Source organism: Cebidichthys violaceus, unplaced genomic scaffold, assembly GCF_023349555.1.
Source record: "Cebidichthys violaceus isolate CVI_PGR_0920_01 unplaced genomic scaffold, fCebVio1.0.p SCAF_5, whole genome shotgun sequence".
NCBI classification, from domain to species: Eukaryota; Metazoa; Chordata; class Actinopteri; order Perciformes; family Stichaeidae; genus Cebidichthys; species Cebidichthys violaceus.
In genome coordinates, this window is record NW_027176705.1 from 12,819,399 (window position 1) to 12,953,636 (window position 134,238).

General features: G+C 42.1%; 9 protein-coding genes across 13 annotated transcripts; 6 read left to right on the plus strand and 3 right to left on the minus strand.

Moving 5' to 3' along the window:
• Nucleotides 1–2,317: 2,317 nt before the first annotated feature.
• cbfa2t3 (CBFA2/RUNX1 partner transcriptional co-repressor 3) lies at nt 2,318–43,330 on the plus strand. Of its 3 annotated transcripts, none has more exons than XM_068730550.1 (12): nt 2,318–2,522; nt 24,432–24,587; nt 26,776–27,017; nt 27,396–27,485; nt 28,279–28,460; nt 31,120–31,403; nt 32,113–32,198; nt 33,301–33,586; nt 34,089–34,157; nt 34,872–34,925; nt 36,640–36,830; nt 37,361–43,330. In XM_068730550.1, the coding sequence occupies exons 1-12, from the start codon at nt 2,318–2,320 to the stop codon at nt 37,739–37,741; spliced, it is 2,226 nt and encodes a 741-aa protein (XP_068586651.1). In that variant the 3' UTR covers nt 37,742–43,330. The 3 variants fall into 3 exon arrangements, with proteins under 3 accessions (XP_068586651.1, XP_068586653.1, XP_068586654.1); XM_068730552.1 differs by having other exon boundaries at nt 32,116–32,198; XM_068730553.1 differs by lacking the exon at nt 2,318–2,522 and adding an exon at nt 9,396–10,489.
• A 992-nt stretch (nt 43,331–44,322) lies between these two features.
• On the plus strand, nt 44,323–47,940 carry pabpn1l (PABPN1 like, cytoplasmic). 2 transcript variants are annotated; one of them, XM_068731014.1, is made up of 6 exons: nt 44,323–44,572; nt 45,570–45,699; nt 46,223–46,290; nt 46,373–46,479; nt 46,602–46,689; nt 47,234–47,940. In XM_068731014.1, exons 1-6 carry the CDS (start codon nt 44,501–44,503, stop codon nt 47,561–47,563), a joined length of 795 nt encoding a protein of 264 aa, XP_068587115.1. In that variant the 5' UTR covers nt 44,323–44,500; the 3' UTR covers nt 47,564–47,940. The 2 variants fall into 2 exon arrangements, with proteins under 2 accessions (XP_068587115.1, XP_068587116.1); XM_068731015.1 differs by having other exon boundaries at nt 45,570–45,687.
• On the minus strand, nt 47,936–49,759 carry trappc2l (trafficking protein particle complex subunit 2L). Its single transcript, XM_068731016.1, has 5 exons — nt 49,697–49,759; nt 49,158–49,330; nt 48,677–48,764; nt 48,196–48,275; nt 47,936–48,102 (listed from the first exon to the last, which is right to left on the minus strand). The coding sequence occupies exons 1-5, from the start codon at nt 49,727–49,729 to the stop codon at nt 48,057–48,059; spliced, it is 420 nt and encodes a 139-aa protein (XP_068587117.1). The 5' UTR covers nt 49,730–49,759; the 3' UTR covers nt 47,936–48,056.
• A 469-nt stretch (nt 49,760–50,228) lies between these two features.
• galns (galactosamine (N-acetyl)-6-sulfatase) lies at nt 50,229–68,658 on the plus strand. Its single transcript, XM_068730492.1, has 14 exons — nt 50,229–50,345; nt 50,624–50,747; nt 51,634–51,708; nt 51,856–51,958; nt 52,496–52,639; nt 53,439–53,505; nt 54,180–54,307; nt 54,423–54,562; nt 54,702–54,805; nt 58,070–58,212; nt 58,770–58,872; nt 62,760–62,881; nt 66,711–66,828; nt 68,177–68,658. Exons 1-14 carry the CDS (start codon nt 50,229–50,231, stop codon nt 68,261–68,263), a joined length of 1,575 nt encoding a protein of 524 aa, XP_068586593.1. The 3' UTR covers nt 68,264–68,658.
• A 203-nt stretch (nt 68,659–68,861) lies between these two features.
• Nucleotides 68,862–70,343, plus strand: LOC137887635 (proteolipid protein 2). Its single transcript, XM_068730748.1, has 4 exons — nt 68,862–69,003; nt 69,418–69,573; nt 69,656–69,751; nt 69,991–70,343. The coding sequence occupies exons 1-4, from the start codon at nt 68,935–68,937 to the stop codon at nt 70,099–70,101; spliced, it is 432 nt and encodes a 143-aa protein (XP_068586849.1). The 5' UTR covers nt 68,862–68,934; the 3' UTR covers nt 70,102–70,343.
• A 98-nt stretch (nt 70,344–70,441) lies between these two features.
• cmtm3 (CKLF-like MARVEL transmembrane domain containing 3) lies at nt 70,442–79,573 on the plus strand. Its single transcript, XM_068730464.1, has 5 exons — nt 70,442–70,735; nt 76,566–76,721; nt 76,884–76,979; nt 77,099–77,219; nt 77,795–79,573. Exons 1-5 carry the CDS (start codon nt 70,619–70,621, stop codon nt 77,821–77,823), a joined length of 519 nt encoding a protein of 172 aa, XP_068586565.1. The 5' UTR covers nt 70,442–70,618; the 3' UTR covers nt 77,824–79,573.
• A 5-nt stretch (nt 79,574–79,578) lies between these two features.
• Nucleotides 79,579–94,865, minus strand: cmtm4 (CKLF-like MARVEL transmembrane domain containing 4). The gene is made up of 4 exons (XM_068730463.1): nt 94,005–94,865; nt 87,848–88,024; nt 82,898–82,996; nt 79,579–82,275 (listed from the first exon to the last, which is right to left on the minus strand). The coding sequence occupies exons 1-4, from the start codon at nt 94,188–94,190 to the stop codon at nt 82,111–82,113; spliced, it is 627 nt and encodes a 208-aa protein (XP_068586564.1). The 5' UTR covers nt 94,191–94,865; the 3' UTR covers nt 79,579–82,110.
• A 1,960-nt stretch (nt 94,866–96,825) lies between these two features.
• Nucleotides 96,826–110,025, minus strand: dync1li2 (dynein, cytoplasmic 1, light intermediate chain 2). Of its 2 annotated transcripts, none has more exons than XM_068730314.1 (13): nt 109,895–110,024; nt 109,027–109,100; nt 108,422–108,538; nt 108,070–108,300; nt 105,554–105,717; nt 104,396–104,489; nt 104,101–104,236; nt 103,794–103,905; nt 103,631–103,690; nt 102,885–102,929; nt 102,626–102,743; nt 101,623–101,760; nt 96,826–100,237 (listed from the first exon to the last, which is right to left on the minus strand). In XM_068730314.1, the coding sequence occupies exons 1-13, from the start codon at nt 109,978–109,980 to the stop codon at nt 100,125–100,127; spliced, it is 1,488 nt and encodes a 495-aa protein (XP_068586415.1). In that variant the 5' UTR covers nt 109,981–110,024; the 3' UTR covers nt 96,826–100,124. The 2 variants fall into 2 exon arrangements, with proteins under 2 accessions (XP_068586415.1, XP_068586416.1); XM_068730315.1 differs by having other exon boundaries at nt 100,123–100,232; nt 109,895–110,025.
• A 3,323-nt stretch (nt 110,026–113,348) lies between these two features.
• Nucleotides 113,349–117,798, plus strand: si:dkey-56m19.5 (fibrous sheath CABYR-binding protein). Its single transcript, XM_068731063.1, has 2 exons — nt 113,349–113,504; nt 115,632–117,798. The coding sequence occupies exon 2, from the start codon at nt 115,640–115,642 to the stop codon at nt 117,224–117,226; it is 1,587 nt and encodes a 528-aa protein (XP_068587164.1). The 5' UTR covers nt 113,349–113,504; nt 115,632–115,639; the 3' UTR covers nt 117,227–117,798.
• Nucleotides 117,799–134,238: the final 16,440 nt, after the last annotated feature.

The following is a 134,238-nucleotide window of genomic DNA, read 5'->3' on the forward strand; positions in this document are numbered from 1 at the left end:
TGAATCACCAAGGCTTAAAGTCCAATTAACAGTTGACTTAAATTTACCAGGAATACCAGCAGACAATTGGGATTTTTTCAATTCAGAATCAGAATCAGAATCAGATCAGAATCAACTTTATTGGCTATGTACACATACGCATACAAGGAATTTTATTGCTCTTCACGTACGTACACAGAATTTACAAATAAACAAGAAACAAATTTAATATAAAAAAGAAAAACAAGGACAAAAAAAAAAGTAGAACAGAGGTAAGCATAAAAGCATAAACATTTAATGACTATGTACAATATACATATAAATATATATACATATACATATATACTGTATATATGAACATGACCCTATACAACAATACAACAACAGTGTTTCCATCTTTCAGGATTAGGGAAATCATAGGACAATTTAAAATTCCCCATTAAAGTGATACCTTTGGTATGCAGAGGTATCTCCTATAGAAATTCATGTCTATTACAGGTTGATGTGGGATGTATGGTATATGAGGTCTATGCATAGTGAGAAGATGTGGTTGACGGGATTATATTTGAAATATTAGGAGTCCTGGTAGTTTAACAGAGTAAGTCAGTGGTCACATCAGCTAAATTTTATACCAAAATCAGTTCATTCCATGCAATTGCGGAGATCATCTTCCGCTTAAAGTTCAGGTTTATTGAACTGTGACAAGCAATTTTAATAAATGATGTCATTCAACCATGACACCTTGGGCTGTATTTTCTGTTGCACTTTAATATGAACTATCATAGCACACAAAAAAATGCCAAAGAAAGAACATCTTAAAATACATAGAGATGCATGCTAGCAAAGGAGAGACAATTAAAGATGCTAAATACCAGATTAGGTCATTTCGATTGCCTCTCAACGGCTCTCGTGCTTTCGTGGCGATGCCATCGGTCAGGATGGCGTTAAAAGTTGTAACGGACATCTGAGTGCAGTGCAGAGTGGTGGGCCACGTTCACGTGCACGAACATGCACTAAAAGCACACTGGCCTGGCTATGTAAACAAAGAATGGAGAAGCTCAGATAACAACAGACACTCAGAGGGAGAGTGACTTTATTCTCTGCTCAGGTAGACATTACTCCACTATATCCTTACATAGCATATAGTTGTTTGCAGCTATATTTATGTTCTAAATCAAATTTAGCACCTTTAAGAAATGAAAAAACAACATGGTAGAAAAAGTTTAACGTTGGCGCAACTATTTTGACGTTCGGAAAGACTAGTTACACACACACACACAAACACTAAGGATGGGCAGATGGATGGACAAGTGTCATTATAGCCACTGAGGAGCAAGGTGCACAGAAGCAAAGGATCCTGGGAAAGAGGAAAGGGGGTTAATTTAGAAGGGGGATGCAAGAAGGGAAGGAGTGGCTGCTGGCCGCAGACACAGCTGGTTCCTGACAGCGGAAGCCCAGATGGAGGCTCAGGTCCTGTTGTCTGCTCCTGTCTGCTGCTATCACTGCAGCCAGTTCTGCTGCCTGGCCTCCCCAGAGGCTGCAGCACTGCAACATGCAGAAACACACACACACACACACACACACACACACAAACTGTAACATACTGATACACACTTCTTCTTTGAGCTGCAGTGGCAGACAGGGCAGGAGGAGGGCTCAGATGAGAACACAGCCCCTCAGCCAGAGCCACAAGACAAGCTGACCTGCCACTGACATACCCACACACTCTCACACACACACTCTGCTGGAAGGGAACGAAGAGAGACCGAGAACAAACGAGATAAACGGAAAACAAGAAAAGAGAGGTAGACGTACACACAAGAACAAGTACATCTAAATTGGAGAGCAAATTGGACAACTAACCTGCATTTTTCAAACGCAAAGTTGTGTGAAGCCTTGAAGTAAAGAAAAAGTACCAGAGGAATCCAGGAATAATACAACAAGGATCACAGTCTTTAATTAAGAGGTGAAAGCAGGAAGAGGAAGTAACCACTGGCTGTTTCTTGTTTTTCTCTGTTTGGAGCTTTAACAACAGCTACGTCCTTGTCCTTGCGTGGCAGTGGGTCATACAATGATCTACAGGGACCTCAAAGGCAAACTGGCTGGATGTTATGAGGAACAAAATGCACAGCCTCAAGGACATATGGAGAAGAAGGTCAAGCAGGAAAGCCTTGTAGCATTTTGGAGCTCATAGAACCTTTGTGCGTTCATTGTCTTTGCTACTCTGCTTGGATATTGTGCTTTACACGAACAGTGCGTCACCTAACCTTGTGGCCCATCACCTCGCAAAGAAATTGGAAAGTTGAGATTTTAGCGGTGGCGAATTGAAGATCCGAACATGTCTGCCAAAGTCCAGTTGAAGCGCCAGAAGAAGGCCGACCTGAGAGCTGGGGCTTCCTCTGCTCCAGCGTTTGCTCCACGTGTCCCCACGGTCACACTGATCAGCCACAGAGAGCTAAGGGATAAACACACTGCCAACAGACTCCAGCCTGGAAGCCTTGATCTAAATCTGGCAACCAGCAGCTACTACAGATGCAGCGAAGGTAGGAGCTTGTTATCTTAAAGGACCTGTTTTATGAAATCTTTTGGCAGTGTGTTACCGTGATGAGTGATGGAGGGTCCCGCAGCTGTCAGGTCTGCTCATTAAGTTGGAGTGATTGACGGATAATCAGTTTGTGTTGACTTAGCGCCGCATGCTGTAAGGGCGATGTGAGGTTTCTTCATCTTGCTAGTAGACCTGTTATTTGATGATTGAAACTGAGGTTTCAAGGTTAGAATGACATCAGATATTACCATCTAAATTAGTTTTCTTCTCCTAAGCGATTACGTGTAAAATGATCTAGGCTTTGTTTCTCAGTGCATTCACTGTATTTAGGCCATTTATTTAAAACAAACTCGCTTTTGAGATCAAATTGAATCATGACTTGGGATTAAATTGGTCACCACAAGCAATTTTTCTCAACAGCATCCTCTTATTGTCACGTATTGTGTTCTTCACATGAGCTGTCAAGCACAAATAAACTTGTCATTATTGTTAACCAGCCCAGTGGAGCACATTTGTCCCGTGGCAGTGGAGAGGCTAAGAGGTTCTTGGAGCATTGGGTGGGTGGGGGGTCTTCCTCTGGGCATCCCCATACAGCTGCAGGGAACAGACCTAGATTCTTGAGTTTCACTGTTCAGCTTCAATGGCTTCATACTAGACACATGCAGATCATGAGGGTGCATCGGAGAGAATGAATGACAGAGTGAGAACTTACAGATGAGCGATACTTGAAATACATCCAGGAAAAAAGGAAAGAGAAGAAGAAACGTAATTGATTCTCAAAGCACTGAAAACATTGAAGTAGTGCCTTTAGGTAAAAAAGAAAAACCTTCACTTTATTCAGCAAAAGGTTCGAGAAAAGAGAGATGCATTAAGAATCAGACATTAAAGGCCCGATTTTATAGACTATAAATATGTAGAAACTGTAAGCCAGAGCAAGGACTAATACCCAACGTAGTGAATTACCTGCAGCGCCTGCCGTCTCTTGGCAGTAATGAGCTTTGTGAACGTTGTAGCGATAAGACCTCTATAATTAGGCTTAGTCATAAGCATCCCCCCTGTAATTCTGTGATAAAAACCCAGTAGAACTGTGGTGTCGGTGCTCCAACCCATTCGTCTCTCTCTCTCTCTCTCTCTCTCTCTCTCTCTCTCTCACACACTCACACACACACACACACACACACACACACACAAATGCATACACTGAGGAAATCAAAATGTGTCAATGTGAACCGTAGACACAGCTTTTTGTCTCAAGTAGTTAACCTAATATAACCGTGTGTGTGTGTGTGTGTGTGTGTGTGTGTGTGTGTGTGTTTGTCCGGCGATATGTTCACACTGTATGTAAAAGAGTCAGTAATGTGTGTGTGTGTTTGTGCGTATGTGTGTGTGTGTGTGTGTGTGTGTGTGTGTGTGTGTGTGTGTGTGTGTGTGTGTGTGAGGTGTTGTGAGCTGCAGCATAGGCTTCCTGTGAGGGAGCAGATGTCGCAGAGCTCAGGCACAGCTGCGACGGGCGATAACCGTGGTGGCAAGAATATGTCGGCACGCTGGCTCTTCTCCCTGGGTCTTATCAGCCGCGCACAGCATACAGACACACACACACACACACACACACACACACACACACACACACACACACTCATATAGACACTCTACAATAAGGAACTGCCACCCAGCACTAGCACACCCTCACAGCAAGCCCAGATAGAGGGAGGAAGGCAATGAGAGAGATGGAGAGAGGAAGAAAAGGAGAAAGGACTAAATCAAGGGACTTTGAGGGAAAAGGTGCAGTGAATCCCTAACAAAGCCTTGGCTCATGTCTGCTGTATCATAGACTTCATAATTTTGTGCCAATCCTAATCCTCTATAGGCTATGAATAGGCTATTCTCTACAGTTTTTTTCCTCACAAGTGGAGATAAAGTACACAACTTTCCATAAAATGAGCTGATCAAATTGATTTTGACACCAGTGTCCTTTTCATATTTACACGCTTTACAATCTCATACAATTTTTAAATCTGATGTATTTTGTGAATTTGGAGTTGGAATACCTACCATACTGTAGGTTTGTGTGAACATAACCTGTGTTTTATGCTTCTGTAGAAGATTTCACCCTTGTATATACCCTTTCTGTGGGTTGGATGTCACCATATCTCAGCTATTAAGCTGATGAACAATGTTATCACAACCAGAATGACATTGCAAAAATTAGACACATTTTGTGATAAAAATTGTATGACCTGACTGTACATGTGAAAATGTAACTTTTTCACTGAGCCATTGCTCAACGATTGTGTCACCGTAGCTCTGCCACAGATACAAGCAGATAAATATGGCAGAGATCATTAAAAAATGTGGGAAAAGATCAATTTTGATGATAAGGAATGGAAAAAAGTAAGAGATCTGTGTGGGAGGAGAAGCAAGGTGGTGATGAGGTGTGTGGGTGTGTGTGTGTGTGTGTGTGTGTGTGAGAGAGAAGTTATCCTCTCTGTTTCCTCAGCACCAGCTTTGTGGTTTCTATGAGGAACAGATGTTCACAACTTGATACAGTGCCTCATCCCCCTCTACTCTCTATCTCCAGCGCCAGCACCACCAACTGTCTGCACACGCACAAACGCACACTCACACAAGCGCACACACATATTGTCTCCTGGGAAACACAGTCATATATAGCAGTGACTTTCTCATGTGAGTGTATGAGGGCGTATTCACCTGCATACTAAGGACTGTTTTTTACTGCTCGTTTCCCTCTCTCTTTAAGGCGCAGGCTGCATATCCTGTTCTTGAGTCAACACTTGATATAATCAGGTGTCACTTCCTCTTTTGTCAGTTTGCACATCTGTTGGTCAGCTGTGACCCTGGCCGCCGCTCTGAGTCAACCTGGCAGTCTGGCCAAAGAAAACACACAGATGCATGCACTTACTGTACCTGTATGCATGTAGAAGTTGAAGTCCACATACTCGTAGAGGAGTCATCCTAAAATAAACACTGCAGATGAACACAATCTTATCAAAGCATTTCACACCTTTCGCTTCCTATATTTCATGATTAGTCGTTGGCAGTAGGACTGTGAATGCTTATATACAATGAGAAATTTTGGTAAAATGAAAGGCCCTAAGCATGGGAAATATATTCAAGACAAGTGACATATGATTTAAGCATTTTTCAATACTTCAGGATCTGTAAACAAGAAAAAAAGGATAAAATATCTGAAAAAAAGTCCAGAATAGCTACAGTAATGCATTGTGTAGTGCTCTTATTAGAGTTGTTCTGTGGCAGAAAACAACCCTGAAAGTCAAGTATTTCAAAGGACATTATTCTTTCCAAAGAGCATGGATTGAATTTTAAATTCACATCATGTCTGGATGATTCAAACAACCCGACACTTTGCTGCTCGATTGCAAACAAAATGTCAGGGGGTCTATGGGTGCAATTTGTAAAAGCAGCATTCCAGCGTACGTGCTTGAGTGGGTGGGTCAATGATCCGTTACACCGCACCGTATCACAGATAGACTCTCTCCCTTTCTGTCTCATCCTCTTTCATAACATTACAGGAGCAGCTTGAGGACATCCACAAATTAAAGATATTAACATACAAAGTGAGAGAACAACATCGTCTTAAGCACATCAACGGGTGCGTGTGACTCAAAGGGAGATTTCTCACCACAAACCCAATCATTTTTATCAACGTTTCTATCAGCATAACATTTACAACTTTTTTTTTCTGCTTTGACCAAGTGAGATGTTCTCTCTCTCCCTTCATGACTGCCTGGGACCTACAATGGCGACTTTAATGGTAGCCCCGTAAGAGTGTGGTCTGTTGAATGTGCGCGAGAGAGGAGAGGATAGGAGAAGAGAGAAGAGCGCAGGAACACAATGGGTCTAGCGTTCCTTTCAGTCGGCTCAGGGCCTTATCTCCCGTCAACACACTAGCCTGTGACTGCCACTATAGGAAAGGATTTACAATGTGTGAGTGGAGGAAATGCTGCGAACTTCTCTCCTGCCTTTACTCTGACACACACACACAGAGAGAGAGAGAGAGAGAGAGAGAGAGAGAGAGAAATAGTCATTTCCATACCAGCACAATGACCAAACCTGGTTCCTGTATCTCAGTGGGAGCTCAACCATCCAGGAGATGCAGTCAACATAACAGAGTCCACAGCATGCGTTTGTGAGGTGACAGAGAGATAGTGGATCGAAAGAAAGGGGGAGACAAAAGCCGTTTTCGCCATCAATGCCATCAAAGGGATTTCCAGTCGCAGTTTTATGGCGCGGAGGGTTCATCGAAGCAAGTTCCCACCTTGTGTGCTAGTGTTTCATTGTGTAGTTTATCAGGCCGGCCACATGGAGTGTAAGAGCTAACCCAGTGACCGCTCAACAAAAGGCCAAATTAAGAGGAGTGAGAGGCTGTCGTACAGGGAGGCTGACAGGTTGACTGAAGCCGTTCCCGAGGAGAATAGCATCCTGTCAATCTTGGAGCTGTCACCTTGACAGGAATCCTTTCTTTGGATGCAACCCCCATCGCCAACCTTTCTGTCACTCAAGGCCACACACACACACACACACACACACACACACACACACACACACACACACACACACACACACACACACACACACACACACATACCTTTTATTTTTTCAGTATTCTACACGGGAAACAAATAATCCCCACTTACAGTAACACCCTACTGAGACACACACACACAATGCTGCCATAACTCTGAAAGAGAGAAATATAGAGATTGAGTTTCATAAACACGCCATCCATCTCCTTGACAACCGTACTTCCACCGTGGTACTTTACACACGTTGTCCAACAGACCTAGCTTGTTATGGCCTTTGCATCTGTTTATAAGAGTAATGTTAGTGTGTGTGTGTGTGTGTGTGTGTGTGTGTGTGTGTGTGTGTGTGTGTGTGTGTGTGCGTGTGTGTGTGTTTGTATGTGTGTCTGTAGGACCATGTTCACAGCTGCAGACTTTACAGTAGATTAGCATATTGTGGTGCAAACTGAAACACTGGCGCTGGACCTGAGGTTACCTGAATTATTCCTTCACATGGGCCGTGGGGGGAAAATGTTATGTTGCAATCAAAGATCTGTGGTGCTTCCCCCAGCATGCTTGTTCACATTATTTAATCAGGACCGGAGCGGTTTTAAAAAAGTCCTCCTGGCTCCATATGAAGGCAGCGTTTGTGTTGGAGGCTGGCGAGGCTGGTGAGACTGGAGTCGGGGCAGAACAGCTGTCTGTGTGTACTTTACAAGCTAGTCCTGTTTGTTCTGTAGACACAGGAGAGGTCAGAGGGGTGTCAGCTTTGTCTTCTGTCCCCCTCTATGGCTGTTTGTGTGTGTGTGTGTGTGTGTGTGTGTGTGTGTGTGTGTGTGTGTGTGTGTGTGTGTGTGTGTGTGTGTGTGTATGTGTCCGGCAGAGAGAGAGAGAGGTCAGGTAGGTGAGGCAAAGGGAGTAACAATCCAGTGTGGACAGGTGGAGGATTCTCACTATGGGAACGATGTACCTTTTTCTCAGTCTCACTCGGAGTAATTGTGTCTGCTTATCTGATATATTTGTGTATTTATTCAGTGGTTGTTTACATTAATAAACATTACTGTAAATGCACCAAAGTCAGGCAAATGTTTATTTTGAATCTCTAGTAAAGCTGAAATGATTTGTCGATTAATTAACCACGTTGATTGACAGGAAATTGATCTGGAACCATTTTAAATATCTATCTGTCTTTAATGAAGTGCAATAATTTGCTGCTTTCTTCTAGTTGAATACCTTTCGGTTTTTGACTGCTGCTCAGGCAAACTTGATGGGTATTTTTCAGTATTTTTTTGTCATTTTATAGTTTAATTATTAATCCATTAATCCAAATATTATTTGCGGCCTAATCTCCATGAGCATACTCAGACAGAGATAGTCATCTTAAAAGGAATATAAAAGGTTGAAACTGCCTATTAAATAGGATATAAACATGAGGCAATAATTAAAATAGGAATATTAATGTTGTTTATATGTGCTATACACAGTAGGACAACTACTCATTATCAGGTTCTAATTTACAGAAGCATATACACAGAGTAATAAAAAGGGAACATTATGGCAGCGATAATAATAATAATAATATTTAGTCTGTCCATCTTCACATCAACCCACCCACATGGATATGACAATACAACACAAAGACAACAATACATGTTACAAGCTATGTCTTAACTGGCTCGTGTTCACATGCAGCCAAATATGTTATTTTGTTTTAGTTCAGTTCTCTGAAATCTGTTCTTGCATTTCTTTTTTCCCAAATATGGGTTAGAGTAAATAAAGTCTGCAGTCTCGTGGACTCAATTGTGCTCTCCTTGTTGTCCTCGTCGTCCTGTTATGAGGAAACAGCGGCACCCACGGGCAGACAGCGGGACTCAGTTGTATTTCACTCAGCTCTTGTTTTCTGATTTCACCGCTGTGGCATCTGAAATAATTAGTTTTAGGCTCCCCTCCTCAAGTCATACACTCACATAATTAATATTATTTATATATTTTTCAATGCATGTCATTGAAAAAAAAAGAAGTGTTTTAGCCCAGTGTAACCCATAATCACGGATTAATATGCGTCTATTTCGTTTTTGTAATATATTTGCCTACAATGGCATAATTTTGTCTCCAATATGGGATATTTGTAGGCTACAATTTGGATCAGCTTCAATTTAGAAAGGATTCCTGTACATAGCTGCCAACCCGCGCCTCTGATGGTGAGAGGGAGGGAGAGAGTGAGAGAGAGAGAGAGAGAGAGAGAGAGAGAGAGAGAGAGAGAGAGAGAGAGAGAGAGAGAGAGAGAGAGGTTAGGAGCTCCAGATGGTGTTTAAACGCAGACAGAAGGCTACAGCGAGGACAGAGATAGGAGGAGGAGGAGAGAGCCGCGGTTACTGCGTACAGTGAGCTCGTCAGCTCCGTTCATCAGTGTAGAACAAAACAAATCTGGAAAAAAACCAAATTGTGAATTGACGGGAAAAGAAACTGTCAATTATGCTCAGCTGACTGTGAGTGGTTTTTTTTTCTGCGGGAGAAGTGGATCTCTTTCAAACACCATCGGAAGACAGGTCGGCGGAGGATCGGCGCGTCGGTGGAGGAGAAGGACCGTACAGAGAAACGTGGTAGTAGAGTAGCCGCTCACAGGCTGTGTTGTTTTTAAAGAAAAGAAAGGAACATAATTTATCTCGCCGGATGTATAAGGACTTGTTCCTGACACCACGGACTGTGGCTGGGCTGTGAACTAAAGAAGAGGGTTTTAAAGTTGTCACAGGAGGAATAACAGTCGCACCCTGCAGACAAGAGGATCAGCATCTTAATCATTTGCGTTTTTTCATGGGATACGCGAGGATTTGTGGACAAAGTAGAAACCGGTTGATACTTTTTTGCCTGCTTAGAAACGACCACAAAGCACGTTTTTGCAGTTGAAACTGTGTTTTTTTTAAATATGATTTTATTCATTCTATGTGGGGTGGTTAAAATGAGCAAGAGAGCGGATTTACATGACTGGGACAAGTTGTGATTATTTTTTTTCACCGTCAACACAAGAAGCTGTTTGCTTTAAAACACACACAGTTACTGCAAAACCAAAGACATCAATGTGCTTAAGGATCCAAGAGACCTGGCGAGAGAAATACCTCATAATTTATTATACCTGGGAAGTCAAAGCCCCTTTTGACCTCCCAAAGGAAAGTTAAACATTTGTGTGTGTGCGTGTGTGTGTTGGACTGTGGCTTCTTCCTCTTTTTCCTCTCAATATTTAAAAAAACAAGCAAAAAAGGAATAACACCTGAACTATCTAGCAACTATTCCCGCACTATCTAGCCAAGGCTTTATCATTTTTCCCAAATAATGAGGATTGAGACAATATAGAACCTGTTTTGAAGCTATCTGGTGTGGATGATCACCGCTACAATTACCTCAGCTTGACCTCGACCTTCACCAAGTAAGTACAACCTGCAAACTCCACTGTGTTGAAGCAAATCATGGGAGACATTTATTTTGTTATTGGTGTGAATTGTGTTTAAATGCACTAGGGCTTTGGTTTTTGTAATTTATCAGAACATTTGATATAATGGAAGGAGTGTTTCACATTCAAAGGCTGAGACGGCTAAAATATCTCAAGTTTAAACGCTCACATTCTGGTCAACATGACTGCAGCTCTGTTAGAGCGCGTGTTAATGTCAAGATGAAGACAAACCAGGCTACCGTTCATGGATTCATTTTCTTTAAATGCCCTTTTGCTATATTTATCCTTTTTTCCTGTAATTCTATCCACTTTAATTTGATAATTTTACATAATAACATGTTTTTAAAAGGTTTAGGATATATAGGGGAAGATATTGTATCCTGTGTGAGTGAAAAAGCAAATTTCTTATTATTATTTCATTTGTGCTTATAATATGGAAGATGTAGATATTGGGACATGCAGACTGAAGAGCTGAGTATAATGGACATAAAAAAAACCCAGTCTGATATTAATTATTATATCATAATTATCATTAACAAGATGTGCGCTTATCTCCTTTGATTTGCTTTTTTTGTCACTTGAACGAAATGGGGTGAGAGAGCTGAGGCGGAGACAGAGAGACTGAAGAGGGTTCATGAGTTGTTTGCGCATCAGTCTGTGCTGCACATCAAAGTGAAATCTTTGGTCTCTATGAACTTGGACTGGATGGAGGCGATGGGTGTGAAGGGATACACTTAGACATTTACTCTGACCTGAACTCCATGGTGCCTCAGATTACAACCCCCAACCTTTTGTGATGATACTGCGGTGCATCACCGGTGTCCACTTTTGTGTGAACAAAAAGAAGAGCGGTCCTTTCTGGTGAGTGTCGGGTGTTTGTATTACTGTACCAACTTGTGGAGACATTAAAGGAGGAGGTAGAGGAAGTGTTTAACAGGAATAGTATGGCAACCAAAGAAAATAAACACAACTGCAAAGTGATGGAAAAAGCTGAAGTCATGGTGGATAATTCATAGTAAGTCTTTGTGACTGTAAGGACACTCCCTGAGAAGAAACAAGATCAGCCAAAGGTTTCTACCCCCACTTGAACAGCCTCAGCAGCACACTCTTCTGCCTGTGAGTGCAATAGTAAAACACTCAGGCCATTTTCTCTGCAGGACACGGCCCTGTATAATTGGCCCTGGTAAATATCATCTGAATAATTGAACAGCTGATAATAGTCTTGAACAATGGATGGGAGGTTGCAGGGGTGAAACCGCAGTGCAGACACCCTGCCTCACCGCACATTATACCTCCATCACCACCAAGCGAGCATCTCAGGCTCTCCCCTTCCAACGCTGGCCGCCCCATCGCTCAGCTGGGCTCGGCCAGCCGCCTGCTAAGGCAGATGTCCCCACTTCATCATTAAGTATCTCTCTTAAAAGGCAGGCCATTCATTATGACCCCAGTCGGCTGAGTGTTTATTCAGTTTCCATCTACCACAGGTGCATTGATGGGACATCCTCTGTTTCATATGAAGGAAAAACACCACAGGTCTTTAAAAGAAACAGCAACAGACTAATTCACAGGCCAGTGGAGAGTCAGCATAAAGTATGCTGTTTAAGTGACTAAAAGAAGTAATATATACTTCACTGTCATTTGTTCACAGTGGGATTTTGCTTTCTTGTTTCATTATTCTGTGATTCATTGCTGCTATTTCAGCCACATCATGACTTGTGTTTTACCATCAAGGTATCAGAGGCCCAATAATTGTTGTACCCTTTCGTGGCACGTTCCAATGTTAACTATAGTTTATTAGTTTATTAGGAGATGGTGACAGTCAGGTCTGTTTATCATCTCTGTGTCATCTGGTGCAGTTGACGTGGCTCGTTTGATACTTTGACCTGATGCTGCAGGTTCTTTGCAGCGCTTACGCGTTTACTGTAATAGTGTGTGGGCTCATTGAGTGTGCTCGGTGTGTGTGTGTGTGTGTGGTAATTATTGTGATCTAAATGCGGGCAGTGCAGGTGAAACTGGCTGTCTCCTAATTAATGAGTGGAGCAGATGGCCTCGGGTGGGCGGGAGCTGGGAGCCCACAGCGAGCCAGTCAGGTGGTCAGCACAACACAGACACCTGGGCCATCACAAACAAGACAAGCCAAGCGGTTGACAAAAGCCGAAGACATCTGGCCTGTGTGTGTGTGTATGTGTTTACATGTCTGCGTATGTATGGCCCTCCTGAAAGTCAACAAACAGATGCGTACAGTGTTGTATCTGATATCAGGTGACCCCTGGAAAGGAGGAGTATTTACTCGTACATGCATTAGTTGTGAAAGAGGTTTAAGATATTAAACTATAAAGGTAAGAGAAAAAAGGAAACATTAGAGAAGAGTAGTTTTAAAAAACATCAAATTATGTGAAGCAGACATTTTTTTCTTCTTCTTCTGCTTTTTTGTTAGTCAATCGTCTCATGATCACTTTGGGGAACACGACCCCCATGTTGGAAACCATTGCTATACAGTTTCTCCTTCTACACCAGGGTGTTTTTAAGATCTGGCAATGACACAAAGCTACACAGAGTGTGTGCAGCCTATTTATGTTTATGTTTGTGTGTTCATGTAATATTAGGGTGTTGAGCCTAATCTCCGCCTCTAAAACTTTGTTATTGCACATTCAGTGCACCAGATGCTTCAAAACAAAGAGGTTTGTCTAGCTCATATTTGTGCCTTTTGACATGTGCAAATATGTTTCATCCATCAATTCGAAGTGTTGTTTGTGTTTCTGTACTCCAAATTTACATTTTTATTTGTGACACAAGCTTTCAGTCAAGAACCACTCAAGGAGACCATTTGTTTCTAAGATTGGCTGATTGTAGGGAGTTTCACAGGTTTACCTCCAGGGCGAGAACATTAGCCTCAAATAGATAAAAAATATATAATTGAAAATAAGGGGGGAAATGAAATCCTCTGTTAAGATTGTGTATCAGAGAACAAAATGCTACAGTAAGATGAGTGAGGGAGCCATAATTGTTGGTTATATTAGTCTTACCATTGCCGCCCTGCAATTGTGTGTGTGTTCATATAGAAGCACAAAATGGCAGACCACTAAAATGGGATGTTTATTAAAGAGGAGACAGCGACGCATCATGGCTAGTTGTGAGGGTTATCTGACTTTTGTTAGCTGTTCTTTGGTTTGTTCAGGATGACAAATTGATGGCAGCCTTGTGCAGAAACAGTGTACTTACTGTACAGTTAAAGTGAGTTTAATGAGATCAGTTTGTAAACGTGTGTGTTTTGTGTGTAGATATGGGGGCAAGTAAGTGACTTAAGGCGTGATGAGGTGACGTTCCCGGCGTTGAATCTCTATGGTTTCACTGCTGTTTATCCTAATACACAGTGGGAAAGACAAGTGTGGTTCTGTCCGCCTCCTGCTCCGTCCTCCGTCCTGTATGTGTGTGTGTGTGTTGGTCTGGTCTGTTCCACATGTGTTTGACATTACTGTGACAAGGCTGCCCAGCCTCTCTGGGGAGATGGAGAATGTCAGAGACTGGAGCGGAGGAGCGAACAGCTTCCCAACATCTGATGGAATGAGAAACACACTCACTGGATGGCTCGCCTGCTGACGCCACAGCGTGGGAGCAGAGCAGAGCAGAGGGTGGAGGCCAAGTAAAACCCCAAATGTGTGTGTGAAATAACATTCGTACTCACTTTTCCCCGTTCGCTTCCGTGCATGTCCACATCTTCTCTCAGATTCCCAAGAATAGTATATAGCACACGAACAAATACCCGCTCATCATTTATTCTCTGCTAGGTTAGTCATTACTCTGTTTTGCATTCACTGGAATGGTCAGGTCTCCATCTTTTCTCCATATTTCCCTGGAGGTGAAATGCTCCTTACTCCCTTATCTGTGACATTCGAGGATGAACACTCACCATTTATTGCTGAGCATTTTGGGAAATTATTTGTTGAATTGACTATTCATTTTACTAAAATTGCTTCAGCACATACAGCACTGACAAATTGCACCCTCAATTATGCATTTGCAAAAGAGAGGCACATTTCCAGTGCTCAGAAATCCTCAATCATGAATGCAAAAGGAAACAAATGTCACAACATTGATGAATTCACATGTAAAGTACGTATAGCTGAATTGCTGGTAGCTATAGACAAGAAAAAACAAAGGCGTTTCCTCCTCCTTCCTTCCTTGTCTTGTGCCTATTTCACCTCCTGCTCTCCCTCCTCACCTTTTACTTCCTCACTGACCTCTGACCTTCTTTTGACCCTCCTCTCTGCCTTGTCCAATTCTCCCAGCGGCGCCTTCTCACCTCCCACCCCCTCTTCCCTCTGCCTCACGGTAGGAAGTGTGTTCAGATCAGAGTCAGACAGAGGAAGCAGCTGGGCTAATCTACGGTAGCGCTGGTCTTGGTTTTAATCAAACCAAATGGACAGGCCAACAGAGAAAATAGGAAGTTCATATCGCCACCGCTACCTGATATAATGAATCCCTCCCTTTCCTTCTGCCCCACTCCAAGGCCTTTATCACAGGCGTGGAGTAAACAAGCACAAAGGAACACAGACTGAAGTTATTAAGGCCTCTACTCCAAAGCAGTCCTCTCTGGACGTCGGGGAAGTGCTGCAACACAGGAGCATGCAGAGATTGGGAAGGAAGGCATGTCTCTGTCTCCGTTTACAGTATTTGTGAAATTAAAAAAAGCTGTTATCTCCTGGAAACAGATCCTGTGCCACACAGATGGTTCCGTCTCTCTTCAAATGGGAGGCTGAGAAACTGAGTGCCGTTGTGTTACCAGTTAGTTGTACAGACCTTAATCTCGGCTCCAGCCTTCCTTCCTCTGCCTCCCTGTCTCTCTCTCTACACACAAAACACACACACGCGCACGTACACACAAACACCCCTTCAGATAAAAATATTGCCAGTGTAAAGTACACATTTTACTGGGAAATGGACATTTTAGCGTCTCAGAGGTATTTGAAGTGCAGAGAGAGGAAGGTCAGAGATTTACTGGATGTGTCAAAGAGCAGTGGTCACTTTGAGGAGCGAGTCATCGCCTGGCATTTACAGGAGCCTCAGCGGGGTGTAGGGGTTGTGTTTGATGGTTTCCACACTGTCTTTCAAGTGCTACCTCGGAGAGAAATCATCCCATTAGTAATGTGTCTGACTTCCGTGAGTTATCATTTAAGGAGAGGTCTCTCTACAGACTTTCAGATTGACATGAGTGTGGTGATTATATTTGAGACCGTAGTCATTTTACAGCGATCACCTTCTGAAAACTGTAGTATCAATTACTAATTTTTGTCATGGACCTTTCTAAAATGCAGCGCTATTGTTACCAGCAGATATTCTAGGAGGATGGAAGTAAAGTTAAAAACATTCCTATTGCCCTGTGATTTAATAATATATGCCTATAAAAGACTATACAATCTCTCACAAACACATGTATCATTAAAACAACATCATGCTATCTGACAGAAGTCTCAGAAGATCTGACCAGGATTGTATGCAGGATTGAGTCCACTTTTACTTGATTTGGCTTTAGTTTTCTTTTATTGAACTGTCACTAATTGACCCTATAATTAGTGGTAATGTTAATGCACAACTTGGGTATTAATTAACTGTTCATACACTGACATAGTCTAATACAATTTCTCAAACTCCTTATAATCCATAAAGGGACAGTTTCTTTATAGTATCACTGTTTGCTGTCCACTCACTTTAACCATGACATGACAACGGGTCATCCTAATTTGCCAATTAGCTCACATAATCAGCATGTTATTGGCACCGCAGTCGCTCTCCTCCTTCCACCACTCGCTCTGTTTTTGTGGCGGCGTCCCGTAGTCGGCCCGCGTCCCAGAGGAGTAGCTGGTATTTATTTCAGCAGCTTCCAGCATGAGCTGGCTGTAGGCTAAATGGAGAAACTGTCAAGCTTCTCTCTAACCTGTCACATGAAAGCCCCCCTCCTCCTGCTCCTCCTCCTCCTTCGCCACATTCTGTTTCCCACCGGTTTGTGTGTGTCAATGTGTGTGTGTATGTGTGAAACCTATGGGGTCCTGCAGGATAATACAGAACACCCTACCCATGCCTGGCTAATGTCAGGAGCTATTGTTACCGTGCCTGCAGGCCAAATGAAGAGGTATGAGAGCGCTGGCAGACTGAGGAGCAGTTCAAGACAGTTTTGTCAGCGCTGACAGCTCCATAGTGACAGAGCAGACATTTAACACTGAATGAAATGAAATACATGACATCAAGCAGGAGAATGACTAATCTGCTGTTTGTTTTCCTATCTTAGCTGTAAGTGGCAGCTCAGTGTCAGGTTTTTAACGGTGCACAAAGCACATGAGCGAGAGACATGGGGAGAAAATAGGCAGCCACAATTCACACATTCCGTTTAACACACACACACACACACACACACACACACACACACACACACACAGACACACACACGTAGGGATTTTGGGTTTATGAGGAGGAAGGACAGAGATGCTGCAGTTGCCGTGGTGTGTTGCCAGGGTCAAATCTAAGTCTTTTGTGCTCCATAAATCAGCAGGCAGCAGCGGTGACGTAAGAACAAACAGAGCTGCTCTCTGCTGCAGCTGGCTGGAAAGAGGGAGAAACAGGAGAGAGGAATACAGAGAGGGAAAGAGAGAGCAGGACAGCAGCTGTCAGGCCTCCATCGCACACCTGTCACACAGGAAGTGAGCTCCGGCCACTGTTTCCTGGATACACCTCCTCAAACACTGCTCCTGGAAGAAAGAGAGGGAGGACATCTGCTGTGAGGGGAAGACAGACAGCCAGCGAGACTGATACACTAACAGATCAATAGAGACATTTGATAAGGATGAGGAATAAATGCCATATAACAAAAAATAATGAATTTCCCATGCCTGTGTTCTCATGTCAGCTGCTTTGTGGTCCTGTTTTCATGTAAGTGCGTGTCCAGATTACACAGTCAAGAGGATGTTTCTGTTATCGCAGAGCTCTATGACAGACAGGTCACTCTGTGGAGACTCCCACAAATACAATGAGCCCACATGCCCTGAACTTAAAAGTGGGACATTCCCACGCTTGCTCCTCTCAACCAACCCTCTCCAAACCCCAACCCACCCTGCTCCCCCCTCCCTCCTGTGACCAATATGAACTAATCCAGATGTAAAGTAGCCGCTCACAAGATGTACGCCTAACTTTCTTTACATGGCCCTGCTCCTCTCAATTCCTCCTCCTCCTCTATGTTTCTGCTTTTCCCAGACTCTCTCACCACCCAGCTCACCGTCTCCATGCCGAACTGGTCAGAGCAGAAGGTGATATCACTCGTAGCCACCGTACTGCTGATGAGGCACATGGAGCTCTTGTCTCCGGTTTTGCTTCTCCTCTCGGCCTCCAGAGTTGCTCTGTTGTCGCTGCTGTTGGTAGAAAACCTCCTCTTTGTTTGTCAGGCTTGTCAGGCTGGGTCCTCAGGAGGCCCCCCTTGCCCTATTCCCAGACTGCCCTTCATGCTGCCTGTATGCAATTAACAGTGTAATTAAAAGCCTGATGAGCTAATTGGTGCGGGGTGAGGCTGCAGGTGTTTGGATCGGGGAGCTCATTTATGTAAGTGCACTTATTGTAAACATCCTCCGACAGAGGATGACAGAGGCAGTTTTCTATCGTGTTTTATTCTTTTATTGCTATTCATAATATATGTTTGTTTATTTTCAAATGTAATTCATTAAGAAATTCATCTCTCTCTTCATCTTTCTCTCTCTTACTGGGCCACTCATCTGTGACCCTGCATGTCGTGTGTTGCAGGTAGATATGCAATGCTCAGTGGGAAGAAGGAAAGAGGCAAAGTGTAGCCAAAGCAAAGTTTTAGGCTCGCGCAGAGCTCTATTTCATACCTGTATATCAACAGTGTACTGGATATTAAGATGAGTTATGTTATGTCTGATGGAGCCCACTAACACAGCTTATCTGAAAGAGGAATGACAAAAGAAAGTCTGATCTGATGTCGAAACATGGCAGCCTGAGGCTGAGCTGTCAGCTGGCAAAATTAGGCACATGGCTGACAGGATGAGGAAAAGAAGAAGTAGATGAGAGGGAACAAAGTAGAGTTATCATGCAGAGCAGAGCCTACATGTAAATCCTTCTCTCTGCTTGTGCCTGTCTTCCTTTCTGTCTCTCTGACCCATTCCCAGATGTACATGCACAGTCACCTCCTCATATAGCTGTGTGTGTGTGTGTGTGTGTGTGTGTGTGTGTGTGTATGTGTGTGTGTGTGTGTGTGTGTGTGTGTGTGTGTGTATGTGCATCTCTTTCTTGTCTCCTACTTCCTCCCCCATATCTCTCTCGCTCTGTGGCAGCTGTGCTGGTGATGGCTGTGTGCCCATGGTGCAAGCTGGCTGTGGGGTCCCAGGTGGCCCACATGACAGTTATTGATGTTCAGGTGTTCAACTCCTCTTACACAGAGACCCTGGAGCAACACACACAAACACACACACAGATACAAGCAGAAGCACAAAACACATGCATGCACTCCAAAGTAGTTCACATGCATACACAGAATACAGAATATACACAGTATATAAAAGTAGTCATGCACTTGCACAATTATGCATATAAACTGTGTATTCCTCTATTGCTGCTGAGGAAGAGTAAACAACACAGTCACAAGTACAACCGAGAACTCGTGCATACAGCTGCCGGGCTGTCTGGCGAGCAACAAGAATTACAGTTGTCAATGTGATATGAAAACAACAAGCTAGTCACTGTTAAATGAATGCAGCTTAGGTTGTATATGATTCCTAGGGTCCAGTCTTTCCACTTGACCACTTTCTGTGTGTGCATGTGTGGTGGGATAGCCAGTGTTGGTACCAGCGCCCGGTGCAGTCCTAACACACTCCAGATGTGTCTGGCTAGCCGGGGAGTTGTTCTTGGCACGGCTGCCTCGGCTGAATGTCACAAATACTTTCCTTTATTTAGGAATGGCTCTGGGTTAGTGGCTGGAGGAAGGCGAGGATGGATGGATTGTGGGGGGAGGAGGGAGGGAGAAAAAAAGAGGAGAGGTAGATGAAAAGACTAAAATAAATGGTTAGCAATGTCGAAGGAAAGGGGGAAAAGGAGGAGGAGGAGGAAGAGGGGGGACTGAGAGAAGAGATGTTGAAGGGCAGAAGATGGAGAGGGAGGAGAGAAGGAGGAGGGAGCGGAGCAGCGAGGGAGCGAGGCAGAAACAGCTCCAGTCTAGCATCTGGATTTTATTAGCAGCCGTTGGGAAAATCTGAAAAGGAAGTTTTTTCTCTGCAAGCACGTCGGCAGCAGTGATATGCTGCACATAACCACTTCACTGCCGACGAGAGGAGCCAGGCCCTCCCAAAGGAGAACAGATGGTCGCTAGAACTTCAATACAATTACATCAATAACAGCTTTCACAGATATAAGCACTGTATGACAGGATCCCTGCAGCTCAGAGAGACAGAAGTACAACTCCTCTACCCTTAGCACCCCCAGCCCTGGATAAATTGTCTTTAATCCATCCTCACTCCCTGCCCGTCCTCAATTTATCCTTGTTTTTCTTGCCAGTTTAGACATTTTAAAGTAAATGATGAAGCTTTTGACTTGGAAAAACTGGTGACTTGTCAATGACTTGCTCATGGTGATCTGATCAAAGACAGGAGGGCTTTTGTCAGTGCTTATTAAGGAGAACTACCCCCCTCATCCGGTTTGTTTTTTTGTTCAACATGTTTGTTCAGCCGGCACTGCATGTGTACTATCACAGGGATACTCAAGTAACATAGGGTAAAATATGTGTTTGTGTCCGCACCGTGAGCATATGCATTCAGCAAACTTGAGCATGTGTGCATACATCTGTGTATCTATTTGTGTGTGTGTGTGTGTGTGTGTGTGTGTGTGTGTGTGTGTGTGTGTGTGTGTGTGTGTGTGTGTGTGTGAGAGTGTGTTTTGTGTGTGCAGGCACTGCACAGGCCTGTCTCCCACCCTGTCATTAGTGAAGGCTTTAAAGCCTCTGAACTCTAAATCAGCTCAAGATGAAGTGGAGTCTGGGATCTGTCTGCAGAAGCAGCCTGTGTGCTGACACGCAAATACACACACACACACACACACTCACACACTCCCATCTTACCTGTGACAGTTCAGACTCTACGCCGATAACAAGGCATATATAGGAATATAGAACTTTTTTTATGTAGATTGCTCTTGGTTAGAGGAATATGACTTATTGGGTGTGTGCTGCTGATGTCAGCAGTCTTTTTCTTTTGATTGGCTTTCAGGCTGGTAGTATGAGAGTGGAAGGTTCTATAGGTGCTGTATCCCCAAGTCTTAGGTTCAGGGCACAGGACTACAATCCCCATGTTTTGATACGAAGGCCTGGTGGGAGGCTGGGGGCCAGGGGCTCAGGCTCTGTTTGTGTGGACTCCTCAGCGGCCTGATAGGGAACAGATGTGGGAAGGCAGGCGGCCGGGCAGCCAGCCAGAGCAGCTGGGAGAAATTAAAAACAACAGCATTCCTGGAGACATGGGGAATTACAGTGGGAGGGAAGGAGGGAGGGAGGGATGTAAGGAGCGAGAGACAGAGGGAGAGTTTTAGGGCAATGTGGTCACTGGTGAGAGTCTCTGTGGAGAACCAGAGATTGAATAGACAGGGGGGATTTAAGGGGACTGTTGTGCAGTGGTTTGCTAGAGCTAATAAGCTGCAGCTGTATTTCCAGTGGAAGCACAAGCTCACATGCACAAACACGCAGATAGTCAACAATAGGACATACGCCAATGTGAAATGAGACCAAAATGTATCTGAATTGCCCTCTAATGGCTTTTCATGACATGATGGTACTTATTTGTGTATGTTCTTAAGGGGTTTAATGGAGGCATATGTCCATAAATCTATAATGAGACCCCAAAAGGGCTTTAGAACATTAGACAAACCACTGCGCTGTGTGTGCAGTAGTACAGTACAGGATCTGTGGTTTTGTGAGCCTCGCAGTGAATTGTTTTTCATCTTGTTTCATCATGGCACAAGGGGAGAGTAGAAGACAGAGAACATTTTTAGAACTCAGCCTGCAGACTGTTTCTTTGGTGTGCAATCTTTTAGCCCCAATTACATCAAACGTGCAGACATACAGCTGTTCAGAGAGTCGGAGAGACAGAGACAGACAGCGGCAGAGAGGTAGGTAATCGTATTGTTTTATTTTTGGCCTAATATTCAATAGTGAGTGTTTGGGACCGTCGGCAAGGTATCTGTATCCTCAGCAGATGTATTCTCAGCTGTATTGATCCCAAAGTGGCTCCTCTCAGAGAGCCAGATAAAAACCTGTGGGGGGAAATAGAGCAGCTTGCAGACAGAAGCATGAGCATGGTCCATACCTGGACCTTTAACCACAGGTCTGTTTTACCTGGTGTGCCATCTTGCTCTCTCTCTCTCTCTCTCTCTCTCTCTCTCTCTCTCTCTCTCTCTCTTTCTCTCTCTCTCTCTTTTTCTACTTCTCTCAGTTGGAGAGTTTCGTCCTTCAGCACAAAGCACAATAGGAGCACAGATGGCCACAGATGGGGTTGCAGACCTAGCAGACTTTCTAATGTATTAAAAGTGAAATCCAGAGCATGATGTGTATGTATGTGCCCTGTGCCTGTAGCTGGTCAGATTAAACAGCTGTCTATAATCCTGCAATGGGAGCAGACAGGACGGTCCCCTTATCCTCCTCTCCTCTCCTCTCCTCTCCTCTCCTCTCCTCCTAAAAGATCATATGTGGACCCAGCTCTTCAGTTGAGTGTAACTTCAGAGTTCTCAATGCGGGGACAGTCCAGAAGTAGGATTGGTTATTGTAATGCATGTTATAATGTTATGTGTTCTACTGCATGTAAGTCCTTCAATGCACACTGCATGTAGTAGCACAGTACATTTGATCAAAGAGGATGTTTACTGAAACATATGGCAGCCTCACTACAGGAAGCAGCCCACCAATTCGGCAGCACAGATAGCCTGTTTGTGTGTTTACGGTTCTTTAGAAGAGAATGGCTGCGTCTATTTATACCAGCCCTCCCCATCTGCCTCTATCTACAACCTTGTGTGTTTATGTTCAGTGCGTCTGGCATGGGGAAAACAGCGGAGTGCCCCTCGTGTTCTTGAGGATCACTGTGTCAATGGCCCTCGTACAGCACACTCCAGAGTGGCACTCTTTAAATACAGACACCAGCTGTTGAACGCGTCTACATGAGCTCTCAGAAATAGGCTAACACCAAGGACTGAGGCCAACTGAGGCAGGAGTCTTGTGGAGGAAAACACTGGGTTCACAGTTAGCTCACGGGGAGTGAATATTTGAAATTATTTGAAAGTGATTTAATATGTTAGTCACAATACATTTGCAGCTGTAAAAGAGGTTCCGTAACAGTGTTCAGATGAATGAAAGGCCTTTGGCTGTTTGGTTTGGTATTATTTGTATTATTAGTAGGATAACAAGGAGTAATCACCTCCTATAATAACCTGTGTCGTTTGCAGAAGCCCGGTCTCGTGACAGGGCCACCCTGGCAGTGAGCTCTACTCTATCCTCATAAGGATGTGAAATGTGAAATAAGGCTTTTGATTGGCTTTTGTTTGGGTTCCACATGTGAGAGAACGGACCGAGTTAATTTCTTTAATCCTGTAATCCATTAAGAGACAGCTGAAAAGGAAAAGGAAAAACACAGCGTTATTGAGAATCAATAAATGCTACAATGTGGTTTGCATCTGCTTTGAACATAGAAAAGGGTCTTCTGTCCGCACTCTTTCATTACGAATGCATGTGTTTACTACACTTAATGGTGGTTTGTAGTACTTGTGTAGAAATAAACACATTTATGTTCTAATACATAAACCACGCTGCGTATAGATTTCATTGCTTTTCACTGCATAGTGCACATTTAGTGCGCCCCCTGCCAGTTGCACACATGTACACATACTCTAAAGCTATCTTCTCACAAGTCATCACACCTCATAGCTCGGGTTTACATTACAGAAAGATCTGGTTCCAGCAGCTGCAGTGACAGACGGACGCATAGACAGAAAGACAGTCAACACTCCACAGATACATCACTAAAAACCAGACCTGCTGCTTATTTATCCATTGTATATAAACATAGTCTGACTCTTGTACGCGGTTTTGTGCATGGCTGCGTTTTTGTTGAAGACCCACTGTTTGCATGCGCTGCATGAGGCCCTTTGCCACAAATGCAGAACGTAAGGCGACAGTCCTCACACACTTGTGTGGAACATCCACCGCGTGTCATGTTTTCTTCACATGTCCCTTGCTGTACCATCCATTCCCTTCACCCTCCAGAGCCTGGCCTTGCCTTGTTTGGTGCTGGCAGGGTGTCTGGCAGAGGACAGTGGGGCTTCTGGTAGCAGGACGGAGCTCTGCTGAAAGTCCAGTGATGGACAGCAGCAGATCCAGCTGCACTTGTCACTGGCTGTCAAGCCGGCTGTCTGAACTAGGGGACGAGAGGGGACAGGCGGGGAGGAGTGAGGAGTGTGTGCATGTGAATATGTGTGTGTGTGTGTGTGTGTGTGTAGGGTTGGAGGTTACAGCGTAGGGGCACTGATTGGGATGTCAGAGAAAGAGAGAGAGGAAGAGAGAGAGAGAGGGAAGAGAAGGGGGGAGGGGAGGCTCTCAGTCAGCAGCAGCTGAGCGAGTGAGCAGGTGTTACTGTATGTCTCCCAGGCCCATGAATCTCCAACAAGAGAGACACAATACAAGTTTGGATTCATTTCCACTCCCTACATTGATTTGTTTTATGGGTCTTATGGTTTAAGGAAATAATCAATGGTTCCCAGGTGAAAATGTCAGTGGTCTCCTCCTTAACCAGCTGTCTCCACACTGAAAGTATGATTATTTTCTTTTCTTTCAGGAGCTCCATCGTGATGATTGTCTTGTTTTTTTTCTTCTTCTTCTTTCAAATCACAGGTAGCAAAGTGCAGAAGGTTGGAACAATGCCAGATTCACCTGCGGATGTGAAAACCCAGCCCAGGTCCACCCCACCCACCATGCCTCCTCCACCCCCGGCTGTCAGCCAAGCAACCAATCGCAATGCTTCATTCACCCCGGCTACCAGTAAATCAAGTAAGCTAGCTGTACAAGACCCCCAGTTAGCTTACGTGCTGTGAGATTTATGTTTTTTTTGACTTGAAGATGATCCTTTTGTGAGGCATCATGTCAGCAAGCAGTTAACCGGGCAGGTGTGAGAAAAACAGTGAGCTGGCAGGCGTGTTGAACAGCCTCTTCATTTCAACGTAAGCACCGGAGAAGATAGCCATAGATGTGTGAGCTTGTATCTACTTCATTGAAAATTCTTTACATATATTTTGTAATTTGTAGATCAAATGCCATTTGGTCTCCAAATCAAAACTTTACTATAAATTAGTGCAACCAGTGGCCTAGAGGTTAAGATGCATCAAATACTGCTTCTCATACCCTGCCTCTCTCTCTCTATCCACTGCCCCCCAAAAAAATCACAAATGTTCTAAATTTGTTTGTGGTTTATTGTTGTTACAGCAGTATTTCCCTGACAATTTGTCAGTGTGTTTTTAAGACCCGCTAGATGTTAAAATAAAATGATTTACCAATCAATCTGTTATAAATTCCACAAATGAATAAGCTTCTGCAACCTGAAGGCATCTACAATGGACTACACAGACACTTGTCCCTCCTAGGTCAACTGCCATGGACACTTCATATGCTTGTGTAAAGGGAGAGAAATCTCAAATATGTGTTTCTTCCCTGTTCTGGTGAACAAGTGTTGAAGTCACTTGTGTGTCAGGTGTGTGTTGCAAGCATCTATTTGTGTGTTTGTGTGTGTGTGTCTTTTGGTGTGCAGAATGCCCTTGCTAGTGGGACAAGTGTGAGCGCATGTGCGAGTGCGGCTGTGGCATTGTGTGTGCATTCGTGTCCGTGTTGTTTACCAGCTGGTTGGGCGGCGTAGCGGTGTGTAGACTACTTTCTTCCCTATATAGCAATGACAGGCCATGTTGTTTCACCTGTTGTGGCCGGCGGTCAGCAGTGTAGCTCTCTCCTTGCACCTCTCTCTAAAACCAGAACACAAGTGCTGCCTGTTGGGATCACATGGGTTAGTCCATATGTGTTCAGGCCCTCGACCCACAGATTAGAGTAGCAAGCACGCCTGAGAGGAACCGCAGGAACTAAACTACTGAACAACTAAACTCTATACAGTCTTGTTTTCAAGAATGTGTACAAGGTGTAGTGTTACAGTACACAATGGCTCACTGCAGAGTCCTGAGTCCATTTTTAAAAGATAAAGTTACTGCAGCGGTTATTAAATTATAGTTTGGATGCCGTGCTCAGTGTAAGTGCTTGCACATGCTGCTATAATAAAATGCAATCCTTTAACTAGATATTTCATACACAGACTACACTATTTGTTTAATCTGAGAAAAAAATTAATTTTGTCATCATTAGTTATTCAAACGCAGATATAATGCACATAAATGTGTATATTTTTTTTAATTACACACTGACGAGACCAGAGATGGAAAAAGATTTGAGCATTTCATAAAATAACTTTATTTTCTGACACTTAAATCACATTTTGTTCAATGTATTCTGCATGCATTTTCATCCGGCTTGGATATGAAAATATGAAAACAGGGGAAAGTTCAAACAGAACTAGTGTTTGCGAGCTATTTGTGAGTTTGTTTGTGCCGGCATTGCAAGGAATACGTGAGTGATTATATGTGTGTATGAATGCTGATTCTATTCTGAACCTTAAAGCTGCAAATCTACTTTCAGATGGTGGACATGTGTAGGGCCAGATTTAGCTACACACCTGCTATTGGAATAAAAGTAACACAGGCCACAGGACTATTTTTGGCCACTCTTTAACAAGTTCCTCTTATAGTTGTGTCCTAGTGAGTGAGTGAGGGGGAGAGGGTGAGGAGGGTGAAATAGACTGATACAGGGGGAGATGGAGGGGAGGGGGCTGGGGGGGTCAGATGGTACCACTTGTGAGACAGCTGAAGTGAACACACACACTGACACAGCGCTCAGCCAAACGGGCAGAAAATTGCACCACTGAAGTCACGATGTGCATCATATGCTGCAGGCGTGGTGTCGAATTAGAGTCTATTGTGTGCCTTATTTATATTTAATCTTAACCACACACTTCTCTATCAGCAGGAAATAAGTGCTTCTGCCCACATCACGCCCCCAGATCTGTCAGATGCCCCCCCCCAGGCCTCTCCAAAACTACTGACCCAATTCACGTCGTCTCTTCCTTCTGTCTGTTCATCTGCAGTGCTGAATGGGAGCAGCCACTCTCCTACATCGCTGAACGGTGCTCCGTCCACTCCCAACGGCTTCAGTAATGGGCCGGCAATGTCGTCGACGGCCTCGCTTTCCAACCAGCAGCTCCCGCCAGCTTGTGGTGCCCGGCAACTCTGCAAACTGAAGCGCTTCCTGACCACGCTGCAGCAGTTTGGCAACGACATATCGCCTGAGATTGGGGAGAGAGTGCGCAGCCTTGTGCTGGGGCTGGTGGTAAGTTGTGATTATATTTGTGTTGAATTATTGTAATGGATCTTTCCAACAACACTGCTCTATATCCATTCATTCATCCCGACGTTCTTTAACTTTGTATCTACGTATTATACCTGATGATAGTTCTTGTGATGCAGAGAATTTTACATATTGTCAATTTGTCTTGTACAACAGAAAGTCAGTTGAAGTCAAGAAAGTTACATTTTTTTATATTGCGCACAACGTGATCTTGTTCTTATGCGATACAAGATACAAACAAGGTACTAACAAGATAATAAAGAGATTTAAAAAAAAACATCTTTCAGGACTTCATAAGAGAGTGCTATAAAAGTGTTTCTCTAAGCGACTCTTTGTCTAACTCCCTGTTGTCTTGGGCAGAACTCCACTCTCACCATTGAAGAGTTTCACTCCAAACTTCACGAGGCCACCAACTTCCCTCTGAGGCCGTTTGTCATTCCCTTCCTGAAGGTAAACACTTGTTTGATCAGAGTTGATTTTATGTAAGCTAAATCAAGTCCAATGTCTTCAATAGACACGCTCAAAGCTCACCGCTGCTGTCCATATGGCCGGTGTTCAGGACTGTGTGTGTGTGTGTGTGTGTGTGCAGACACTGCATGTATACCTTTCCTATGTGCTCCTTCCCTTTCTGCCTCCAAGCAGAAAGAGTTCACTGAGGGAAACCTTGTTTTGATTGAAAAAGTATAGGTGTAGACTGTGATACTGTGTTAACTGTGCTTGTAGTACTATGTAGAAAATAGTTGGATGTGCTTGTGAATGTCCGTTAAAAGTGTTGTGTGTGAGTGTGTCAGACCTACTGGCGAGCAATGATCCTCCACATCTGGGACATTACAGCAATGGCTGTGTTATGTCAACCGGACAGGTCTGAGAGAGCTAATTGACAGCACTGACACTCTCTCTCTCACACACACACACACACACACACACACACACACACAATATACACATCAGCTCACCCTGGAGAGAGAGAAAGAGAGATACTTGGCAGAGGAAGGTGTCAAGGGCCTTGTCTTATCTCATCCTGTCTCTTCATCTATTACTTTCTTTTTATTCTCACCCTAATCTGGCATTATTTCACTCTCACCCCATCTATCTATTATTCCACCATGAGTCTCTAGCTCACTTCTTGTCCACTTAACACCCTTTACATTTACATCAGCTCAATAAATCTATTACCTTCCTGCAACAGTTTATTGTATTCCTAATCCGGAGATGTCTGTTTTCCCTCTCTTTACCACTGAAGGCAAACCTGCCCCTGCTGCAGAGAGAGTTGCTCCACTGTGCCAGGTTGGCCAAGCAGACTCCTGCTCAGTATCTGGCACAACACGAGCAGCTTCTCCTGGACGCCAATGCTAGTTCGCCCCTCGACTCCTCTGAGATCATGCTGGAGATGAATGAGCATGGCAAGAGAAGGACCCCTGACAGGTAAACTCCAAATAACACAAGAAAACACATACAGTACATAAACATACAGAGGCAAACTCTTTCTCTCTCACACACTCACACACACACACACACACACACACACACACACACACACACACACTATTATATATAAATTATTTCAGGGTATTTCAGAATGCCAAGTGACAAGGGGAGGCTATAAATCCTCTGTACAGGAGGCGGAAGTCTGGATAGCCCCGATGCCAGGCTGGATCTGCCAGCTGTCTGAGAGGGAGGGGTGAGATAAATGCACTGTAGGAGAAGAAAGAGAGTGTCTGAGCAGCAAAAGAGAGAGAGAGACAGAGAGAGAGAGAGAGAGAGAGAGAGAGAGAGAGAGACACAGAAGAGAAGAGGGAGTGAAGTACAGTAAATGGCCTCAGTAAAACAAAGACAGACAGAAAGACCAACAGTGAGCTATGGCTTGCAATTGTCCCACATTTTTCCCCAGCGCTTTGCTTTATTCACTGAGTTAAGAAGATAACACAAGACATTATTAGCTGGCATTTCCCTTTTTTTTCCTTCTTCACTTACTGGCACTGTCTTTCTTTTCTGAAGTTCTGCACCTGTCTCTCTCTCTCTCTCTCTTTCTCTCTCTCTCTCTCTCTCTCTCTCTCTCTCTCTCTCTCTCTCTCTCTCTCTCTCTCTCTCTCTCTCTCTCTTTGCTGCTGCCTGACCTGCAGGCTCCCAGCAGCTGTCCATATGTCAGGGATGTGTCCAGATGGTGATGTGCTGACCGTAACACTGAGCACATCCTGAGTGGGGTGTGGGGAGGTGGGCGGTGGTGGTTTAGACGGGACTAGGGGTTGGAGCTGTGCAATCCCACTGTAATCCGCACACCTCCGCCTCCTGACCTGTGGCTTATACACAGCAGGAGAGGCTCGGTGGAGGAGGGGGAGGGCAGTTCAGGCTGGGGCAGGGCCTACATCGTGCCAGCTTTTCCTCTGAGTTGTCAGATACTAGAGTCAGGGATGTGTACGAGTATAGCGGACATACACAAATATACACATGGATAACCGAGCACACACACACACACACACACACACACAAACACATAAACACGCCATCTACATGGGGCAGTGTTGCATTTATTTCCCTCTGATCCCAGGGATGATAAAAGAGTGATTTGCATGGGGATGCCTGGCTATTGCCATCCAGCTAAACAGATTAATATCAACACTCCCATTTAAACTCCAGATGGCTTGAAAAAACAGCCTCTCACACACACACACACACACACACACACACACACACACACACACACACATACGCTCACTAAAAGTACACAGACCCAAATGAGTTTCACTGAACATCTGCCAAACACGGAGTTCAGCCCACATTGCCCCTTAAGCCCGAGAGCAGGGTGGGAGGGAGAAATACTTGCAATCTAAGAGTCGGCTGAGGGATATTCAGATTAAGAGTTTGAGACGCAGGGTGTACAGTTGGACTTGGCTTTGTTTGATACATATGGCGTACAGCTGTGCAAGAGCTTTGGTGGAGCACTGCCTTACTGTAACTGAACAACAAGCAGCTCTCAGCAGGGATACGTGTGTGTGTGTGTGTGTGTGTGTGTGTGTGTGAGAGAGAGGGTGTGTGCTTGCATACACCATGTGGGAGATGTTTAAAAAACAAGTTTGTGTTCCTTGCTAGACACTCCTCAAACAGGTATAGTCCACAATGCTAAATGCTGTAATTTTTTTAAATAAATTGTTATGACAGTTTATGGCAAACACAAACACAACCAATCAGACGTCATGAAAGTCTTTTCTTTGACATATTTTTACTGAGGACAATCTTTTGCCCCGTGATCTGATTTCAAGAGCATTCCGGTCTTTGCTTGGCTATGTTTTCCCAAACTATGAAGTAATACACTGGCATTGCCTATTTAGCCTGGCAAAGCCATCGCACAGTTTTCACATTACTCATTGTGGTCTGGCAAGGCCACAGACTAGCTGGAGAAAGATGAAGTAGCCAGCAGAAAAGTTATTTCTCTCTCTTCAGACATTAATATGGTGTCAAAAAATCTGTTTCTCAATAAAACTGAGGTGAGAAATGAGCCATTTAGTGGCAGATTTGTTTGCTAATGAGGGTAGTAATGTTAGCATCAACACAATTTTTGAGTGGTCCAGAGTTCATCTGAAGCAGCTGGATTGATTCTTGGTTTGACATTTGTGTAATAATGGTACATGTGGTAGTAGGAAACAGAGCTTAAGAGATGCAGTCTGTGCGGGGGCATTGCATATTGGTAAATAAAGACCGCCTTTTACAACAAAGATCTGTTTTGTTGTAGATCATAATATACCACATAACATCCCACTGCACTGCAGGCCTTAGTCTGAGATTAAACAGTTCAACTTTAATCCTATGTTTTTAAATTCTGGATGTTTCATGTATTTGTTAACATAGTAGTTTGCTCGGGGTCTACTTTTTGATACTGTATTTTAATAACTGCGTAGTGCTGATATTATCTACTGCCTGGTTTAATTTTCTTAAATATATCAGAGTCATATAACCTCCTACAAACTGCTCATTATAATCGCAACATTAAATAGTATCATGAAAAGCCATGATGCCATATGCTATATAATATCACTGAGTGTTTTAACATAATGTTAACAACCAACTCCCCTGTCCTCCTCTACAGGACCAAAGACAGCTCAGAGAGAGATGGGTTGCACCCGGAGCACATGGCTAAGAGGCCGTGCACCATCAGCCCCAGTCAACGCTTCAGCCCCAGCACGGGTCTTCCTGCTCACCCGCCACCCAACGGCCTCCCCACACACCCTCCCAACGGCCTGCCCCACCCACCCAACCCGCAAGTGGGACCCCAACACTATCGCTTAGAAGACATGGCCCTGGCGCACCAATACAGAGACGCTTACAGACACAATGAACACCGCGACGCCCGGGACAGACTCCGGCAGACAGGTAGGACGGCTGCATTAACATTGTCAGATAAATGCATAGGTCTACAGTTATATGGTCAGTCTATGGGCTGGTGTATATGTAAGTGGGCTGTCTGTAGAGAACAAAGGCCAGTTGTCAGTCCAGTGTGATAATCCTTGTGGCAGAGCGTCTATATAAAGACCACATCCATACATGCCTATATGCTACTACAACTGTGGCAACCATATATGCCTTCCTTCTACTTTCCCAAAAGGAAAGAGATGAATTCTTAGCCAAGTTGTCTTACTGATTAGATATGAGGTAATAGCATAGGCACATGACATGCTTTTCATTTTGTTTGAAATTAAACAACTAACTTGCTGATTTTACAAAATACAATACAATAAAACAATAACAAAGTAGAGGAGAAGAGGAAAAAGTCCATCCCACACACCACAAGATATTAATGAACTGTCATCCACCCCAACACAAATATGGACAGACACACACACACACATACACACTAATTGTAAGTATTTGAAAATAGAAACATTTTCAGTATTATTATTACTTATTAGTATTCAGTATGATAGTCAGGACTGGGTTCAGAGTTAGAAATTCTTCCAGTTCCCCTTGGTCAAACATGGACATAGCTAGGTATCCACGCTGTAATGGAGTGTTTTGCTGCTTGGAGGCAGTAATACAGAATTGTGTATATGTGCAGAATCTCACCCATGTATTTGTCTTTTAGCAGTACATGGAGCACGCCAAGAGGAGGTGATTGACCATCGTCTTACAGATCGAGAGTGGGCAGAGGAATGGAAGCACCTAGATAATGTACGTATCAGCATGGTAGCCGAGGTCAATGCTGACCACCTCTTTGTTTAATTCATAAACATCGTGGAGCAGTGGGAAATAAGGCAGGTGATTTAAGTTCATTTTAGTGGGACGGGACCTGTTGACAGACAGAAAAACCTCCACCCCATCAGAGTGTGCAGTTGACGGACATCTGACCAAAAGAGGTCTGTGTCAGAGTGGTGAATTAACAACAAACAGACACCTATCTGGCTTCCTGGCACCCAAATCCATGAAGACAAAATCACATTCGCTAGACACACAGACATGCACAGACAGACACGCACACACAGAAACAGGGCCCCAGATGGAGCTCAGGACCCAGCAGAGCGCAGCTCCAGCTGGGGAGAGCAGCTGAGACAAGAGCTGCAGTCATGGAGAGAACCGGCCAGGCCTGGACCCCTGCCAAATTAGAAACACTTCACTGAAATAAATATAGCTAACTCAGAGAGGAGGGAGGGGGTGAAGGGACAGAGGAAAGAAGGCAGAGACAGAGAGAGGGAAAGATGAATGAGAATAATGGATTGAATGTCAACCATGCTAAACCCATTTAGCAGACCGGGCCGGCTCTGGAAACACAGGACACCGTGGAAAAAAGTGACACTGTTTACAACAGAGGTGTGTGTGTATGTGTGTGTGTGGGGGGGGGGGGGGGAGTGGAAATCTGTTGAGTTGGCAGGGAACAGAGCAGAAGGGTGGAAGGAATTGGCTCAACTTTTTCATCAGCAGCCCAGCTGTTACATTATCGCTGTTGTAATGCTCTTAGACATTGAAATTCACTGACAAGCACTCGATCCATGAACAAAACAGGCCGAGACAGAGTCGCATGTTTGTCTTTTTATGCTTTTTTATGTTTGTTTTTTTATGGATTTATCAAGTTTGGTTAATTTAAAAAAGCTCTACTACTGTGTTGTGGGGATGATCAAGTTACATGTTTTATTAGTTTTGTGGGGACCTGTCCTGGCCATGTGTTTCGGTCGTAGGGATTTACATTTTCAACTAAACGGAGCACTAGTTGAATTTCTCCTGTTGATTCATCACTAAATAACTGTTTTAACTCATCCTCAACCCTGTCCCATTGCAGCTCCTAAACTGCATCATGGACATGGTGGAGAAGACGCGCCGCTCTCTGACGGTGCTGCGCCGCTGCCAGGAGGCTGACCGGGAGGAAATGAATCACTGGATTCGGCGCTACAGCGACGTGGAGGAGATGAAAAAAGGTGGGAGCAACGGACAGCACTGCCTTCCTCCTCCTCCTCTTCCTCCTCCTACTCCTCACCACAACTCCTCCTCCAACACAGCTAGCAGCAGCGAGTCACTGCCCATAGGAACTTCCTCGGCTGCTGAAAGGCAGACAGGCAGACAGACAGGTAGACAAACACAAAACAAAACACTTACAGCAAGGTAGGGCTTATTTGAAATGTTGAAAATGCCTTAATCTATCAATCTAGACACAAAAAGTCACATTTGTTGTGTCACATTTAGACACAAAATATCACATTTTTCTGCAAATGTAAGCTCATTCTGTGAGGCAATACAAATCTGGTTGCAACATCCTGGATCTTTAACCAACTTTAACCAACCCTTATGCTGCCAGCATGCTCATTCATAATTTAGATTTGTATTCATGTCTAACTCCCGTATTCTCATTCCTTCCCAGAAATGGTAGAAAAAGTTGATGACAGCTTATTTACTGATGTTGCCACTCATATAGTGTGTATTGGTCCCAAAAATAGAAGTGGAAACTATAGGGAGACTGGATGTGTGTTTGAGCAGATCAAAGGTCACATACACACACACTGTGTGTGTGTGTGTGTATGTGTGTGTGTGTGTATAATTGAGACTGAATGTGTGCCTGCTTGTGTGTTTCAGAGATCCACAGAGACTTCTTACACAGGCCTCCCTCAGGATACCTGCCAGAAGAAATCTGGAGGAAAGCTGGTAAGAGCCAAGCATCCCCCTCTCTCTATTGTCTTCATGATTGACCCCACACGGACTAACAAAACACACACAGTCACCATCATCAGTCTTCACGGCCCTCACCGTGGCCACAGAGACAGACGGAGCAGAGGCCTTACAGCCGTAGGTCCATCAGGGCAGAGGCTTGGAGGCCCTCTGTGTCATTAGGGCTAAATGCCCTCCATCTGTCACCACTATGAAAGGCCACCGCAGTTACAGCTGCAGTGAAAATGTAGTCACCTGGCCCAAAGCGGGCCGCAGCAGCACGCCACAGATTAGAGTTTAACTGGTCTCCATTGACCTGAGAAACACAGACCGTCTCAAGTTGTTATACTTGTGTTCATTTGTTTAGCCTCATGCACAGTATACTAATGTATTACTGAAGTAAATCAAACACAGACATTTAGATATACAGACAAATTAATCTTGGCCATGGTTATTGTGTTTGGCTCAGTTTGAGGCCAAAGGGAAGCAGACGGGAGTGTTGCATTGCATGGGCCTTCTTGTACACTGCATGTTAGATAGAGCCTATCCCAGGAGTCATCTGGCTCAGCCCTTGTTCCTCCCCAGTCCCAGCACTATTATGTTGCAGTCGTACTCCAATACCCTGCGGAGGAAATATGCCGGCTGCAAAATACTGTGCTGCATTTTCACCAGCAGAAAAAGCTCTTTTAATTGCAGTTGTTTTTCATACAGGTACTACAAGCATCCCGCTCTCCCCAGCACTAAAGCACCTCCAAAACAGGCAGGGTGAGTAACATATCTCACTCCCTCCATCTCACCTTGGTGTGTGTGTGTGTGTGTGTGTGTGTGTTTGTTGTATATGTGAGCATGTGTCACCTCTATCTCAGCAGCCAGGTAGTCTGCCTGATGTAGCTGCAGCACCTCTTGCTTTTAATTAAAACCAGACACGTATTCTCTGGTCTGGTTCAGGTTGAGAGACTGCAGTGCCTTTGAAAAATAAGATCTGAAGTGTGAAAAAGCAGGCAGAAATAACACGTCTCAGGGACTTGCCAAATCCCTGTGGAATTAAAACGTTAATATTGCTGTCCCCGTGTTTTCCATTAAGTGCTAATTGCCCCAGCATCTGCTATGCAGTCTCCTTGATAAGAATTAATTAAATTTGCAAACTAATCTTAGTGGTGCATGCATTAGGCCAGATAATTGAGAAGCTCGGGATAATGCAGATAGTGTTTTGCAACGAAGAGAAGAAAGAGGAGGAGGAGGGGTATAAGAAAAAAAAAAGGAGCAGAAATGAAATGAAGGATAAAGGTAGAGAGGGAATGATGGAATGAAGGAAGCCATTGAGACATGTCTGAGTGTGACTGTGTGTTGACGGGATTGACAGAATATTAACTTTTTAGCATAGGAATCAAGCTCAGACATACATGCACACGCAGCCATGCGCACATACACAGCAAAGTGTTGGATAAGGCTCCCTCCGCCGCCTATCTTTTTGCGCAGTAGTTTGAAACAAGTGGAGTGGAGCGGCAAGGAAAAGTGACAGTTATTTATGAGTTCCCACTCAAACAAACACTGACTGGAAGAAATAGGGAGCAGTGGAGAGAACAGTATCAGTCTCACCTCCTACTTGGTTGGCCTAACACACCTGGATAGCTATTTGTATGTGTGTCATTTATGTCTTAGTGTGTCAACTATGCACATCTGGAGGAGGTGGAGCAGGAGGGTGAAAAGTAATTTCATCTTTAAAAGTGTTGCTGTCTCTGATTTCTGAAGAAATTTACATTTTAGGTGAATTTATGTCTTGTGATCACAAGATACCACGTTAGCATTTCATTCATAGATGGTTTTATATTTGGAAACCTGTTTCTCAGGTGTATAAAGCCCTATAGGAAAGCATGCACTATACATATGTTGTGCACCGTGAGGCCAATAATGAAAGATGGCAAAATGTAATCACTTCTGCCTCTTACTGAGAGGAGACTGCGGGAAGTTTCTATTTTTTGACCGCCATCTGGAAAAGAGTCTACACACCTGCCTGTTGTAAAAACACAGCCTCTTCACTCATACAGTTTGTGCTTCTGCTGGAAAAACAAAAGGCCCCATGATAAAAATCGACATCGTAGGAAGCCCTTCAGTGGGGATACGGATACTCTTCACTGTGAAATCCATTTTACGAATTGTATTAAAATTATTCTTTTGACAAGATGACAATCATGCAAACAGGGAATCCCAGGATGTTGTTTGAACAGCCAAGTTAGAGACAAAACTTTGGAGACATCTGTTGTTGTCAGCACTGGAAATTATTGTGGCCAGACGTGTTTGAATTAATTATTGAAGTCTGGCTGTTTCCCTTTCTGGCAGAAAGTTTTAAATCTTGGATGATGTACATCTGTTCGCTGAGATACAACAAGATGGCAGCTTAAAGAGCCTCAAAGGATGACAGAGCAGGCAGGACGGGACGATGGGCGTTTGCACTAACGCCTCTCTCTCTTTTTCTCAGAGGAGGCAGTGAATGAGGTTAAGCGACAGGCAATGTCAGAGCTGCAGAAGGCGGTGTCAGATGCTGAGCGGAAAGCCCATGAGATGATTTCAGCCGAACGCTCTAAAATGGAGAGGGCGCTCGCCGAGGCCAAGAGGCAAGCCTCTGAGGAGGCACTAACAGTAATCAACCAGCAGGAGGACTCTAGTGAAGTGAGTATCACAGACCCCCCAACCACATTTCCCTTAATTCTCCTCTCACTTGTTCTCTAATACCTCACTCTGTCTCTCACTCATTAATGCTCTTTTGCCCTTCACTTTGTTCCCCTTATCCTCCAAGTTACCCTGCAATGTGTAATCCGTGCTCTTGGTTTGGTGCTGCACCATGTTGTCATCATTATTAGTAGATGCAGTCCAGTTGTCTGTGTAAATAAAAGCAGACGGACACAGATGGTTGGAGCAGAGTGCCAGGCTGAGGTCATTACTGAGCAGTTGACCACCACCTGCTGGTAACACAAACCAGTGGCCTTGGACCAGGACTTAAAGCCTTCAAATCAAATCCTTGTGCAAAGAGTAAAAAATATATATGTTCAGGCTAAGATTTTATAATACTTATGTTAGGTGTAAGAGCATGGCTCTTACATTAGGTTTAAACATATATTTATCTGAGGAAGAGAAAACTTTCCTGGGACAAAAAAGAGACTTATTTTTATCAACCCACTCTCTCCCCACTGTCTCAACAGAGCTGCTGGAACTGTGGGAGGAAAGCCAGTGAGACGTGCAGCGGCTGCAACACGGCTCGCTACTGCGGCTCCTTCTGCCAACACAAAGACTGGGAGAAGCACCACCATGTCTGTGGTCAAGGCCTGCAGGGGATGCCAGGGGGCAGCAGTGTCCCTCTAGGCACCCCCTCCTCCTCCTCAGCGTCCTCCAGTGCGCCCCCCACCCACTCGGAGAGCACTCCTCCAGGAGCCTTGTCCTTGGCCGGCCAGAGCAGCATTGCGGGAGGGGCTGGCAGCGGCAGTGGAAGTGTCTCTGCCAGCCCCAAGGAGAGCAGTTCCAGCAGTGCCTCTCGCTCCACAACTCCAGCTACCCCCGCCCTCCTGGATGCCACCTCTCGTTGACGTCGGACCCTTGTCCCTTCCCTGCATACTGATGCGACGGTGCCCACACTCCACACAAAACCAAACTGAGGAAACTTCATTGCACGCCGCTCCCTTTCCTCCTCCCCTATTTCAGTCCTTATTTCCCTCTTATCCTAAGCTCTTCTGAAAATCGTCTCACTACCTGATGATAGACTGACTCAACTGGTCACCTCCCCCCAAAAATACTTTTTCTGTTTGTGTCTCTTTTACAACCACAGCCACAAATACAAAGATTCCAGCCTGGGGTTCAGTGTAGGGGAAAGCATGAAAAGTGTCTTCTATCTCTGTGTTCAGTCACAGAAACATATCATATGTGTTTTGCTGAAAACATGAGCTTTGACTTGAAGATGTGGCTAAGAGGTGTCCTCAGTAATGTAAGCACGTTAAATACTGTCTGCATGAGGACACAAGACAAGGGCTGTGGTAGGCAACAGTGATGGGGGAGATAACTAGGCTGATTAGCACTTGCATTGGATTTCCCTTTAATTTAGCACCAATGAGAGTGCAGTACTCAGCCCTTAGATGTGCACTACCTGTGCAAACAGTTCACTGATGTGGCACTTATTCTACAGTGTCCTAATGGAGACAGGCAAGGACAAAATACCTTTTTTCAAATGGATGAGGGAAGGGAAAAAACCTGTGATGCGATTAATTCCTCAGAAACACAGCTTAGTATTTATTAAATGTTTCTTTTTGGCTTTAAGGGAAATTAAAGAAAAGTCCAAATATTCTAAATAAAGAATAGTAGTGATGATGATGCTGATGATGATAATAATGATATGAAAATGAATTAATTTTAAACTGCTAACTACCTTGCTAGCGAGCCAAGAAAATCTACACCGGACTCACCTCTCTGCACCATTGTGAACCCAAATGAATTCAAAGATGAATGAAAAATAACATGATCCAAACCTTTGTATTACACTGCCAAAGTGAGTAAGTAAGCGATAAGGAGAAGCACTCATCTTATAACCAAACGCAAAGCAACATCACCTCCTCAGCAGATAAGCCAGCCCTGAGAGGACCAGGCTGCAGAGAAGCTGCAGAACGGGACCGGAGATAGTCAGACGTTTAAAAAAAACAAAACTGTGACCTGCTTTGATCTGCAGCTGTCTCCTGTAGTCTGGACGAAACTACAGCGACTCCTCAGTGATGGCCCAGACTAGTGAATAAGGACAATGCTGTGAACTTGCCTACAAGAAGGACTTCATGAAATGGATGGAAACCCTGCCACAGTGTGATTTTTTTTGTTTTGTAAATGGTACCAGAGGAATAAAGAGGAAAGTAAAAGCTACACAGCCTCAAAGGAGATGAAGATACATAAATGGCAAAGGAGCTGCCAAAAACCTCAAAGGAAGCTTGAAAACATTGTCCAAGAAGGCATTGTATACTATGACTTATGAGAAGATTGTAAGTCTTTTTTTCCTTTTTTTTTAAAGCTCCACAACAAGGAGATATTTCAAGGATTTGGTGTTACCTTTACATTCACGCCCTCTTTTTCCAAAGCATGATAGACAGATAAAAAAGAGCCTAGTGAAGGGCGGTGTAGACTTGGTTCTCTCTTTCTACCTCCCCTAACCCCACACCTCCCTTCTACTGCTCTTCCCCAACGACTTGACTCAAGTCTGCCCCTAACCCCTGCCTGCTTCGGACAGAGCCGCTGAGCAGTCTCGTGGGAAGGGTTCGGAACCTGCTTGTAGATATTGTTCCTCTTTGAAATTTCGATAATGTCTCTTGTCGCTGATGTCCACATGTGCTGCCCTTGTGTATATCCAGAAAGATGGACTTTGTTTTGGTTTTGTTTCCTTTCATTTTCCTCCTATAAGTTTGGGCTGAGCAGTGAGGTCAGACCAAGCAGGACACTCGCTTATGAGAGGAAGCCCAGCATTGTACTTATTGTTTGATTTGTTGTATCTATATTAATGAGATGAAACCCCTCTTGTAGAATATTTTGTATTGCTCGCATTGTAAGACAGTGAGAGGACAGAGGTGCAATATGAAGAGAATTCAGCTACTGAATGGAACCTCAGCAACTGCCCATAGGGTGTCATATAATATAGATACATATAAATATATTTAAAGTAACATCAGTAACTTAATGTGAATGTACATAGTATTTAAAGAGGTCCAAAAATGTGTTTGCCAAATAACAGAAACCTTTAAAGTTTAATGTCCAGATTATGATTTTTTCACAGTACATTTATTTCTCAAATTTATCAATCTTTTTTTTTCTCTCACACAAGTTAATCAGTTTAAATTTTTACTCAAATCAAAGTGTCATGTGACCCTGAGCGGAGGAGACTGTTGGTAACAGAGGTAACGTGGCTTCATACAATGCATAGCTGAAAATGGATGAAAACAGATCAAAGGTGGATGGACACTACAGGACTTCTGAATTAATTAATTAATTAATTAGGCCTTCATTTACAATATTTGAAAATCCACAATGTATAACACCAAGCAAATATGTTTATGCTTCACTTTAATCTTCTTAATTTGAATGCAATGGTGCAATTGGGACTCAAAGCTGTGTCATGTGCTTCATTCACCCCAGGTCAGTTTACATCCTGCAGGAGGGGACTCAACAGTGTGTAGTAACAAAATCCCAAATATGTTGAAAGGTTTGAAAAGGTCATGGCTCAGTTTCAAATTTAGATCATTCACAACATATTTAAGAATTGTCAAACTTGATACATCATGTCAAGTGCTCTGTTTCTGCCACTGCAGTGACCCTCTCTCTCTTGGTCCTCATCAACCTCTGTGTGTGTGTGTGTGTGTGTGTGTGTGTGTGTGTGTGTGTGTGTGTGTGTGTGTGTGTGTGTGTGTGTGTGTGTGTGTGTGAGAGTGAGAGTGTGTGAGGTCAGGAGTATTTGTTTCCCCCAAGGTACATGGCAAGCCATTACTGTAGGATTAAGTGATATGCCAGTGTTAAGCTGAAGTAAACCTAAAAGCTAATTTTGATACCCAATCTTTGCAATGTTGCTTTTTTAACAGATTACTGTTTATTTGTAAAGATGCAGGTTGAGCATCAGTTGAATATCTATTTCCAGGCCAAGAGAGTAGTGTCACCTCTTCAGGTTTTTTTTTCCCCAGCCTTTCCCACATGCTCCAGCAATACGCTCGCCTCTACTAAACACATGAATACTAAACAGTCTCCAGGCCTTTACTTAAAGCAACAGAGGGCCTGAAGCAGCCATGCTCACTCAAATTTAATTTTGATCAGCTTTAAACGCTACAATGTTGGCCTCATACGCACTTCGACCAAACTTGGAAAAAAAATAGGTAACTTTCTTTTTGCCGGTAGTGGCATAGAAAACATGTTCACCAACAGATGGATGAAGTGAACCCTTTTATTTGGACTATCTGAGACACAATTCAAATGGGATAAGCTACGAGGTACCCCTGCCTCTGTGTGTAACATTTATGTATGTGTGTTATGATCGTTGTGATATGGTGTTAACCTCAGCCTTTTTGTGTCATTTCCTCTTTTCCCCCTGATGACCAGCTCCTCCACTACTACCCCAGACCATCGTTCACACTAGCTACCTCCTGTGACCATACAGCTAACCACCAGGAGAGGTTGACCTGGACTTTGAAAAGCTGGGCTGAGAGCAGACATGGTGGCGCACATTCAGACGTGATCACATGATTCTGTCTGAAAATTATAAAAACTAAATTGTTGAAAGGAATTGCCATTACTAATGATGTTAAAAAAGTATCTATTCTAACCAGACCTCAGCTGTTTGATCCATAGGTTTGCTCACATCCCACTAACCAAACTGATACTGCCGGAATTTAGTAGTAGGTACACATACTGTACAGTCAAACTTGCATACTACCAAACTCAACACAGAATCAACCATGACATGTCATTTGTTGTCCAAAACCAATAAAAGCACAGACCAAAGTACTCTATTGCCATAATAGGCTTTGACACAGTGTGTATTGACAGACCAGAAATAATAAGGTTAGAGCTCCACTACACCAGTTAACCAAAGTGTCTGAAATACACACAATCAGGGCACAAGAGTGAAAAGCATGTTTAATGAACTGGCTGAGTTTCAAATGTGTAGAATTTTATTCAAGCAATCAAAGCGCTTGTTGTCTACATATTGAATACTGCTTCTGTAAAAATAATAGAAGCATCTTCTTAGAAAAGCCTACTGATTGCCTGTTCTTACAGTTACAAAGCCTTGCAGAGATAAAAAAAAAAAAAAATGAATGGATGGTGTGTGTATGTGTGTGTTTGTGTGCGTGTGACTGGTGGTGTGTGTGCTTTTGTAAAAAAAAAAAAAGAAAAAAGAAAAAAAAGATAAAATCATACCTTTTTCTTCTTGTCTCTGTACAAACTACTTGAAACTTTCAGAGCTTTAATGAAACATCCCAGACAGACTTTAATGGCAGATTGATTCACAATATGTAGCAACAGCTTTGTGCAGTAAAATACCATGTTTGCGCACACTATCCGCATCGAAACAACATCATAATGACGGTTCCTTTCAACTCTTTAATGCTTTGTGTGTGTCTCCTTGTCTGCAAGTAAGCCCTCAGATAAACACAAAGCCAAACCCACTAGACCACTTATAAATGACCAAAATACAACCAAAAGCTACAACTTTCTCTTCAGATTTCACTTTGGTTAAGGTTTTTGTGCTATGTCCCGGCATTAGATAACTTCAACATGGTCGATTGTGTACAGGACAGATCCAATTGTCCCTCACTGAAATTCTCCCTCCTGATTTCACTGGACAGGACACAAAAGACCATGTTCCGTTACGCTGGGTGCAAGCTTCATTAAGGCACGAAACAAATGATATTTGTGCCGAGGTGTCATATACTTTTCTCTGTGAAGATATCATAGATGGCAAACGCATAAGGGCTCTGCTGTTGTGAATATCATTCAAGGGGTCTCCGAACACTTTACATCAGCCACTTTTCTGTTTGTTTAACTATGTACATGATATGGGCAAGACGCATGTTTAGAAAAGGCAAATATTAGCAGGTTGGCATTTGTCGCTCCCTACCCCAACCAGTAACTCTACCAATGAAATTTCAAGGCTCATCCGATGTGATGGTGACACGTCCTTCCTGTGAAACAGGCACTGATGACTAGCTACAGTAGAAAGCTAAAGTGGCAAACAGTGGATGCAGCACTTGTTTTCCCCAAAGCCATGGCTCAGGATGGTCCTGTTTTTACCTTTACATAAATTGAAAAAAGGTTTATGGTTTTTTTATGTGTAGGGAAGCATTCTATACTGTATTGTGCAATACATTATTACAGAAAAAAACATGTTTCTGTAGGAAAGGTTGGCGCTTTGAAGATCTTTCTCCTTTTGTTTTATTTCCCTCTTCAAGAAGGTCCTGTTGCCGTTTTTAGATGAAGTTAACTGTGCCAGAAGAATTAAATTCTGATTTGTATTTATTTCTTGCATGCTTTCCTCCCTGTTGCTAATACCGCTCTTTAACTGTTCGCTCTGTTGGATGTGTGAAGCTGTAAAACATTCTAATTCAGGTTATTGTCTGTGTTGAACAATGTAACTGTGTAATTAAAACATGAAATGAAGTATTCATCACTCTTGGTGCTTTTCTTCTTGAACTTCAGTCTTATTCTGAGACATCCCCCTGAACAGGACAATGATCCATTGTTATAGAATCATTACTCACGCAAAGGTATTATGTAAACTTCATTCCCTCTTCAGAAATATGATAACAGCAGATCTAAACAACATACTGAAAAATGATATTACAACAGACCCATACACTTAAAAACATTACTAAATATACAAGACACAAGTATTTACATTTTAAGAGATGCTTCAAAACATGTATGTCAAGCGAGTTCACACATTTTATAAAATGTAATCACATCCATTGAACATTCTGGCCAGGTTCTTTAATCTGCCCGGTAAGTCATTACAGACTCAGAACTTTGTTCATACCAGCAGACTGATGTTTTAAATTCTAGTGGAGATCCCAAAGTTTCCATTGATGCCAAATATGTCAGACTGAATTTAGAGAAATTTGTAGAAAATGTCTAGAATATTTCCATTTAATGGGATAATGTAGCCATAAAACGGTTGTGTTATGAGTGGTAATCCACTCAGTACAAGCATCATATAGCCTCAATGAACAACTGAATAGATGTTATCAGACAGAAGCGAATTCTTGGGGGAAATGGATGGGTGGATGAACTTTGCTCAGTGATAAGGTAACCTCTACTGGTTTCAAATTTTACATTTTACAATGTTTTTAATGACCAGATGACACTCAAGGATTACTACAACACCCATTATGCCTTTTAGAAATATCCTGTAATTTTAGTCAAACACCCCTAAATCAATCAAAGATATTCAGTTTTATTTTTGAAGAATGACACCATTTACTGTAAACGAATGTAGATCTCATGATTGATCAGTTGTCATTTCACCAGCTGTAAGTCGTGGGGGTGAGGAGGGGGGAGGGATGGGTACCAGGGGCAGAGAGGGGGAGGGCCCCTTGTTGATGCGCCAATGGGAGGAAGACATCGCCCAGCGTCCTTCTCACGTGCGCGCCACTGTCAATCAATCCAGCGCGTCATGGGTCTCATTCACAGGTGATATCTATTAGCTATTACCTCATATGCTGTCAGGTGTCGCGTCCGCTGTCCAACTGTTTCCTTCCTGTGGGAGATATTTTTTTGTGGCGGTGGTTTAGGCAAGCTGCAGTCCGCTTAGCAGATGCCATGTTTGAGCAGTGAGCATGGCGGAAAATCATCTGGAGTACGGCTACCTGGAGGGCGAGTCCATCGTGGAGCGTTTCGCCGAGGACCCGGTGGGTATGATCGTTTAAAGTGAATGGATAAGGGTGCCGCCACGTTTGTTTGTCTGCGTGCACGTATCATTACAGTAGTGTGTGTGGGTGGGGGGGGGGGGGGGGGAGAGAGAGGACTGAGGACTGTGACGTTGGACCAGCAAGCGCAGACCCAAGCTATGCTATGTGGTGTCGTTATTTCACTGATAAACGTGGTGTGCACAAGGAACGAGCTCAGTGAGCCACATCCCGTAACGGCACGACACGCTGGGCGGCTTGGAGACAACCCGGTGCACAGCATGGTTGAAGTATTGGAACACTGGTTCTAAATTGTGGTTATTGCACTCACATTACTGATGGTGAAACCCTCGTTCCCGTATAGATCCTGTCCTGAAACCTCAAGCCAGCTACATTTTTTATTTATTTTTTTTGATTAAAAAAAATAAGAATTTAAGAAGATTGAATAAATACCATTTGGTGCTTTCATAAGATATAAAGGTTCACAATTTGGCAGTGCAAATGCTGTCCATTCTGGTCATTTCATTTTCTCATATACAACTAATACTTTGGTTTCATTGTAAACCAGAAATTAAAAGTAAAATATCAGTCTGTCTTATCACAATCTATACCAATTTGGGTGACAAATAAGAGGAAAATAACATCTACAATACATAAGATGTTGGGCCACCAGAACAACTTTAAGGCTCCTCGTCATAGACATCTGCACATCTTTTGAGGTAACACTGCTCATCCGAAACATATTCCCTTTTTATGTGTTTTGATGCTACAGTGTTACATTGTATTGAGATCTGGTAACGCTGAAGGCCACAGCATATAATTCATATCATTTTCATTCCCAAATCGGTGTATTCCCTGTGTGGAAGCATCTTTATCTATTCTGTTTTGGCACTTATTTATTCTGGCTTTTAGGTACTCATTTATTCCCTTTTTTAATTTGTCCCCAGTCTGGTTTTCGGTATAAGCCACAGTGACCTCAATGTTCTGATTCCTTACCCAGGAGCTGGCGGCCATCAAGGCCAGAGTTCAGGAGATGGAAGAAGAGTCGGAGAGGCTGAGGGAAGAGGAGAGGTTTGATGCGGTAGACATGCAGCTCCTGACCGGCAGCCCTCGGCTTGGTGAGACTGCACGTGCGTTTTATCCGCCTCGTGGTTTGTTACTGTGTCACATTGGTGGACAGCTAAACACTGATTATGCATTTGGGAAGCCTCGACAGCGTAGCCAGGTGTGTGTAGCATCGCAGCCTCCAGGCAGGTGAGCTAGCTGCATCCTTCACCATCTGGCTAACACCTGGGACGCTTCACTGTGGTCACAACAGTGTTCACATGTGCCTCATCACTGCCCAATGAGACGAAGCAGTGAGCTCCAGAGAACCAGAAGGGTCCTCCTCGCTGCCTGTGGCTATTTTCTGCCTGTGTGCGTCTCCTCGTCCCTTTCACTTTCTGCTTCCTCCCTTTTTGGTTCCTCAGAACAGAGACGTAATCGGAGGGGAGCCATAGTGTGAGATATGTTTCAACAAAGACGATACAAGAGATATGTTGGTGAAATAATCATTGTGTTCATTTCAGCTGGAGTGACCCCTGTGTAGGCAGTATTTACTTCATATTGCATGCTCAAGAACAGTGTATACAGTTTGTTTTGTTTCCTCCACAGGACCTTTCTACAATATGACTCCTGAAGAGAGGATAGACGCAGACAACAGATCCGTCTATGTGGGAAATGTAAGACTGGCTTGTCTTTTCCTCATACTGAGCATGTTTCTTTTCACATTCCTGATCTGACACACTGTTGAACAAATCCCAGGTAGACTATGGAGCTACTGCAGACGAGCTGGAGATCCATTTCAATGGCTGTGGTCCTGTCAACCGAGTTACCATCCTGTGTGACCGCTTCTCCGGCCATCCCAAAGGGTGGGTGCAGCTCGTGCATACAGTTTATACTTCTTTTTTTCTACCTGATGCTGTTTGACCATAAAATACAACTCCTTGTCCATCCATTTTTTTTTTTTTTTTTTTCCTTTTACTTTTCACAGCTTTGCTTACATTGAATTCTCTGATCGAGACTCTGTGCAGAGTGCTATCGGTCTGCATGAGACCTTGTTCAGAGGAAGAGTCCTTAAGGTGAGGAGCGTTGCACTAAATGAAAACCCTCAAACTAGTTGACTACTCACAACTATAAGTCAAATGTCAGAGGTGTCATGCGGCCTACAGTACTACTGACATGGGAGTTTAGGATAGATGGAAGGTATGGGCATGTGTTTTTATTTGATATATGGATGGGAATGTGTTTTAGTTTGTTTGTTTTTTTTAAGTAGAGCTCAAGTTACAGCCTGCAATTCAACACTTCCTTGTACCATGATTCCTCCTTATCCCTCCTGTTGAATTGAAAAATGCCATTTAGTCCTATGTACTGCAGTTACTGTAACCGCACTCAAAAGGTCATGTAATTTGGGCCTCACTTAATTTTCACTCTAGTAATGTTACTTTTTATTTATTTTTTTTTATATAAAGCAAACAAGTCACAGTACCCATTAAGTTTAAATTTCCCTCGCTGTCTTTCTCTGCATCAAGATTATCATTAAGGAAATGCCATATTTGCTATTCAACAAACACTGATCATTCTTCCTAAACGGTACACCATTAAACGGTGTTCTTTGGCTTGCAGGTAATGCCCAAGAGGACCAACATGCCGGGTATCAGCACCACAGACAGGGGAGGACACCGAGGCGGCCACACCAGAGGCCGAGGCCGTGGTTACCGTCCACCTCGATACCAGTGCAGCTCTCGAGGTAGGTTCCGGTACCAGTCGATCAGGCCACAACACCAGACCCCCCACCCTTACTACGGAGGCCCCTCAGTGGGGAAGAGACAGTGGGGACACATGGACTACCAGGAACAGATGCCGAAACGTTACCCGTGTCTTCTTCTCATCACCCCACCGTCGGAGGAGTTGGGGGCGAGGGCGAGTGGACAGCACTACCCTCAACAGCGATAGACCACCCACAGCATACATATTAACGTGGGCGAATAGAACTGATCATTTTTAAAGAAGTGTTTCCAGGCATTTCTGAGTTGAGCATCGTGTGAGATGCCAGAAAAGACAGAAGAGATGACTTCCTAAGTTGCATCAGTGCTTCAAGAGATGTGAAGGATGAAGACTAAGGCCAGAGGTGTTGCATTATAAGCTTATGTTGCTGTGAATGCATGGGACAATCCTCAAATTGTTATGCAGTTGCATCTCTTACTGTTTTTACAAACTGATGCGAATGTATTGTGTTGCTGCCTGCAATGTCTTGTATAAATCCTCCCTATGTATAACTTATAAGTTCTTTGCTATGTAAGTGAATAAATAAAAAAAACAATGATCCATTGTGCAGCAACAATGAAGCTTTATTACTTGCACATTTCATTAATCAAGGCAACATGTAAACAATGGGATTAGGAGGGTTCTGTACAGTGGAGGCTCAGAAGATGGGGTGGAAGAGAAGTCAGCCAGTTTGCACCATCATTCCAGATACGATGCCGTCAAAGGCCCTGGAGAAACATTTGTCAACGATTACAACACTGCAAGATTTGGAATATTTCAGTGATGCAAATCCTCTTGAATAGAGTACAGAACAAACTCACTTGGACTGAATGGTGTCCCCGGGATTGTGGAATGGGTTGCACATTACATCGGTAAAAGAGTTGTGTAACTTTCTGAACATCTGGGGGAAAAAAAGCTACTTTAAACTCAAACAAAAAAATCAAGCATAGTTGGGTCATGTGTGCATCAGGCATTCAGAATGTGATTTTTGACTATCCTGCACTAGTATAATTGACAATACTGTTTTTTTTGGGGGGTTTTTCTGGAAAAGCTTACATTATCAGATCATTACAGTGAAACACATTGTGGGAGACTGAACTGTTAAATGTATGCTGAGGCAAAGTGTGACTAGGTTAAATTCAACACTTGCACCTATGCTGTGTAACTAGATCAACATCCTGACGAAGAACAACGTTTGTAGATGTTAAACGATTCCAATGTGTCTTTGAGAGAAGTACGCCTGCAGGGCTGTTTTTGATTAGAATACATGCAACAATAGGGTCAATTGTAGGCTTAACTTACACTTCTGATTTCATTGTCCCGTAACGATGTGTTTGACGAGTCCACAACGATGACAAATTTGACCTTGGAGTTGGTTACGTAGCCATATCTAGTTCACCAGTCAAGGATAATCGGTTTCCCCTGCAAGAGACTATTTACAGTATGTGCAGAGATTCCAGGTCCACTGACAGACACCATTTTACTTTTTAGAATACATTTTAATTATCATACACTTAGCATCCAGACATAAGCCATCCTACAACAATAGGAGCAATGCAATAGTCTACATGTCTAATATATCTAAGGATTTCAGACTCTTGATGACGAGAGGTGCGTCTATTTAAGTTCTTCACATGTACTAAAGATGTGGCAATCAAAAGATAATAAACCATAAAACAGTCTAAACCCTGTCAAAGATGCATTGTCTAATGAACAGATAAATCAGGCGCTTGGAGTACTTCTCTAGTGGGATTTTCCTAACCTTTAAAAAGCACAAGGATACACTTTGTAGTCTTCAGTGGGATAGAGCAGACCCAGGTACAGCTCTCTCTGGTCTCCCAAAGACTTGCCCGCTGCTGAGATCTTCTCCTCCACCACATCCAGAGAGGTGTGCACGGTGTAGTGAAACTTCAGCTCATTTTGAGTGGGCACACTGCGGATATACAGCGGGTAGTTCTGGGAAAGGCACACACACACACACACACACACACACACACACACACACACACACACACACACACACACACACACACACACACACACACACACACACACACACACACACACACACACACACAAAACGACGAGCCCTTTAAAAGCATCACATTTTCACCACTTGCAGCAAATTGTAACCGCAGCCAAAGAATGCTAATGTTGTTAGCTCTCTAACGTTAGCTGTTGAAGTGTTTCAACCTAATGGACCTTCAGGCACACAGAGAGCGCTGACATTTGCTTAGAGAGAATCATAAGAAGAGGGGAAACATTTGTCAACATTAACAGGCCACCGATAAACATGGGGCATTTAACGACAGCAATCATTACCTCTTTTGCGATCACTGCTATGCACACCGCCATGTTGGTGTTCCTCCTCTGAGCTGTCAGACGCTGTCACGTGACACGCTGCATTCAGACTCTGTTGGACAAGTGGCAACAGAGACGAATCACGATTGTTTTTTAAACCATGTATTACTCATAACACGTATTAATTGTAAGTATGTTGTACTTTTTTTGACCAAAAGTATTTCGTGAACATATATGGTCCATTTTCTATTTTCTCCGACTAATTTAGAATATCATCTCGCATGTACAACATTTATCAGAAGTCCCTGAATCCACCAGCTACCAAGGAACAATTATGCAGTTACTCACAGTTGAATGACTTATTCGTTACGCTGCCACACACACACAGTTATGTATGTATGAATGTAAAACCTAAATTAATTTCACGCAAAAACACATCCAAAACATTTCTGCTGTGTATGCGTAAACGTTGCGCGGATGACTCTCATGAAGGCAAACAAACCACTTCCTCGAAGTTGATGATCATGTGACTTTAGCAAGCTACAGCACAGCAATGCGACTGATGTCTGCAGTAACTCTGACTCTCTTCTATGCATTAATATGTCGCTCCGTGACAGAAAAGACATCAAATGTTTCATCTCCAAACATTATCATCATGCTCATGGATGACGTAAGTTATTTCCTGTTTTGTATGTGTCATTGTGACTTTAGTTCATCACATCAGCAGCATCACAGTGCAGTTTGAGCAGTGAATCAGTTTGACAGCTTAAAACATGTTTCTCTGTCTCTTTCCTTCTCCCAGTCTTTTCTTTGTGTGTTGGTTATGAGGAGTTCCCTCTGTCATTGTACATGTCATTGAACATTTCAGCTTGCACAATGTTTATGTGTGTTTTATCTTTCTTGGTGTGAATGTATATAATCTCTCAGTTCTTTCCCTCTGCTCTTCAGATGGGTTGGGGGGACTTGGGGGTGTTTGGCCAGCCTTCTAAAGAGACCCCCAACCTGGATGCCATGGCTGCCCAGGGCATGCTGTTCCCAAATTTCTACACCGCAAACCCACTCTGTTCCCCATGTGAGTTAGCAGAAACTGTTATAACACAGAACGTTAACCGATATTTCCTGTTTTGCAAGATTTCCGTCTCTCATCACAGCCCTCTGTCTCTATGTGTGTTCTTATTGTCACATCAATGAAATGTTGAAATAACACCTAATTGATGAAAGTATAAACTTAACACTATTGACCCAACTCAGAACCACACTTGTGATTTGCTAAAAGCAAGCTTGCACATTGTGTCATTTAAATATAATATGCAAAACAGAGCACAGTATGATCGGTAGATGTTGTCACATTACTGTTGTGTGAAACCTTCAAACTCCAGCTTGATTATTTCCATGCTTCACTAAAGGTCTCCATGTATAATGCTATGGATTCAGATTAGAGTTTGTGTGCATTTAGTTCATGATAAATAGTGTACATAATTGAGTTGATTCACAGCCATGCATAGCAGTTGATAAATAAAAGGTATTGGTTACAGAAAACGTATTCTCACAATTCTATTCTGTACACATCAAAACTCAGACAAATGTCAGTACAATCCATATATTTATTACGATAAAGTACAAATGTTATATTTGATTCAAGTATTCAACCAAAGTTCTCCACTAGTTGGAGAAATTCATTTGTAATCTCCAATGTATGTGACATTGGTGCAAAGAATAGGGCACATGTGACTCTATTCATTTGCCAGTACTAAAAGCATTTGGAACACAGTCATAATGTATTAATAATAATAATTATTATAATATGAGCCACACAATGACGAGCCTTTTAAAAGCATCACATTTCCACCACTTGCAGCAAATTGTAACCGCAGGTATAAAAAGCATTTGGAACTTATAGTTAGGAGTTATAATAATACTTTATAATAATTACATAATTTCTATTACTTTAACAACAGCCAGAGCTGCACTTCTCACCGGGAGGCTTCCTGTCAGAAACGGTTTCTACACCACGAATGCCCACGCCAGAAACGGTACACTCTCAATACATCCTTACTGTGCAAATTATCCAGCTGCAAATTATTCCTTGCTGGTTTTCTGATTACTCAGTCTATAATGTACAATGTGCAATAATGTCATGGAAAGTCTTGTACACTAAATATCTTTGACTTTTCCTGTAGCATACACACCACAGGAGATAGTGGGAGGAGTCTCTAAGGATGAGATTTTGATTCCCCAGATGCTGAAGAAAAAGGGCTACGTCAGCAAGATAGTTGGCAAATGGTGAGCGCTATGTCTTTCTGTAATCTTTGTTTCAGAGGTTATGCTGATGGCGACAGGTGATGGAGCCTGTGAATAAAATTGAAATATTAAATCATATTTGCATATTTTAGTCAATTAATTACAAATCATGTATTCGTAACATTACTGATGGTCATTTTTCCACACTGATTTTATACCAGATTTTTGAATGTATTGTTCCTGTCATTAAGGCACCCATTGATATGCATTCCTTTCCTTTACGTTAGGTATTTTAAAAGCTCTTCACAATATCAACACCTCACCTAACGCGCAATTTGGCTGTGTTAGATTACCAACCCGTCTCAAAGTTTCAATGCTCTGCAAAAGGTTATTTACGTACTGCACTGAAGGCAGGCACTGCAATCAAATATTAATATAAGTATGTTGTGCTTTTTAAAAAGGTGTGTAGTAGCACAAGTAAATTTGATTTGTAGTAATGGTCTGAATGTAAACATGCAGAATGATCCTTCAGTCACATTGATCTTACGGTGTGTGAGTGCACTTTGTTTTTCACTACAGGCATCTGGGCCACAGACCTCAGTACCTGCCTCTGGAGAATGGTTTTGATGAGTGGTTTGGTGCGCCGGACTGCCACTTTGGCCCTTACAACAGCAGCATCAGACCCAACATCCCTGTCTACAACAACTCTGAGATGCTTGGCAGGTAGCATCGCACACAAGCACTCAGATATACATAACAGCAGACAGAAACAGAGCCTGAAAATCTATTAAAACCTTCTTTCCCCGGTGACTCAGTGGAATAGTTTGGCTGGCTGCTCCTCGGGATGAGTTGAGTGTCTCCCCTCCTCTTCCTTCTCTGTACCAGCTGTGCTTGTGTATTCCATTTTCCGCCCATTTGTTTTCCCCAAAACAGCCATATGTGTATTCAGGGTCATTGGAACTGGCAGCCGGGCGTGTTTTTCGCTTAGCCGTGGGTTTAATCAGCGCTGCATACGTGGGCCCTGGACAGACATATACACACACACACTCATAGACACGTATACACACAGACACACACTTTCGCCCTCAAGAGACGGCAGGTTGCGTTGGCTGCGTGCGAGGACACCTGGAGGAAGTGAAGCGTAAGAAAGAGAGATGCCTGTCACTGCTTCTCTGCTCGCCGCGCCACGCTTCAGCAACACCTCATAACAGTTCCCTCTGCTCGGCTCTGCTGAGACTTCCCGAATATATCTTTTACGAAATCTGCTGCAAATACAGTCGGCAAGAGGGAAATTTGCCCCGCATTGTCTTAATGATATGGCTTGCAGTAGTTCCAGTCAATTGAGAGGGAGATTGAAAGCCCTGGCAATACAATCAGGTCGTTGTGAAAGAATCATTTCATGCGGTTGAATAAGCAGAGGAGAAATTGAATGGTGTGGGGTCAGCAGTTATTCAGATGGGATGATAAATAACTAATGATGAAGGCTTATTTAATAAATCATGTCAACCCACTTGTTTTCCAGATACTATGAGGAGTTTAAGATTGACAAGAAGACTGGAGAGTCCAACCTCACACAGATGTACTTGGTGGTAAGTTAAGGCTCACTTATCTCAGATGATACGACCCTTTCAGTGGAGCACAGTATGCCAGGTGCACCCAACTGTGTTTCACAGTTTACCTTATAAAACAATGAATAGAATAGAAGGAAATATAATTATATTGTCCACCAGAGTGTAAAATTGTCTTTTGCTCACCAAAACATAAAAAGCACAAAACATAAATCATGTATTTAACAAATCAAAAGCGCAATTAAAGCCTGATTTTGGCCTTTGATCATTACGGTGCTTTTCAACCAGCAGAAGTGGATTGTTGACTGGATTGCGCACACTCGTCTTGATTATCTCTGCTGCCTACGTCAGTCCCTCCCTTTCAGTTCCTGAAGGGATCAAAAGCAGCGTGCAGAGACACACTGCATGCTTGAAAGGTGTACTCTGCCATCACAAGAGGAAGATCTGTCAAGTAGAGCTTTGTAAAGCTCACATTGTGTCCTATGGAACTAGACTGGTTTCAGTAGCGTTCATGTTAATGTGGCTGATTGTTTGGAAAATGAAATAAAGGCAAAACATAGAATTTGTGTGTGGTGGGAAAACGAGAAAGCGGTTACTTACTGTGGACCGATTGACAGCAGTACTGTGAATCAAGCTACATTTGCCATCTGCACTGACAGTGTTGTAACACTCTCTCACACCTCCCACCTCTACAGGAAGGTCTTGACTTCATAGTCCGTCAGACTGAGGCCCAACGTCCCTTTTTCCTCTACTGGGCAGCGGACGCCACTCACGCCCCTGTCTATGTCTCCAAACGCTTCCTAGGGAAGAGCCAGCGAGGCCGGTACATTATATCCTACCTTACTGACTTTTTTTGTTGTCCAGCAGCTGCATAGGGTTAGAACTTAATTTATTTCACGAGGGGAATGATAAAAGCTGTGTTTGTCTGTGTTGTGTAGATATGGTGACGCAGTGATGGAGCTAGACTACAGCGTCGGTCAGATCCTGTCATTGCTGCAGAGTCAGGGCATCGAAAATAATACCTTTGTCTTCTTCACATCAGACAACGGAGCTGCTCTGATATCTTGTCCAAACGAAGGTGGGCGCTAAACTCAGCTAAACTAACACACACACAGACAGATTTTTCTTTGTGAAACAGAGTTAGTGCATTTTTGTCCAAGACACATTTTCTGTACTGTATGTGTGTAATTTGAGTTTTTGCGCGTCTGATTCCTGAGGCGGGAGCAACGGGCCGTTCCTCTGCGGGAAGGAGACCACCTTTGAAGGGGGCATGAGGGAGCCAGCCATTGCCTGGTGGCCTGGACACATCAAAGGAGGCACGGTGAGAATACCCCTGTGATTTAAAGCTTTTACCAAATAAAGCCTCCACAAGAAAATCCAAGACGATCATTCACTTAATCCCTACCATCTTCTCTAGAGAGTAGACTAGACTCAGGATCCCGAGCCGAGTTTTTCCCCAAGCTCCTTAAACAGGTATCAACAGGTACCAGGAGCTGACATGTTGGGGATGTACAGGACTGCAGAACAGGGTTGAGAGTAAAGGAAAACTAATCACTAATCCTCTCTTTTGAATGATTGTTGCTTTTTGTTTCATTTGTGTATCGTTTACCACTTTAACGTGTGCACACACTGACCCAGTGGCGCTGTGACCAGTTGAATATGTTCAACTTCCATCGAGGGATTGAACCCTAGAAACAGTAAAGATAAACTGTGTGATTGCGGCCACAATGTGTGTGGGCGCTTTTTCCACTGTTTCCTCAAATATTTTTTGGCTGGAATTAATGCTCCAAACTCTCTCTTTCCGCCCTCCCCCTCCCCAATTTAACCCCGCACCCACACCGTGATCCTCTAAGCCTGTGCGTTCTGCAAATGACTTTTAATTGTATTAGGGGCAGCTGTGACACGGGGCTGTGACGCAGAGGGATTTGGTGGAGGAGCGAGCGGAGGCTGCAGTCTGCAGTAAGCCTTGCCCCTGGCTCATCTCACAGGGGTGTGCTGGGGCCTGATAGCACAGCAGAGTAGCGAGGGAGAGGGGGATTGGGAGCGTCTTAAGCGGCTAATCTGTTTGTGTGTTTGCTGAGGTTGGATTGAGCCGTAATGAGGACTTCAGTATCTGAATATGCCAGGCGCTCAGGATAAAGGAACGGGAGGGGTTGGGGGGGGGAAGCAAGGAAGAAGTAAAAGAGGTGGCTGGTGTAGAAAAGAGAAAAGGACGAGTGCTAAAGACGCTGGCACTGCCACACTGCCAGGAATGATGCTGTATTCGCGGGGCTTTGCCGCACCTGTGCCACTTTATAATTGACCAGTGTGTCTGTGTGTGAGTGTGCAAATGTGGAGATCATGTCTCTGTCATTTTTGTTTCATTCTACATGCCAGCATATATATATATATATATATATATATATATATATATATATATATATATATGCATGCTTTTGTATGTGTCACAGATACTTTCTTCCCCGTGTTGTGGCATGGTTGTGAGGACGAGGGGTCAGTAGATGCTCTCTGGGGTTGTGATGACAGAGCTGCTTTGTTGGAGCTACTGTACTCTACAGCTCTGGATTCATCACTCTGGAAGGGGAGGACGGATCAGGCCCAGGGATGCCCCCTCTCTTGTTTTGTGGTCTTCTGAAATCTCTGTCGATCTGTGCATTGAAAAGTCCATAAGCTCTTTGAGCAAAATGCTGCAGACAACAAACATGCAGACCTTTGATAGGGAGCAATTCCAGCTGGTTTATTGTAGCGACTAAGAACAGATGCATCTTTACAGTGTTTAGATGAGGAGACACGTTTTTTGGGGGGTTGGGGGCTTGTGATAGAGAGACAACTTCGTCCTAAATGGAAAAAAAGCTGTTTATCTGTGAATGCATCTGAGTGATGAAACCCATTCATTTAACTGACTTGTGTGAATGTGCTGGGAATCGTTTGCCATTCTCCCATATTTAGGAGGATAGCTGGAGGTGTACTGGAATGGAGGAGCATGGCCGGTCTGAAGCAGGTGCAGATTCAGCATTCTCTCAGTGCCTGAGGGGCCAGGATGATGAGGGGGTGGCGGATGTAGGAACAAAGATTGGGAGGCGGGTGGGGTGTCGGCCCCACAACGTTGTTGAGGGTCACAATCCCTTTTGTTGTGTTTTATCAGGCTGCAGACACACAGGCAGAGTGGCAGGGACAGGGATAGAAGAACCGCCTCCTCAGATAACCAACATCACCACTCACAACACAGAGAAATGCATGAAAAAGAATGTGACATTAATAGAGAGGAATGAGTCAGTCAAAATGAAAAAGAAAGAGTGAAGTTCAGCATGGACTGCAAAAGAGAACAGAGCCAATGATGGACAGAATTAAAAGATGCCAACTTCTTAGATAAATTCCTCTGTCAGAGCAGTCTGAGTCCGAAAGTTTTGCTTTTGTGGTCATGCAAGTTATTACTAAGTAAATGTCAGTTTTGCCTTTTCTTGTGTCCTTTTGTCCTGTCTTCTTTTAATGGTTTGTGTGTGTCTGTGTGAGGGGGGACTTAAAATAAAAAATGAAGTGAAGGACTAAATCTGTTGTGTGTGTGTGCGCGTGTGTGTGTGTGTGTGTGTGTGTGTGTGTGTGTGTGTGTGTGTGTGTGTGTGTGTGTGTGTGTGTGTGTGTGTGAGCGAAAGAGAGAGGGTGAGTGTCTGGATGTGCAGATAGATCATGGAATGCATTGCAAAGCCTTTTCTGTGGCTGGTTCTGTGGATACAGAAGAAAGGGGAATTCATTTCAGTGCTAAGGAGCTTGTGTGAGTGTGTGTGAGTGTGTGTGTGTGTGTCTGTGTCTATATGTGTGCTGGCTGCCGATAGGAGCACAGTGGCACATGGCGGTGCAGCTGCAGAGGCCTGATAGCGCTATCTGATTGTGAGCGTGCCGTCTCCCTCTAAGGCTCGCTCAGGAGAGAATGGAAGGGAAGATCAAGGATGACAACGAAAAAATGTCACTTTATCTGAAAATAGTTCAAAGTTTATAAATAAAATAAAGCTTTTCACTGGGACTGGGAGAAGGAGATAAAACAGCAGCTCGCTCCAGCTCCAGCCGTCTGCTTGCCCGCGCCTCGTCCTCTCCCTACTTTCTCTCCTCTTTCTCTTCGCTCTTCCTTTTTCCCTTTCCCCCCCCAAAAAAAAACTAATTTAGAACGAGAGGCATTTTGGAGGCTCTATAATAAACCTGCAAGCAGAGATTAGAGAGGAGACTGAAGAAATGCGCCTCTTTCCTACATGTGTACACAGAACTACACATACAAACATCCTATCATGACTATGCATTGTTGCCTCGTTCGCCGCCATAAAGAAAATGCAGCGTAAAAGAGCACTCTTTTGGTATTCCTGCACCATGAAACAGTTATTTCTTGATTTGTGAGTATTATAAGTATTATTATTATTACAACCAAGGACCAATGAGGACCAATTTATGTTTTAGTCCTTCAGAGGACATTTGGCCAGTCCTCATTTCCTCAAAGTTCTTCACTTTTTCTCAATCCTAACTCATCGGTTGTGTGAAGTTGCTTGTCATAGTCCAGGTAGTGATTGTGGATTTCAATTCCTTTGTCCTTTTCCAGGTGAATTTCCAGTTGGCCAATGTGATGGACCTGTTCACCACCAGTCTGGCTCTGGCCGGCATCAGCCCTCCTGATGACAGAGCCCTGGATGGACTGGACTTGACACCGGTCCTGCTGAACCGCTCACACGCACTCCAAAGCAGGTGAGTACTCGCACACTAGCTGTTGCTTTTAGATGTTTGGTGTTTGGGGCCTTTACTTTGGGGCCCAGATCCTCTTGTTATGTTCATGATCACATCCTTGACTGGGAGAGCATTGTTATGACTTTACCTCTAGTGTCATCATCCGGTCAAAAGACCAAACACCTGCCTCACTGATGACATTCCCATCCACCTCAGCTATACTTTGAGCTTAATGCTAATAACAAGTTATTGTATGCTAACACTAAGATGGTGAACATAGTGAGCAGTAAAGCCTGTTGAACAGCAGCATGCTGATTTTAGTGTTGACCTTGTACACATAGTACAGCTCAAAGCACCACTGTGCTTAAGTACAGCCCCACAGAGCCGTAGTATGGCTGGAGACTCTTAATCTTGTTGTTTCATGTAAGTGAATTTAATTAAAAAATTTAGAAAGTTCATGTTGCTGGATGCTTAAAAAATTGCAAGAATGGATGGGTAGAAAGCAGTGAGAGTGCACTGAAGTGTAAGCATGCAGAGAGAAAATGTTTTTTTAAAAGAATACTTCTCCCCCTCCACAGGCCGATCTTCTATTACCGTGGGAACGAGCTGATGGCTGTGAGACTTGGAGAATACAAGGCACACTACTGGACCTGGAGCAACTCATGGGAAGAGTTTAACAACGTAAGAGTCCCCTGAAAAAATAGCAACTCTGTCCCCTCTTTCTGTTTCCTCAGTTCTTGATTTGCACTGCTACATCCTCTCTCTTTGTCTCTCCTAATCTTACTCAAACACACAAACACATTCACTGTTGGTGTTATCTTGAAAATGGCTCATCAGTTGACTGCTGTGTACATCAGAGCGTAATGAATATTAATGAAGAACCCCCACATCAGCGAACTTACATCATTCATCAACCAGTTGACTTGTTTGTTCTGACTCCATGGCGATTTTCTTCCTCTCCATTTACATAGCGACATTCCCTGCTGTAGACTTGTTCTTTTGGCACCACGGAGCTCAAAAGGAAGAAAGATAGGCAGATGCCAGCAGTATCTCTTGGCCGTAATTACATCAACTCGATGCTGATTAAATGCATCAGAAGAGATGTGAAATCTGACACTTGAGAAGCAGGATAGCGTGGTCCTTCTTTCTCTCCTCTGTCCAGAAAACCATGTCCTCCTGTCCTCCCATCATGGCTCTGCTTTTCCTGTTTTCCAGTTTGTTTTATGCCCCATCGGTCGCTTAAATTGCTCTCTCCTTCAGGGCCGCTGAATCAATAGCAGCCTCCTTTATCAACTCATGTGAACTGAAGTGGAACTTCACAAATAATGGCGTCTGATTGCCTGTGAGTTGCCTATCGATTGGTGTGTCTGTATATGAGAGAGAGAGCGAGAGAGAGAGAGAGAGAGAGAGAGAGAGAGAGAGAGAGAGAGAGAGAGAGAGAGAGAGAGAGAGAGATAGGGCGAGAGAAAACGTGTACATGAATGTTCGGTTGTCCATAGATGTGTTTTATGGAGTGACTGTTGAGCTCCTTCGAGGGAAAGTTAAATTCCCAATATGCTTTGTGTCATTATGGTTGAATCCTTAAACTGTCCATCTCATGTAACTCATAGTACATTTTATAAACATGAGAAATGTAAACAAACTGACTTATTGAGCTGTTTCACACTGTCAGGCTACGCATGACATGTTTTGAAAATTAGCTTGAGAAGGACAGTATGTTTCAAGGTCCCTATTTGGGCCTCCTCTTGCAGTAATGACCTGGATTATTGATCATTTCAAAATGATCTGGACCCTTAAAACTTCTATATATAGGCTTCAATTTAATCTGTCTTGGAGCAGAAATACACAATCAATCCTCTTTTTACTGAAATAAAAGTAATGTTTTCCTGCTAGTACTTCAGCTTTGGTAACACTTTAGAATATAATTAGTTTTTTTTCCCCCGGCCCATGGTAAGAAAATAAACAAGGGAAGATGTGTGTCTGTGAAGAAGAACAAAATTACAGGTTAATAGCCGAGAGACGTATCGCTCCGTCCTGGCTGTGTTCGGCTCAGCCATGAGGAAAATGAGAAATTTCACAGGCTTAAATGGCCCTCATCAAACTCTCTTGAGGCGGTGTTGTGATGTTAATATTGCAAAATATAGTTTGTCGTGACTGTGGCTCCTTTGTATCTGGATTGCTGAGTAACCTCTGATACAATAGGAGCTTTATGGCAGCAGGGATAGCTTTTTTTAACACAAAGTGATGAATAAATAATGAAAAATGACTGTCAATTTTTTCATGAATTGTGTTGCAGGAATTGACATGAGATAGACTGTGCAGTAGCTCCTGCTCTAGATTGTAACTCATAACATTAACACACCTTTGCTTGCTAAAAAGCACAGATTCACTGACTTCATGGCAAAAACAACGTATATTACTGAAGTTAGTTTGCAGAGAATCCATAGATGAACTGCAATTTTTACATACGTGTAGTCAAATCCATGAAGTAGGAAGTAAATATATTAACAGTATATACATATATACAGTTTTAAATAATCAGCCACAAGCTATGTAAAGTTATGGTTCTTTCAAGTCATACTTTTACCTTTTTTGATCAAAAAGACACAAAATTCTTCCTTTTCCAAGATCCATCCTGCCAGTGCTGGATGCTCCTGCACCTTATCTTGTAATAGCGACTGCTCTGCTCCGGTTTGAAAGCAGCCGAGTTGTATCCATAGCATTAATGTCAGAGGAGATATGGAGTCCTTGCTGTCATGTCTTATGTACAAGAGACAGAGAGACCAACACAGCAGGCCTTTCTGGCTTCTCCTCTGGGATTATTTTCATTCTTTTCTGCATTTCTAAGCTTCTGTCTTCAGAAGACAGGACAAGTTTGGATCAGAGGAGGCTCTGCAGGGCGGGGGGCATCTATCCTTCTCTCTCTCTCTCTCTCTCTCTCTCTCTCTCTCTCTCTCTCTCTCTCTCTCTCTCTCTCTCTCTCTCTCTTTATGTATTTTTGAGGTGCTCTGTTGAGCGATCTCAGAGGGGGGCAGCAACAGTGCCTTACAGATGAATGCTTTCTCAATATTAGTTGTGCTCATCAAAACGTGTGTGTTTGTGTGTGTTGAAGAAGGGGACAGATCTCCAGGGGGTTCTGGAGGAGTGAGTGTGACTCAATCCGGCTGCGATCACTGCCAGACTCACGAGAATGGAGTCGGAGAGCTGGAGCGAAGGCCTGGAGAGATGAAGGGGGGAGACAGTACAAGGAAGAAAAGTCCTCTATTTTGCCAGTCACTTGAACCCCTTCATGATGTACCAATATTAGCTGCATGAATAACACAACAGATTGGAAGACATGCCTATAGGCCATACTACAATGAGATTAAGCATTTGGCTCAGAGTAGCAGGTGGCTGCAAGCCTGAATCTAGACATCCAGATCTCTTTAGCTGATTTTTATTTCACAAGATAAAACACTCACCTAAAACATCTAAAATCAAATACAAACCACTGAACGCAACCAAATTCAACACACACCATGGCAAAAAAGGAAGGAAGTTAAAGAAAAGTACAGAGGGCAAAATAATATCCAGAATTGGTGAAGAAAAAGAAAAAGATATTTTTTTTATTTTTATTTCTTAGGTTTTACTTGTTTTGCATGAAAAGTAAACTTTCTTCCCTGTATGACTGACCTTAAGTATTTTTGCTAGGTTTCTCTGAGCTTTTGAGCCAAAACAGGGTTGCTCTTCTTTTTCCTATATGGTGGGTTGCAGTCTTATTCCAGCATACGTACAAGACAGGGCCACAGGGCTCAGGCTGAGTGGTGAAAGGTTCTTAGTGGTGTAAAAATAAACCATAGCAGGCACGTAGAATAACATCAGATAATATAGAAACATGGAGAGAAAGGAAAGCCTCTCTCTGATCTGAAGGGTTCATTCGTTCCTCCTTACATGTCAGATTTGACTCTCTACAGCAGGGGTCTTCAACGTTTATCAGGCCAAGGACCCCCAAACTGATAGAGAGATGGAGCAGGGACCCCCTACTATATACAATATATTGTATAAAATAGTGCCATAAACTGGGCCTAGTGCCATGTATAAACATACCTTGTTATTGTGCTTTCAATACTAAGCTTTTCAAATAATACACAGGTTCATATATTCATGTTTTCATTTTAAACGTGTGCACTGCCATTTAGAAACACACCTTGCATGATAATCATGCATACAAGCTATTCAAACTTTTTTATTTTAAACATAAATGTGGAAACGAAAATGAGTGATGGCTTATTAGTGCCACTGCCATGCATAAACATACCTATTATCTTGCATACAATACTGAACTATTAAAATAATGGACAGATTCATGTTTGGGAAAAAAAATGTTTTTTTTGCGGACCCCCTGCTGTACCTCTGCGGACCCCCTAGGGGTTGCGGACCCCCTGTTGAAGACCTCTGCTCTACAGTATACTGTATTATCAGTCACTAACCTAATTCATACTCTGCTTGAGTTATAATAAATATAGAAATATTGTACACTCTGTATTGTGCAATCGAGGCAAAGGTTTTTGTCTTTTTGTGTCTTACAGGGCATCAACTTCTGTCCAGGTCAAGAGGTCCCGGGTGTGACTACTCACGACCAGAAAGAGCACACACTGCAGCCAATCATTTTCCACCTGGGGCGGGATCCTGGGGAAAAGTACCCCATCGGGTTAGTTCCCTGAAAACTTCAACCCTGCTTACAGCTGATTTCCAGTAGGAGAGGGGAGGTGAGGCAAAACAATTGAGAGCAGGAGGAGAAGGGAGTCAGCCAGGAGCAAACGAAGAAGTGCTGGAAAATGAACTGGAGAGGGGTGAGAATAGGAAAGCAGTTTGCCTGTTGGTAGCGCTGAATGTGTATGAGATCAATGCTCAGTGGCATGAAAAAGAAGGCGTTGGATTGATCCGCTCAGCCGGAGCACACCTGATTACACCCTTTCTCTTTGTGATTGCAAACAGCTCCTTAAAGATCACTATCTGGCCCTCATCACTCCGGTGCACCACTGCAGGTTAAAATTGTAAGATAAATTGTCCAGGTCTAAATTGAGAGCGAGTGCTGTTTAATGGAGTATTGTGTGTCTCTGCCTTCGCTCAAAGGAGAGTTAAGAATCGCAGAGAGGATGGAGTGACGCCATGGAACACCGACAGCCAAGGCTGAACTAAAACTCTTACTAAATAAGGGTGCAAAGGCAGATGAGCGTCGTCTTTTACTGCGTACCGTCAGTGCAGAATACTGATGCAATCTTTTAGAAACTATGACGGAAGCTGACATCATGACTAATACATTAAGATAATCTCAAAACGGCTTTGATGAGAGAATATTCTCTTGTGCTCAGTGTTCGCTTTGGCTCCCTGCTGCCATACAAACTCGTAGATTGACCTTTCCTTTCTGCCTTCTGCAGCTCTGCCTCTCGCATTCTGCTCCGGCCTCATCTCCTCTTTGCCTCCTGCTCCAACTTCGTTCGGCTCTGTAGTGAGATTGGATGATAAAACATTAATGTTGTTTTTCAATTGCTCACCTTTTAGTCCTGCTATTTACTTGGAAGAATAAAAAAAAAGAAGCAAAAAGCAATCAGTACGCAGCCATGTGTTGGGCTGAGTGCTAGATGTGCACCCAGACACACAAACCAAATATATGCCCACTCATTTTTCACCTCTGCAGTAGAGTTTGTCTACAAGGTCACCCCCCCCCCCCCCCCCCTGCAAACCCAGCTGCATGACCTCTTCACTGTTCTTCTTCTTTCTAATCAGCACTATACATTCTCCTTCCTCTCCAAACTTTTGTCTTACCTTTTCCCTCGTTACTTCTCTCTCTCCACCTCAATTCACTTCTCACCACTCAGCTGCTGTCCCCTCTGCATCCACTGGGACCGTTCTCCTCCATCCTAGTTAAATGTGTGTTTGTGTGTACACATGTGTATGTGTGCGTTTTGTCCGTGTGCTCCTCGGTCCCCCAGCTGGACCGGCTGCCTGGCCGTCATTAATCTCTGTCAACACCTAAAGAGCCACTTAAGATGATGTAGGGCCTGTCTGCACACATACCTTCACTACTGTCGCAGGATGTGATCTAGCAAAGAGCACACTCGCGCACACCTACACAATCCCCAGTCCAGAACAGTCACCCATGAAAACAGTAGATCATAACTATGCAATCCAGGAGAGAAAATGTACCAACAAAACTACAGAGGCCCAGACAAATTTGATTGGAGTTGGAGGTCCTGCGTTGATGGTCCGTCATTCCAGGATGAAGCACAAACCCAGCCAGGTCTGCACCTAACCAGCTCGGCGAGTTTGGATCCCCACTGGATTCGTTCAACGCCTTTTTGCTTCCTTCCACTTTGCCCTCCATATCTGTGACCTAGGGGCCTGAGGTTAACACATCCTTCTTTCACACCACCTACCTCAGCTCACGTCCCCAGAGCCCCGGCCATCCAGAGTGTAGTCCCAGCTCCAACACTGCAGGCGGCCCGGCACAGTCTGGCCTCATCTGCTGCCTGCCACCAAGCTCTTGTGTCCCCAATCAATAGTCCTTACTGAAGTGCTCAATTTCCACCGGGGTGGAGAAGGTGGTGGAGGGGAGGGGTAGGCAGGACAGATGTATTTGATTGTCTCCTCAATTCCCCCACCTTCTGCCACTGTGGTTTTGTGTGTGTGTGTGTGTGTGTGTGTGTGTGTGTGTGTGTGTGTGTGTGTGTGTGTGTGTGTGTGTGTGTTCCAGCAATAGTGTTATGAATCAGTAATCAGAGTGGTGACACACCTGAGCAATGCCCCCATCCCCCGTGGGTGCCATACATTATAAATCAAAAGACTTCATTTGCATAGAGCCTGCTTATTATTCTAGATTTTTGTCTCTACACCAGTAAGCTAAGGGTTATAATCATGATAATGAGCCGTGCTGACTGTGGGCTTTTTGTTATTTGTTTGCAGCGGGGGCATATACAAATGATATTATTAGTTTTTGATTTAGAGGTCTGCAGTGTGAGATTTTGAGTGCATAGACAAAACAAAACAAAACGTAATGTCTCGCGCAAGTTTCTCAGTGCATGGCATGCTTTGCTTGCAGACTTGTGTGGGGAATGGAATACTTACAGCGGTCTGATAAATCTCCCTTACATTTACTTCTATTAAGTTGTTTCGTCACTTATCACAAAATGAATCTCAGCAATCAGTGGCGGGCGCAGATAGCGGGGGAATGAAATATCCCTCTTGCTGATCGAGATCGGGCGAAAGCAGAATTTGTGATTTTAGATAGCTGAAGCAATTTTATCTGAATGTCTTGATTTGTAATCGAGGGGAGTAATCCAGCCAGGGTCACAATGCGTAGATAGTTAGCTCATGACGAAAAAAGGCACACCAGGAGAGAGACTAATTGCAGCCGGTGCACTACCAGTCGAGTAATTGTAGGGGAAAGTAAAGAGTATCGAGGAAAGGAGCAGGTGCTAGCTGATGGAGAAAGCCTTGCCGCCCTGTGGGAGATCTAAGAGGGAGGGTAGGTGTGAGCTGGACAGGGCCTGGGGTTATTACTCTAATTGACACTTCACCTCACACACATGCACATGTTCCCCAGGGGCCAATCAGAGGGCTGGGTTTGCAGTGGAGGGAGGATGGAAGGCTGGCACAGGTGCTGCCGGCGAGTGTATCAGGGGTGTAATTGCACTGCTGATATTTGTCTATCTGTGTGTCACGCCACCAGACGTCCACTCCCCCAACACACACACACACACACACACACACACACACACACGAGCACACATAGCCCATTAACCCTACAGGTCCTATTGAGAGCAGCGTTCCTTTGAAAGCCTTTGGGGCCCCTGTGTTTTACACACTGAATATAATAATGCACAGAGGTGCTCGGGTTCACTGGTGTCCAACAGCAGTAATTGAGAGACAGGGGATGGGATAGAGGTTACAGTTCACCCTGCTGAGTGCGTTTCACTAAAGGGTGCCTGAGTGGACAGCCTGCGTGTTTCAACGTTTATGTTTCTGTCGCTGAAAGCTACATCATTTCCCCTCTCTGATATAATGAGTAAAGCTTGGACTGGATGCATGTGCGCATTTACTACAATACTTCATGGGTGGGGTGTATTTACATTTATAAACTAATTTAGTGCTGTTGATGGTAAAGCCATTGTTTCACTTGTTTGTTAAAAAAATGGTGGATTGATGATTGATTGACAGAAAAATAATCAACTGTTTAAAAAACTTAATTTCCAATTATTTAATTGTTTTAAAGTGCAATACATCCGTTGGTTACTTGATTCTTAAATGTCAGGGTTTGCTGCCTGTCTTTGTCATTTATCATTTTAAAATTGAAAATCTGACTTTTGCTCAGACGAAACAAGATATCTGAAGATATCTGAAAAGGACTTTTTTCCACCTTTTGTATATTTTATTTTGATTGATCCATGAATTGAAATAAAGAAATTGTCAAACAATGGATGATGAAACGTGTTAGTTGTAGCCTTACTGACTCTGTGCATTGCATTGTGTGTTTGCAGTGTTTTGACTAAGGAGTACCAGGATGTGCTGAGCAGGATCTCTCCAGTAGTGGAGCAGCATAAGAAGACTCTGGTGCCGGGTGTTCCCCAGCTCAACATGTGTGATGTGGCGGTGATGGTGAGATTTACATAACTTAAATATCATAATGCACTTTATTCTTGAAACTGCAAAAATTAATAATTATGTTGTGAGAAGAGGCTTTGTTGCACGTGTTGCATGAACTATTTTCCCAATTAACCAGGCAGTGGACCAAAGCCAGTTAAGTTTTCTTTTGGGTCAGCCACTTTAGCTCTCTGTTCTCTCCATCACACTTGTACATCAGATGAATTAATACATAATATAAATTTATAAAGTATTTTTAATAAGAATACTATTATTAATAAGAATTTTATTGAGAATCAATAAAAGTCTCTGAAAATAAATATTTTCTAGTTTCTATCTGTTTTCAGTCTGAGTCTTTGAGCCTACAGAATATTTACCCACTTTAACATATTTATATATATATATATATATATATATATATATATACACATATATATATATACGTATATATATATATATATTTATATATATATACACATATATATATATATATATGTATATATATATATATTTATATATATACACATATATATATATATGTATATATATGTATATGTATATACATATATATATATATATATTGTTTTATATATTTGTTTGTTTATCATTGTTACTAACATGCTCCAACATGTGTATTATGTTTGACAGAATCATACGTTATCACCTAAATATGGTCACTTTCTCCTCGATTGTGTTCGTGTCATACTTTTGTGAGGGAGCTAAATTGAACACTGGCTTTGTCAACCAGAAGCACCACAGATTGGGAGCTTCAATGTTCTGGATTAATTTGTGGCATTGCACTGCCCCCTAGTGGTGAATAAAATGAGCCCCTTTTTAAGTAGGGTTAGAATGCATTATGTTTGGGTGCTGTCCTGTAATATAATGTCTTATGTCTTATCCTGTGTTATGCTAATATGGCTCTTTTGTCTCGAGCATTATTCACAAATTCAACTGAACTGACATTTTACAAGTTTAATATTGACCTACCAACCTAGCCTGTAATATCACCACTCAATGATGAACTGATTGTTTTATTAATAAATTCTGCTAAACATAATGCAAATACATGAAGTAGCAATGCATAACGCTTTTAAAACACCTAATGTATACCTAAATTATGTTTCCAATATAAGATAAACCTTGTCTTGTGATAAATCTTAAATATGGTCGAACAATATTTGAATTGACACAGGATAGATGCAATTGCTATGCCAGAAGAAAAGACTTTGAAAATAACCATTAAGAGCACAGGACAGTAAACGGTGGCCTCCTGATAACCCAAGAACAGTTTTTGCTTTTTATAACTAATATCTTTGATAACATCATAATGTTGTTCTTATGTGATGGCCGCTCTCTGTTACAGAATTGGGCCCCTGCAGGCTGTGAGAAGTTAGGAAAGTGTCTCAAAGTGCCCAAGTCTGAGCCCTGGAAGTGTGACTGGCCACACTGAGACGACGAGGAACCAAAACCTAAAGATGTGCCTTTCTGCAGAACAACAAACAACCGATTATTTAAAAAAATGTGTCTTCACATTCTTTGTAAAATGGGTCATGTGCTAAAAAGAAGGACATGGTCAAAGTAAAGGAATAATGTTGGTACAACAACATTATATTAATTATGCAAATAGATTTTTAAATTTGCGATTTTAATCAGCCAACACAAGTTTTACCTTCTGTGGAAAAAAAACTGCATCACGAGCCACTGGTTTAAGTCAGCACTCATTGTAATGATGTAGAGCAGACAGGGATGTATTTATTTATACCATGTTGGATTTTTGGATTCGTTTTGTATCCTTCTTACATGCATACTGCAAAACATGTTTTTAATAAAAAAATCTATTTTGAATACATTGTATCGTGACTATTATTGGGACTGTTAACAAAACTCTCTCTATTGAGTTTGACAGGTTGCTAGCCCTGATGGAGATTATTCTGTGGCCCTGTGAGTTGTTGTTCATCTGTTTCAGTAGATGTGCCAAGTAGCTGCTGGTGTGAAAATATTGCGCATAATCCTACACACAGTCATTTCCTACAGCTAAAAGGAAATTGCTCGTTTCAGGAAACGGAGTGAGCTGTCTTTTGCAAATGAAGTCGTACCATCATTTCAGAGGATCGAAACAGAATGACAAGCGTAGAGGTGGACACTGCTTTTATCAAATCCAAGAGGGGGATCCTGAAAGTAGCAGAGATGGTGAGACAATTTGCACATCTCCAAAAGTCTGAACATTTTTTTTTTGTTTCCAACAGAACAAGTGAAAGAGCTAAGACGTGTCCTGTGCACATTAGAAAGGGGAACGGATACAGTACATCAGGCGATAACAAAGTAGCATCACAAATTAGCTTTAAATGTTAGTCCACAATGTTATTAGAACTAGTTTTAAGAGGCTGAAAGAGCGACTGGATGAAAACATGTGATGTGGCAACATGTGCCGAGACTCAGTTCCTCTTTCGTATGAAGGAAGGCAATGAGTGAATCAGAAGAACTGATGTGTTGGTCTCTGCTCATGATATCACAGTTCAATAATTTGATATGGTTTTAGAATTTTAATTTTATATTATGGCAGTAAGCCTTTTTCTGTCTGGTGTGTTTTTCTTTTGGCTTCAGGTGACTCTGTTCGTGGCGTTAGTGTGTTTCGCTGCAGCATCTAAACCAAAGTACATCACAGCCACAGTGTTGGAGTTTGTGATCACTTCACTTCTGCTGTTGTTGTACGTGTTCAAACTCAACAAAAGGCTGACCTTCTTCTTTTGGCCTCTCATTGTGGGTAATGTTTTACAGCACATACAAGTTTCAGCCTATTCTACAGGTTGCAATTTTAAAGTTTTTGTTCTGTTCTTCTCAGGATGTTTTTAATTCAGCGTTTGCAGCAGTCTACTTTATTGTCTTGAGCCTGCTGGCGTTGACTACATACACTGTCACAGGCACACTGGTTGGAGGGGTGAGAAATATTTCTGTAATCTATAATTGCAATCTCAGTTGTGTGGCCCAGCTTTAAAATATATTGGGATTGTAGTTTTCCCCTAAAAGCTGTCAATATAATAAACATCCAAACTTTGATTTTACATGTATACATGTGCTGTAACCAAACAATATCAAGTTGCAAGAATCAGCTTCACACATACTGTTGTCGATATGTAGTGTTATGCATTTATTTTGAAATCTGTTCTTTATTTGCAGATAGTTGGTTTCATGTCAGCTGGGCTGCTGTGTGTGGACTGCTTCTTGCTTTTCAAGAACATCACATTCAACAAGCCGAGAAGCGAAATTCAGAGGCAAGACAACCAATGAATGAATCAATAGTCAAGTAATACAGTGTGTTATGTGAGCATTAACACGTTCAAAGCTTCTACTGATTACTTTCACTTTTACTTCATGATTCAAAGCTTGTACCAGTTTTCAGCATATCATGATTCCAGTTGTAATAATTAAAATTGATAATGCGACTTGTTTCTGAAAGATGTTATTCAATATTTTTTAATTGACACAAATTGTATGGAATATCAATATCAATAAACTTTTTTTTCCTTTGCCTTGTGACAGCATGAGTTGAATATTTCCACTGACTGGCTCAGGATTGTGTTGCATGCAGCTGGGGGGCATCGCATTTCACATCTGGAGAAAGCAGATGTTGCGCTTTTTCGGAGCTCGCGCTGCGTTTCCGCGCTGTCATTGTTTCCGTTTCCACCAACGAGAAGCCTCACGCCTCCGCATATCTTTTGTTTTGTTGTTTTGCCTAGAATCCGTTACGTTCCGTAGTAGTTTGGGCTATCTGGAGTTTGAGGAGAGTTGATATATTTTTCCAACCATGGGGGACATCGAGGCTCCCAACTCGAATCGGCCGCGCCAGAATGTCCTTCTCTCTGTTCTCCCGAGCAAAGAGTTCGCCTCCTCAAGGAAAGGAATGCTGCTTATTGCTGAAGTGGTAAGAAATGACCAGAGGGATCACTTCTGTAACAAATGAAACTCTTACTGTGCCATTGTTTTCGCCAGATACGCACAAAACCTCAAAGCGCGCTACGTTTTGGATACTTTTATTTGCTGTTATCAAAGCGTCATGGCAGCTGTAGCAATGTGTTGCTTTAATCCACGTTTGGAAACAACTTTAATCCACTGTTTATCTGTCATTTTGAATATGGGTCAGTCAGTTTCCGTCACATACTTTCCATTAGTAAAGGGAGGAGCAGTGAGGGGTTAGAGCAACTACGAGGTAAACTTCTAGAACTTGGAATAGACATTTGTACTGGGTTCTGCATGAAGACCACTAACCATCTTGTCCATTGTACAGAGCCATCGGTGCTGTCAGTGATCAAGCTAAATAACCCTTCAAGCTTCAATCTCTCAATATTGTGCCAATTTCAAATCAGCTTTGTTAACGTGCATAGAGTGTCGCGGTTACTTTTTATTCTCTGTTCAAGTGGGTTTCAACAAAGCAGGGAACTGACTGTGTGAGATGGTGTTGATGGTGTTAGTGGTGAGGGCGGGGAGATTACCAGCATCATGCATTTGTCACAGGAAGGGTCTCGCTGCACTAACTATTGCATGAACCCTTAAATTAGTGTCATGTGAGAGAGCAGTCATCTCCCTCACAGACACATCCTCCACTCTGTGGCCCAAACATGTAGCCTGGAGCACAGTCCGCAGCCCCCTGCACACACACACACACACACACACACACACACACACACACACACACACACACACACACACACACACACACACACAATACAGCCTCTTTACTACTCAACAATCTTCACCCCTAGGCTAAAATGCTTCTGTATAACTACACTAAAAAGCCAATTGGCCTCGACTGACTACAGCAGAAGTGTGTGCTGCCATGTGCATGTAGTTGAGAGTTTACACCTGGTTTAAACTTACATAGAGTGGTAAAACTCACTTTAGGACATTTGTGACTGCAGACAAAGCCTCTGCTCAAATCAGAGAACATTAAAACATCTTTGAGAAAGATGACATTAGGCTTCAAGAAAAAGAGATGAGGTGTTATTTGCAAATGACATAGCATTTGAAATGAATGTGGTTGTTAGGTTATAGTTAAATTGATCAGGAAATGAGCTGTGTCGGTACATCTGTGTTTTACCACCCCTGCTTATCTAATCTCTGGAGGAAATCCTGCTGTGTGTTTGTGGTTAGAGTGTGAGGTTTTATAATGTATGGTTTGTTTGGTTGAACTTTTATCTTTGACATAAAGGGTCAGTTTAAATACACAATTCTGAAAAAAAAACATTTCATTTACCGATAGTAATATGTGGCCTTGCACATTTTGGTTTTATTCATGCATGTTTTGAGATCTGTTTTTTAATACAATGGAGGGAATTTAATTTTAAAGTGCTCACATTATTGAGAAATTGCATTTTAAAAACTCAACAGCAGTGTTTTATTCTGTACATGTATTGACGTATGTGATGTACTATATATTTTGGAAAATGAATTGACAAATTTATAACCAGAATAGCTTTGAATTTTTGGCTAATCCAGCAAATTCAATACCTGACCAAGACAGGGACTTCATCACAAAGTCAAATAAAAATCCCAAACTGACATAAAACAGTCTTTGATCGAAGTTTGCAACTTTGTACAAATGATGTAATACAACCAGATATATTAAGAGGATAGCTTCCACAGTAAAGCAGTATGGTGAAATCGCTGACAGTTGACAAATCTATGTTGTGTCACACTATGTTGTCATATCTCCCAACTAGAACTACTTTGTACATGTTGCTTTCTTGAGTGAACCGACCCTTTACACTAAAGTTTCAGTTTCCTTGGTTGTTCATTGGTGTGGGGCAGTAGTGAATTGTGATTCATTTGGTTGTAGCTTTATATTTCACAAGTTTAAGCATGGCCTTTTAACCACCCCTGGTATTGTACTGTATTGTATGGTACTGTACTTTGCACAACCTCCTCGCTGTACTGTAGCTATAAGCTTTTTGTCCCAGAATATAGTAACATAGTTGTATTGTGGTTTGGATACAGTTTAAAGCTTACAGATAGTGTTATATGAGCTCACAGTTAATGAAGTCAACTGTTAGATGTGAGTAAAGTGAACACAGCCCGTAGCTTTTCCATTCTTGGGAGCATTAGTCAGACACAGATCCTGCTGAGCAGGCATTATTATACACAGTGTGTCAGAGCACTGTGCATTTCTCATTAGGATTCTCAGTCGCAGCCAGCAACAGGCCCAATAAGGAATGCAAAATCACAGGGTGTAAACCTAATGTTGCTGAAAAAAGATTTTTGTAGCGTTTGAAATATTTTCAAAATGCAAACAAGCTGTTAATAAAGGGTGCATGGTGCGGTAAATGTGTGCAAAGTGTGCCTCCTGCCTAGGTGGTGTAAACATATTGGACTGTCAGAATCCTTAGCTCAGTATGCAGCCTAATGTGTTTGTGGCCTCAGGATTTATGATGTTTTTGTGAGTTTAAAAGCCCCCATATGCACTCACAGCAAGTTTCACTACCTTCAAGACCTACTCAGTAGAGGCATACCTTTTAAGGGCAATGCTTTGAAGACACGCTCTCTCCCATCTGACCCCACTTCATAGTACAGTTCGTTATAATACAGTTCATTTTTTATAGAGTTTGCAAAACAAACGATTACATGATTAGTTGACAGAAAATGCATCACAAATAAAATTGTTGAATTAATATCAAGCAAAACTGCAATGAAATAATGTGTCCAGCTTTTTTTTAAATGTAATTATTTTATCTTTGGCTTTTGGACGAAACAAGAGATTTTCAAACGTAACCTTGGGCCCCGGGGAAGTTGTGATGGACATTTTACACTATTTTCATTATTTTCATTGACCAAATCATTAATTCATTACAACATAAAAAAAAAAAATGATTGGAACTAAAAAAATAAATGTTAGTTGCAGCCTTAATACAGTCTCACTCACCAGACATTTGCCTTTCTGATGTGAGATTTTTTTTTGCCAGATTATGTACAGTACAAGGAAATGTATAGATGCCAGCTCATCTATTTTTATAGTGCATCATAGTCATCCCAACATCCCAGACCCTATTCTCCATAAGCAAACATGCCCGAGCATCTACTGAGGAACTCAAAGAAAGGCTTCTAATTAACATGTAGAAATCCTATCGATCCCGGACAGGATGCTGCTCAGTAGCAGCATTTTGAAGTAATCGCAGCTGCAGCGGTTTGGGTTCAGTCAGGGGGAGTTCCTAACCTCAGGCCAGTGTAGGATCACTGACTGAGACAAAGACAAGATGGCCGGGCCTGTCTGAGATTACAGTGTCTGGACTTGCATTCGTTTGCACTGATATAGTCTGTCCAGCACTTCTAATGGAGAGCGTCAAACACAGGGCAGGCTCATTTACTTACGTCGTTACTACTTGTTGCAAACTAAGAGCACTTTTGAACGTCCTCTTTCATTACAACAAGTTTATGTTTTTGTTTGCTTGCACGCGCATGTTTGTGTGAGAGAGAACAAGAGAGATGTACAAGACGCTCCGAAAACACATTATCTTAACAGCTGTATCTCCTTACAGGAAGTGGGCCTGAAACTGCAATTCCCTCAGACTTTCAGCTCTGGGACAGTTTTACATTATCTCAGAGGAAGAAGATCAAAGAAGATTCATTTTATTCAGCCAGTTCTGTTTAAAATATAAATTTGCCTTTGGCTTGAAGCAGCTCACTTAATTAAATATGAATGCAAGACAGGAGTGACTGAAACGCGCTTTCTTCAAAAGCTCTTTATCTTCGATCCCAAAAAGAAACAGGTTTTAGTTAAGCCTTTGCTCAAAGGGTTAACTCAGCTCTTCATTGATCTAAACCAGAGCTTACTAGAGTTGTGCCCACGGGCCACAGTTGGCCTACCATCAGGTATGATTTGGCCCTCCAGATATTTGTAGCAAAAAAATTAGCACTACAAGCAGAGTGACAATTTGATTTTTTTGGACACATCATACTATGACATTTTTATGACTTTTTTTACACACTATAAAACAGCATTTTTATGCCTTTTTCAATATACTGTACTATGACTTTTTTTTACTTTTTTTGGACGTGCTATACAATTACGTTTTCATGACTTCACGTTATTTAACTATCAATATTTTTCGACATACTATACTATGAACTTTCATGACTTTTGTGACATGTATACAATGTTCTCATTCTCATCTCCTAAAAAGTGGAAATTGTATGCAGGGACTTTATCTGTGGTTATTGAAAGCACGTGTTTCAGCTCTATTCCTCTCTCTGTTTACATCATTGTTCTCCGACTGTTGGGTTTCTCTCCACGTCTCTCCTGTGTGTGAATATCGCACTTGAGTCCGCGTCCGGACCCAGGCGCCATTGTGTCTGGACTCTGGACCTAAAAACGATAGATAATTGAGAATCATAAAAAAAATTACGGAGCGCTTCTATTTTAACGGCCGCAGCTTTTCCAGCCTTTACGGCACTCGTTCAGCGGTCCAGGAAACACACCGACCAATTACATGCGTTGTGAATCACATCACGTGATGCCACTCAGCCAATCAAATATGTGTATTCCGATAAGCTTCCCAACTCAAGTGAGATTTACACACACAGGGAGACGGGGCGAAAGACCGAGTAGTGGGAGAATAATATGTGAGTCAGAAGTTGTCCCACATGGCGTCTCCAAAAAAAGAAATGTGGTCAGAGATACCAGAGCCTTTAACCAAGAATGGACAGACTTTTATATGTTGATTCTTCTGTGTGTCTCATATGTTCAGAGTCCGTGGTGATTATTAATAGCGACAATGTGAAGCGCCACTACGAGACAAAGCACAACTCTTTTTAGCAAATGTACCCACATCCGAAATGAAAATAGAAAATACAACTAAAAGCCCAATTTGATCAGCATCCTAACCCATCAATTCACTGCCTAACAATGATGTAAACAGAGAGGGGAATAGAGCTGAAACACGTGGTTTCAACAACCTCAGATATAACATCAGACCCTGCACACAATGAGGGTCTGATGAGAAGATGAGAAGAAGAGTAGAATATAACATTGTTGCTTTTTGGATGACATCACTTCCCACCTGAATAACCTGAATTTAAAGCTGCAGGGCAAAGACAATTCAGTTAAATCAATTGTTCTTCAATTAAATTAAAATACTTCTTTTGTTTTACTTCCTATACTTTATATTTTTTTTTACTTTTTACATACTATACTATGAATTTTAATGACTTTTTTGTCCGACAAACCAAACACTTTTTTTGACATACTATACTGTGACTTTTTATGACTTTTTGGACAAACCCAATCTACCGCTGAGCCACAGTCGCCCCTATACTATAACTTTAACTTTAAAACTTTAATTTAACATCTATACTGTGACAATTTTCACATACTGTACAATTACTTGTTTTGAAAAACAACACTATGGCTTAACAATTACTCTTTTTGACATACTATACTATGAATATTTATAACTTTTTTCATACTATATTATGACTTTTAATGACAATTGTATGGCTCGAAAAAATGTATTAAAAGAATTGTAATATGTAAAATGGTTTCTTAAATATGTAGTATTGCTGGTTATTTATTACTACAACATTTTGAGCATGGCAGGCAGAGTGGCCCTTTGCATGAAGGAGGTAAGAAAAATGTAGAAAGGCAATACAATACAATAGGTTTTTGCTTTTGGCCTGTGACCCACCATAAAGTTTTTGTTTCTGCCCCCCATACTGTACAGTATTAATAGTACTGTATATTTGTCTCTCTCTAATTGTCTCTGTAGGCGCTGTCCTTTGTGTCGTTTGTGTGTTTCGCGGCATCCACAGCAGCAGCCTTTGTGACAGTTCCTCTGCTGGAGTTCCTAGCTGCTCTCTTCTTGTTGTTCGCTTACTCGACCAAATTCAATGAGAGGTTTAAAGGCTTCCTGTGGCCTCTTTTGGTGAGAGCAATTTTTACATAAAATGAAAAACTTTAAAGTTGATATGCATGCTATTGTATATGATTGTACGACTGTCTTTTAGTGCTGAAAGAATAAAAATAGTACAGTGATATGAAGTTAGATTTTCTCTTAATCATGGTGTTTCTTGCTTTTCTCTCAAAGGATTTCATGAGATGTGTGTCTGCCTCCATTATCTTCTTCATCATCTCGATCATTTCCGTATCCAAATATGTGGACGGTTCCTCCAAGGCTGCCGGGGTAAAGTCGACTTTTGCACTCATCTCAATATAAAAAACTATCCTTTCTGGAATCATCTCAGTTCTTGTTTTAAATGGTAGATTTTAATCGTTCCTGTATCAAATTTCTTTTTTTCACAGATATTTGGGTTCATTGCCACCATCGTTTTTGCTTTAGATTTTTACCTCATTTTCAATGAGCTGGCCACTTTCCTAAAGCAAGGAGGAGGGGAGTCCAACGAGGAGCCATCAAGACAGCAAGGTTATGACTTTTCTTATGACTTTTTATGAAATGTGTATGTGATACTACAGTATGTCTTTCATATTTGCATTTTGATCACATACATATACTATGACATTTTAATGACATATTATACTATGACTTCTTCATGACTTTTTTTGCCATATTATACTATGACATTTGCTATGACATTTTTTATTGCATGATATATTGAGTTTTTATGACTTTTTAATCTATACGATACTGTGACATTTTTATAACATACTTTACTACTTTTTTATGAATTTTTGTTGCCTATTTTTTAATGTATTTATTTGTATGACTTTAATGAGTCTCTTTTATGACTTTTGTGGAAAACTATACCATGACATTATTTTATGACTTATTTTGGGCTACAGTGACTTTTACTTCAACGACTAAACTATGGAATACTATATACTTTATTTTGGCATATTATACATTTTTTTGTGACATTTTCAGTTACATTTTAGTCAAATTTTTACACAAAAATCAGTACACTGACACTAACCAAAGTTTTAGTAACTTCTCCACACTCATGCTGATACCAGAAGTGTGTTTTCATTTTTGTTTTTTAGATGAGTTTTCAGACTCTGATTCGGACTGAGACCGCGGACCACCACCACCAGGACCAGCTGACAAGTTTGATCATACAAAAAAAAAAAACTTTGCAGGAGAAATGTCCACTGCTAAGCTAGCATCTGCAGAGATCTGCAAGTGTTTAGTTGTGTTTCAAGGTTACTTTGATACTGTGTGCAGCAATCACCACATGGTTACATTGCTTGTTGGTTAATTCTAATAATTTTGTGCATTTATTTGTAGTTGGGGACTCTCCATATAGTCCCTTAGAGCCAAACGTATATAAAGAGGCGATTCTGACCCTCTTTACTTATCCTCTTTGAATTCTGTTGAGCATCCATTCAAGACATTCAGGAAACAAGTCTAAGCCGATGTGTCAAATATGTTGGTCTTTTTAAGTTACTAATTTACTGGTCATTGCAAGTAGTTTATAAAATAATGCAAAACACGCTTTACTCTTTTTGTGCCCAAACTCATATTCAGTGTCTTAGATAATTTGGAGAAAATATAAATGCTAACCTCGTACCTTAAAGATCATAAAGCTGGGAAATTGTTGGGTCTCATGATACTGGGTTCTCAAAAGCTGTTTGTCCGATCTGAATGTGAGAGCATAAGAGAGTCTAAACCTGAAATAATGATTAATATTGACTTTTGGGCACGTACTGCGACCCTATTTACAGACATATTAAACTACAACACTAAATGAATATCATTATTGAGTACATGTACAGGTGTGCCAATAATGAAGCATGTAAGTCACCAGTTATACATTTTTAGTGTTACTATAAAAAGCACATGTACAGTACATAGAAGAACAGATTGGTTGCAGGTTGGCTGGTTACAACCTCTGTCCAATTGTCTAAACTCTACAAGAGTGCATTTTTTTTGTAGTTTGAGGATAATATTAACCTGTCTTCCTTTAACTTTGACTTTTTGTTCAACAGAATTCCTGTGGCTTGCTTTACCACATGACAACCTTTTCTGGATCGTTAGTTTTCATATGACCCAACGACCCATGTTTGAAAGTTGTCATGAATCTAAGTGTCAGAAATGATGCTACATTTAAAAATCTCTTCAAATAACCCAAAGTTTAATTGAATCTCTGCTCTTTTGTTTCAGTTTGTCTACTGTATATGCTTTTTACAACCGGTGTGTGTGTGTGTGTGTGTGTGTGTGTGTAAATAACAGTGCATTGAAGCCCCTTAATGCATTATATTGTTAAACGCTAGATATCCTATATGTGAATCTTTTTTGTTTTGAAAAGTATCTTTGAGTCTTCAGTTCTTCTACAGCAACTACTGAAGAATTACACGCACTAGCCACAGCGACTGTTTATGTAATATACACTGCACTGCATGAGTGTTACAACAGCTCTGTGATTTGAAAATGGATGAATGGCCTCTAACTTTCATGTGGAATTTCAACTGTTGAGAGCAATGGGCATATTAATGGTTAGAAAAATACTTCCAAGGTTGCAATTACATCCAATAATTATACATCGTTTGCCTTTCATGGGAGAGTGTGTTACTTCTGTGGCTTTTTTTTGTTTGAATGGTGCCCAGGCACAATCCTTGAGACTGAAGATATGCGACTTTCACTGGACAGCTACAAAACTCAACCACACCCTTTGCAAACGCATACAAAAGAAAAAGAAGAACACAGCACCATTGTATAAAGGAGGTCCCTTGCTGAACTATTGTTGGTGAAATATGAATGTTTTTTTTTTTTACTGTTTTGCCTTTTTGTGAAAAAAAGTTTGAATAAAAAAGTGAGCTATATTCAATAATGTCCAAATTACTTTATTTAAATCGTCACTATAAACTGAAGTGAAGCCTTTTGTAAATGTTTTGAACACAAAAATACAGCTTAGTACGGGTCCATGCTGTTCAAGACGCGTTGTTGTAATCAAAGCACACAGAATCAAAAGCAAACGGAAGAGCATCTCGCCTCCAATGACATCCACACAGTCAGACTGAGCATGTTCACCGTTCATAGTGCGATCTGGAAACTAGTGGAAATAAGTTCTCCTCTTCCCTATAAATAGAAAGACCATTACACACTGTAGCAAAACGTTGTATATACAGGGCTGCAGCTTGATAGTGTTTGACTGATATGATGGTAAATTGATATTATCAAATAGCATAATGCACGGGTGTGGTTGTGCTGCAAAGTGTGACTATTTTTACATCACTCAGACACAAATCCATCCATGAAAGAGAAAAGCAGAATAGATGTTATTGTCTAGTCATACAAGTAGTTTGGTCACCAGGAGAAATAGCAGTTGTACGTGATAAAAGTTACTAAAACATGAGAAAAGCCAGATTAATCAAACTTTCTGTATAATGTGGAAACTTCTGAGGCTGTTTAAGAAGCCATACGGTTTTTATTTTCATTTTAACCCAGTCAAACACATTTCTGGTCCTACTCTTGTACACACACACACACACACACACACACACACACACACACACACACACACACACACACACACACACACACACACACACACACACACACACACACACACACACACACACACACACACACACAACTGCACTTATCTGGCTGTACTGTAACAGTCGTCTGAAGTCACAAGGAATACATTTTAGATGACGACCAGGAGCTGGCGCCATAGAGTCAATTTAGACCCGGCACAAACTCACCTCAGCCTGATTACATTTAGAGGTCTTATACAACAAAAAAATGCACACGCGTAACTGTAGTGTAAATTCAATGCATTGAAACGATATCAGGTGCCAAAAATTCAGTTTAAATTTCTTCCTTCTTAAAAAACAAATGTGATTTTTCAAGATCAAGCATTTTTTTCTGTTCATAACGTACACTAGGGGAACAGAAAAACAAATAAAACCTGTTTTGCGCTCTGCATTTAGGAGCTTTATAATAGCTGCAATGTGGAATGATAGTAATTTCATAATACATGAAGTGTGATAATATACTGTAGATACATATGCACACATTTTAATAAAAGCTGTGACAATAATGCTAAAAGTACCGCATTTTCATCCGACCATTTCTACCTTCAATTCATTTTCACTTAATGAAAGTAGCAGTTACAGTAATTTTCATTCTCTACGATAGTCCTGTCATGTCTAATAATTAGGAAAGCATTAAGAAATACAACGTTCAGTTCGAGGCACCCTGTGATTTCATTTCAAATCTTTTTTTAAGTTTCAAAGACGGAGGGAGTGTGTCAATACCTGAGAAACAGTCTATTAGGCTAAGGGCATTGGTCACCTACTGGTTTCACAATTAATCTCACTGATGCACCGTCAACATTTCTGTTACCTGAAGCCGTGGATATGTGCAAAAGTAATAACAAGCTACCAATAACTTCATCACTCCTGGCTCACAGTGTTGGCCTAACACAGACCTTGAAAATAAAATTTTAGGAATGCTAGTGTGAATATTTTTGGGATCAAATAGATGGAATAAGGTACTTTTATTTTGGTCTCATAACTGTGTCAAATCCAGTGGATGCATTTGTGTTGCAAAGAAGTAGGTCTTTCATCACTCATTTCAAAATGTTGAACTTTTGTCGTGCTGCCTGTCTTTATTGCAGTTAAGAATGACCTTGTTCTGTTACTGCATAACTGCTGGAAGGAGAGCTCTTACTAGCGGCTAAAGGTCACATGTTAAAGGCATTTGTAAAGTTAGTGAAGACGAAGGAGAAACAAACATCAGCATGTGTAATCTTTAGATTAAAATATCTACAGCCTTGCTCAAAGGTAGAAACCAAAGGCTGATGTCAGTATCTAAGAAAGAACAGTAAAGTTATGGTGCTTCTGTTGTGCTGCAGGTTAACTGTATAGTTCTGGTCCAGTGGTTTCCTGAACCCACGGTCACATTTATTACCACAGGCTTCACAGCCAGCGGCGGGAAATAAGCAAACTGTACAAAAGTTGACCTTCTTTAACTCGACTTCTTTCACAGTGAAACACAAAACTTTCTGAAAACACCTAGTTAGTGCACAGTTGGAGTGAAGTCAGTCTCTTTTTTTTTTTTCTTTCGGCTCTTCGTGGAAGTTATCCTTCATACTGACTTAGAAAGACATGTGGATGAAACAGAGAATACCTTCAATTCTGTCTGGAGCTCTTCACTTTAGAGTCTTTATGTGTCACTTAAGACAGGGTGCCTGAAAAACAAAGCCTCAGAGCTCAACTGTGACGTTGACATGAAGATTCATTCAGTGGCTGAGCAGGCAGGAGAAGTCACAAGCATGTGGTGATCTTGAGATGGCCCTTCCACTCAAGACTTGAATGAAATACTTTAATTTAGTCCGATTGTCTGCCACCTCTCACGCAAGTTCAGGTCTAGCCTCCATTTCTCCACGAGATGCTGTGCGCGCTCGCATGTACTCGCTGGTCTGAGCCGCCCCCTGACACCCATTGCCACGGCGCCACCTCCGCACCGCCAGGAAGGTGTTTATACCATACACACCTGTCACCAGGAAGCCAAAGATCTGTGGAAACAGGAAGTAGAATAACAATGTCTGAATTTGAATGGGAACCAAAGGACTAAACGCTTCCATGGCCACACAGATCCTATGCAAACTTGATTTAGGCAAAAAAAAAAAAAAAATATGTACGGACTGATAAGATTAGGCTTAAAAGCTTACATGTTTTCAACTGCATGGATAGACATACAAAAAAAAATGACTTTAATCAAGCTTGCTAAAAACCCACACTCATGCACACAAATGGTCTGGTGCTAAAGAAATGTGCATTCAGGGTTGCGTTGGCAGCACATGCTATCTGCTCAGTAATCAGGCAGCATGTGACTCAGATCAGATAGCAACTGGAGCTACCAGGCAGCAGCAGCAGCAGTCAGATAACTCAATGATCTGGTCAGAACAAAACACAACCAGGAACAGCTCCTGCATTGTGCTCCGCTCGGCCACACATATGAGTCGGGTACCTAAATGAGATCGTTGCTGAGCTTTTCTTAATGCATCAGTATATTTCTAAGTAGTAAGAATTCTTAATGATATGCCTTGATAGGAACTGATGACTGATAAGAGGAGGTTCGTAAAGATGTCTGCCATGTTTTGTATCCGTCTATCTTGGATGGTTCTGACTACTCACCACTGCTGCTATTTCAGCTCCAGTGTTATGGTTGATGCAGGCCAACACGAGAGACGACAAGAAGAAAAAGAAGGTGCTGGCAGCCGTGTTAACCAGGTCCTACAGGGACACACAAAAACAAGCATTACATGAGAAACCAGATGTTCATCAGTACTATATTCTTGCTGCTGATGCAGATTAATTATAAAATGATTTGTCATTTATCATGTTGTCAGCGGTGAAGCATGAAATTAAATGTCTGCATACATTTATACAGTTAGGGCAATGCTTGAGTTTCACTACCTATATCAAAACTTTTGTACAAAAATGTATTACGGTTCAATCCCCAGTATATGTCATGTTTTACCCCAAATCAATGAAAGTGTTTAAGTGTTTATGAAATCTGAAATGTATTGCAAAATAAATGCTGCACATAGATGCAATGAAGCTGCATCAATGCTAATATCAAAGCTACAGATAAACTAATCCCTGTTAGAGTCCACACACATTTGAGGCTTTTTTGACACAATTCAAACCAGTAATTGTCTCAGCAACGAGGCGGATGCCACGTCTAGGTAGGACATCCTGCTAAACTCAACTTTAAAACTGCAGGAGGGCAAAGAAACCAACAGCACATACTTAAAAGCCACCTAGCACCTCATATTACACACAAACACACATAACTCACTCCATCCCCCACCTTTTTTTCACACATTGAGAAGGGGAATGAAAGAGATTCTACCCTTTGATGTTTCACTCTCTTGTTCTCAGCGGTGCTGGCAGTTAGGGGAGGGTTAATGACGAGGTGCTCAGCACGACTGGGGCACGGCACTCGTGATCAGATGCGTGATAGTGATCATGACAGACGTGGTTTCTCATATGACACACAACGCTCATACAACAGCGGTGTTGCAAAGGCTGAAACAGACACCGGCACAACAGACAACTCAGCGGGGCAGAAAAACTGCAACTGATTGTGCAATTTAATCAATAGCACATTAATATGGAACCATAACGCCTCATGCTAACTGGCACAGTCGATGTACAACGAAATCATAACCACACCCACCACACACACAATAAACATCCTCTCACTCACACTCACTCACACACACACACACACACACACACACACACACACACACACACACACACACACACACACACACAAGCCATTGCTCACAATACAAACACACGCTCCCATCTATCTCGCCCAACCGGTTAGACAGGAAATACTGTTTAACATTCCAGTGTCCCGTTCTCATGTGAAGAAAGGCTTTTCTGCAGCTTTCAGATCCCATTTTCTCTCAAGATCCAGTCAGCTCAGTCCCTGAAGTTGACCCTGAGCCTCTCTGCTTCACTCAGTTCACAAATTCCACATCTGAACCAGGCCGGCACTCTGTAAAACTTTAAATAACACAAGCACAGACTGGACCAAACCACTGGCTCTGTGGCTCATTATTGGCTGGTATAATGGTTTTACAGTATTCTTTCTATCTGCTGAGAACCAAACTAGTATGCTTTTAAAAAAAACATAAATTAACTGAGTTTAAGTTGAACCCAGGTCAAGTCCAACTGAGCTACTCCCACCCCCAAAAAGGAATATTTCACCCCGTCGAGCAATCGAAACGCGGTCATCAGAGTGACATATGGAGATACTGTCCACTATACTAACGGGGAGAGATCTAGTACTCATAGCAAGCAGTTGGACAATCCAGTTTCTGGATTGTCCTTGAACTGTCAACCTTGAACAAATATGTATACATTGTCTAAAAGCACAAAGCCCCATGACTTTATCCGCTGCAAGTAACAAGACAGCATCCACAACACAGCAGGAAAGAATTTACAAAAAAACCTAAACTAAATGATATTTTTATCCCATTTGTGCCTCTGTAAGCACTAATCTGTATCAACAATGTGGTCTTTTTGATAGTAAACTCCAACAAGTTGTCTTACAGAAGAAATCAGGATCAGGACTGTCATCAGAAGTCAGTAATAATTTAGGTTTTTTGCTTGTAAAGGGATTAATTGGACCACATGTTGTTCCATGTAAACTGTATGTGGTTCTATGTCTCTGTTGTGCTCTCAGGATAGAAGCCAGAAATAGTCTTTGGACTGCAACTATGGAAACCATAGAGGACTCAGCAGAAGACTAATTATGAAATCTATTCTCTTGACAGTCGAATCAAGTCCCACAGAGCCGGAAAGCTTCATGCAAAAATACAACGTCTCTCCGGCTTTCACATCTACGCCTGACTCTTGTTGAAAGACAAATAAAGATAGTAGGGAAGTATTTCATGCCTTTTGTCTGCTTGGGTGGCAAACTTCAGCTGTCAAAACCAAGAAAGCTTTTATTGGATTCCGCTTGTAGGTAAAGTAAATACAACATGAGCAGAGTGGTCTATGGTCTGAACTGATGATAGATTAATGACTATGGCTAATAATAACCACAAACCTCAGCTGTGTGTGCAGATTCAGCAGAGAGATGTAGATCATTACTGGCAGAATAAAACGGGGCCATCCAAGAAAGGATTCACTCTCTCACACACACACACACACACACACACACACACACACACACACACACACACACACACACACACACACACAAAGACGACATACTGGGTAAATTATGTTGAGACCAAACAGGTATCTTTGCTTGTAATATTATCCAGTACAGGTTTTGACAAAAGGTATGTGTGTGTAGTGGGTATGTAAATTTAATACAAATGCATTACTTGAATAATGAAAACAAACACCCATCAATCCGTTTAGAAATCACAAAAAATAAGGGATCAAATGAAACTCAGCTCTTAGAATCTAAGATCTCATCTAAAATGAGAGCTAGGAGCTGACTTCAGAATAACAAGTTATCCAAATAATTGTCATCTCTACAGTGTGAACGGGAATTGCGGATTTGCCAAAATGTAAACAAATAAAAAACAAGGCGTCGATTTTTTTGAAGTGTTCAAATACTAATCATGTGTTTTAATAAGCACGTGGTTAAAATATTTTGTTGGCAGTTAAACTTATGAAACTTGAATATACATATGAAAACTAAATATGGAAGCAGAAAACAAATTTAACGCAGAAAATGAAGCAATCTTGACGACATCTAAAAACTTCAACCAATACAGATATTTTTGGAACACGAACAGACACAGACAGCAGCTTTGCGTTACGCTCCTAGTGTGTAAGGCTGTGACAGGTCCAGTCATTCACTCCCAACTCATTCATGCATTGACGGTGATGAGATACTGTCTGTCCCCAGAACAAAACTAAATATATTAACCACACCAGCAGAGTTTTCAAACCGATGCTCTCCTTTTGATCGGAGAACAACGACAGCCTCCCTCTCTCCCTGTCCCTCCCCTTCAGGCTGTGAATGTTCTTCCCTGTGTGCCCTTAGGGTCGCCCCATTTCTGTCCCACAACCCCTCAGCGTGGCCGACAGTTATTTGGAAAACAATGCACCGAGTCTGCCCGTATGCCTCTAGCCGGTTGTGCGAAGCAACCTCATTCACGCGAACTAAACCCTGAAGTTCAACTTAAAAACTAAAAGTCACCAAGTGGCTTCACAACAAGATCCCAGGACTGCGTTCATTTCCTTGTTGAAGGGGAGGGAGAGGCGGTCAGGACCTGTGTTTCCCCCCTCTGTGCTGCCAAAGTCATCACAGAGGGTGAATTGGAGGAGATGGGATCACATAGCACATAATTGTACGATCAAAACCCTCCCTCGAACCGCACTATAAAACAGCTCACTTCACAGGGGAGGAATGGCAGCGTCAGTCCACGGTTTAGAGTTTGGAAACGGGGGAAGGCAGCAGAGGGGTTAACATTTGGTTAACACTCTGAAAAGCTCTCTAATGGTGGAATTCCCAGAGGCCTTATGTGACTGGAGCAGCTTTGAACTTGATAGACATAAACAGCGTGGGGTGCAGCCTACAACTGTGGAGTGGAACTGAGCATCATGTGCTTGTTAATTACAACAGCTTGGAGTCGGGACACAGACTGTGAAATCAAACTAAGTCTGTCTTTGCCACAGTTCACTCACCAAAAGTGAACAGGGTTTTTGTGTTGTAACACAGAATTTGTTGTTGTCCAAATATATGTAATTATATAAAAAAATATATATATAGAAAAATATGGACTCAATATCTTGCATAACAGCATTTTCCAGCAATAACAATGAGCCAAACCGCAGCCCACCAGTCGAACTTCTTTGAAGAATAACCTCCTCTAAGTCTAATGGCAACCCACAACCAAACCTACTTCTGCACAGGCCTGTGCACACAAATAATACATGTTGACAATTGCACATTTCTTGGCGAATAATCACCTGAATGGAAAAATGATTCACTCGAGATGGCTGACATGAGAAATGCCAGTGAGCCTCCGAAAGAAAATGAACAGAACGTCTCAGAAAAAGAACCAACGGTAGGATTTTAGATTATAAGGACTGCCACTCCGAGACTGTAACAAGGTTTCATTCGGTGTCATTCCACCAAAAGTAGAAGCCAAAGGCACGCCCTCCCTTCATGTATGAGGTGGAATACTGTACCAAGGATGCCATAAAGCAATCGGATAGCTATGGTTGGATTTGGACATCTGGCTTAACATCCACTGCTTTACTACAGTTTGTACACTGTGTGGCCTTTTTTCCTCCCCACTCATCTCTGTAAAGGATACTTGGCAGCAGCTCAGAACACACCGATGTGTTTACGTAGGCAAATACTGACAGGCTACCAGTATCTGCTGGAGAACACCCACCAGCTCATTTGCCTACAGCTGACAATGCTCGTCCTGGTGTTAACACTGAAACTGTTTGCACTTCCAACCAGCTCCATCCTCACTAAAGTTTCACGGTTTCGCTGGTAGAATGAACTTGTGTTAAGCCTGATAATAAATAAATACAAGGGTATGACTTTGTATGGCGTACTACGGATGACACATTAGGTCCGCCTGTACCTACCGTGAGGCTCCAGTTGACGTGGGGCACCTTGGTGTGCAGGTTGAGGCTGAAGATGAGGAGGAGGACTCCTGTCACCACGACAGCACTGCAGCTGACAAACTCAAAGAAGTACACCCCTCCACAGGGAGAACACATCATGATGGTCTCTATGCAGATGAATCCGATGAGCGACAGGACCTAAAGTGAAGAAGAACAGGAGAAGGGCATGTTGAGTAGACTGTTTATGTTAAATGTCTCACTCTCCCAAGGAGTGTGATATCAGTCAAACCCATGAACCCTGACACAATTACGCCACACGTTGGATTTGTGTGGCTGGAATTTGTCCAGTCATGCACATTTTCAGTGTTATATTTTCTTCAATAGATAATAGAAATAAATGACCAATGAGTGGGTGACCGTGGCTAAGTGGAGAGCAGGGCCACCTTTCAATTAGAGGGTAGGCGGTTGGACCCCCGGCTCCTGCTCTGCCAGTCTCATGTCAATGTGTCCTTGAGCAAGACACTTACTGAATTGTAAGTCGCTTTGGATAAAAAGCGTCTGCTAAATGACTGTAATGTAGAAATAAATGATTCCTGGTTATGCTGCTCTTAAGGATAAAGGGGGTACTGTAGCCATTTCTGTAACTTTAAGTGAGTGTCTTTCCAGATGATGAAGGGATCGTCCTATGAATAGACCAGAGGTCGTGAGCCCATCTCTAATGTCTCAGTCCTGGCAGCCCGAGAAGAGGCCTCCCTCCAGCCAACATACATCAACAAACCACAGTATGGGAAGAATTCTGCTATTGAGGTGTTCCTCTTGCCATCTAGCCTCCGACGAAACCACACGCAGATTACCGATTGGCTCAGAGACATAACAGAACCAGGAGAACGCCACTGCAACATATTACCGACCTGAAGCAGCTAAATTTAAACCAGTTCAGACCGGATCTGCTTGGTCTACCAGAGAGGGGCAGGTTTGACATTTTGTATTAAACGTTGATACCATATATTGTGTAATGATGGGTATGGGTTGAGGGATGATGGGAGGTTAAACTGTAAGAAACTAGTCCACAGCAACAATATTTGCTACATTTCTTTTACTCCTTGAATCAAACTCATGTTGTACTTGTGCCCAAAAGAGCAGTTTCATGCCAACTAAGGCAGGCCTTGAGTCTTATCCGTGTTTATCTCCGCTCTATTCACTGAAGGTACGGGACGGAGTTGACTGAAATGCGGCTTCATAAGCTGCTTAATCTCCATCAGTAAGACACTGCAGGTTGCTTTGATACAAAGTTGCGGGGTAATGATGCCGTCTCCGATGAAATGGATTTTTTAAAATACAGACCATAAAGTCATTAGCATGTGGATTGTACACGGGTGGCTCCGTTGTTTGCTGTAGTTGCAAAGACGAATTTGGGGTTGTTTATATTTTCACATATTAGTTTGTATAACTAAGAATATCGATATAAGACATTATTTCATGAATCCCATAAAACCTGACATTACGCTGCGTGTTGTACTGCATACATACATGGGGCCTCTGAAAGCTCCAACAGAAGCCCGTCTCAAAAGAATGTTTAAATCTTTACAAATGTTTTGCCACTATAACAAATGACTTGACAATAATAGATAGATATGGTCTCCGTGCAAAGCTCCGTTCTGAACATCTATTGATATGAAGATGAAATGAGAGATGTCACCTACTGTTTGCATCCGTGAATGTGTGGTTATGTCTAAAATGAATATTTAAAGAAGATGTAAGAAGGGCAGTGATTCGTAAATTCTGTGCCAATGGAGACTGATCTGGTCACAAATCTCAAAGTTCATCATTGAGAAGGGACAAACTGACTTAAGGGAAATGCTTATTTTCTCATTTATATTTGTCCTGTTTTAGTGTGCCTGTTATCTTTGGAACAACGTTTTTGGAAGTAATTGAATTTAACCAATTATACAGCAAAGCCATTCCTGGAGATAAGACAGTCATCCCGTTTCTTTTTGCAGAAAAGTCTTTAAGACTCTCAGAAGCGCTTGAATCTAGATCGTTGAAACTTGTTTATTAAGGCGCTAATCTGACTCCAAAGTGTCCATCAAGCTTCAAAGTTAAATACTTCTTAAAACCCTAACACTGGGAATGTTTGTGAAACCCAATATAGATTTTCTTCCGATCGTGAATCCACCACAACTAGTTGCATTGCTTGACACTGCTGAACAAATACATTGACTTAAACAGCCTCATCAGCAGACGACCCCTCCACCTGTCTCCTAGCTCTCAGCTGCTCAACAGTCAAGCCTGTTTATCCAGATTAATGAGCAGAGTCTACCGTTCCTGAGTCTCCTGTTTGTGACGGACTCTTGGTCCAATGTTCCAAGTCTCTGGCTGAGACATCACCTCACAGGAAAGACAAGAGAAAGCACATCTGCTGTCTGGCCAGCGTTATGACAAAAGTTTGATTTTGTGCAGCTGCTGAAGGCATATTAGAGCATGTAGTTGGATAGCAGTCCGTCTGTGACTGTAACACAACCAAAAAGGTTACACCCAAATGGGAGTGGAGGGCTGCATGGGCCTAAGGGTGATGTCATATCTCTTGAAGAAAGCATATTGCTTCTCCCAGGTCCATTTGTAGCAGGTGTCACAGGGGAGGAGGCAGAGGATCACAAAGCACTACTGGATAATCTTGTAAGTAATGATTTTATGTTAACCTTCACACAACCTGTTCTTGAGGTTCAACTCTCTTTCTCTTCTCCCTCATGCGCACAAATCCTTATCTTAGGGATTATGCACATTATTAGTTGCCTTTAAAAAGGCCTCTAGAACTCAGATCCCCTTCTTATACACCATCTGTTCTGGGCAGAAAATGAATGAAGGAGCAAATAGGCCTCGCTGCGAAGACTATGCAACATTATATGCTGCACCCCAAGTGCTGTGGGACCTCATGCACAAAAAAAAAAAATTACCCCAAATTGTCGAATATGCTTCAGCAGCCGCCCACAATCATGTATGTGATGGAAAAAGTAGCTTGAATGCAGGTTATATTTCACCCCAGGGAATAAGGTAAGTGTGTGTTGTCGTGCGTACAGGCAACAGCATGCACGTCTCCCCACATGCACAATGTCCTTGTTGTCTTTATGTCTCCCAACAAGCCCAGAGTAAGTAATGTTTCGACCAGAAGAGAATTTAGCAAATGCAGTCTCTCTCAGAGCAGGAAATGCTCGCTGACATTTGGGAGCATCTGGTAACTTCATTACAAAACATCCACAGACTGAAAAAAAACGGCCGTAGCATAATATTTAATTACCACTTGTTAGAATAGGAAAACGTGGGCTCACATACCATCATGAGTGAACTGCTATGTCTTCATGAAGACATAAGGCTCGTGTGGAAACAAAGAGGGTTTCAGTGGTGTTCTGTCGGATCCGACAAGGTATCAGATTCCTGTCATACGCTGAATATCAGTTGGTCTTTGTTGACCCAGTCACAGTAGAGAGACAAAGATGGACACACCTCGCTCAGGTTACATCCTACTGGAGGCTGTTTCTGATCAGCACGGATCAGCAGCCTGCCAAGGAATGACAAGTTGAATGGCTCTATAAAATCCTGTGCAAATGCATTTTAGTGCTCTGGTGTAAAAAGCAACAACAAAAACAAAGAAAAAACCGATGCAGTTCTATTAGCACCTTAGTCTGTGCATTGGGAAACAGAGAGCTTCTCAGTAACCATGGGTCAGTAAAAGGTTCCTTGGCAAAGTCATGAGGAAGTAAGGACATTTCCAGAGGGGCTGTGTGAGGTATTGAGGGCACACTAACTCTTGATCAGCCTTACATTCAATCTGTAATTCATACAGCAAAACTCCATGTGTGCAGAAAACTATTTGGATCTTTTAAGAAGTGCGTGGTACAATGCAGCATGTAGTGTACTGTACCAGTCAAGCATTACTCCATACAACTTATTTCTGTGCAAAGATGATCTATTAACAACACATGACTACCGCCGCTTTCAGCCACGGAGCAACTTTCCGTTAACACAGTGATGTGAATAACAGGCACAAAACCTCCTCCGCGGTGCCTCCAGATCAAGCAGAAACTGTCCTGCATTAGGTCCTTGTACAGTATGCAGTCAGCTTTGTATCGTCATCAGTTCTAAAAGATCACCGCACAGCCTCAGCCGGGCCGGAGCTAAACAATTAGAGGACAGAACGATAAAAACGCAAGCCAGTGAAGCTATTAGTGTTTGGCAGCAAGCCTTGTAGGCCTCCTCTTAGGTACCGAGTGTAAACTTGGATGACTTTCGGTGGTCCCGTCCTTGGCAGTGAAGGAGATTTGACTAGCTCAAACCGGAAAGTCAGTATCAGCGCTGAACAAACCATTCAAGTAGATAGAAAGTACAAACAGAAGGAACTAAGATAATGCTTTAAAAAAAAAATGCATTTATCTGAGCTGTGCCATAGCTGTTAGATTTGACTGCATATACATGAAAAATATTTGGGATCTTCCAGGAACACAGAGAGATGGGTGTGCGCTTGTTTTGTTCATCATTGCTTTAAAAAGTACATTAGCAGAGTTGCAATATTAGCAATGCATTCTATCTTTCTGTGCTACATTGTGCCGTTTTGGCAGCAGCATTTACATTTGTATCAGGGGGCGTTGGTGGTAAATGTTGTGAATCAAAGGCTGTTATTGAACCTTGATACTTTATAGTTGTTGACCGAAATGCACAGAAACTGGCATCAAATGTCTCGTCAGTTTGTAATCTAGTTGGTGTCTCAATCAAATCATGTTGCCAATTTTAGATTGGATTCTATTTAGACAAAAATTCGGGGATGTGGAAGAAACACAGAAAAAAAAGTCTGTTCTGTCATTCAGCAGACAAGTCAAAGACAATATGATATTGTTTGAGGAGGACTGTCAATATGAATCTTCTTCTTAGTTACTGGCTGCTCCAAACTTCTCCCACAATGATGACAGATGGCTTCCTTCTCACATACTCGGAAGTAAACATCACAGGTGTGTGCAACTGCACAGGCTGACTGTGCACTTCTGTTAGAAAAGTGGGACACTCAGACAGTCACAAGATTTTTAAACTTAAGTTTGAAAAGTGAAGCAGAGAAGCCAAAACTCTGCAGTTTTTGGACTTTAGTTTGCTTGCGCTGTCCACAAACATTGTTAGAGGTAATTGCTAGCTTCCTCAACTTCATGGTTGTTCCTGTTGTGGACACACTACATCATGTGTAGGAGTGCGCAGGCCTGTGTTTTTTGGCACCAGAAGAGAAGAAATGGCTCTGGCTCGATAGATATTTCCTCCTTTGGTGAATTGCCAGAGCTTTAGGAGCCCTCATCTTGCTTTGTTGGTGCCTCTGTCTCAGTTCACACATCTAGTTAAGACGTATTGATTTGAAAAAAACAGTGAATATGTGTTTATTATCCCCCCACTACATCCTGACAAATAAATGGTGCTAATATTTATTCATAAATAATGATACACAGTCAATCACTGGGTGAATTTTTGAGTGGCCCCACAGTTAAGGACTTTGAGAGCAGCAGGGGAACAGCAGAGGGCGTCTCACATCTGAAAGGTCATTTTCTATCTACTTGCAAACATGATAAGTTCCTACCGAAATACTAGCTTAATCACAAGAGACAGAAAATATCACAAGACACAATAAAATAATAATAAAAAAAGGTACTGTTGGGGATAACACTGAAATACTGTACCATTTTCTTGGAGCCAATGTGCATCCTTCAAAATAAGAGTCATTCATGTTTGACCAGCTGAGCTAAATTGACAGTTTCATTTTCTAAATTGACAGTTGTGGTCCTAGCAACCTCACCCCGGCAACCTATACGTGCCACGGGGTGTTAGGCATACTGTTAGCATGAAACCTTACTAACCACTCTAGGGGATGTGGAGCAGAGTAAACCAGGACCTGTAGAGCCACATCTGTTTGAATTAACATGTTGGGTTTACTACTTCAGAGACAGATATAAGTCAACTGTGAGGTTTTAATGCTACAATATTATAGTGCTTTAAAAAGGAGAAAAGCACTTTCCCTGCAGAGCCATGTTGTCCATATGTTAGTGGATGTGATCCACTAACGGTGCGTCATAGTTAGTTTTACTCACTTGTATGTGCAGGCTAGCTGTAGCTACATCTATGGACATTGCAGTAATGTGCTCAAACTTACCACTTCAACCATCTTTAAAATCCCAAAGTATGACTTTAGGTACTCCATGTCGCACCGAATCCCCCCCAAAACGTTCCTCGAATGGACGGGCTCGGTGGTGGGTTGATACGGACTGCTGGCCCCGGAGATCATAGAAGTGTTGGAGGCCTCGCCGTCAAAGCCCTCTGCCTCCTCGGTGGTCCTCATGATGACTGTCGGGAGAAGCTGGACTCTCGACTGGCAACGTTACGACACACAGACCCACGCTGACAAACCGCCTGGGTACCTCACGGGCGCAGGTTGTGTTTCAAAAAAGCACACTTTGTTCCATGCAGGCTGGAAGTGGATGGAGAAAAGAAACCAGGCAGTCCACTCTTCATGGCCAGCCTACGGGGAAACAGCCGCGACGGGTGCGCTTTAAATATTACGCGCAGCAAAACCAGGCTGGGGTCCGTTTTTATGTAACCCTGCGCTGTTTCCTCCTGTTTGCAATGTTGCGTCTCTCTCTAAACAGCCGCACTTCTAACTATGTTAGCGGGCCACTTGTACGAATCCTAGTGTCACTTCACCGTGGACGATTCGGGTTAGTTCGGCAGCATCGAAACAATGCCTACCGGGCTGTGTGACTCCTCTCTGCGGCCGAAAAAACATCCACCCATTGTGGCCCAGAAGAACCGAGAGGACCTTATTGTTTCCTATTGTAAACTTAGGCTAGTCTCTCTACGGCAGCCCACAGTGAGGCTGTGCCCGTGCGCCGCTCGACTCGCTATGGATGCGAGGCAAGCTTGTCTCCGCCCCTCTGAAAACGGCACATTCTTGTGTAGGCTCTGCGCCCGGTTTAAGTGTTCCCAAAGAGCCTGCAAAACGAATCCAGCCGGAACCACGCCGACAGGACCGGGCTCTGCTGCATGGTTTCTGTCTCTTCTGTTTCTCGGACTGGTCCTTCCTCACCGTCGGTGTGCCTCTGCAGTCCTGCTCGTTACCTCCAGCCAGGCCTGATGAAATGATGCATATTTATACTGTAGCTACTTTATCCTCCGGGGTAGCATTTACTGTAATGATCCTGAACATATTGTCTGTATTATCTTTAAAAGCCTATTATGTGTCTAGAACAAAAACTTGAATATTAAAATATGAGAACAGATAAATATGACTGCTTTTCTACAGCAATTGGTGTGACAACAAAACATTCTGGATGTTTTGTTTTTTTATCAGATGTCAGATCAAGTAAACTTTCAGAATTCAGGGATAGGCCTAACTTTCTTGAAATTGAATGAACTGCGACTCCGTGTACGTTACTGCCCTCTTGTGGTAGTTATTGGTATTAGGAGGTTGCCTAGGTGATTGCAGAGGGCTAGAGATGCTGCAAAAGTCTATCCGATATGTGAATAATTGCATCCAAACAGCCATTATCCTCATCTGAAGTGGTGCAGTCACGACAGCAATTTCAATTCAAGAGAGTTCAGTGCTTTAAGTGGCCCTGCTGGGCAACGACAAACAATAAAGCCTCTGTATGATACAAATGTGAAGATTCACCCGTACAGAGCCTCAAATGTAGTGTTGCAAATTGTTAAGGCTTAAAGCAGGGGACTTTGGAGTAGGATGGATAAAGGTAATTAAAAAAGAACAACCAATATAGATTTGAGAAAGCTTAATTTTAGGACTTTAATCAGAAAGATTATGAAATGTTTACGTAGAAAAAAAAATTCTGGTGGAATTAATTGGGACTGCAGTAATTTCATCTTTCATAATATTCGATGGGTACAAAGAGGGGCTTCTTCTGGCTAGAGACCATTTCACAGTTGTAAATGTAAACAGAGCAGATGTGCCAGCTGACTACTTCACCGTAGTCTGCTGGGGGAGCAGCATTGGAGCCGGAGACACCAACAGACCTAAACTGGTTAAGAAGGTCGGCTCCATCATCGGCAGCAAACAAGACATTCTGGAACAGGTGGTGGAGAGGAGGACACTGAAGAGACTACTATCCATATTGGATAACCCGGATCACCCTCTCCGCCACCTACTGCAGGGACAGCGGAGCACTTTCTCCAACAGACTGATCCAGCTCCGCTGTCACAAGGACAGTTACAGGAGAACATTCCTGCCCTCTGTTATAAGACTCTACAATAAATCACCTCTGACCAGATCATCATCCTTCAAATGACTATAACACCGCTACCCTGCTGTTGCTTGTTGTTGGTGATCCTTGCACTACTGTTTAGTTTGTTTTGTTTACCTAGTTAATTTTATACCATCCTAATTAATTGTATAGACATTTTTAATTCTATTTTATCTTATTTTTTATTATTCTATTTCTTCAAATGCAATATCTGCTGTTATTTTATTGTACTGTATATATTGTGCATTTCCATACGTAATATTTTATCTTACTCTGTAAATTGCTGCTGCTACAAACTAATTTCCCCCTGCGGATGAATAAAGTTTATATCCATCTCTGTCCTGTTAAAGTCAAGTGAATGACATCAGCTGACTGGAAGTAAACACCCAAGCTGTTGTCAAGCAATGCAATTCCATTATAACAGTCTATTAGTACATTTGTTAAACTACAATATGAATAGCTATACAGACACTTCATCTTTGATGCTTGTGATCTTTCAGTGTTTGACTGCATTTGTTACAGTGCAACAGAACAAGAATCAGCCGTTTCAAAATGTGGATTTATATTTAGCAATAAGCACCATTGTTGTCATTAACTAGTAATGCCACTCATTTATATAGTTGTGTGCTGTAGTGCAGGGTGGAGTTAGGGTTTGTGGAGTAATTAAAGTCAATCAAATCAATGCACATTGAATAAATAGACACAAAAATGTGAAAGTCAACCAAAGTTTGGATTCTTGGTTTTATTGAAGCCAGGGGTCTGATAAACATTTTCCTTATCTTTGTCGGCGTAAGAAGCGAGAATCCACACGGCAGCTTAAAGGCTACACAATTGTGTTAAAAGTCATACAATCAAACTTCTGAATTAATTCAGGACACAAAAATGCAGCCAGCCATGTGCTTACAATGTGTTGCTATCCGGAATACAAAAAGGACTGGAAGCAGAAGCCCAGTCTCACATAGATGGAGACTGTCAATAGTGGTCGAAGGCAATTCAGTTAGGATGTGAGGAGGCAGCGGCTTTCAACTGACGTTCGAGTACAAAAGTTACTACAACTGGTCATTATTCAATATTTGGGGCGACATCCAACCGTTACAAAGAGCGAGGAGCAACTTTGAAGCCGAGCAGCATGAAAGCACTTCATACACCAAATTTAACAAGTGTGGCCGTGTTATATGAAATATGATATATGATGATATGACATGTCCGTGTGGTCAGTCAGGTTAGGGTGGCATTTCAAAACTAAAACCGTATTTGACAACAAAGAAAACATGCCTAATTAGGATGTAAACATAAACAAGGGGAGGTTTCATGGGCACAAAGGTAAAACCTGAAAATGAATAGACATTTGGTTCATCTATTTAACGACGTCTTTAAAACATCCCTAGCAAAAGGTGTTATGACGATTTCAAAAGGGTTGATATCATTTACAAAATCACCAGCAGAAAGCGGTTATTCCATAGTTAACCACCAGGGGCACCTTCCATAACTTAAGCAGCAAATGCAGATAAATAATGCAGTTTTACTGTGTAGATTAACTTCTAGGTTCATTACTAAATGTTCTATAAAAAGCAAGGCAAAAAGAAAAATATGCAGTCTGTATCTTAAACTGTAGCAACAGGGAATCGATACAAGTGTCCAAGGAAAAGTGCTTATTTCAACATGCGGTGGTGCTGCTCCTGGCTGTCATTACATTGTGCTTCATCCACTTGGGCAACAGACCCTCAGGCACACCCACCCACCCACCAAACAAGTAAACCAAAGGAAAAGTAAAAACACGAGCTTCAATATGATCATAAGTAAATCCAGAACAGATGAGTAGCATCATTTTGATAACAAATCAAATTGTGCATCAAGTTAACGGTACACCAATATGGTCTCGTGGTTATTCCCTTACAGAGCTAATTTAAAGTGAAACCCTAGTTGCATTTGTAGACAGACCAATTTAGAGAATTTACCATAATCTACTGTACACAGTTATGGTATTTGTTTTCCTTTGACTCATGAAACCCCAGATATGGTTGAGTGGAGCAAGGCATTTCTACCATGTTTATAAGGTGTTACTGAAAACAAGAGTTCACAGGCAGGTCAGAAGTTTGGAACGCAAGGGCTCCATGCAAGGGTGGGACAAACAATGGCCACTGGTTAATCTTATGGAGGAATATCAACTATAAAAGCAGAAAATAGTGACTAATATGCATCTTTGGTTCCATGTCCCAATTCACTCCAGGTTTCCTTTTTTGCCATTGTTTGAATAGCAAATAGCTGCTCTCTTCACACTTGCCATTAATTCTGTGAATGCTACTGATGTACACTTTCCATAAGATTAAGCAGGGCCTTGCATACGGTTAATGATAATGTACACTTCATTCATTTTGATTTGATAATGGTGTCATGAATCCATAAATATTAGATTATTGGATATGGTACAGTATAAAGTATAATTTTATTTTTAAAAAAGGAGAGAAACTACAGAACACAATGAAGCAACCCCTTAAGGACACATAAATGAATTGGGAGCATTCCTGTGAAGGCAGGGTGCCCAGTGTGACTGTGAAGGCAAAGGTCATTATGTGAAATGGGCACCGAAAGAGAGCGAACAAAAAGACCCGACTGGACAAACAGGTGCCACCACAGGGATGCATCTCTACAGCTACTTCATGTAGAAACTGGGAATGTTTTGACTGACGTGTGAAGTGCAGCGTGATTAAAACATGTGGAACCAGAAGGGACGACGGAGACATCTCATTGTGCGTCTTTTGGCTGTAAAGAGAGTCGTTTAAACCACAGTAAGCGTTCTCCTGGGGGATCCAAAAGTTCCATCATGTGGTTTCTTCTTAATGTCAGCAGCCTTTACAGTTTGTATGAAGGCATTCAATCTATAGCTCTATTGAATACTATCAACTAGGCCACAGAAATCTCTTTTTTTTTTCTGAAAAATAACAGACCACAGGCTTGTTGTACATTAACAAAAATGTAAAACGAAAATAAATTATTTGGACGACAAGAAATGGACAACAACCTTTTAGCCGATGGTGCTACAGTGCATTTCCTCTTGTGTAGACGAGCACCTCCACTATGACACAAACCGCTAACTGTGCGAGGCACTTAGGAGTTATAGTAGGAAAGATGCTGCCCAACCCCGTCCCCAAATACACACACCTGTAGATAAAGGGTTCTTTGAACACTCTAAGCCCATCAAATCCCAACCAGTCTCATTTAGTCAAACAAGCCATTTCATAATTTGGACAGAATTGCATTTTATACAAAAATCAAAGTTAACCTGAATAGTTTTTTTTTGTGTGTATATATTTACAGAATCCTTCGCGATGAATAGGGCAAATGATAGGATATCAATGATTTGGACTTGTATTAGTGTCATGATGTCAGTGGACTTTTTAACATGTTTGTGTGATACAGATGAATGCTTCCTTAACCCGATAAATGCTGCACAAAATAAAAGAAAAAAGGAGCTTTGTATAAATACATCAGTATCATATACAACATTTTTTTACATATTACGTATGTTTGCATGTATTTCAATTTCTTTTATCAATGTATATTTTTCAAAGTTAAATACCTTTCCAATCACAACCAAATTCCTTCCGTGAGATAAGCTGAACCAGTGGCCACATGACCAGGACATTTCCCCTCTTTAACCCATGAAGAGAGGGCGTTTCACCCCAGAAACTGGGGGGCCTGTCGGAGTGTGCACTCATGTCTGTGAAACGACATCCCTCACAGAAGAACATTTACAGTGGAAGAGAGGACAGAAATAAAGCCAAGCCATCAGCGCGTATCATCTCATTAAACACCTCCATCTCTGTTCTCCGTCTCTCTCCTTCCATTTCACCAGAACACCAAAACATCTGAAACTCATTTTGGTGAAACCACTGTGTGTGTGTGTGTGTGTGCGCTGACTGATATAGACATTGGGAATTTGGTCAATTTTGTATGCTCACATGTACATGTATATTTCCAGAGTATTAACGCAGTGGACGATGCAGCCGTTTTTGTTGCCTTCACGCTTCGTTCTCGGTCGGCGCTGGTACGTTGTTCGTTGAAACCATGGAGTCTTGTTTGCGAGTCATCCGGTCCAACTCCGCCTGGACGTCAGTCAAACCCGGCTTCTGCCCTTGGAAATAAAACAGGAGACAAAGTCCAAAAGTAACCTCCTGTAGCCTCTGTGTGTGTCCATTAAACCGTTTTTCTATGGCCAGCAAGCAGATGGATGGGGGTTGATGCTGATGAGGTCCCATGCTGGAGTTTGGCGGCTCGCTGCCACAGTTAACACTCATGCAAAACTAATCATTAGACAAAAGGAACATGTACTCATGCATTATCCTTTCAGCGGGGCCTTAAAGAAAACAGTGCTCAGCGCTGGGAGAGGAAGTGGTCCCAGTCGGAGAGATGAGTTATGCAACGTTTCCCTCAAAGTCTCACCGGTTACATTCAGTCATTTCACAAACAAACAGCCTTTGTTATATTTACCTGATATAACAAAGTAAAATAAACACATATGCTGGAGCATAAATAAGAATGGTCGACATGCAAAACAGCTGAGGTTACTCAAGCAAAAATAATTAGTTGAGCAAGAAAGCAAAGGGATATGATGTGGAGTGAGGGACATTAGTGTTATAGGGGCACTTAAGATAGGTTGGGTGCATACAGGCCTGTCACAAGTTCCTTCAGATGCCACAAGTTCAGTCAAAGTCTCCCTCTCCCTCTACCTCAACCCCCAGACAGCAAAGTGGTCAACAAAAGGCCCCATTTCCAACTCTCCACTTGTCTTAGGTGTGCATGAGGCCCATGCTCTGAGATGGATCTAAATATTAAGGATGCTAAAGCCAACAGTAATGCTTTATAACCGTGTGGAGGAAGGTTTAAAACTAGATTTACCACCTCGCAGATGTACTCCTCCACCAAACAGTCATGTTGCAGTTAAATCCATGTCTGTCCAAAATGTCATCACTTCATTCAATTAGACATCTACAAACTGTAGTAGTGGAGCATATGTCACAGCGACCAGAAATCTGAAGTGGTTTGCTCAAGGTGTTTATAATAAAAAAAAATAAATAAATAAATAAAAATCAGGATATCAGGAGAATGGGACGGAGGTGAGGTAGCAGTAACCTTCTTAGCTCCACTCACGGGAGAGGCGAGCGAAGGAGGTGAGGAAGAGACGTGAGGAGAGAGGAGTCAAGGCAACAGGCATTTAACAAATAAATGAGACGTCCTTGGTTAAGCGCCGTCAATTAAATATGACAAGTGGCACAGCTGCATCAAAGAGGCTCTATAACCGTCTCTGGCTGCATCAGCTGGTCAGTGTGTCGTTACACCGCTGTATTTGATGATCTCTGTCACACAAGCATAACAATGTTCACAACAACCTACATATTTAATTTTAATTAAAGTCACAATATGAAATCAAAATGCTGATGCCCAATGCGGTCGCTTGCACAGAGGCATAAATAGTGAGGCGGGTCACTGAGATCAGAGCACTGGAACGAGAGATCTTACCTGTTTTCTTGGCGGACCCTTGGACTCCAGCTCCCACTGCTCCACTTCCTGGGCTCCCTGGGCTCCCCGGGGCTCCGGTCTTTTTACTCAACAGGCTGTTGAAGAAGTTAGCCAGCACTCCTTCATTGGCAGCCCCCGCTGCAGGAGAAACATGGAGTTTAAAAATCACATCTGCATTTAGAAAACACCCTTTAAAATGGTGAAAAATCAAGTCAAATATAACAATATTAAGAGGCGCTTTCAGTAGGTTGTACATATTGTTACTAGTTTCTAGTTACCTTCTCAACACTGACAATACCGAGAACACAGGCTAATTATTAACAGATCATCCTGCTTTAATGATTGCAGTCTGGGATATCTTCAGTTAATAGATAGACATCTTCCCATCTTAAATATCTCTCGTTCCTGCCATGTATAATGTGTCGTGCACTCTGGTTGGTGTGTGTGTGTGTGTGTGTGTGTGTGTGTGTGTGTGTGTGTGTAATCCATCCCTAAAATCACAAGTTTGTGTCGGAGGGCTTTACAAGCTGTAGCAGTGGAGCATATGATACCTTCGATTTTTGGATCCTTAATTCTGATGAGGAAATACTCAACAAAACATCCTTTCTCAGGGAAGAACATGTGTTGATAAACTTTAAAAATCCAATTAACTCCACTAACATTGCAATTTCCAACCACAATAGGCAAGGGTTAACAGATGCTCTATTAAATCTGGTTAAACCCACTTTCCAGTTGGAATGCACTTCTGCACTTAATGGAGGCGAGAAAGTCAATATTTCTGCTTAAAGGATGCCAGCTCAGGAATCTGTTAATGCGTTACCTCTTTGGGGCAATATTGCAGCAGTCAGCACAGTTTTTTTGCAGGGGTCAAAACATTGGTTTCAATAAATGTGGAAGATTAATAAAAATGAACTAGAAAAGACATTGCAAGCCCCTGTGACAACCTTAACAAACTAGGGAGCAAGGTTTAATCCTCAATGATCAGAGTTTGTAGAGCTCCTACCTTTCATGTTTGGGTCGGGCTTTTTGACAGCAGCCATTGGTGAGGCGCTGGTCACGTTGGATTGGCCGGTGCGACCCGCAGGCCTGGGAGACCCTGAGGATGTCCGTCCTGGAGACTCCTGCAACACAGACACCAGGTCAAAGCTGTGGTCACAAACAAATAGCCTGGTTCTTCTAGCCGGAAGAAAAAAGTATTCAGAGCAAAAGCATTCGAATGAATCCATCCATCCTCAAGAATCCACATTGTTAAAAAAACGTACCGTTGCTCCTCTTGTTGGTGTGGCCGGCTGCTTTGATAACAAAGACTGTAAAGAAAAAAAAAAAAAAAAAAAAAGTCACAAAGTGAGTTCAGACGCAGTTTATGATTCCAACAAAAATGGTTGAATAATTTCGCATTTCTGGAAAACCAATTGTATTCACCAGTGATTTTGTTTACATTCCTGATGTTCAACTAAAAATGCACAACAAGAAAGCCGTTTTGGGGCTTTTCTTGTGACTACAACTGTATTTCATTGTGTAACCCCGTTACATTAACCTTGAACCTACATAATTACATTATCTCACTTATTTATCTCATTTTTGAAAACTACAACTTCTGTACAGACTTATATTTAGATATAAAGAGGGGCAGTCAGTGCAGATACAAGTAGAATTTGGAAGAAAGAAACCTCAACAAACAATTCTCCAACTTGTAAAACTGAAGCATCAGTCGAGTGTTTTTATTTCTTTAATTGCCTTCCTGGTTTATTCGTCTACAAAATAGGAAGAGAAGGCAATGTCACTTGTCATGAGGAAGTTTCAGACCTTCACCACAACACGAGTACAGTATAGAAATCTGTTCAATAGTGAAAATGCCCGCTCACGATGCCACTTAAATTTTACAAAATGACTGATTCTTTTATCTAGTTGTTGACTACATTTTAGCCAAATTCTTTGGTGTTTTATTTCATTTTAGATATCTTTGTAGACAGAAATCATGAAATATGCAAGACAGACCGAGACTTACCTGTTGTTTCATCAGGAATACCTGCTCATCCTCTGCATTTATCTCCTTTTCATGAACCAGCTGTGAAGAAGAGCAAAGGAGAAAGCATGCAGTTATGCAATTGTAACTTTGGGTTGTAAAGTCATCCTCTAGAGTTCACATTCCCTCAGTACATTGACATTACCTTTCGTACTGGAGGCTTCGTGATAAAATCTTCAAACGGAGCCTCGGGTCTGACTGTTGATAAGTTTTCATGCAAAATCCCAATTTTCTTCTCATTATCCCATCCAGATGGACTGAAAGGAAAGACAAGACCATTCCAATTACAGCAGGTGCAATGATGTAAACTCTGCTAGAGAAAACTGATTTATAGTATATGATTCACAACAAATACGGAAAGAAAAATTACCCAAATGTTACAATTACGTCAGACAGACAAAAACCAAAGAATCGCGATAAACTCAAACTAGTGCATCTCTATCTTCACTCACATGAACACTGCATCCTTCTCCACCACTAAGGCCGGTGTGGTGAACTGGAACTCATACATCTTATGCACTATATATTTGTAAAGCAGATCCATGTTCTTCTCCTCTTTGACTGAAGTGTAGATCAGGCCAGCTCCATCTGTTTCATTCTGTTATGGCAACAATTGTTGGGCTAATCACATCGATGGATTAATTGATGATAATCAACAAAATATGGGCCATTAAAAAAACAAAACATTTCTGTCATGAATATAATGACCATTGTGAGAGAATAAACAATTATATATAAAAAGGATACACTGTAAGCAAAATTGCCTAATGTGGGACTGGATGAAATCGAAGTGCTCTTCTCTGTAGTCGTGCTCCTTCTCTAGTACGCCGACTGCGTCACACTGAAGGACAGAAGATTGAGAGAGGGAAAGAGATACATATTTTAATGACCGACATTAAATTGGCAGCATTCACAAATATGAACAAGGCTGCTGCTCTCTGCATCAGTCAATTCTGTAATGAGTCTTTTCTCTTTGTCATACCGGACGGACAGACGGACGGACGGACGGACGGACGGACGGACAGACGGACGGACACACACACACGCGCACACCCCTTCAAGGGCTTGTGTTCCAACAGTCGTTTTTTTAACAGACTAGTTGTTTTGTTGTTGTTTTTGATACTAGTCTGCCCGATAACCATTTGGCACAGGAAGTAGAGCTGGTGCTGAGGACAGTGACAGCAGATGACTGAGGTAGGAGGAGTTGGTGGTGATTGGAAGGATGGACGACTCCACAAACATTTCTGCTCGGAGCAGAGATTTGTGTGCGTGGTGATGTGGCAATGACAAGCACTGAATTACAGTACTTCCTGTCCCTGAGTCAGCAGTGACTAATCACTTCCATGATTAGTCACAACAGAAGGTGATGTTCAAAAGAAGACCGACAGAAAACAGTGGTCTCGAACAATTACTTTTTTCTGCCAAGTGGAATGCTTTTTTTCCCTCTTATACGGACTAGACAGAGGCACCACTGATAAAAAAAAGAAATACAAAAAAAAGGCACATTCACTATTTTCTTGTCACGGGTAGCATGTGAAGCTCTGCTGATACCTACGCTGTGATTTCCAGCACTAGTCTGGAGGGTTAACAAGCAAGTATAATGACAGCTTTTTATTAGAGGAGACGGTCTCACAAATCACAACACTAAAAAGCACACAAAAGTTCATAGGGTCTGAGCCCAAATGTGCTCTGCTCATAATGGAGGCAATTAAAGAAGCCATTAGAGGAAACCAGCAGTGAGGACAGCATTAGAGGAGGCTTTCTGTTTAGGGTGCAAAAAAAAAAAAAAAAAAAAAAAAAAAAAAAAAAAACTAAAAACCTGTATAGCGACAGCGAAACATTAGTTGTCTCTAGATAGAGTCTATGGCTTCACATAAGACATTTGGGGCTGTAAGAATAATTTACCTTTGTGCAAACTATTAGCACTGGAATGCCCAGGTTGTGTGTGAGCGTGTTGTCCCCAAGTGGTAGCACAACAGCCTCGTCTTCCCCTGCTGGTGGGGCCCGTCTCTGTGGAGAGGATGGGGTGGCATCCTCTGGTTCTGTGTACTCTTGGAACACTTTCACCACTAGTGGAGAGACAAAAGGAGGAAACGGTAAGAGTTCAGACAATGAATGGGGGGGGGGGGGGTTATATGCAGGAAGCTTTGGCCTACTTCCTCAGGAGCTTCAGATGCAGTTGGGCCACAAAGCCAGATTGACTTGCTGTTTTGAGCCATCTTCTCTACTTCCAAACATGGGATTTAGTACATGGGGAGAGGACTGGTGTTACAAGCAATCTAAAAGGGGAACCCTCCTGGATTACACAAATCCAGTGCATAGCACAAATAGAATCTATACACCAGGAATTTAACATGATGATTTGACACCATCCAAAATGTTTCATTTGAAGTTGAAGTTCATCTACAGATGACGGCTAAACCTAGTTTGACAAATTTGAATGACGGCTAAAAATGTCATACTTTCATCTAATCCTTTTCTAATGCCGAGACATTAAGCTTTACACGGGCTCTGTTGAGCCAAGACATGGCAGGAGATTTATTGAATGAAAACCAACAGAAAAGCAAACAAATCATAAATCATAGGAGCAGCTACTAGCAAAAGAAAAAAAAAAAAACATAGTGAAAGAGACAAAGTCCATCTGTCCACAAATAAGGTGGGGTCAAAATACATCGGCACATAATCGAAAGCTGCTAAGCCTTCACTAAATAAAAAATAATGACATGCATTGAGATCCAATAGGTATATCCATTTCTTGAAAGACATCAGTGAGCTCAAAGCTCAAACATGTCATTTCCGGTCAACTAAATGTCAAATAAGCAAATTAGGTCTCACTGACTATTGTAAGACAAGCCCAAGTTTCACATCAGTCTTAATCTGTTTCCTAGTTATGTTGTTGGCTCATGACTAAAACGTTTTTACAGGTGTCAGAATACTCGTTTCCTTTAATAAAAAAAAAAAAAAAAAAAAAAAAAAAAAGGAAACAGACTTGGAGTGAAAACAAAATACCCTCAATGTTTGCCGTCACACCACTCCCAGATACTGTAGGCAAAAGAAAAGTCCCCGTCTTGTCACTACCACAGAAGTCAAGTGATATATTTTTCATTTCAAAGTGTTGTGCGGGCAGCAATAGCTTGGTCCTGTAATTCAACTTGAGACGACTCCAGCAGGCAGACTACTTCAGTTACAGCATAACAGGAGTCACAATGTCCGGCCCACTGACTGAATTCAGACCCACTCAGTTTTCTCTGACGCTGCTGTTGGAGGGGAGGGAACCATGATGCAAGACGCCTGCAACACTCCCTGGACAAGAGCACACACACTTCCAGTCGGTCTGTCAGACTGTCTCTCTCTCGCTCATATCTACAAATATGTAATCTGACTAGGTCTCACCAATCTGCTGCTGTCACTACAACACTTTTGTCATCACTTGGCTACCAGGTTCCATTTGCCAGCAGACTTGTTACCAATTGTCACCGTGTTGGCATGTTAAATGCTGGAAACACTTTTAGACCCGTTTTGTCAAAGTCATCTGAAATCATTAAATTTGACTTGTAAGAACAGCAGCAGTGTTTGCTGGCGGACACGAACATCCTGTAAAACCCTGCAGGCTGAAATAACTTGCAACCTCCAAAAGTATTTTCCCCAAAACACAAAAGAACTGTTCATAAGTGAGAGATAACCAGTTCTAAAATTAACAGAAGTGCATCACACACACACACACACACACATTGATCTGCAGAACTCGCCTACAGCCAGAACACACAGCTGAGGATCATGGGCCCCTCTGATGATGACCTAGAAACATCCATGACAATGTGCAATGTTACTCAGTGCTTGCCTTCCATGCTACGCAGCTACCAACGTCTCTTTTTCCCCCTTGTAGCCACAGTAAGGATCTTATTATGGAAGACTCCCATTGATTCCAACCTGGGTGCTTCACGCAGTGCGCTTTCCTTTAAACCCCCTGCCTAGACATATAATTCAACGATATGTATGCTTATATGCATGTTGAGACCTTTTAAAAAAAAATATCACCAAATTATATCAGTCTTAACAAACTGACTGCTTTAACGAAAGAAAGACCTGTTTGGAATTATGAGATTCGTTGCCATTCATAACATTTGACCACTTCATCAATCAAATTCAATCTTCAGTCTCATTACCGCCATGTTCATTTTACTCCGACCAAATACTCCACCGGCTACCCACATGGTACAGATTTACATATTCTGAGATTTTAGCTAGCGATAGATAGATAGATAGATAGATAGATAGAAGTTGGCACATGGTTGTCCAGCTGAAGTCAGCAGAAAAACATTACAACAAACTAAGCTACATTTTCAAAATAAAAGCCTTGATGAGGTTTCATTTTGATACAAGTCACATACGAGCAGATGATGTCATAAATCATGACTTACTGTTCTGCTCCATTTCTCTCATGTCCTCTGGAGAGATCTTTAGCTTGTCAACATGGTCACGTAGCACACTGGCCCACTTCTTCAGTGACTCCATAATGGTCCAGGGCCGTGACATATCCGCAACAAACACAGCTAGACAGTCAGGTAGTGACTGAGCTGAAACAGCAAACTTAAGTAGGCCTTTGTGGTATAGGTCTCCATCCAGGATCCACACATTGCAGCGAGTAAGATCTACAAAAGGAAAACAGAATACTAGTTTAATACAAGCAATCTTAATTAGTAGTTCTAAATTACTGCTATTTTGTAAAGGCTGTAAAACAACCACAATTGAAGCTACAGCAGGTAAACTCACCATCTCTGTCTTCATCATGGACATTCAAGTACAGATACTCCAGTCCCCTGCCTCTCTTGTTGTGATCCGCTCCCTGAAGTTTAGCTATAAGAGCTGTTTTTCCTGATCCATCCTCACCTGTAAGACATTTTACTCATCAGCTTACATGTGATGTCATTCATTATTATCAGCAGTCGTGACCTCAAATGCAATGGGACTGCCCTCTTGATCTCATGACCGTCAGTGGCGCTCTCTCTCTCTCTCACACTCACACACACACACACACACACACACACACACACACACACACACACACACACACACACACACACACTTGGTCAATAGCAGTATTTCTCACATTTGTGGAAGGCCAACTCAAATAAGTATGTTCACACACAGGAAGACATCTCTGGATTTTGTGTTAATTATGCCTTTCTTTCAAGAGTGTGGGAAGAAACACAGCTGAAAGTGTAGACTGTTTGAAAAGTCAGAAAGGTTTTAATTTGCAATCATTCGCTTTTGTGAGATCAGTGTGTTTGTGCAGTCCACTCCCCTCAGGGTTGACCACTTAAAAAAAAAAAAAAAAAAAAGCATAGATTTTCTCACGTGCAAGAAGTTATGCTTACCAAATATCAGGATATTTTTTCCTGACGGCAACTTTGAACTCGATGTAGTTGAAACTTCACTCAGTATTGAGGTCCTACAAGAAACAAGACAGATATTGAGAAAAACAGAGCTGACCGTTAGATTGACAGTCAAGTGACACAATGACAGCTCGCTGTCTCAAAACACAAGTTGCTACCAAAACGGTAACATTATTTGGTCAGCTAACGTTACATAGCTTAACTACTACGTGTGTGGTTCAATATGATTATTCAGTCAGCTAGCCCAGTGATGTGTCCACCACAACACAACACGAAATGATAAGTCATGTCCACTGATATAACGTTGGCGATGGTTCTCAAAACACGCAAGCTTGAGCCTCATGACAGTAACATTACGAGCCCTTGTGATACGCGATGACTAAAGACAAGAGTATTTTTCTGCATAACGTTACTTGAGTCGTGTATGGGTTTAACGTTAGCATGTTGAGGTTCCTGTTAGCTTGTCGTATCCTGCATTAAGAAGCTAGTATGTAGGTGTTGTCTTGACAATAACTTCTCAATCTCCCTGATACTATGAAAGGCTCCCTCAAACTTTTCGTTGATTCAAAAACATCCCTTGTATTTTAAAAAGCATGCCAACACGGACACCCTTAGCTAACGTTAACCACAATGTAACCCAGTAAGTATCTCACCTCGGTGACGTTAGCTGAGCAGCTAACACAAGTAACGTTAGCACACTGACCGCCCTGCTTCGGCTGGTGCTAATGTTACTGCTAGCCGGGGCCGGTGTTAGATTGTGAGCGTCAGTAACAAAGCAGAACTATAACGGTTGTTTTTCAAAGAAAGGCCTCGGCAGATACGAAGCCGTTGAAACAATAAAACAACTTGCCATAGGTTTTGTCCTTCTTCCTCTTCGGTGTTATTGTCGCCTGCTCCGGCTGCGCCCGGGAGCTGTTTCTCCAGAACGGGAGCCATCTTCTCTTTCTATAACCACAAAGGCAAGGCCCTGCTGCTGCTTGGGCACCACCACTAGCACCGCCTTTATCCAAGCAGCCAAGGGTGCGTTGCATTCATTGACTGCTACGCCGCGCAGGGATGGGTGCACCTCTGCAGATCTAACTGACGTTTCTAAAATAGCAATAAAGTTTCGTTGTTTATCGCCTTGATGATTACCATAAACATGCATTTATACAAATGTGATACGAATGTGAATATAGGATTTTATTAATCTTTGTGTTTCAAACGTGAGTTCGTACCGTCAAGCACTTCTGGTCACATGCCAATAAGTGATGTCATTGCAGGTTTTCCCCCTTTAACAGCTGATGGAGAACACCGTGTGATACCAACAATTGACTTGTGGCCAGAGGTTCAACGTGCTTAAAGCCAATAGCATATTTAGTCAATAGCAGTTTTCTGTGGTGCGTGATCCAGTGTGGTTTTACCCTTCATTTTTTGACCCTAGAAACTTACAGGGATTGAACACAGTTCGAAATGTTCATTCTCCAAGTAGGAGAGCTACTAACTAAAGATGAATGCCGTTGCTGCTGAGATGAGCAGGTGTTTTTTTTTTTTAGCTACTATAGAGTTAATCTAAGGTGTTAGATTAACTTGTATTCAAAGCTGTTGCATGGAGAAAAAACAAGTGTGCCAACCAGCCCAGATCCTCTCGCAACAGTTGCACTAGCGCCACCATCAAGCCATTAGTCCATTTTTGAGTAAATCACCTCAGGCAGTTAACTCTGAAACCTGGTCACCGTATTGTTCAATAGCATCCCTTGGATTAAGATGTCTAACAGATATAAATTGAACCAATTGATTTGGAAACCATCATACATTTGGTCATGAATTAAATCCGTTCTGAATCCACCTTTAGCATCTCAGAATTAGGCTCTGTGGTATGCATTTTCATTCATATTATGTCATACTATTCATACTGTTGAGATATATCTCCAGTAGAGGGTGCTATTTATTTTTCTCTGAAACTGATTGTGTAGAAATTGTAACCAAACCACTTAAAGCACCTCTCCTCCCTTTTCTTCCAATGGCTAATATTTTACACATTTGAACTGGCATCATATTTATGGAGCAAACCTATAAATTTCCTTTATTTGAGTGTTATGGCATTTATTTATCAAGAATTATGAAAGATCAAATTATTTAGAATTAAATGCAGATATCCACAAACATACTTTGATTTCTAATACTTTAACATTGCAACAACTAAATAGTGTCTCCAATGACGAGCGTTAAGTGTGACTTTCAACAACTGTGCTCAACATCATTAATTTCAGGCCATTTCATAAATGTTTTGAGAGTTTTCTTGAAAACAGTGTGTACGCTCTATTGAATGACTTTGGGAAATTGGCCATGAATTCTGAAGTCAAATTTCTGAAATCAGGTTATTGACAGTTCAGTCATATATTCATAGAATATATGAAAGCCTCAACACAAACCCAGTAATTTTTGCACATTCCTGCACACACTGAGCTATGGGCTCGTAAGTGTGTTGTTGCACCCAACACCTGTTTCTTTATTTATCCATCTCTTCAGTCTTTGGGACAGTCTAGGCCAAAAGGCCCAGGACTTGTAGACAGAGCTTTGGACATTTTCATAAAAGCTCTGGAGGATTTTCCAAGACCTTCCCATATGTCCTCTGGAGCAGTGTGGTTGGCTGGAGTGGTGGTTATACTCCTGAATGCATTCCAGAACTTTTGCATCATGTGAAATTCAGCCTTTGCTGCCCCTTTGTCACTATAGCACTGCTACCATCAGGGAAAACAAACAAGGCGGATCTTATAACTGATAGAAACTATAACTTGGTGGCAGAAATACTAGACAGCAGGTCTAACAAGATCAACTATAAAGCAGACATCCCTTTTTTTGTTTTTCAATATTTTCTTACACTCCACATTTTTTGTATTGACATACTGAATGAACCAGGAATATTTAATTTATCATCAACAGAAATATTTGCTTATAACATTGAAATTGGTTCATTTTTACATCTAAAAGATTTATCATGTATCATTGATCTTGATGCACATCAAGGTTTCTCCACAGGTGCTGTGCTATGGACTCTTGTAACAGGAGAGGGTGCTGTCTCCTCAATAATAATGTGTGCTTAGCATGAATAAAACATGAGTGATACATATATTTAATTAAAAATCCTTTGGGTAAAAAACACACAACATGGGGGAAGAAAAAAAACAGAAAAAAAACAATAAATAAATAAAAGTCTCTCTAAAGTACCGAAACCATTTTGATATGAGATGAGAGATATGAGATGTTTCATATTGTTGGAGAAAGATAAAATGTCTTCATTATTTAATTAATATACACATTATCTGATAGTCTTCAGTGGTTTTCAGATGCCTCAACCTGGCAGTGTGTCAGTGGCGTGGTGCCTCGGTCAAACTGTTGAAGAAGACAACATGATCGCCTGGAAGGGCCAGTTGTTGAATTTCATTAAGTCTCACCCCGGACCAACTTGTCCTGTAACACATGGAAGGCAAATAGCAACGAGGCGCAATGCATCAAAATACTTCACAACATTAGAGTGAACTTTTCGTCCTCAAGAACTGTACATTCATTTAAAGCCAGGCATGGGATTGCACATAAATACTCTACACAGCCTGTTCCTCTAATTTATAATGGTATTAGTTAATTAATTTAGATGAGTTATGGAGAAGCGCATATCAAAGTTCATATATCAACAGTTTACCACAGCTCAAGAATAAACCACATTTTGCTATCATGTATATTCAATTCACCAAAAGCAAATCAAATTGGTTTGCTTTATACTTTACTAAGAATTCCGTAAAACGTGTAAAGCTCTTTTTCAAGGTTGCTATGTATGACGTAACTAGAGATGAGCATGCATGTAACAACAGAAGAAAGAAAACATCAAGGAATCACTGTAATTTTCTTTTGGCGATTAATCACTGTGTGTGTGTGTGTGTGTGTGTGTGTGTGTGTGTGTGTGTGTGTGTGTGTGCGCGCGCGCGCGCGCGCTGCATAGTGTCTTTACTGGCATAATGCCTCCTATGCATAATTTATATTATAGCTATTATAGTATTACTCCTGTGGGGAGGGGGGGTAACATGAAATCCTACGGCAATATTCTTTCGTAAAACAAGAACAGAGCAGAGATGGACATTTTACGACGTGGAATTAGTGCAAGTCTGCTGAAAATGACCCCCAGTCCGCAGATGTATTTACGCAACAGAGAAAAATGCTCTGAAGTGGGTGAGTGCGGGAGAGGAGGGGTTAAAGATTGGGAGGGTATAGATTGCAGAGGGGGCAGGGGTGGGCTGGATTGTGATAGCGACAGATGTCTAGAAAACTGTAGAGGAGGCACTCCTCAGTTCCTACACAGTCCCAGACTGCACCTCGGAGGCAGGGGCGGAATCTGCAGCTGTCACTCCAAAGGTTTACCTCCATAATCACATCCAGCCGGAGCCTGGAAAAGAAGCCCAAGTGATCACTTTCGAGGAATACAGGTCGGTCTAATGCAGAGCATTGCTTCAGTTTTTTTGATGCTTTATTTTTTCAGTTTCAGTTTCAAGTGTAGGATCTATGTTCCGTGGGTAAAATGAAAAAAAAGAGAAGTGAGTGAGAAAGACAGATGCTTGTGAGCAGCAGCTTACCCATTGTTCTCTCTCTTTGCCTTTCTCCTATTATCCAAATTTGCATAATAGAACATTTCAAGAGTTGCATAATGAAGAAAGGCTTTTTTTTCTCTTTCCCGTTCTAAGTGGTCGGATTTGATTTAGTGCGTCTTCTGAGGTAGCTGTTTTTTTGTCAGGACTGGCTATTTAAAAAATAACTGGGATAAAGAAAAGCGTAAAACAAAGTTAAGAAGTTGTGGTCCTCATTATGTATTTACGCTTTACTGTGGTGAATTTCGTTTTCTTTTGCATGGTCGTGTGAGTACGACGTTTTCAAATGCTCGTGAACAAAAAGGGCAGAGCAGCTGAGAGAAGCAGCGGTGGGCGGGTTGAAATGGGGGATGGAGACCCCTCTACAGCTTGTATCACTCCAGTGTTCATGGCCACTGTATACTGTAATTCCCCTGTACAGTAGCCTAGGCATATATCCCCCACTATAGCGCAGATTATCATCAGTGTTTGCTGGCAAATATGCCCATTCCCATTACTTTTTGTCAGTGAGTATCTACCGGTGAGGAATCCATCCTTTGTTACCGACCGGCACATGCTGCCGTACCTCTGCGTGTCTTTATCTTTCTAAATGTGTGTAATAAACCTTTGTGTGGACGGCACATTCACGTATTTACTCTAAAAGGCATGGAAAAATATCAACGATGATTTGATCTCAAAATGTCTGTGCTTTCTCCTTAAATTGTAATTTTTTTGCTTTATGTGATTTTGAGGCCGGAGGCACCAAGAACATTTGGCAAAAAAATAGGCAAATTAGAAATCAATCACATAAAAAGATAAAGCCTGATTAGTTAGCAGTAGGTCCAACAGCAGAATTCTGTCTCCGTTGTTGCAAAAGCAGATGTAATGACTTATTTTTACCATTGACCTGTTCATTTTACTGTAGATTGGTGTAATGGATGTGCAGCTTGTATCGCATATGGCGCATCCTGTCTTGATTGCTCTATTGCAGCACTATGGACAGTTCCCAGGTTGTTCCTACCTTCTGAGGCAGTAAAGGTCCTGCTTGTAACATTTTGAACATAATCGCCTAATTTCAGCTTTTTTTGGAATAGCCTCTCTCCAACCGAAATAGATAAAATAATCAGGCTGTGGCATTTAAAATAAATGTAACCTGTAATCTCCATCTGGTTAAGGCCTCTCTTGTTTTTAAACAGGTTGATTTGTTCAGCGTCAGCTGAAACATTATCAGTAAGATAAAGTTAAACTTCCAGTTCTCTATTCTGTCACTGAAAGGAAGCTCCATTCTGTTGCAATCAGAAACTCTTCCTCTACGGCCACAGCAGTGTTGACACATTCACACAAAGAACTAGTTGTACAACTAGCTAGTAAATGTTTGCTGTATTCAGATATATCTTGTATGTGAATGTAACTGCAGGCTGTGAATTGCATATGTGAACTCTGTAGTTTGTAGCTTGTCATGCGGAAAGAGGAATAGTTGTACATCTACAGCATAATGTTCAACTAAGAGTTGCGAGCTCATTTGGCTCATTTGGCATTGAGCCTTACTCAACATTCCTGAAAGGGTAGAGGCTCTGTTGAGTTGTCTGATCTAAGTAAGGTTCCCATACATTTACATCTGTGTTCTAGCCAAACTGTTTGGCTGAGAGCAGTTTCCTAATTAAACTTCTAGTTCACTTCAAGACAATAGACTTCTCTCAATGCTCCTTTCATACAAAACACTGTTACATTTGAAGGAACTAAGTCAAATGCACACTGAATTTTGGAAAGTATGACAAAATACATTCCTAATGTTCACATGTGGTGTATACATTTTTACTACCTAGAAGAAGTACCTCAGTAAAGTAGGATCATCTCAGTGCTTGGGTGACATAGTAGTTCATTGGTTAGCACTCTTACCTCACAACATGCTTAACCCAGCCAGCTGGGCCCCTTTTAAAAATGTTTTGTTTCTCATATTAAAATACACCTTCATCTACTTGTTCCTAGGAGACATCATGGGAGGCAAACTGAGCAGGAAGAGGAAAGGATATGATGTGAGCGATCCCAAAGAGACGAAGGATGAGTCCACAGCAACTGCTGCTGGTGCAGAGGAGTCTGCTAAATTGGAGGACGGAGCCCCGCCCACAGAAGCTAAAGTGACAACTGAGACAGGCAATGTGGTAAAGGAAGCTGTAGGGTCAGCTGTGGCAGCAGTAACTGAAGCTGTAAAGGCTCCAGAAGAGCCCAAATCTGCACCTCCAGAGGAACAAGCTCCTGCAGTAGAAGAACCAGCTCCTGCAGTAGAAGAACCCACTCCTGCAGTAGAAGAACCAACTCCTGCAGCAGAGGAACCAACTCCTGCAGCAGAAGAACCACCTTCTGCAGAAGAGAAGGTAGCTCCAGTAGCACAAGAACCAGCTACAGCAGTAGAGGAACCTGTTATAGCAACAGAGGAACCAACTGCAGCAGCAGTGGAGTCAGCCTCAGTAGTAGAGGAACAGGCCCCAGTAGAGCTCCCAGAGGCTACAGCAGTAGCAGCAGAGGAACCTGTGCCAATTGAGGTTGAGTCTGAAGCTGCACCTGAAGAGCTCCTTGTAGAAGAACCTGCTTTAGCTGTAGAAATTGTTACAGAGCCAGAGGTTGTTCCTGTCAGCACAGAGGAAGCACCCAAGGACCAAGAGCCAGAGCCCATCCCAGAGACTGTTACTGAGCCAGAAGTCACTTTGAAGGAGACAGTGGTCCCTGCTCCTGTCCCTGAACCCGAGCCAGTGGCTGAGCAAGCTGCAGAGCCAGTGCTGGAGGAAGCCCCAGAACCAGAGCTGGCAGCAGAGTTTGAGTCAGAGCCACAGCAAGTATCAGTGGAAGCATTCGAGCCAGAACCTGAACCAGAGCAAGCACCAGAGCCAGAGCTTGAACAATTACCAGAGCCAGAACCAGAACCAGAGCAAGTACTACAGCCCGAGCCTGAGCAGGTGGCCAATGCAATGGGATCTGCAGCAGAGGAACAAGTAGAAGAAGTTGCGCTGGAACCAATTGTAGCCACATCTGAGGTTACTCAACTTGAGAATGCGGAAGTGGAATCAGCTGAGGTCTTGGAGACTGCAGCAGAGGAGGTCCCCGCTGTATATCAGCCTGTAGAAGAGGAATCAGTTGCAACAGAAGCCCCCAGCACTGAGGCAGCAGCTGAGCCAGAAGCAGCAGAACCTGTCCCTGAGATTGTCATCTCAGAGTCTGTCTCTGCCAGCGAAATTACCGCTGAGTCCGAAGAGGTAGCTGAGGCCTCTGTGAAAGAGGTGCCTTGCCCAGAGCCTGAGGTAGAAAGCAAGATGGAAAATGGAGATATAGAGAGCCCTTCTGGTACAAAGGATGTGGCAGAAGTAGATGCACTTCCAGCTGTGAATGGAGAGTGCACATATTCTGCTGCCACACAGATAGAGGAATGTGTTAATGGTAATGAAAAGCCAGAGGAGATGCCTATCAAGGAGCAGAGTGACTTTGAACTGAAAAAGGAGGTGAACGTGAGCGGGGACGTCCAGGAAGTTCCCGATGCAGTCTCTAACATGGCAGAGGGCCTCAGCACTGAGATCACCCAGGCAGTCTGAAAAAGAAGCCATCTTTAAAATCAATGTGAATTCAGTTTAATCCTCCGATGGTGCGAGAAAGCCATCCAGGTATCACAAACACAGCTAGGCTTTGTGGAATGCTGTAACCACTGCAATGTCTATAGTGGTAACTCAGGCAAAAGGAAGTTTTCTCTCGAGAAACCAAAAATGAAATGCAACCACTTCAGGATAGAAAGAGATAGAGAGAGAGAAATAGGAAGAGAGATGGAAGTGCAGAGAGGAAACTTGAGTTTGGAACAGGAGGGTGAGTGCAGACAGAGAGTGAAACTGGACAGCAGAGCAAAAATAATGGGCAGCAAATATGATATTAATGAATGGAAGGAATAAATCTGTCTTTGTGTGAGCGCCCAATGAATATTACAGAGTGGTTTTTTGGAACAGCATTCATTATTCGTATATTATCTGATTTAGAATGTCATATATCCTTTCTATTACTGTATGCAGAGACATGACATAAACGTTTGGCCTTTTATAATAATGGTACTTGTGAGGACTGTTCATTTTAAATTGATTGTTCGGAATAGAGAATAAAAAGAGATTGTTATAGCCTACAGTGATCTTCCTTTCTTTTCACGCATTCTCCCAGCATCAAGTGTGTTACAAGTGTCTGAGGCACTGGGTTATCAGTGCCATGTATTGTACATTACTCTAAGCTATCATTAGACTTTCTTACTAATGAATCAGTAAATCGTAACTCATTTCAAACCATAAAATCAAAGAATGAGTCATTTTTTGTACTGTAGTTTCAAAAGAAGCAGAGCAACATTATTTACAGAACGTCTGTTAATTACAAACCACTTGTTGACATCCACTGCCACTACAGCTCATATTAGCTCGAGTGGGTAAGAGTTTGACTGATTATTCATATCTACGAAGAGCAATGGCCTTTAGGTCAATGTCCACATTACAATTATGTTGGTTGGTGGAACATGGCTGCCGAATGTACGCAGACAGCATGTCATGATTGGGCAAACAAAAGGATTTCATTGTACCCAGAAAATTCAGTCAACTTTCTGAGATAATCTTCCTCACCTCTTTCTCTTTCACATCCCCATGCCTACAGCTGAGGCTCTATGCCATAGCAGCACACCCTGCCAACATTTCACAGATCCATACCGGCAAGAGGGACTGCAGGGGGGGAGGGGCAGGAATGCTTGCAGGAGGCAGAGAGAAGGAGGAGGGGGTAGGGGGAGGGTGCTCTGGGATGAAAGCAAGTGCTATGATGCTGCACAGAGGAAAAGAAGATAAATAGCCTCCCTTTCGGCAACACACATTGTCAGACTTTTTCACAGATTGAAATTGGACAAGCAATGGGCATAAGTTGGATGGTAATTGGTGGGATAAACATGTTTTGACACCTACCTGATGCCTCTTTATAGAATGCTGCCACGCCTGCTGCTCACACTTATGTCACAGACAAGAGGGGCTCTGTCATGCAGGTGCCAACGCACATAGCAAGAGGGAGCAAAATGATATTTGTGTTTCTGTGCATCGGTGTGTGTGTGTGTAGCTATATGGACAGTGGGGGAGATGGGTGAGTATGGGTGTGCAGTAAGTATGTTGGAGGGTGGGCCTTAGTAGAGTATGGTCACCCAACCTTGAAATAACTACTGGGCCATGGGTCAGAACATAAGAGGAGATCTGATAGTGATAAAGGTAACATCACATAGAAGTAGCTCCATAATGGGCCCATCCACATACCAGCTCACTCCGGTTTCTTAAAAAAAATACTCCAGTACTGCACATTTATGAAAGGAATGTTGTGGAGTGGGTTTGGGGGCCGGGAGGATGAACTCACTGGCATGTTTTCATATTTCTTGCTGAACAGTTTTGCCAAAATGACTTACTTTGTATGCATGTGGGTTGCTGCCATAGGTCGCCGGTTTGGAAACTATCTTATCATAAAAATAAAAAAAAAGACAACAACATCAAATCTACAAAGAGATGATACCTGAAGCTGCAAATACAAAGGTTCAGTTAGACTGTACACTAAATCATTTTATATAAGGGACAAAGTGTTACACTTTAAAAAAAGTATATACCAATTTTGTCCATCAGCAGCAGCAACCATGTTTTGCAAGCTTTTTAATAGTTTTACTACTGCTAATAGGTTATAAGACAGGCTTTCATTATTTATAGAATTACACTTCTGAAAAAGTCAGTTTGGCAGCTTCATGACCTGCTAGCCTTCAATGAACAATACATTTCAGTGGGTGGCACAGCAAAAACAAACAGGGAAACCCTTCAAATGAAGCAGAGAAACAGTTTTACAAGCAGTAATGTTAGAAACCAAAGAAATTTGTTGCTGCAGCTATTTATTTAAGCTAATATTGACTTTGAAATAGCTACTACTGAAGTCCTGTATTGAAGGCTCATCTTTTCCTCATTTCCCTGTTTCACTTTCCATCACTTTCTTTCCCTTCTATGTGTGTGTTCATGTGGGAGAACAGGGTTCTTGTCTTTTGCATCTTGATTTAAACACTGCTTTAAAGTTGCATAGTTGTGAAAGGCCAGCTGCACTGCCTGGTTACCCCAACACTATGTGCTCTATATGCAAGCCCCTGCACAAAGCTTAGACTGTGTTCCAGCTTCTTTTTTCCCTGTGTGAAAACTAGCCTGCAGGCTTTAACGATACCCAATTGATGCCTTTGAGAAGCGAAAGGAAAAAGAAAACGTGAACTAAATCCAAAGGCTATATTATGAGGAAATTCATGAGGCACTGACCTACTGGGTCAAGTTTGTTGTTTAGGAGTATTGAATACACAGATCTCACTGTAGTCACTGTAGATGTCTTTCTAACAAACTCATCCATATACTATGGGAACTTTAATGGCTGTTTCATTGTAAATGTGTTGGTGTGTGCATGAATGAGGCGGAAAGGAGGAAAGGGGGAAGACAGAATTAACAAATGAACAAACTACAAATGTACACATTATCTTCAATTAATTAGATACAGCTATTGTTATTTATGATTATTTAAAAGTAACCACTGCCCTTTTATTTGACTACCTAAATTCTGAGAGGGACATTTACTCAATGTATGGTGAAAATGCAACAGAAAATATACACTAGTAGTGTCTATGGCATGTATGCTACTTTCTCCTAATCCCCCTAATCGCCATTTGAGAGATGGAGAAATTACCTGTGTCGGCAATACCGCGAAATTATGAAGATTAGTGTCGAAATATCAATTTACAACTGACTATTTAGTAAACTGTTGAGTGTCTGTTATTGGGAGTAGGGAATGAATCAATGAGAGATTTCAGACAAAGCAACAATCTAAATCAAAGTTATTGAGAGTGACTCAAAACCTCTGCTTCATCAGGACAGACAGTGTTCTGGCAACATAAGCAAAAACAATTTAAAGTTGTATTGTCTATATAGATGACTGTGGCGTGCGTCTCACTCTGTGCTGAACTGGCTCTCTCATGAAAAACTTTCTTAAGACAATATTTAACACAGCTGTATTTACACGCCTTTCCCTATCTAGAGGGCTGTTATATTAAACGACTCCAATGCCCTATGTGCTTCTGGGAAGGAACCTTTTAGTTTCCTATTGGTTATTACTGGGATAACAAACAGGGAGGATGAGCGTATTAGGGACGACTGCTCAGACTTCTGAATTGCTTTCTGATATAAGTAGATACTCTCTCCCTCGTTCCATCCACTATAGATAATAAGAGTCAGGTGGCCAAATAAACAGCAACAGCGGATCACTATTTATTATTCAAGCAAGAGGGTGTCACAGCAGAAGTACGGACACAAGACACATGGTCAAAAAACTCACTCTTCCCTTTTCACTCTCTCTCATCCCAGACATACACTGATGTCAAACTCTTTCACTATGACGGCTGTACAGGGACTTCCTCTCTTTCCCTTTATGTTTTCTAAAACGGTCAGTCAGGAGAAGATGCACTAAGTAATTGGCAAGCTGAAAGAGCTGGAGTGGTTTTTTTATGGATTCAACCCCCTGGTTTAGATTGTGCCTACATAAACAAACTATGGGTTTTCTATTTTTCTGTCTGGTTAAATCTCTCTCGCTCTTTCTCTCTCGCTCTTGGTGTCCGTCTTGCACACATTTTCAGCCTTACTGTCTCCTCTCCTTTCGCCTCTGGACCTGTAAATCTTTCTCGTCTCCTTATCTTTCGCTCTCTCTCTTTTCCTGTCTATGGTTCACCCTCCCACCCCCAAATCCATCCATCTGTGTATGTGCGCTAATGCTGTCATTTTATCAGGGCAGGCAGCAGCCTATTAGACTGAGCTCGGTGGTAGCAAAGATCAATATTGATCCATAGGGTCTAATGGACGCTGAGAGTAGCAGTGATTCCCCTTTGTCTGCTCAAAGATCCCATCACCCTTAACTCCTCACACATGCGCACTCTTTCTCTCAACCACACACACACACACACACACACACACACACACACACACACACACACACACACACACACACACACACACACACACACAGAAACAAAGACACTGCTTTCTATTCTGTCTCACTCTGCTGATGCAGCTGCTGTGCTGAGTGAGCACTTTACAGATGCCCATTTTGTCTGTGTGTTTGTGTGCGTGAGAAAGAGAGAGAGAGATGGGTAGATGTGACACACACACACACACACACACACACACACACACACACACACACACACACACACACCAAACTAACAAAAAACGTATTATTTTGGTTTTGACATCACAAAAGGAAGCAGGTAGCAGTGTAGATGTCATCTTAGTTTTCATTTTGGCTCAACACCTGCTGAGAATTTCAGAGCCCACGTTGAAGTATTCAAAGGCACGATGTCACAACTATTACATTCGTTCTTTGAAATTCAGAAACGATAGGTTGTTTTCAATGCAAACATTTTACTTGTCACTGTAGGAAGAGCACACAGGTGTTACCAATAATGTTAACGATAGCCCAGTTCTATTCAAGTGTCTCAAAATAAATTGCATTGCCAGAGTCAAGTCTGGAGGAGATACAGTATGGCTAACCTCTGAGTTCAAAATAATGTCTAGATAACGACCTCTTTTTAGCATTATTAGATCAGGCACCATCACTAGAAAAGAAAGTGTTATCTACGATTTGGAGTCATTCAACTGCAAGAATTTTTTGGATCTCCAATTCTTAATTTCAGCAAGGCAAGACATTATAAAGAACACGTCGGGGGTACTTGTCTTTCTTGGGACATACCGTTGCTTATCATTTGCGTAGCAGGGACAGTTATATCTATGCATGATTTGCCCCAGGGGTAGCATGGTAAATAAAAGGGGATCCAAAATAGATCCCTGTGGGACCCCGCAAGTGAGTGCAAGATCTCCAAGTCTAACAGTCCACATGCCATATACTACACTACTTTTTTTCCATTATGGGATTTTGTGAGGGCAATATTTATAGAGCATTGATTCAAACCTGTAAAGACAATGCGCTATATGGGTGATTTCAGTCAAAGCCTTTGAAACCAAAGCAGCTTGATGGAATTTCAGCCATCATTTATTTTACTATTTACCCCTGTGCTTTTCCTACATGTCAAAATGTCTTCTGTGAAAACCCCCTTTATTAGTTCATACCCCTATCTAAACTTATATTAGAGTGATCTTCCACAACGCAATATACTTTATATTGTATTCTTTAGGTAACTTCCTGCATGTCACTAAATGCTTTTTAAGGGACACACAATCTGAACAACATATGTTGCATCCTCTATCATTAGACCCCCAGTTTGGATTCAAAACACTACAATTACTAAAATTTGTAATGTTAACTGGTACTATTGATGCTTAAAATTATGTAATAGAACATAGAAAACATGACAATCGTGTGTTATTGGTACTCTTTTTATACCATCCTCACAAAAAAGAAACAATCTACAAGGTTTTACACTCAACACAGTTATCTTAGCTTAATCAATGAAAGAGAGGTTGCTTACGGAGAGCGCATAAGTGTGTGTTTTAGATTAGAGATGGAAACTCATTCTGTGTGCAGTCACCTTGATCAAGCCCCCAGGCCCTGTGAGTCTCAAGGAAACATGCAGTGAGAAGTCTATTGCTCTCTTTGACTTCTTTAGCCTTCCTCTGGTTTAAGGTACACTCTCCTGTGTTTGAAATAATACTGTGAATCAATCACAAAGTTCAGAGCACCTTGTAGTTTCTTCAAATGTTCAACTTTTTTACCTGAAGATTAATGGGGACCATTCAGAAAGTTGGCAGAACGATTTGTAGCTGTGTTAATTAAGTTCACCAAATTGTTTTTAGAGGAGAACCCAAAACAGTGACTGTTTTTCTGGTGAGCCAACAGAGCACAGAGAAGATGAGCCAGAACTCCTTTATTTTTTGACAAAAACAACAACAATCAGAATGATAAAGAAATGATGGCTATAAGATATAGGTGCTGTTTGCTTTAAGTGGCAACTGGACCTACGGGAAACACCCAACCTACTTTTGTTTTTATTAACAAATGAAGACAGAGAGCACTTTTAGCTGTTCTATTTCTATATCAAAAATTACTAATGCAGTGTTTGTGCCCTGATAATACAATTCCAGCTGTAAATTGTTTCAGCCCCAGCCACCATGGCTGCAGAGGAGTGTCCACTGGGGAGAGATGACCTTCACTGTGCCTCTGGTGACAGAGCTAAATCAAAGCTGCTGCTTGTTTAAGACAGCCACTGCTCACTGGCTGCATGGCCCCTGGTGAATTATTTATACATGAAATGAAATGACCTCTGGCACTTTGAAGACAGAGAGGGATAGGGCAAGGACAAGACAGACAAGGTGAAAGGTAAGGGCTGGGAAGAGAGAAAGTTGCAGAGACAAACAGGGCTTTTACTGTATATTTGCACAAACATGGCATTTAAAGCAGGAGGGAAGATGAAGAAGTGGTTAGAGAGAGAGAAACCAATATTCTAGTTTGAGGTCTTTCGCAACCTGTTGGAGCACTCGCTCTGTTACTCTTTCTCTCCCTCTGTATGTTTGTGTGCTCTTGAATGCCTATCTTTGTAATTATTGACATTATGACTTTTATACCTGGAAAGTGAGGGTGTTTTTGAAACATCACAACATGTTAGCCAGTCATCACATCTTTTCAGGAACGTTTGAAAGTTAACACTCAGTTTGGGGTAAAGGTTAAAGTAAGGGACTGGATCAGGAATAGTTGTGATGGTTGAGATAAGGGTTGGGGGTTAGGAATGCATTATGTCAATAATGGTCCTCACAGGTATGACAGTACAAACATGTGAGTGCGTGTGCTTGTGTGTGTTGCATAACAGAATATCCTGCTTGAATAGCTTTCAGATGGATGCTATTAGACTTGACTACTTTGCTTGTAAGTTGGCAACTGCCTTTTCAAGCACACACACACACACACACACACACACACACACACACACACACACACACACACACACACACACACACACACACACACACACAAACACACACACATAAATACAGACCTGTCCTGCTTCCTGTAAACTCCCTCCATACGTAATCATGCATTAGTGATTAATGTTGAAGGTGACTGTTCAGTTAGTGCCAGTGCAGGAAGTTCATTTAGCTTAGTAAAAGTAAGGTGACATAGGCGATGGGGGAGTGTATAAGTGTTTTCCTTTGGCTCTAGAATCCTGTGTTTCTTTCTACTTATCGTCTACTTTTTCTTTCTACTGTAATTTATATTCATAACTACTTTAGGATTAACTGGCCTAGGTAGGTGGCCTATGTATAAAGCTGTAAAGGGTTGCAGAATCATTTTTCACCATCTTTAATTACCCAGCCATCCTTCCACCACTAGCACACATTCTGAATAACTGACAGCGTGGCAGAGCAGCTGGCTTTTAAACTGTATGGTTGACCTGGTTGAATCACTGGCTGAATACATGAACCTTCCCGTCTAGCTGGTGTTACCTGGTCGACTCTTAGACTCTAACTTAACCTGACACTGGAATGTGTCACTCCTGTTTGGTACCAGATTGGTATTGTGAGATTGTCCAGTTAGTCATCATGGGAAGTTACAAAAGTATAGGGTTTGGCAGGTCAAATTCTGTTGAACTTAACAAGCACTAAATGCAACAGGAAGTCAGCCGTGAAAAGGAGATGTGTAGGACAACATTATTACAGGCAAGGTGACAGGACAGTTGACATTCTTTGCCAATGAACTCACACACACACACACACACACACACACACACACACACCTAAACGCATACACACGCATACACACGCATACACGCACACACACACACACACACACACACACACACACACACACACACACACACACAAATGTTAGTGTTTTTTTTGTATAAAATATTATATATTTAGCAAAGTGGAAAAGTATGTAAATTACAGATATTTAGGTGTTTCCTAAATGCAAAAGCACCACTGCCAATGCACTCTCTCTTAGTCTCTCTCCAAACACCCCACTTCATACTCCAGTAGAGACTATACTATCCACTGATGGTTGTTCTGTGGCAGGTAGATGTGAAAAGTGCTTTTCTTAGCAGCCAACTGGAAATAGCAGCTTAAGCATCTGTCACCTACAGTCCAGCTGCTGCAGGCACATGGGCAATGGTCACAGACCTACATGAGCATACCAGAAGATCTTAAATTCTGGTAACATTTTTCAAGACCTTTACAACATGCTGTAGCTTTTGTTTGATTTTTCCTTCCTCTTTTTGCTCCCACTTTTGGCAAATACTCACTAAAACAGTTTACTCGATGGCACATCGGTGTGTTTTACCACACTGGGTGAGAAGTGCCAGCACTGCATAAAAACTGCAGAGAAAAGCTTCAGAAATATTTAAAAATAAAAGCTGAATTGACAAAAACTGAATTCATGCATATTCTAATGAATCCAAATATTGTTTTAGATCAGCCATAGAGTGTTCTTTGAGTTCCTTTTGTCTTGGCCTGTCAACATTTGTTTAACTGTGGAGGGCTCTAAAGTGCTGTGGCAGATTGTCATCCCAGCTTTTCACGTCCAGTTAAGTTAACAGAGAGGGAGGAGGATACTAGAGGGAGATGTATGTAGAGGGAGAAAGTGGGATTTTTTTCTATCCAAATTGGTAACAAATAAGCATTAACAATTTTGGGGGATTACATGTTTTACCACCATAACCATAAACAAGAACATTGCGGACATTTTTACCTAAGAGCACAATGATCATTTGTGAAATAACACAAGCTCTCCTATCCAGCAAGGCTCCATATGAATTATACCACATTAAGGCCATGAGATTTCCCACAAACAAGCCATTATATACATCCATATACCATATAATTGACCTTCTCATTTAAAGATGAGCAGTCTGTGTATGGCTCATTTTGTATACAAGACAAAATTCCAGGTTTTTTTTCAGAATGAGCCAGCTTGGATACACAACACATACACACATGAACACAATCACCTCCACCAAGACACACAACCAAATTGAGCTCATAGTCTTTTCAACCTCCTACGTGCACTTACACATATTTTAATAATACACTCATAGAAATATTTTTGGTGCCTGCATTTGTGCACTAGTGTCCATGAAAGAGAAACCGAAGTGAAGGCGGTGGACAAAAGGACTGAGATGGAAAGTGTGGGTTAGAGGAAGGTGGGAGGGGGGTCTTATTGTATTAGAGTAACAAGGACTTCAAACTGGCCCCTCCTTCAGATGCACTTACAGAGAATCACTGGGCAAGTGCTGGGACCTCCTTCTGTTGCTGACCCCCTGCACCCCTCATTAAATCCCTTAACTTTGTCATAGATTCATCCCAACACACACACACACACACACACACACACACACACACACACACACACACACACACACACACACAAATGCACACATATGGTAAACACACACATATAATACACACGGTGCCCCATGTCTCCACCCCCCATGATGCCCCTGGCCTACGGCACAGCCATATGTCCACCATGCAGGCACTGGCAGCGCCTTACTGCTTTGTACTCTCTGCACACACACACACACACACACACACACACACACACACACACACACACACACACACACACACACACACACACTCCAACCTACTGCAACATGTGAGAGAGACCCTGCAGAATGACTGGCAGGCAAGTACAAAACACCCCAGGCTTTTGTGAAGGATGGTAATTCAGTCGATCCCACTGTCGCCTTACAGAAATCATTTTCTTTTGGTATTGACATGCTAGAGCATAATCTGATATAACATGTTTATCCACTGAAAAACTTTTACGTTCCATGGCAGTTTTGGCAGTTTTCTCTCTTAATGGATGACATTCTTTCATTCCTTTTCAGTTGGGGAATTTCTGCAAGCTCTTACTTACCATTAAAAACATTTTGTATGTTGAAGTATAACAGCTCAGAGTTTTCTTCATGGCTGATACAAGTTTTAGAAGAGTTTGTTTTTTTGCCTGGCAGCACCAAGATTTACCCCAAACGAGCTCATTTGTCACAGCGTGTCTCCCCTTTATTTTACATATAAGGTGAAATCAATTAACTGCCATATGTTGATTATAGCTTTTAGTGTTGCTGTAATGTGTAACGATCTCTGCCCTTCACTCAGCCACTTCTACTGCCCTCTAATGTTACATGTTACACCTCATGTGTAATTTGCACTCAGTGAGAATCACCGCCGTCTCTGCTGGGTTACTGGGTGCAGCAGGGTAATCATTTGACAGTGTTGATTATCTATCATCTAGGTCATGGCAACCATTGACAAGAGTCCAGTAATGTGTATAATATATATATATATATATATATATATATATATATATATATATATATATATCCATATCCATGTCCATATACATGTCACTCAGAATCTTGTTTTAAAGTGAGATGAAGAAACTTTCTTTTCACTGTAACTTCGTCTACTTTAAACCCTGTGAACAGTCGTGAAGGGGGGGAGGGCAGCATCATATTTCACAAAAGGCCACAACATCTCAAATTGCAGATACATTTGCAAAGCATGCTTGCAAGAATGCTGTTTGTTTTGATTTGAGAAATGGGACAAAATCAACGTGAGAGGAAATTATCTCATGTTGCAAATCATGGCTTGCACAGTGTGCTGCAAAGTTGGTAAAATGGGTCCCCGGTCTATAACTATTTTAAAACCAGGTGATAATGTTTTTTTTAGTATCAGAGAAAATTTGGATGCCAAGATACTACAGATTTCATAAATAAATAGATGAAAAAAAGGACTTTCAGCTCTGTTGTTGGACTTTTTCACAGAGATATGAACATTTTGGCAGCTCAAATAGAGACATGAAATCTAATAAAAAACAGACATCCATAAATATATCTGAGATTGAGAGCTAATTCCCATCCAGTGAAAGAAGGAAAACTACAGGAGAGTTTTGAGGTAGAAAGGATGTACACAAAGAGAGATGATAAGAGGAAAGGCAGGACCAAGTGAACAATGAAGATGGGTCTCCCTCCCCTCTTTCACTGGGCTGCTGACAAACCGGCCTGGCGAGAGGCTGGAACAGGTAGAGCCAGCAGAGTGACTCAGCACTGGGGGTTGGGACGTGACCCAGATCCAACACTGCTGTGCATTTCTGATGGAGAAGTGTCAGGCGAAGCAGGTCAGGACCCGCCATCACTCCAAACTCTTACTGACATTCAGAGGCAACGAAGAAACAGCTTCTCTGACACGACTTAGCAAGACAGCCAACTCAGCTGATGCTCAAGGGAAAGCAGAGAAGCAGTGAGGTGGGAGGAGAGATGCCCTGTGTGTAACTCTAAAGAGGCAACCCCCTAGAAAGGTTCCCAATAACTTTCTTTCCAAAAAACAACAAAGAGTTATCCCTCATATTTTTGCTGCACAGCAACAAGTACAAGCTGCTGACTTTCTCCTGACCCTCACTGCAGTGCTTATTGAAATAGGAGGCTTAAGGAGAATGATAAGATTACAAAAGTGCATGTGCAAAAAAAAGTGGGCAAGCAGCATTACACCCAGCATGCATTCGTATATTCACACTAATATGAGATTACAGCGAATTAACCTTCTTAACCGTTAACAAGATCGTATTGTAGAAAACTCTGCAAACAAAGTTCTATTATACAGACGCAGCCTGCTGCAGGACATGGAATGTAAAACACTCCTTTGAGATGAGACGTCCTGTGTTTTTCTTCAAAGCGTGCCTGTAAGAGGGGAAGGGGTGAGGAGAGGGTGGGAGAGTGAGGGCAGGCAGAGACTGTAGACAACTCAAGAGGTACTGTGCCTTGAGGATTTCTTGTGTTGAAAACAACTCACAACCGAACAAAAGTGGCTCTTTTGAAGACTACTATGAGACAGCAACCTTTTGAGAAATACACGTACTCACTGTCTTTCCACGAGTTGGATAAGAAGGTGATATGACTTTCATGACTGTAATCATGAAGCTAAATCAAGCAGCCGCTCAGCATTCAGACTGGAAACAGGGGGAAACAACTAACCTGGCTGTCTGAAGGTAACAAAACTTCCCAACCACCTGTAATATTGATAATAATCCCAATATTACACAGGAAATGAATACGGCAAGCATGGCAGAGCAAAATTGAACTAGGAAGTCTGTCTGTAAACTGTAATGAATGTTTCTAATGTGTTGTGTCAAAGTCTGTTTCCCCATTGATTATTGTTTCCACTTATTGTAACCTGACCCCGACCAGTTATCTCTGCAGGGCTTAACCATAAGCCCAACCATGGAGGACAGCCGGGTGGGAAAGTGTGTGTGTGTGTGTGTGGAAGGAAAACACTATTCGAGGGGGAAGAGACTTTGAACCTAGACAGATTGGGCAATAGCTTTGTTTGTTTTTCTTGTTATTATTAACAGTAGGAAGGATGGACAAACCGACAAATATAAGGTCCAAATTGTAACAAACCTGAATTATCCTTCAAAGGATAGTTTTGCATTTTGGGACATAAAAACAAACTATTACTGAAACTCTGCAATTCCTGGCTTGTCTAGAAGTAGTTGAATACAACACCTTGTTAAACATTAATTTATGTTAAAATATATGACCAATTTTAGACATTTGCAAATAATACATTACTTTTCAACCTGGAGAGTGAAGGAGAAAGAGATGTCGGGGAGATGGAGAGGCTGTGGAAACAAGGTAACTGTTGCATCAGCAGCACAGATTCGCTTGCCAGCATGTGTTTTGAACTCTGTATTTACAGAGAATGTTTTGGCTGAATAAAACTAGTCTGGTGTGTGTGTGTGTGTGTGTGTGTGTGTGTGTATGTTTGTGTGTGTGGATTAGATAATATTCTCACCGCCACAAACATCTTCCCCATGCACTCTGACAGGCCTCAGTCTTCTAACATGGCAGTGCAACCCTCCACTTGAATCTGATTGCAGCCACACCCCCCCTGCTGTCTAATGAGAGGATTAGACACCACATATTTGTACCGGCCCCCTGTTGAGGTCACCCCTTTCCTCTCCCTGTCTCCTCCTCCTCCTCCTCCTCCACTCTCTCAGGCACACTGCTGCGTTTATGGCTCTCTGTGGTTCAATAGAGTATAAACTGGCCTGCTGACACATGCAAAGCACGAACATTCACACACGGGCAAATCCAACCTCTAAACGCCTACATACCCACACATGTGGGCACACAAACTCATGTATACACTCAAACAAACCTAGGCTTCACACAGCAGAGACCGTATTTATGCTCAAAATGTTTTGGTTTTGAAAGTGCAGTAAATGGATGGGGCCTCTGTTTTCCCCCTCACAAGGTGGTTGTTCTCTATAGCATGTTAATGAACATAGAAGGATCTGAGGACGATCTGCGATGATCTGTACCGTCCTCCCAGGTTGTCGATACAAGATATAAAGCCAAATCAGACCTGCTGGTATAATTACAGGCAGGAATCTTAAGAATGCTGTGATCTGAACTGAGCCTGACACCATGTATAGGGCCCCATGCAGCTGATTTACCCACTCCCAGAGTATGTGGGTGGATGCGGGAGATTTTGACCTTGGTGTTAGCGGGTGACATGTTTCATAAATGACACCTTTTCCACAGTTTTCCTAGAATCGTGTATCACACGACACATCTGGTAGATCGCTAACTGGCTGATATTAAGCTGTTTTTTCTTTGGGAGGTTGGTCTTGCAGTATTGGCGTTGCATCACTCTAAAACACTTTTACAACCCACTTTATCACTGCACACTGAAAACCAATGGGCTCCAATGTGTTTTTGAGGTTTACCATATACAGCCTGTGGTGTGCTGCGCTCTCCCTCATCCAGAACAGAAAGAGGCCATGTCACTTATCTGAGGAATTCACCCTGAACATCTCCTCTTCATAAACACTCCCCTGTGGAGCTCATCCCTCTCTCTCTCTCTCTCTCTCTCTCACACACACACACACACACACACACACACACACACACACACACACACACATATGCACACCCTTCTGAATCTCCATGGCGTGCTTTATGGATAGCAGAGAGCACAACTTACACATGAGGGTGTATACCTTAAACAATGTCCATCATGCAAATCCTACATGACCACAAACACCACTTGGAACTTCCATAAACTGCCCACAGTGCTGACATAGTTCTCTGTCTTCATGTTTTCAGTGTTGTGGCTTCACCAAACAGGTGGTCCTCATTAATGCTTGACTTGAAAAATGAGTCAAGACAAAGAGTAGCACGTGCAAGCGTCTCTCCTGGTGGTGTTTGTGAGGTTCACGTTGGAGGACTTTCACATGTTGGAGGAAGAAATTCCTTCTGGATCAGATCAAACCTCACACGTCTCTCACGGTAAAAAAAAAAGGTACTGACAATAGTTTGTTGAGATGAGGACATTATTTATATAGATGAGTATCTGACAAAAGCATCATACACATAGACATGGAGACAGAGGAATATTGTGTTTTACTCCAGAATGGAATTCCAGGCGCCTCGTTCCCGACTGATCTCAGCGGTGAGAATGTCAGACGACAGAGATAAGAATGGCACCTGGAGAATGTACTCTAGAGCACGTTCATTTACTTCTAAAGGAACATAACATACTTCCACATACAACGCTGTCACAGACCTTTTTACACAGCTTTGTCAAAGATAGATAGGAAGATATGATCATCGTCTGAATGTCTATAATGTAAAAACTTGTATATTGTTCAACTCGTACCAGGAAGTTAAGCAGATTGCAGATTAATCATTAAAATATTCTGCCTACAATATACCAGAGTGGCTGTCTGTGCCCCTTTTTGGTGCTTATATAGGCGTGTGTGTGTGTGTGTGTGTGTGTGTGTGTGTGTGCCTGTAAGTGTGCATTGGAGGAGTGTAACGTGACACCCAGGTCTCGCAGGGGGGACTGAATCTCTGACCCCATCTGGAGATGCCGACTTCCAGACTCTCTGAAGGCCCGGCTGCTAATGGAACATGCGTCCAGATGAATGGAGGGTAAATGTGTACAGACAATGAGCCAATTAACCCCCCTCCCCTGCCTCAGCCTATGTTGACCCAAATAACATAAAAAGCACAATAAGATGGCTAATCTATGAAACCGAAAGACATTCCAGAATCAGTGTAAGGTTTAGGGCATAGTGTGGTTGAGGTTTGATGTAATTAGACCTTCCTCACAGCTGACATTCTGACTTGTCATTGCAGGAAACAGGTGATACTAATAACTGTAATCCCTGTGTTTTTTAAATCTCTGATGGTTGGAGAAATGTTGACAGAGCCTCAAAAACTTTGTTTTCTGCCTCTGTTCTGTTCTGACTCGTTCATTATATTAGTGCACTCTATCAAAATCTTGCAGTAACATGATGTCATTGTTATCTCTTGTGGCCAGCATGTGAGATGTGTTTTGCCCATCTTGCAAACACAGATAGATGCACATCGCTCAAACACACACAACCACAGGTTTAGGTTAGTTACGTGGAAGTATTGTTGTTAGGATGTTTACCTTTGGTGTTGCTAATTTACAGTATATAAAAGGTTTAATACAAACTGACATATATTTTGTGACAATGCCCATATTAATAATAATAATGATCTGTTTTATATTTCGAATTGGTTATTTTCTCAGCTCAGCTTTACTTTCAGAGTCTTATAAATGCAGAATACATAATTGTATAAATTAATCAGAAAGTGCACAGATTTACAACTTTGATTTACAACTCTAAGCTACTGACGTCACAAAAAGGTTTTTGTCAACAACTCCAGCTCAAATGATCTGAGCCCCACTGTAAGCTGTGAGTTTGTTTTGCTAAGCTGGGGAAGCAGCAGACTCTCTTCCTTGCTTGCTTGCGTGTGTGTACTGTACTGTACACTACTGTACTGTATGCATACAGTATATTGCATTGCATTCTGTATTTATTCTCAATATAACCAGAATAGAGATGGATTGATCTTCAAATACCTTCCAGTTTTGGCAGAGGTCATTCTCATATCTCCTCCTCAATCAGCGTCTGTGTTACATGAACTCATTAACAATGCATCTGGAGAGCATATAACCATTAAGGTCTGGCAGCATGGAACAGCTCCACCCTCACAGACGGAGGCTGGCTTAAACCGCTGAACAAATGTACATCACAGTGAAACATGTACAGTGGTACTCATTTATTATTTCATAAATGCTACTTAAATGCTCACTCACTGACAAATAATTTGTATTTATCAGGTTTAATTGTAAATGGTTTTATACTCCTTTGCATCTTGCAAATTTCCTTCTTTCCTTAATTTTTCACAAAGGTCTGTGTGTTGTATGTATTGTGCATATACATTCCTCAGTCACAGCTCCATCTGTTTGTAGGAAGAATGGAGAGGCCCTCAGCAGACCCCTGAGAGGTTTAAAGTATGCTGGCCTCCTGCAGTCTCCAAGCAAACACACTGAATACTCCACTCGGCTCTGGCAGGCCGGTTTTAATTCAGCCTGGGCCTCATGAGGAGGTGAACTAGTTGGACCCCAGCCAGGTAAATGGCTCAAACTAACAGCTATGAGACATCAGAAGACATCACACTCAACCTTTTATTACTTCCTCTAGTCCTCTCTCTGTTTTT

Excerpts from the sequence above, each read along its gene's own strand:
- cbfa2t3 (XM_068730550.1), top strand. The coding sequence starts at position 2,318 with ATGTCTGCCAAAGTCCAGTTGAAGCGCCAGAAGAAGGCCGACCTGAGA. Across the intron at positions 27,018-27,395 it reads GCCTTGTGCTGGGGCTGGTG|AACTCCACTCTCACCATTGA; the intron begins GTAAGTTGTGAT and ends TGTCTTGGGCAG. Across the intron at positions 27,486-28,278 it reads TTGTCATTCCCTTCCTGAAG|GCAAACCTGCCCCTGCTGCA; the intron begins GTAAACACTTGT and ends TTACCACTGAAG.
- pabpn1l (XM_068731014.1), top strand. The coding sequence starts at position 44,501 with ATGGCGGAAAATCATCTGGAGTACGGCTACCTGGAGGGCGAGTCCATC. Across the intron at positions 44,573-45,569 it reads AGCGTTTCGCCGAGGACCCG|GAGCTGGCGGCCATCAAGGC; the intron begins GTGGGTATGATC and ends TTCCTTACCCAG. Across the intron at positions 46,690-47,233 it reads TCAGAGGAAGAGTCCTTAAG|GTAATGCCCAAGAGGACCAA; the intron begins GTGAGGAGCGTT and ends TTTGGCTTGCAG.
- trappc2l (XM_068731016.1), bottom strand. The coding sequence starts at position 49,729 with ATGGCGGTGTGCATAGCAGTGATCGCAAAAGAG. Across the intron at positions 49,331-49,696 it reads TAGCAGTGATCGCAAAAGAG|AACTACCCGCTGTATATCCG; the intron begins GTAATGATTGCT and ends TGCCTTTCCCAG. Across the intron at positions 48,765-49,157 it reads CCCACTGAAGACTACAAAGT|ATATGGCTACGTAACCAACT; the intron begins GTATCCTTGTGC and ends CTGGTGAACTAG.
- galns (XM_068730492.1), top strand. The coding sequence starts at position 50,229 with ATGCGACTGATGTCTGCAGTAACTCTGACTCTCTTCTATGCATTAATA. Across the intron at positions 53,506-54,179 it reads TCACACAGATGTACTTGGTG|GAAGGTCTTGACTTCATAGT; the intron begins GTAAGTTAAGGC and ends CCACCTCTACAG. Across the intron at positions 54,806-58,069 it reads GACACATCAAAGGAGGCACG|GTGAATTTCCAGTTGGCCAA; the intron begins GTGAGAATACCC and ends GTCCTTTTCCAG.
- LOC137887635 (XM_068730748.1), top strand. The coding sequence starts at position 68,935 with ATGACAAGCGTAGAGGTGGACACTGCTTTTATCAAATCCAAGAGGGGG. Across the intron at positions 69,574-69,655 it reads TCTTCTTTTGGCCTCTCATT|GATGTTTTTAATTCAGCGTT; the intron begins GTGGGTAATGTT and ends TGTTCTTCTCAG. Across the intron at positions 69,752-69,990 it reads CAGGCACACTGGTTGGAGGG|ATAGTTGGTTTCATGTCAGC; the intron begins GTGAGAAATATT and ends CTTTATTTGCAG.
- cmtm3 (XM_068730464.1), top strand. The coding sequence starts at position 70,619 with ATGGGGGACATCGAGGCTCCCAACTCGAATCGGCCGCGCCAGAATGTC. Across the intron at positions 70,736-76,565 it reads TGCTGCTTATTGCTGAAGTG|GCGCTGTCCTTTGTGTCGTT; the intron begins GTAAGAAATGAC and ends TTGTCTCTGTAG. Across the intron at positions 77,220-77,794 it reads GGAGCCATCAAGACAGCAAG|ATGAGTTTTCAGACTCTGAT; the intron begins GTTATGACTTTT and ends TTTGTTTTTTAG.
- cmtm4 (XM_068730463.1), bottom strand. The coding sequence starts at position 94,190 with ATGAGGACCACCGAGGAGGCAGAGGGCTTTGACGGCGAGGCCTCCAAC. Across the intron at positions 82,997-87,847 it reads ACGTCAACTGGAGCCTCACG|GACCTGGTTAACACGGCTGC; the intron begins GTAGGTACAGGC and ends GTGTCCCTGTAG. Across the intron at positions 82,276-82,897 it reads GAGCTGAAATAGCAGCAGTG|ATCTTTGGCTTCCTGGTGAC; the intron begins GTGAGTAGTCAG and ends CTGTTTCCACAG.
- dync1li2 (XM_068730314.1), bottom strand. The coding sequence starts at position 109,980 with ATGGCTCCCGTTCTGGAGAAACAGCTCCCGGGCGCAGCCGGAGCAGGC. Across the intron at positions 104,237-104,395 it reads TAGGCAATTTTGCTTACAGT|ATGGAGCTGGCCTGATCTAC; the intron begins GTATCCTTTTTA and ends AGAATGAAACAG. Across the intron at positions 100,238-101,622 it reads AGGGTCCGCCAAGAAAACAG|GGCAGAAGCCGGGTTTGACT; the intron begins GTAAGATCTCTC and ends TTTATTTCCAAG.
- si:dkey-56m19.5 (XM_068731063.1), top strand. The coding sequence starts at position 115,640 with ATGGGAGGCAAACTGAGCAGGAAGAGGAAAGGATATGATGTGAGCGAT.